This window comes from Amblyraja radiata, chromosome 20, assembly GCF_010909765.2.
Source record: "Amblyraja radiata isolate CabotCenter1 chromosome 20, sAmbRad1.1.pri, whole genome shotgun sequence".
Lineage (NCBI taxonomy): Eukaryota > Metazoa > Chordata > Chondrichthyes > Rajiformes > Rajidae > Amblyraja > Amblyraja radiata.
The window spans coordinates 36,740,574-36,881,013 of NC_045975.1; the positions used below are offsets into that span (position 1 = coordinate 36,740,574).

A 140,440-nucleotide genomic window follows, 5' to 3' on the forward strand; every position below is an offset into this window, starting at 1 on the left:
GGTGGGTAATTGATAGCATTTAAGAAGTATTGGAATGAGCATGAGTTAAGTTGGCATAAAGAGCTATAGAGGGCTATGGGCCAAATGCTAAGTGACGATGGGTGCCGACAGGTTGGCAAGGATGAGTTGGGCCAAATGACGTTTCCATGTTGTATGATTTTTTTTGGCTTGATGGTACTAAGAGTCATAAATGTAGTGTTAAATATCTCAAATTACATATGAAGATAGATACAAAATGCTGGAGTAACTCAGCTGGGTAGGCAGCATCTCTGGAGAGAAGGAATGGGTGACATTTCGGGTCAAGACCCTTCTCCAGACTGATGTCAGGGGAGAGGGAGATACATAGATAAGGAAGTGTAAGGCATGAAAATAGGACAAAGGGAGTGTAGATTAAGGAAAATGCCAGAATAGATTGTTAACTGGGAGAAGTTAACAACAAAGCAAACAGATAAAATGTAGTCGGAGACTGTAAGACTGGTCGGAGAACTGAGAAGGGGGAGGGATGGAGAGAGAGGGGGAAAGCAAGGGTTACTTGAATTTAAAGAAGTCAATGTTCATACTGGTGAGGTGTAAGCTGCCCAAGCGAAATATGAGGTGCTGTTCCTCCAAATTCTGTCTTGGGCATCACTCTGACAATGGAGGAGGCCCAGGACAAAAAAGTCAATGTGGGAATGGGAGGGGGAGTTAAAATGTTTAGTAACCGGGAGATCAGGTAGGTTTAGGCAGACTAAGCGGAGGTGTTCAGCGAAACGATCGCCGAGCCTGCGCTTGGTCTCACCAATTACATATTACAAATTACATACGTTGTACTGCCCCGAAAGCCAGGACTTCTATTATCTAAAAGGACAAGGACTGCAAAAGCATGATAATATCATCACCCTGGCAGTTTTCCTCCAAGGTACGCACGATCCTGACTTGGAAATGTATTGTTCAAACTTCAACATCACACAGACTAAAATCTGAGATTCTGTCCGCAACCATTACGTGGGACTATCTTCACCTGAAAGACTGCAGCAGTTCAAGACACTGAATCACCACCCTCTCAAGGGCAATTAGTGATGGGCGATAAATGCTGCTCCTGCCAGAGAGGCTCATATTAAAAAAAAGAACAAATGAGAGCTATCACCGAATTGTTTCTGGATTTATGCAAAGTAATCCATTGATCACAATGTGATCCCCGAGCTTTCAGTATCAATTATCATTTTGTTGCTATCTCATCAAACCATGCCCTAAAATCATGTAATTATTGTGTTGTAGCTCTCAATTCATCATCAGCTGCCTGATTGTTGAGTTCACTCTTTATTTCATTACAATATGTGTGAGACTTAATTATCACGATGCTTGCCTAGCTATATTAAGTATAATTATTACACCAACACATCTACACATAATGAATTGAATCCTCTAAAATTTCACAAGGTCCTTCACGGAAATTATATTAAAAAATCACTGAGCCAAATAGGGAGAAATTAAGTGTAAGAAGGAACTGCTGATGCTGGTTTAAACCGAAGATAGACACAAAAAGCTGGAGTAACTCAGTGGGACAGGCAGCATCTGTGGAGAGAAGGAATGGGTGACGTTTCGGGTCAAGACCTTTCTTCAGTCTGAAGAAGGGTCTCGTCCCGAAACGTCACCGATTTCTTCTCTCCAGAGATGCTGCCTGTCCCACTGAGTTACTCCAGCTATTTGTGTCTATCTTAGGGAGGTTAAAGCAGGTTGCCATAAGTTTGCACAATAAGATACGTTTGAAGGCATGTCTTAATGGTGGAGATACAGCTGGATATGTACTCAATTCCTGAGCCAAGACAGTTTTCTGACTGGTTGCATCATGGTATGGCAATTCCTATGCACAGGAATACAGGAGGCTGGTGACCTCAATCCCACCAAACATGGGCACAGCCCTTCCCACCATTGAAAGCATCCACATCAGGCACTGCCTCATGAAGGTGGCATTTATCATCAAGGATCCCCACCATTCGGGTCATGCCCTCTTCTCACTGCTACTATCGGCCACAGGTACAGGAAGTCCCGCACCACCAGGTTCAGGAACAGCTACTTTCCTACAACCATTAAGTTCTTGAACGGACCTACACAATCCTAATCCTGTCTTTGCTAATTAAAGTATGGCCCACCTCATGCACTGCCATAGACTTATGTTCAAATTGTGTTTGTTTCTTTTCACTGCCTTGTAGAATTTGTGTTATTTAGGTATAATTTATTCCTTGTGCGTTGTCTTAATTTATGTAACTGTGATGCTGCTGCAAGCAAAATTTTCATAGTACTCGAACTTCAAATAGAGTTAGGTGGGGGAGTGGGAGTCAGAGACTGGAGGTGATGTGGATACTGAGTAAGATAAAGAAATTGGACAGATTGAACCACTTAGCGGGAAGGGAGGTGGAAAGTGGAGACAGAGGCTGGAAGTCGATACTGTAAGTGGAATCAGATGATGATGGGAAGTAGGAACCAGATGAGAGGAGGATAGGTAGGGACGGTCAGGAGAGAGGAAACTTAGGTCGAATGGCGTTGGTGATGGACAGAATTAAATAGGAAAAATGAACAAAAGGAGAGAGACCATGGGTGGACTAGTGAGAGTGGGAAAGAAACACAGGAGGTGCGAGTTATGTGAAATAGGAAAATTAATTATCCATGGCATCGTTTAGGTTATAATGTATTTGTAACATGTCCTCTCTGTGGCTGGGGGAAGGCCAAGCACTGACAATTTGGGATGGAAATGGGAAAGGGAGATGCTCCACTGATGTTGTCTGTTGTAACAATTTAGATGAGAATGTAGTTGGAACAGTTAGTCCACTTGTGGATGACACCAACATTGGTGATCTAGTGGGCAGTGAAGAAGGTTATTTAAGGTTACAACAGGATTTAGAACAACTGGGAAAGTGGGCCAAGGAATAGCAGATGGGATTTATGCAAATTCTTGGCCAAATGCAAAGATTTGCAATTTCAGATGGGAAGTATGTTTCGCAGACATTTGAGGGGTCACTTGATAATATCATGTATACACACACTATACATGATAATAAATATACATTCTACTAATCTATAAACAGGGATAATTCATATATGGCTAACTAAGGAAATTAAGGAAGGTGGCGAATTTGAGGAAAAGGGTATACAAACCTGGGATGGGTGTATTAGGTCACAGAGTGTTCTACAACACAGAACAGAACCTTTGGCCCAACGTCCATGCCGGCAAAGATGCCGACCAAAACTAGTCCCATTTGCCTCCATTTGCCCTATATCCCTCTCGATCTGTGTATGTGTCCAAATTCTTTAAAATGCTGTATTTGCACCCACATCCACCACTTCCTCAGGCAGCTTATTCGACCACTGTGTAAAAATGTTGCCCCTCAAATTATTTTTAAATGTTTCCCCTCTCACCTTAAACCTATGCCCTCTATTTGTTGACTCCCTAGCCTGGAAAAATGCCTGTGACCATTTACTTACTTATTCCCCACGATTTTATACACATTATATAAGTCTCAGTCTCCTATACTCCAGCCTCTGCCCTGAACTCTGAGGGCTGCCTTCTCTGGCCAGTATATCAACTGGCCTGACCTCTTGTGAAGGAAGAGCCTTTGTAATGTAGGATTCCAAGGGGATGACTATGCCAAGGTTTAACAAGGCTTATGGAGTGACATTGGCAGGCCTGAAATTGATACCCACACTGATTCTGGTCATAGAGTGGCAAAAAAAACCAGGCCCTTAAGTCTACCACATCCATGCAGACCATTTTGCATATCTACAGTGGTTGGCTGTCCGACTTCAGTATCAGGTTACTGAAGAGGTGTGGAGTCACAAAAGGCTGGTTTATGGGGGTACTGTAGATTTTGATTATCTGATGCAATGAATCAGATGGAACGTTGCAAGAGTCCACTCTTTGCTAATTGATCATCAGAGCAACCACTATGTTTTAAAAAATAATATTATTCAATCCCTGAATTAAAATTCTCCATCTGCCATGCTGAGTTTGGAACTCATCCCTTGGGATTTATAGCTTGGGTCCTACTTTAGTGATTTAATCTCTCCACTACTAACCCCTGTGGCCCATTAACTCTCACATGGAGCAACCCGTTACATCTGCTCCTCCAAGTGTGGGAAATAAAAATAAAGCTGCATTTATGTATCACCGTTAATCCCCAAGCACATCCTTGTCAATGATGCGAGCTCCAGGTCCTGTCACTGTGACAGGAAATCTGGCAGCTCATTTACTCCCACAACACCAATGTGGTGATGAGTGGATAATGTCTTTGTGACACTGACTGTGATTTGAAAGCCTCATGCGAGAGACTTTGGTGCTGTCAGTGCTGCGTTTTCACAAGTAGCTGCTTTTCAGCTGGCATGTTAAACTGGAGCTTCCTCTCCTCTCCTCTCACACTGAGAGCAACTGGGAAAGAGCAGCAGCCTCTTTGTGTTCACACCAGCAGCTACACGAAAAAATATTAAAATATCAAATCAGGACCTATCTCCTTGGGGGAAACTGGGAAAAAACTGCAGACGCTGGAAATCTGAAACAAAAAGAGAAAATTCAACCTGGAACTTTAACTCCATAGATGCTGCCTGACCTGCTGAGTGTTTCCAGCACAGCCTGCATTGTCTTCCTGGGGGGAACAGACTGGTAATCTGTATTGCTACCCACAGACAAGGTGGTTGCGATGCTTCACCACGTTATATGATGAAATTGCAGCACAATTCTTCCCTTTTCATTCTTTCACTCTGCAAATCTGCAGCACAGTGCAGACACCTCATTCCGTCCACTTGCTCATACTAGCTCTTTGAAAAAGCCTTCCAGCTCAGTCCCTCTCCCACTCGCCCGACACACCTATGTATGTTGTTGTCTGTTCAGTCTCGCTGTCTGGTGTACGCTCTCTGCTGGTGCATTGTCTGGACTCTCCTCGCCTGATGCACACTCTCCCCGCCGGTGCACTAACTGGGTCTGGTACACTCTCCCTGCTGGCGCACTAAGTAGGTCTAGGACACTCTCCGTCAGATGCACTCTCTCCACCTGGTGCCCTGTCCGAGTCTGATTTGCTCTGCTGGCCTGGTGTGCTCCAGTGTACTCTCCATGTCTGCTGGTATGATATCTCAGTCAGATGGGCTATGTTGGTCTGGTGCTTCCTCCCATGTGTAGTCCTCCCATCTGTTGTGTCCCGCTGGTCTGGTGCCAACGCATATGGGAGCTCTGGGTCCCTCCACAAGTTGGCACTTCCTCCTCACTTTCGCTGGTTCCCTGTGGTGTAATCGGTGAGCGCGGTCACCCCACCAGAGCAAGCCCAGCCGAGTGGCCGCTGCTGGACCCTGCATGGGGTGTCGAGAGGGCAGGTGGCTCGGGAAGCAGGGAACTGAGCAGCCAGCATCTGCCTCTGGTTTATCCCGCCTCACAGCCAACTGTGGCGCCGCTCTGAACCAACAGCCTGAAATCTCTCTGGAGTGGAGCGAGCCCGGGTTGTGGCAACGCCCCCCCCCCCCCCCCCCCCCCCTCCCCCTCTACCCCTCCCCCACCCCCTCTACCCTTCCCCACCCCCCCCCCCTCTAGCATCCCTCCCCCTCTACCCCTCCTCACCCCCTCTACCCCTCCCCACCCCCTCTACCCCTCCCCACCCCCTCTACCCCTCCCCACCGAGCTCTGACAAGGTGCCGCCGGTGGAAGCCCCCGTGGATGCTGATGGATTGTTGGGGCAGCTTAACACAACACGGACAAACACCAAGCCGCAGAGAGAGAGAGACCGGGGGGGGGGGGGGGTGCAGGTCGAGAGGGGGGGATACCCGGGGAGGAGGTCAGGGCAAAGATTAAGGCGGTGCCTCAGGATCGAGGGGGTCGGGACCAGTCCAGGCCGACATAGCACTGTCGCTACAACATGCCCTTCGTTGATCAATGGATAGAGGGGGATTCTCCACAATAACAAGCAAGGTGTGCAGAATAGAAAGAAAGCCAACACACAGCAGCACACCGGGCCTGTCTGAACCTTGTCTTGAAAGGACCCTGTTTCCTTCCCCTTCATGTGCCGTCTGCATTAACAAAAGACCAACTGTTACAATCGACAACAGCCTGTGTTGTTTGTGAGAGTCAACAGGGAGCACCGGGGAGAGATCATCTATAACTTCAGCTGCTCGCTACGGGGTAGACTCTTGGATCGAAGGTAGAGGTTGCGGAAATAGTGGGGGTGCAGCGAACATGAACAAGGACATCAGGCAGGGGCTCCCGACAGGGAGGGGTGGAGAAGGGAAAGGGGGGAGGAGGTGACAGAGGGTTCAGGACGAGAAAAGGGAGAGGAAAATACAGAGAATGCAGAAGGAGAGAGGAAAAGAGGCGCTGAGAGTTTGGTCCCAACCGAACACCCTCTGTAGGTTTCCGTCTCTCTCCCGGGCAGTACTGGCACATGAAGCAAGTTGTGGTGGTGAGCGGGGCAGGGGTGCAGAGGGAGGGAGAGGAGGTTGAGTGAGAATGGGGGATAATGGGGCGGTGGGAGAAGGAGGTCACACATGCTGTCCTACAGTTCTCCACTTGCCAACCCAAACATTTTGTGAACAGCCACAGCGCCGAGCTGGTTGTTAAATACGGATGGTGCCGTTCTACCCTCAGATCTGGGGGTGGGGGGGTTCTGGGTTTAGAGAGGGGCTGACACCGCTTACACCCCTGGATCCATCCCTGGCAGCCTGGCTACACGTCGTGGTCACTGCACACGGGACAGGCATAAACATATTAAATTCCCATCAATGGGAATAATGGGACAGCGACAGCGATTTGAGCGGATGGTGCAGGGCTACCACCTGTGCTCCGTGATACAGCGAGAGTCCTGGCTGCCGGCGAGCGCCTGCCTCTTACCTGGGTGTCTCGGGGTGAGTGGAGTCCCGGCGTGGCTCGGTGTGCCGCCCAGGTGTGGGTGAGGCGGGCAAGCGTTGACCAGTGGTGCCGGGCGAGGAAGCGCTGTCCCGCTGACGCGCTGGCTGCTCGGTGAGTGGATGCGGCAGAGGCGGGGCGCCGGCAGCGGGCGGGCGGGGAGAGAGACTGCGAACAACAACGGGGGGTGGGTGGACGGAATCAGCGACAGAACTGCCCCACTCAGCAGCTGGCAACACAGAGCGGAGAGGTGTGCACCTGGCACTGGTCCGCCCGTGTGCGGGACCGATCACCTCTCAATCCGAGTGTGGGCGAACAGTACACACAGCTCTGTCTGCACACGATGCGCGTAAAACAACACAGCTTCTGCATATTTTAATTCTGGCTTTATGTGTAGTTAGTGTTGCACCCTTTTCTTATTCAACCAACAGACGTGGGCTTCGCAGACTGCACCAGTATTTAATTGCCCATAGATTACCCAAAATGCTGGACTAACTCAGCGGGACAGGCAGCATCTCTGAAGAGAAGGAATGGGTGACGTTTCGAGCTGAAGAAGGATCTCGACCCGAAACATCACCCATTCCTTCTCTCCAGGGATGCTGCCTGTCGTGCTGAGTTACTCCAGCTTTGTGTGTCTATCTTCATATATCTGGTTATGTGTATATTTTCATGCAACATGGAGGAGGTCATTCAATCCATTTTTTGCCTGGTCACAGAGCAATCCTATTCCCTATGACCTTTTCCCTGTAACCTGTTCTCCCCACATTCTCATCAATTTCTCCTCAGATTCTACCGCTGCACTAAAAATCAGGGACAATTTACAACAGCTAATTCACTGACCAACTTGGAAATCTTTGGGACGTGGGAGGAAACAGGAGCACTCATGGGAATCCCACACGATCATAGGGAGAACATGGCAACTACACGCAGATAGGGGTCAGATTGAAGCTGGGTCTCTGGCATGGTCCTACTGTCGTTATATAGAATGCATAGAAATATTGATTCTACATGTAGAAAGCATGGAGGATGTGTTCATGTAAAGCAATTCAAGGATGTGGTAATATTGGATTGTGCCCATATCATTGGTTATATACATGCATGGTGCAAGAGGTAAATCAGATATAAAATGGAAATATAAAAAATTATAAAGCATAGATATAGTCGATAATCAGAGATGTTTTCCCAGGTTGGAAGACGAGAAGGGTTTAGGGGGGAGGTGGGAGTGGGGTTGATTGTGGGAAACTCTATCCCAAGCAATTTCCCAGTCATTATGAGAGCCAATTCTAGCACTTGGAGAACTTTACATACTCACCAATATCATCATGCCCACTGCAGGTAATACCACTTGTGCAGTCAATATCACCGCATGTCCACATTGTGTTGCTGACTATAGTTGGTGTTGTAATATGTATAGTCAGATGTAGCAACACAAATATAGTTATGGTGCATCTGCACGCCAATATTTCTATCAAGTATCTTCTCAACCTCTCGTGCTCAAGAGGAAACTATCTAAGTTCATCCAACCATGAGCGTGGATCCTAAAATCCCTCTGTACAACATTACTATTCAGGGTCTTGCCATTAACTGTATACTTTCCCTTACATTCAACCTCCCAAAGTTCAACACCGACATCTACATTCATGTACAAGTTGTTTATATACAGTATAACGCAAAGAACAGAAGTCCTCGTTCAGACCCCTGTGGAAAACCACTGTTCACAGACTTCCAACCCGAATAACACTTTTCCACAGCTACCCTCCGTCTTCTATGGCCAAGCCAGTTCCGAATCCAAAGTACCAAGTCATCAAGGGTCCAATGCATCTAATCTTCTGAATTAGCCTACCATGTGAGAATTTATCAAATGCCTTACTAAATTCTATGTAGATAACATCCATTGCCGTACTCATTGCCATTAATCAGCTTCATCACCTCAAAACATTCAACAAGTTTGTAAGACATGACTTGCTGTGGACAAAGCAATGCTGGCTTTCCTTAATTATCCCATTCTCTCCTAAAGTTGAGTAAGATTCCAAATGAAATTTAAAAAAAAATTATTATGCCGAGGCAGGGATACCAGTTAGACACAGAGTTAAGGCTGTCGGACACTGTCTCCTCAAACGCTCCTGAGACATAAAGAGCACAATTTATATGCAGAGTAAATGTCCTTCAAGACGGTCCAATCACACACTCCTGGGTCAGCTACAATCTTAATCTTCTGGATTAGCCTACCATGTGGGACTTTATCAAATGCCTACTAAAATCTATGAAGATACTGTCTACACTCTACAATGTCCTGTAACACATTCCTGGGACAAGGACATTGGTTAGATGCATAGTGAAGCGCAGCGGTAAAGTTGCTGCCTTACGGCGAATGCAGCGCCGGAGACCCGGGATCAGTCCCGACTATGGGTGCTGTCTGTACGGAGTTTGTGCGTTCTCCCCGTGACCTGCATGGGGTTTCTCTGAGATCTATGGTTTCCTCCCACACTCCAAAGACGTACAGGTTTGTTGGTTAATTGACTTGGTAAATGTAAAAAAGTGTTAATGTGCGGGGATCGCTGGTCGGCTTGGACCCGGTGGGCTGAAGGGCCAATTTCCGCGCTGTATCTCTAAACTAAACTAAACTGCAGATGCTGGTTTAAATCGAAGGTAGATACAAACTGCTGGAGTAACTCAGCAGGACAGGCAGCATCTCTGGAGAGTGAAGGAGACTGAAGAAGGGTCTCGACCCGAAACGTCACGCATTCCTTCTCTCCAGAGATGCTGCCTGTCCCGCTGAGTTACTCCAGCAGTTTGTGTCTACCTCCTGAATATCTCTGCTGGCTTCACATTCTAATATTGCTTCAAGACTTTCCCCATGTCCTGTCTGCAGCATTTGAAGCTGGTAGACTCATCATCATCTCAACCCAGCAATAATATATTAAATAATTCTCGCACATGGTACACTTCTATGATCCACACCCTTCCCCGATATATAGTTTACCCTCGGGTATTTCCACTTGAACTCGACCTAGAAACCTGCAACCCATACTCCGTAACCCATATTTTGTGACCGAAAACAGTCAAAAGTCTAGACGACTCTTGACTCTTAGATACATAGACAATAGGTACAGAGGTAGGCCATTCGGCCCTATGAGCCAGCACCGCCATTCAATGTGATCATGGCTAATCATCCACAATCAGTACCTCGTTCTTGCCTTCTCCCCGTATTCCTTGATACCACTAGCCCCAAGAGCTCTATCTAACTCTCTTTTGAATGCATCCAGTAAATCAGCGTGATGCAGAGAATTCCACAAATTCACAACTCTCTGTATGAAAACGTTTTTCCTCATCTAAATGGTCTACCCCTACTCTGGCCCCTGGTTCTGGACTCCCCCAACATCGCGAACATGTTTCTTACATCTAGCATGCCCAATCCCTTAATAATTGTATATGTTTCTATAAGATTCCTCTCATCCTTCTAAATTCCAGTGTATACAAGCCCAGTCGCTCCATTCTTTCATCATATGACAGTCCCGCCATCCCAGGAATTAACCTCGTGAACCTACGCTGCACTCCCTCAATAGCAAGAATGTCCTTCCTCAAATTGGAAGACCAAAACTGCCCAGGTGTGGTCTCAGCAGGGCCCTGTACAACTGCAGAAGGACCACTTTGCTCCTATTCTCAACTCTTGTCGTTATGAAGGCCAACATCCCATTAGGTTTCTTCACTGCCTGCTGTACCTGCATGCTTACTTTCAGTGACTGATGTACAAGGACACCAAGGTCTCGTTGTATTTCCTCTTTTCCTAATCAGGCCCTGGGGATTTATCAGCCTTCAGTCCCATCAGTCCACCCAACACCATTCATGACTAATGTGAATGTCCTTCAGTTCCTCCGTCATCCTAGTTCCTCTGTTCCCTACTATATATGGGAGATTGTTTGTGTCTTCCTTAGTTAAGACAGAACCAAAGTACCTGTTCAACTTGTCTGCCTTTTCATTGTTCCCCATCATAAATTCACCTGTTTTTGTCTTCAAGGGTACCACATATGTCTTAACTAATTTTTTCCTCTTCACATACCAAAAGATGCTTTCACTATCCTTTATTTTCTTGGCTAGCTTACCTTCGTACTTCATATTTTCTCCCCATATTGCCTTTTTAGTTACATTCTGTTAAAACGTTTCCCAATCCTCTGGCTTCCTGCTCATCTTTGCTATGTTATACGTCTTCTCTATTGTTTTATACTGTCCTTGACTTCCCTTGTCAGCCACAGTTGCCTCTTACTCCCCTTAGAATCTTTCCTCCTCTTTGGAATGAAATGATCTTGAATCTTCTGGATTATTCCCAGAAATACCAGTCATTGCTGTTCTACCGTCCTCCGTGCTAGGGTCCCATTCCAGTCAACTTTGACCAGCTCCTCTCTCATGCCTCCATAGTCCCCTTTGTTCAACTGCAATACTAACACCTCCGATTTTACCTTCTCCCTCCTAAATGCAGATTAAGACATCATATTATGATCACTACCTTCTAATGGTTCCTTTACCTTGAGTACCCTTATCAAATCCAGTTCATTACACAACACCATATCCAGAATTGCCTTCCCCCTGGTAGGCTCCAGTACAAGCTGCTCTAAGAATCCATCTTGGAGGCACTCTGCAAACTTCCTTTCTTGAGGTCCAGTACCAACCTGATTTTCTCAGTCTACCTACATGTTAAAATCTCCCGTAACCACCATAGCATTACCTTTGTTACGTATCAATTTTAACTCCTGATGCAACTTGCACCCTATCTCCAGGCTACTGTTTGGGAGCCTGTAGATAACGCCCATTAGGGTCTTTTTACCTTACAATTTCTCAGTTGTATCCACAATTACTCTACATCTTCTGATTCTATGTCACCCTTGACAAGCGATTGAATTTCATTCCTTACCAACAGAGCCACCCCACCCGCTTGGCCCACCTGTCTGTCTTTTTGATAGGACGTGTACTCCTGAATATTCAGTTCCCAGCTCTGATCCTCTTGCAGCCACGTCTCTGTAATTCCCACAACATCATACTTACCAATCTCTAACTGAGCCTCAAGATCATCCACTTTATTTCTTGCTAGACCAACTTGTCACACGGGAGGCCTGGTCCCCCAACGAAACCCGTTCCCCAACGCAATATTGCACCACTAACCCGTAACCCCCACGGGAGGCGTGGTCCCCCAACTCAATCCATTGACGAATGTAAGATTCCACCACTCCCCTGCCTCCCCAGCCTTGACTTTAAAATAAAATCCAATTGCACTTCCCCAATTGCAATACCAATTCACCCTCCCCCTCCTATCTTGCCAGGAGCTGAAGTAAGTGTTGTATGATGGCAACATTGTTGCAAATGTTGGGTGGAGGACTGTGATATCCCATTTAGGTGAAAAGTTGGTGGAAGCACAGAGTGTTCCTGTATTGCAACTTTGTATCGAAGTTTGTTGTAGGGTGGCAGGAAGTATTTTAACAATAAAAATCTTGTTTAAGTTGGCTTTTTTAAACCTTTAAGTATCAATAACGTGAAATCTAACATAAAATCTGAAGGAAAGTTGATTAGACCGACGACGGGAAAAAGCTGAGTAAGATTCTGCAAAAACCTAAGTGCTATCGTGTACCGTTTTGGCAAAAATACAATCACACAGACAGACACACACACACATAGAAATAAGATGAAACTTTTAATAGTACATAGATACTTGAATGTCTGTTGGCTGTATACTGTTGCTGCTTGCAAAATTAAAGAACAGTGGTAGAACAACTAACTATCACTCTTTCCTTTCAGCAGACATGACTTATTGCAGCATCTGGTACAGCAATATATAAAAGGCTTCCATTAGTTCTTAGAAGTACACTCACATTTTACTTTCTTTATTTTAGCAGTCCCACCTCCCCTTACGACAGTATCCTCTCCATATCAGGAGTTCACCCTGCACAAAACTAGGCATGAAAAGGTACAGCTGTACAAGACTGCACTTGGAGTGCTGTGCAGTTGCTTTGTAACTGGAAGGATGTAATCTCGCTAAAGAGGGTGCAGAAAAGTTTCACGAGGATGTTACCAGAAATTGAGGTATTGAGATATGAGAAGAGACTGGATAGACTAGGGTTTTACTGCCTGGATTAACTTGTACACCTAAATAAATCACATACTAGATAAGGTGGACAGTGACAGTCTTTTTCCCAGGGTAGAGAGAGTCTAAAACTAGAGGACATTGGGATAAGATGAGAGGGAAAATGTTTAAAGGGGATCTGAAGGCAAGATGTTTCCTCAGAGGTTGATGGGTATAAGGACGGAGCTGCCAGAGGAGATGGCAGAGGCAGGTACTATGTTTTATTCAAACGGGTTCATTAACAGGAAACGCTCAGCTGGCATATTGGTCAGCATGAACAAGATGGGCAGAAGGGCCTGTTTCTGTGTTGTATAACTATGACTATGTACAATTTGGAACTGTGTTATAATGGGGTGCCTATTTGGGAAATTATGTGATATTATGATCCTTTATGAATTCCTCCATTTTTCTGATATTGCTCATTAACTGAACAGCCGTTTGAAGCCGTGACAGGTTCATCGACAATTTGCCCAATTCCACCTCCTGCCTCTTATATTAATTTGAAAAGCAGACGGTGTATTACCTGGGGAGATGACACCTGGCGGAAATTATTGAAGTATTTTGTATTGTCCAGCTGCGTCGATATATAGTTGCAATAGATTTCATTTTTCATTGATTCATTCCAGACCATCACCAGTAAAAGAATAAATCTGTCCTTGCTGTCGATTTTACCAATGGGTATTGTGTGCAGTTTTCCTTGCTCCATTGAAAGGAGAATGTGGAGGCTTTGAAGACAATGCAGAAGAGGTTTACCAGGACACTGTTTTAGCAGAACAGCTAGGAAAATGGATGAAGTCCCACAGTAAATATAGGGATGTGGAAAAGAGGTTATAAAACAGGGTTTAAAGGTGGTAACCTCTGGATTACTCCTGGTGTCACGTGTTAATGTAGGCAGGTATGATGAATATGTGGCTGAGGAGCCAGCTGAGGAGACAGGGGTTCACGCTTCTAGATTATTGGGATCTCTTCTGGGCTGAGGTGACTTGTACAAGAGGGATGGGTTGCACCTGAACTGGATGGGGAACAATAGATTGGCAGGTGGGAGGATCCCAGAGCAGAAAGGTGGTAGATAAGAAATTGGGGCAAATACTGTAGTCAAGAGATTAAGATTAGCAGACTGGACAGTCTGGTACAATGTAAAGAGAGTGGATAGACCAATGGTTTCAACTATATTTATTTCAATGCTAGGCACCACCCTTTGTGTGGAAAAAATTGGCCCTTCAGAACCCTTTTAAATCTTTCCCTCTAACGTTAAACTTACACCCTCCAGTTTTTTTTTTACTCCCCTACACCTGTGGAAAAGACTGGCTATTCACCTTATCTATGTCCCTCATGATTTTATATCCCTCTGTAAGTTCACCCCTCAGCCTCCAATGCTCCAGGGGACAAAAATCCCAATCTATCCAATCTCTCCTTATAGCTCAAACCTCCCAGTACTACCTTCGTAAATCTTTTCCAACCTTTTCCAGTTTAATGACTTCCTTTCTACAGCAGGGAAACCAGAACTGTGCATATTATTCCAAATGCAGCCTTACCAACATCCTGTACAACTGTAACATGATGTGCAAACAAACCTCTCTACTTAGTAACATTGCAAACACTTTCTTCACCATCCTATCTACCTGCCCCCATCTTCATGGAACTATGTACCTGCACCCTTAAGGGCCTGTCCAACTTTCACCACCTAATTCACGACCTCTGCCGAGTTTGCCCTTGACTCATACTCGCAGCATGGTCGTCACAAGGTCATAGGAGAATATTAATTTATTCTCTAATCAAGTCATCCTCGAACTTTATCCAGATAGTTTCCTTTGAAGATTGAATAAACCAGTGAACAAAATCGAGCTCTTTCAACCAACAAAAACCTTGACAGGCAACATCAAATGCACTATTGGAGTGGCATAATCACACCACAGAGCAGCAGATTTATGGTTCTGAGAATATACACCGACCTGTGCTTCATGGATCCATTGTTGGATGCTGGGTGTTACTGCACAATGGGTGCTACTGCATGATGCTAGAAGAGGACAGATCACAATACTCCTGTGATGGTTCTCAAATTCATTTGAATACATTAATCCAGGAATAAATAGAATCAGTCCGAGTGTGCATACCACAAGATGACAAGATGACCCACCTCCAGTTTAAATTCCATTTGGAATATTTTGGAGGACCAAGAAACCAAGAACCAAGAGGTCGTAGGTAGGTCGTAGCAGGTCATAGCAGGTCGTGATGTTAGTCGTAGGTAGTCGTGGCATCAAGTAGGACACGCCGTTTTTTTTACCCTGATGAAAAGTGTCCACGAGTAAAAAAGGTCGTGAATTCGGTCGTGAAAGTGGGACAGGCCCTTTATATGTCACTGACCAAGGTTCTGGGCTTGTGCTGCCCTGCCCACCTAACCTATTTGAGGAAAACCATCCCAACAACACATTTTGATACGTTCCGACCCCTCCATCTCCCTGAAAAATCCCCGAAACACAAACAAATAAAAATACCCAGGGTAACCGTACAAAGGACAAGCCAAAAAGAATCTGAAGGAGCAAAGCTTTCTCATTCTGAATTCTATATAAATGAACAGAGACATGGAACAGCCTCCAAAAGGGAGGGCTTGAGACATTTAATCAGTTTTTATTGTCTCATGATCTCTGCTGATCCAGCCATCAGCAACAGATAATTGGTTTTACACAGAAAGGAACTCAAGCAGAACATTCGCAGAAGCTCTCCGCACACACTGACACCTGATCATTAGCTTCCAGGCAAGTGCTTCTGGACCTGAACAGCATCGTTAACAAATCACACCACTTACATAAATCTGGGATATGGGAAAGGGGTGGACTAGCAGCCAACGTTATGGACCATCCTGGAACAAGTTCAAATCCCACTTCAGCTTCAGGGAATTTAAATCCATGTTTTAAATAGAAGAGCAAGTCTCAGAAGCAGTAAACATTAAGTTACAGATTATTGTAAAAATCCATCTGCTGCACCTTTGTACTTCAGGGAAGGACACCAGGTGCTCTTACCTTAATCAGGCGGGAGTTACAGAAGATAGACACAAAAAGCTGGAGTAACACAGCAGGACAGGCAGCATCTCTGGAGAGAAGGAATGGGTGACGTTACGGGCGATACCCTTCTTCAGACTGGTTAGGGATAAGGGAAACAAGAGATATATCCGGTGATGTTGAGAGATAAAGAACAATGAATAAAAGATATGCAAAAAAGTAACGATGATAAAGGAAACAGGCCATTATTAGCTGTTTGTTGGGTGAAACCGAGAAGCTGGTGCGACTTGGGCTGGGGAGGGATAGAGAGAAAGAGGGAATGCCGGGGCTACCTGAAGTGAGAGAAATTAATATTCATACCACTGGGCTGTAAGCTGCCCAAGTAAAATATGAAATGCTGTTCCTCCAATTTGCATTTTGCCTCACTCTGACAATGGAGGAGACCTAGGACAGAAAGGTCTGTGTGGAAATGGGAAGGAGAATTAAAATGTTTAACAACCGGGAGATCAGGTAGGTTCAGGCAGGCTGAGCGAAGGTGTTCAGTGAAACAATCGCTCAGTCTACGTTTGGTTTCCATAAGTTGGATGTATACATCCACATCTTGAACAACAGATACAGTAGATGAGGTTGGAGGAGGTGCAAGTGAACCTCTGCATATCCTGAAAGGACTGGACAGAGTGGAGTGAGGAGGTATAGGGACAGGTACCTGGGGAGGTGGTGGGTTGCGTGGGAAGGGATGAGTTAACTAGGGAGTTGCGGAGGGAACAGTCTCTGCAGAAGGCGAAAAGGGGTGGAGATGGGAAAATGTGGCTAGTGGTATAATCCCGTTGGAGGTGGCGGAAATTTCAGAGGATTATGTGTTGTATGTGACTGCTGATGAGGTGGAATGTAAGGACTAGGGGGACTCTGGCTCTGTTGCGACTAAGGAGGGGGGGAGCAAGGTGGAGCTGCGGGTACAGAGGAGACAGGAGTGAGGGCCTCATTTATGATGGGAGAGGGGAACCCCCGTTTCCTAAAGAATGAGGACATCACGGATGTCCTGGTATGGAACACCTCATCTTGGGCGCAGGTGCGGCATAAAAGGAGGAATTGGGAGTAGGAGATAGTCTTTGCAGGAGGCAGGGTGGGGAGAAGTGGAGATAGTTGTGGGAGTCAGTGGGTTTGTAATAGACGGCAGCCAATAGTCTATTTCCTGTGATAGAGACTGTGAGATTAAGAGAGGGGAGGGAGGTGTCGGAAATAGTCCAAGTAAATTTGAGTGCAGGATGGAAATTGGTGGCAAAGTTGATGAGTTCTGCATGGGTGCAGGAGGTAGCATCAATGCAGTCATCAATATAATGGAGATAAAGTTCGGGGATAGGGCCAGTGTACGCCTGGAACAGGGATTGTTCAACATACTCTACAAAGAGGCAGCGAAGGATATGTGAGGTATCTTGCACATAAGTCGGGAGAGATTGGACCAGGGGGGATAGGATGGAGTGGAGTCGAGGTACGTAGAAATCATTTCCGTGGGACAGGAGCAGGCAGAAACAATGGGTCTGCCAGAGCAGTTGTATTTATGGATTTTGGGGAAAAGGTAAAACCGGGCTGTGCGGGGCTGGGAAACTATAGGGTTGGAGGCTGCGGAAGGCAGACAGCCAGAAGTGATCAAATCAGAAATGGTGTTTGAGATTAAGGCCTGGTGCTCGTCTATGGGGTCATGGTCCAAGGATAAGTAGGAGGACGTGTCTGAGAGTTGTCGCCTGGCCTCAGCCCGGTAGGGGTCAGCGCGCCAGACTACCACGGCACCTCCCTTGTCAGCGGGTTTGATTACAATGCCGGGGTTGCTGTAGAGTGAGCGGAGGGCTGTGCGTTCAGAGGGGGTGAGGTTAGAGTAGGTTAGAGTAGTGGAAACGTTGAGACGGTTGATGTCAGGCCGGCAGTTAGAAATAAAGAGATCTAGAGAGGGTACAAAGCCGTTCTGGGGAGTCCAAGAGGAGGGAGGCGGTGGAGACGGGAGAAGGGGTCATCACTGGGTGGTGAGGACTTCCTCCCATAGAAAAAGGCACGGCGGCAGAGGCGACGGAAGAAAGGCTCTGCATTGTGGCTGACCCAGAACTCACTGAGGTGGGGGCGGAGAGCATGTGTGGATGAGTGATAGAATATGGGGAAACTGATGGGAATACAGTAGAATAAATGAAATAGTGGAAATGGGTCAGCACAGGCTCAGTGAGCAGAAGGGCCTGGTTTCATGTTGTATGACTGTCTTATCTTAACCCAATCCAGCAGATCGGATAGATGTGAAAGATCCTCAAACAACATCAAGAAAGCACATTCTCTGGTCCATTTTCCCACAGCTGTTGATTGATCTTGTCAAGCCTCTACGGTATCAGGGGGGCCAAACCTGAAACTAAGCTGATGACTTTGGGATGACCTGAATTTTTAATAAGTACTCGACCAAGTGTGACCCGTTGGGTCCCGTCCCCTCAACGCACGGAGCTGTGGAAGTGCAGCAATGCTGTCAGATAAGCCTGGGTGAGCAATTGCGGAGTAGTTTTGGTTTAGTTTATTATTATAGTCTATCCAGTGAAAATCATTTCATTACGTGAGTATATTCTAGCCATACAAAAGTACAATAGGTAATGCAAAGAGAAAAACATCAGAGTGCAAAATATAGAATTACAACATTATGATGTTATGGTTGCAGAAAAAGTACAGATAAAAAAACTGAAAGGGCCGTAATGAAGTAAGTTGGAAAATCGTGAATACACCCTTAACTTATGAGGATCATTCAGTAGCCCGATAACGTCAGGGAAGAAGCTGTTCTCGAATCTAGTAGTACATGTTTTCAAGCTTTTGTATCTCCTGCCCGAAGTGAGAGGGAGAAGTGGGGAATGTCCAGGGTGTAAATGGTCTTTGATTATGTTGGCTGCTTTTCAAAGGCAGTGTGGTGTAGATGGAGTCACTGGCGATGGAGGCTAGTTTATATGAGGAACTGGTGCATACAGTGTTTGTGTACGGAGCACACCGCAGCCATTGTGCAGCAGAGGTGGAGGAAGGAATGAATGTTCAGGATGGTAGGGATGCCTAATGTCCCAGTTCCCCAGAGTCACTCGTGCTTCTTTATAATTACATTGTGCCCCTGGGAGCAGTTACTGGATGAGATTCATGGACCGTAGGTCTCACAACAACAAATGACATCCGCAGATCAATGAGAGAAGCAGAACTGTGAACGTTGACAGGATTCAGTGTGATCACAGCAACATTCTGGTCCTCTAACGCACTCCAAAAACACAATTACTAGGCAACCAGTTGCTAGGATACAGTGTGGCTGGCCTCGCCCCCAGAGATAGTTCCCACCCTTCAACTCTCAGGAAAAAACATTTATTTTGTGTTTATTGCTGTCATGAAGCCCAATCATAATTGCTGTCTCACACCATGACATCTGGTGAGAAACTATCACCAGTCCTGCTCTGAGAACAGTTTTTACATTTTGTTCAGGCTGGAAGTGCCTGAGGAGATATTTAAACAAGGGCAGCAAGAAGTTATTACCAGAAATACCACATTAATGAAACCCGTTATTTGTACATTTTAAATTCCACTCCTTGCTGTACTTACAGATTTCCTTCATGCATTGCATGCCAATTCGTTTCACCTGACCTGACATCTCTGACACCTCTCTCACCTTTGTCAATCTCTCTATCCTCATTACAGGGAACAGACTACTGACTGACATCTTCGATAAACCCAACTCCCAGAGTTATCTTGCCTGCACTTCCTCCCACCCTGCTTCTTGCAAGGATGCTATCCCCGACTCTCAATTCCTCCATTTCCACTGCATCCGCTGTCAAGATGAAGCTTCCCACTGCAGAACATCTAAGATGTCCTCTTTCTTTCGTAAACGCAGCTGTGGTGGATGGTTCCCTCACTGTTCTCTGTGTCCCACATTTCTGCTCCCGCTCCCCCTCCCCACGGACGGAATAAATATAGTTCCCCTCGTCCTTACCTTTCACGTCATATGGCCTCCGCATCCAACATCTTTCTCCGACGTATCGGCCAGCTGCAATGTGATCCTACCATATGTAACACCTACTTCAGTGTCCAATGCCCCGACAAATGAAAAGCCAGCATCCCATTTGCCTTCTAAACCATGCTATCCACCTGCACCGCTGCATTCAAATAGAAACAGATGTGCACCAAGGTTGCTCACTTTCCCAATAGTCTCTAAGATTCTATCATTCATGGTGTGTGTTCCAGCCTCATTAGTACTCCCAAAATACATCACCTCACATTTTTATGGACCAAACTCTATCTGCCATTTCTCAGCCCATTTAATAAACACATCAATGTTTCACAGAGAAAACAGTGTACAGACATTAATGATAAGAATCATAGTCATAGAGCCACACAGCACGGAAGCGGGACCTTCAGAAGCTGACCAAGATAACCCATCTATGCTGGACCCTCCTGCCTGCATTTGACCCATATCCTTCTAAAGGGCCTGTCCCACTTGGACGACCTAATCCACGAGTTTAGAAGACCCTAGACGAGTTGAAAAAAATGTCAAGGTCGTGTTGACTCGCCAAAGTAAAAGACCTCCTATGACTATGCCTACGGCCTCCAACGACCCCCCTCGACCTCAGTCTTCCACACCTAAGGCCAACTATGACTAGCTATGAGTGGAAAATGATCACATGATAAAATTATGTCATGTATGCATTGTTTTCTCGGGCCAGTTACCGACCTACGACTACCTACGGCTACAATCACGACCTACTACGACCTACTTACGAGTAAAAAGTATCAATTTTTTCCATGACAACCTTTTTTTTACTCATGGACATTTTTTATCAGACTGGAAAAAACGCCGCGACCTACTTGAAGCTACGAGTACACGGAGACCACTCACGAGCATGAGGAAGAATTACGAAGACCTCCAACGACCTCGTGGCAACCATGCTGTGAATATGAGTCAAGGGCAAACTCGGCAGAGGTCACCAATTAGGTCGTGAAAGTGGGACAGGGGCTTAAACCTTTTCTATCCATGTATCTTTACGAATGTCTTAAATGTTATCATAACACCTAGCTCAACTACCTCCTCTGGTAGATCTTTCCATATACCCACTATAAAGACAATAAATACAATGACAGGTACAAAACATCTGATGATGCAAAATTGGAGTGCAAAATCCCAGTGGTGTGAAAAAGTAATAGACCACAATAATGGAATATCTCAAAGCGATAGAGATAAGAGTAAAAGTACATGGCAGGTACCTTCGGGAATGGGTTGGGAAAATTGTATCATTTCAGGAGTTGGATAGCAGTAGGGGGAAAAATGTTTGCCTTAAATCTGGACATCTTCAAGTGCCTGTGTCTTCTCCCAGAAAGTAGAAGAGAGAAAAGGGAATGGCCAGGATCAAACACAGGGAAATTTGATCAGCATAGTTAGGCATCTTTTTTTTTTTTTTTTTTTTTTTTTTTTTTTTAAAAAAAAAATATTTTTTAAAATATTAAAATAGTATTGACAATACAATAAAACAAAACACCACCATAATACAAGACGAGCTAAACAATTATATTGCAATCCTTGTCAAGGATACATTCAACCCCCCTCGGTGCCCAGCGGTCCCGGAACTCCCTCAGGGTGCCCGTAGACAGGGCGTATTCCCTTTCCATCCGCACCCGGGCACGGACGTATCCCCGGAAAAGGGGCAGGCAGCCGGCTTGGGTAGAGCCCTCCACCGTCTGGCGCCGTGACTCGCGGATGGCCAGCTTGGCCAGGCCCAGGAGCAACCCAACCAGCACATCTTCAGCCCTACCCTCTCCCCTACGCACAGGGTGTCCAAAGATGAGGATGGTGGGTGAAAAATGCAGCCAGAAGGCAAGGAGCAGCCCCTTTAGGTATTGAAACAGTGGCTGCAGCCTCAAGCACTCCATGTACACGTGGTACACAGACTCTTCCAGCCCGCAAACGTGGCAGGCGGCTGGCGAGTCTGTGAACCGCGAGAGAAACAGGTTGCAGGGAACACCTCGGTGCAATACCCTCCACCCCAGGTCCCCAATGTAGAGGGGGAGAATCCCTGCGTAGAGGGACCCCCACCGGGGGAAATAGTTAGGCATCTTGGTTGTTATGGTCAAATTGTGTAACTGTGTGAATCTATTTTCTTTTACATCTTTGCCACTTTAGCAGCCAACAACTGAGTTATTTTTTGGCATCTTTTGTTTGTAACCCTCTGGGATATAAACTGTTTCCGCATCACATTAAATTCTTTTTTGCAAACCTCCCACTGATCTCCTTCTGCCTTACTATCAACAGTTCACAGTATCTGAGCTGGAGGATGAAATTAGTGTCTCCTCCACTGAGTTTTCTCTCATCATTGAACTGATATTATCCTTAATCATTAAACCTGCTTACGGGAACAGCAGCAGGATGGTTCAGCAGCTTGCCTGGTAATTATCTAGAGATACTTTAAAACTGCCACCAAGACTAGGAAATCAAATATTGTTAATTAAATACATTGGAATTAAGAAGCAGATATCAGTAATGAACATGAAACTTTAGAATTATAGTTAGACCCTATTTAAAACATTCCTGTCCTTTAGGGAAAGGAAACATCTGCTGTTATTTTGTCTTATGAATATATGAGAGCAAACCTTTGGCTCTGTGGGTTGACCCTGGGATTACACAGCCTGTGGTTACTCCACGCCAAACAAAATGGCATGCAGTTTGCTGCAGCTGTTCCACATGTGACTACCAATATTTTCCTAGCAAGGTTTGGGGTTTCCAAGCATGGACGTCCCAGGTCAAGTTGACAGAGTCTGAAGAAAGGTCTCGACCCGAAATGTCGCCTATTCCTTTTCTCAAGAGATGCTGTCTGTCCCGCTGAGTTACTGCAGCATTTTGTGCCTATCTTCAGCAAATTGCGATGGTTTGTTCAAGTGTTTGTACATCTTGGAGTACAGCAAGACACAGCAGCTGGGGAGATTAGTCCCAGCGCTGGGATAACTCCATGACTGGCTCCAGTGGAGCCAAACACCGCAAGGGAAAGGATTTGGACTTATTGTGACTCTTGTGTTTCAGTCTCTTTAAATACTTCTGCATTCTCAAGTGGTTTGTATTTTAGCTTTTTAAAATATTTTATTAATGAGAAAACTGTTCTTCAGTCAGTTTGTTTCTCCTCACCCCTATCTGTCTGGAATTCCTGTGATCAACAGAATTAGAAGGATCCTGACAGATTTGTCCCATAGAGTGACCTATGGTTCCACCTGCTGACCAGTTGTAAGATAGCAGTGTCCATTCCAAATGGTGCCTTGGCATTTATAAAGAGAGTAGGCAGGAACTGCTGATGTTGGTTTACACAGAAGATAGACACAAAATGCTGGAGTGACTCAAAATGCTGGAGGCAGCATCTCTGGATGGAAGGAATGGGTGACGTTTCGGGTCGAGATCCTTCTTCAGACTGAGAGTCAGGGGAGAATGAGGCACAGAAATATGGAAGGGTGAGCAGTGAAAATGAGACATCAAAGGCGATGCAGCTCAAGGAAAAAGTAGAATAGATCATTGTTAGCTAGGTGAAGGTTTTAATTTGCCAAGAATATGGAGAAGGGTTATACAGAACAAAGGGTAAAGGACATTGGACAAAGGTACTGTGCGAGGAGATATCTGGTTGGAGTGTGGATTGTGCATTACACAATAGGTTTAGTTTAGCTAAATTTAGTTTATTTTAGTTTAGTGTGACTTAGTTTAGTTTATTATCACGTGTACCAAGGTACCATGAAAACCTTTTAATTTGCATGCTAGCCAGTCAGCGGAAAGACTTTACATTGTTACAATCAAGCCACCCACAATGTACTGATTTAGGATAAAGGGAATATCGTTTACTGCAGGATAATGTCCAGAAAAGTCCAATTAAAGATAGTCTGAGAATCTCCAATGAGGTAGATGGTACCTCAGGACCGCTCTGTAGATGGTGATAGGATGGTTCAGTTGCCTGATAATAGCTAACAACATGGTAATATGATAACATGGGATACATATTCAGAATAATATGGGCGGCACAGTGGCGCATTGGTAGAGTTGCTGCCTTACAGCGCCAGAGACCTGGAAATGATCCTAACTATGGGTGCTGTTGGTACAGAGTTTGTACGTTCTCTCTGTGACTTTGTGGCTTTTATCTGGGCAGTCCGGTTTCCTCCCACACTCCAAAGGCATACAGGTTTGTAGATTAATTGGTTATGGAAAAATTGTATATTGTCCCCAGTGGGGTCAGATAGTGCTAGTGCATGGGGTGATCGCTAGTCGGCGTGGACAGTGGGCCGAAGGGTCTGTTTCCGCACTGTATCTCTAAAGTCTAAAAGCCTAAAGACTAAAGTCTAAAGTAATAACTGTTGTCTCCTTTTGCTGAGTGCTGTCCAATGTCCTTTACCGTTTGTGAGGGATTAAATTAACTGAAGATATGGGAGGAGGTAGATGAGCACTCCTAGTGCAGTAGGCTGATAGGTGACTTAGGCTAACCTCTCTCTGCCAACAAGGTCATTCATTCACCAGGATAGGTAAGTACATCAAATAACCTCTGTTGTCATGGGAACATTTCAAGTGGATTTACACAATCCCTTTATTCATTTGTATTTCAATTTATATTCAATTTATATTTCACAAAATAAATTAAACTATTTAATCATAGCACACTTTTCCTTGCTCTTTAAAATGTTATAACAGTGGTACGAAGCTTTTTATTTGAGCAGGTGCTCTGAGCATTTCCTAAACTGGAGAGGGTCATTCAGCATTGGTTGTGGACCCATCCTGGCTGGTGTGCCCCCCTTTCCCCTCCTCCCCACCGCTCCCCGTCAGTCCTGATGGACACCAAGAACACTGGGATATTGAAAGAACCACCGTCTTGACCCTGGATTATTTACATTGGGAACTGAAATCCCAGTCTTTAGTGACTGAGGAAAAAAAGTCTTCCTAGAGAAATTTAATTTAGAAACGGGGTCTATGACTTTACAAATAAATCTATGGGCTCTTTGAGAATAATATGCCTGAAACAATGAGGGGTGGTGTCATAAACTTATTAATGGTGAAAATTAGTAACTGTGAACTAAAAATAACACAAACCATATGTGATACTTGTCAGGGAATTACCATTCAGTTCTTAGCTTGGTACTTGAAGCAATCAAATGCAAATGCTTGTTATGTAATGCTATGCCTGACGGTCTGTCACCAGCGCATGTTTCTCTCAACTTCAAGAGGTAACGCGAGTGTGAGGAAGGTTGCAGGGTAGGATATGAGGGGAGAAGGAGCAGGAGCGGGAGAGTAGGAGAGAGAGGGAATGGGTGGGAAGTGGGGTGGGATGGAATGGGGAATGAGGCGATAGGTAAGGGGGATGAAGAGTGTGAAAGAGGGAAGAGAGGAAATAGCTGGGGGTGGGAGGGGAGGAGAGAGGAGCAATGGTTGGGAAGCGGATGGGAGGGGAAGGGAAGGAAGGGGTGAGGTGGGAATTGAAAGGAAGCATGAATAAGGGGAGGAGATTTGGGGCAAGGGTAATGGGGGAGGCAGAGGAAATCAATTGGATCCGTTGATGGATTATGTTAATTGAACCAAAGATGATTTTCAGGAAATGTCAGAGATGCTGCATCATTTACCAGCAGGCTTTGAAGTGAAGGCTGTTCTGTTAAACATAAGCGCGAGCTGTCATTGGTCCGTTACCATGGAAACTCAAGATAAGACTGGTGCTATGCCTGTTATCATTTCTACATAGAAACAAACCACAGATCCCAGCTGGAATATTGCTGACTAGGGGTGTATTCCCAGGACCGGCTCTCAGCTATATCACACTGCCCTCGTCAGTGAGAATGCAAGCTGGGATGTTTCAAGCCTGCTTGAAGAAGCTTCCAATACAAATGTTTACTTTCTGTTGACCCTCTCAGGTCCACAGGCAGATTAGTTAATATTCTGAACAGTTAATCCCACCCTTCATCACAGCCAAACTGCCTGCAGAATCCTACCTTATGCCACTTGGGCTTGGGTTTGAGTGTCGCTTAGCACAGAGACTGTAAAGGTTTTGCGTGATTCATCTAAAATACCCTATTCTTTGTGGTAATTGAATGGTTGCTCGATTGCTCTCCGTCATTCCTCTGCCAGTGAGGATCTAATCGCACCAAGTACATGCTGAACCGATTACTCATGGGCTCCTTGATAGCTTTAGGAAGTAATGTGTTTGATCTTGATAGTGCATCTCGGAGGATTTTGCCACAATTAGTCTCCAGGCTTAGATATTGCTGTCAGACGGTGTGGGAGCAGAATACTAATTGCCTACTCAGTGAAAGAAAAAAAAACAAGAAGCTTTTTCTGCTAAATCCCTAACACTAAACAAAATAGCAAAGAGATGACATACATAAAATTATACTGGAGAAGGCAATGCCAGGAGTGTGTGGGTGGTACTGTTAAGAATGAATTGGTGGTTGAATGCTGCATGTATGGCTTTTCCTGACGTGTGCCACAGGCAACATATGTTTAAGTGAGAGGGAGACACAAGAGTCTGCAGGAGCTGAAATCATCAGTAAAAAACAAATTGCTGGAGGAACCAAGTGAATCAGGCTGCATCTGCTGAGGGAAATGGTCAGGCAATGTTTTGGGTCAGGACCCTTCTTCAGTCTGGGCCTGTGCCTGGACCATAGCTCTCTGAACCTTTCCTTTCCCTGTCCAAATGTCTTTTAAATGTTGGAATTGAACCTTGCCTCTACCACCTTCTTTGGCAGCTCATTCCATATACCCACCACCATGTGAAAGATTTGCCCATCAAGTCCCCTCTAAATGTTTCCCCTCTCAACAATGCTCTCTAGTTTTTAACTCCTCTTATCTGGGTAAAAGACTCAGATCATCCACCTTCTCTGGGCCCCTCATGTTTTTATAAACTTATATAAGGTCACCCCTCAGACTCCATCGCTACAGAGAATTCAGTCCCAATCTATCCAGCCTCTCCTTATAACGCAAGCCTTCTAGCTGGTGCCAATTCATTCAATAGACAATAGACAATAGGTGCAGTTGTAGGCCATAATATGGCCCTTCAAGCCAGCACTGCCATTCAATGTGATCATGGCTGATCATTCAGTAAGATATCGTAGGAATAAATCCAGGATGATATTGACCGGCACAGCATTAAACAATATATTTGCTGGATTCCAATGTTGTGGCCTGCGGAAAGCACCATTATTCCTCACTCTGAAGACAATTTGCCAAATGCCTGCCTCAGCAATTCTGGATGAGGTGTGATAGGAATTTCCCTGTGCTGAAGTGGCAGAGGGATCATAAATTCATGTCAGAGGAGTAGAAATTTGGTTCATTGAGTTTAATCTGCCATTCAATCGTGACTGCTCTAACCTTCCCTCTTAACCCCATTCTTATCCTTACTAATCAAGAACCTATCAATCACCATTTTATACAAACCCAAAGACGGCCTCCACAGCTGTCTGTGACAATGAATTCCATAGATTCACCAACCTCTGGCTAAAGAAATTCCTCCTCATCTCCTTTCCAAAGGTACATCCTTTTATTCTGAAGCTGTGCCCTCTGGTCCTAAACTCTCTCACTAAGTGAAAAAATCGATTCTATCCAGGCATTTCATTATGTACTAAGTTTCAATGAGATCCCCCCTCATCTAAACTCCAGCGAGTACAGGCCCAAAGTTGTTAAACGCTCATTATACCGATGGAGTCCTGATTCTGTGGAACTGCTGGCAGGGAATGAACTGCAGCCCTGACCCATGAAGAAGGTTTGCTGAGGTTGGACTGCACGGCACAGAGTCAGACATCTTCCTGCTTTCCCATCAGCTCCTTGGCTCATGCGAAGTGTCAGAGAGAGATATAGCATGAAAATAGGCCCTTCGGCCTAGAATCGATTTTTTCACTTAGTGAGACTAAGAAGCACTTATTAACATCAATTCTACGCTAAACCTATTTTATTCTCTCCACATATTTTATCAACTTTGCCAGATTCTGCTCTTTGCCTACACACAAGGAGGCAATTTACATCTGCCAATGAATCTACCAATTTACATGTCTCCTTCGAGAAGAAGCTGCCGGAGCCTGAGAACTATTTCCTCCAGGTTCAAGAACAGCTTCTCCCCATCAACTATCAGGGTCTTGAAGCACCCTGTACAATCCTAACCGCAACTCTACCTCACCACCGAATTGCTATGGACTCTGTAAAAGGTTGCACTACAAACTCTGGCATGCACTGTTATGGTCTGGTTACCTAGTAGAATTGATCATTTATTATATTATTATATATTGTAAATATCATTTGTGTCATTGCGTTAATGTGCCTGTAAGAATTTCAATGTTCCAGTCCCAGTGCACATGATAATTAAACACTCTTGACTCACATTGCAAACACAAATTAAATGCAACTACTTCTCCTGTCAGATACTCTGCCACGGAAGACCTGCCACAGCCCTGCCTGGTATCTGAATGAGGGATGATACTGCAACATTTGAGTATAGGAGCAGGGAGGTTCTACTGCAGTTGTACAGGGTCTTGGTGAGACCACACCTGGAGTATTGCGTACAGTTTTGGTCTCCAAATCTGAGGAAGGACATTATTGCCATAGAGGGAGTGCAGAGAAGGTTCACCAGACTGATTCCTGGGATGTCAGGACTGTCTTATGAAGAAAGACTGGATAGACTTGGTTCATACTCTCTAGAATTTAGGAGATTGAGAGGGGATCTTATAGAAACTTATAAAATTCTTAAGGGGTTGGACAGGCTAGATGCAGGAAGATTGCTCCCGATGTTGGGGAAGTCCAGGACAAGGGGACACAGCTTAAGGATAAGGGGGAAATCCTTTAAAACCGAGATGAGAAGAACTTTTTTCACACAGAGAGTGGTGAATCTCTGGAACTCTCTGCCACAGAGGGTAGTCGAGGCCAGTTCATTGGCTATATTTAAGAGGGAGTTAGATGTGGCCCTTGTGGCTAAGGGGATCAGAGGGTATGGAGAGAAGGCAGGTACGGGATACTGAGTTGGATGATCAGCCATGATCATATTGAATGGCGGTGCAGGCTCGAAGGGCCGAATGGCCTACTCCTGCACCTAATTTCTATGTTTCTATGTTTCTAACATTACATTTGCTGTGCCACAATGGATGGCAGGCCCCCTTACTTCCATTTTCTCCCACAGATAAAACAATGCATCATGCTTCCCATCAGACCATCCAATTACTTGTGATCTTTTGCCGTGGAACTTGCTATTACCTTCTGAGCAGACAGGGCTGTGGGCTTTATAAACGCATAAAGCACAAGAGGAAGGAAGCCTTAATAACATGCAACTGGAGGATGTACTATGTTCAGTTCTGTGATACAGCATGGAAGTAGGCTCTTCAACTCATTCCCAGCCTATCCGATCTCCCCTTATATCTCAAACCCTCCACCCGCAGCAATATCCTTGTGAATCTTTTCTACATCATCTCGAGCATTAATCATATCCCTCCAATAGGCAGAGCTGCCAACTCTCACGCATTGAGCGTGAGACTCACGCATTTCGCCCAATTCTCACGCTCTCACGCTGATCACAGAATTTCTAACGCTCTGTCGTGAGAAATTCTGTGATCAACCAGAATTTCAAAACTAATATCAATTGCTTGTGTGAGCGTCTGTTGACAGCAGCATTTTTATTCTCTGTTATTCTCACTCGACCGAACCGTCACACACCTCCAAAGCATGCAAATTTACATTGAAAGACACAGACCGGGCAGTGAATGAGTGTCACCCAGCGCAGGAAGTAAGGCCATGTCCTGCTCCCGGCAGCAGTCAGAATTTAAGGATTTGCGGGAAGCGTTGACATGAGTGAGGCTGGTGAGCGGCAAGAGAGAGGTATTCACATGGGCCGTGGAACCGGGGGGGCTGGGGGAGCTGCACCCCCCCCCCCCCCCCACCTCTTTGGCTAGACAGGTTTCAATATCTCCGGCTTTGGACGAGGCGCTGCCGTGCTCTGAGCAACCTGGTCGTGGGTGTTGGAGAGCCGGGGCGGATGGAAGCAGAAGCAGCGGCAGGGGCAGATGCGGATGGGGAGCCGGGGCTGGCGAGACGGTGGTTGCAGCTCCGGTCATGGAGCAGCCTCAGTGCAAGAGTCCCAGGCCGTCAGAGGCGTCGGAAGCGTTGCGCCGCTGCCGTGAGAGTCTCTGCGCCGAATTGGCCCTGGTGACCGGCATGGACCAGGCTGCGGGAGGACAACCAGTGGCTGCTGGAAGTAGGTACCAAGCACTGGGTAGAAGCGGTTGATGATAGTGACCTTCAAATGGGGGTGGTTGGAGAAAGCATCCTGCTTGCCTGCTAGATTTTCACTTACTGTAACTGCAGGAAAAATGTTCCCGATGTTGGGGGAGTTCAGAACCAGGGGTCACAGTTTAAGAATAAGGGGTAGGCCATTTACGACTGAGATGAGGACAAACCTTCTTCACCCAGAGAGTTGTGAATCTGTGGAATTCTCTGCCACAGAAGACAGTGGAGGCCAATTCACTGGATGTTTTCAAGAGAGAGGTATTTTTAGCTCTTGGTGCTAGCAAAATGTATGGGGAAAAAACAGGAAAGAGTTTCTGATTTTAGATGAACAGCCATGATCATATAGAATGGCAGTGCTGGCTCGAGTATATGGCAATAAAACTCCACCGCTTGATTTTGAAGCATCCATGCATGGTGGAGGTATAATGTAGTCATAGTGTGAAAACAGGCCCTTTGGCCTAACTTGCCCATACCCGTCAACATGTCCCAGCTACACTACCTGCTTTTGGTCCATATCCCTCCAAACCTGTCCTATCCATGTATCAGTCTAACTGTTTCTTAAATGGTGGTATAGTCCCTGCCTCAACTACCTCCTCTGTCAGCTTGTTCCATACACCCACCACCCTTTGTGTGGCAAAAGTTACCCCTTAAAAAGTTGCCTCTTAAAAATACTTCAAACAAAAAACATTGTAATCATATTTCTACAATGCACTAAAACATGATTTTGATACATCAAATTTCAAACGTCCCTACGGTGGAAGGGGGGGCACCCGCTCCACTGCCTCGCCAGATACCCGAAGGCCAGTGATCAGTGATCTCTGAGCCTCCCCACTCCCCACTCCCCTGGAATTTCAGACGGAGAGCACGGCCAGATGTGAGCGGGGAACTGAGGCCAGTTGTCTTTGATGTTTGGATCCCAATGCTCAGCGCTTCGTGTTTTGTAGTGGGCTAATGTTATTGGTTTGTAATTAGCCTGATTTGTAATTAGTTGAAAAAACCCTAATTTATTAATCCGGAATATCCAGGGGGATGGGATAAGTGTAATATTAAAATGACATGCAAGGTGTCAGGCAATCTGTCACATCCAGCCCCGATAACCCATTATTTCCTTTGTAGTGGGATGATAATCCCAAAATGAAGGCAAGGAGTCAGGTGTTTCGGGAGGTATTTTATTCGCTGTCCTTCTCCTGACCAGATGAGTCTGCAAGAAGGAGATTGCACCTAAACCCCTGCCCTTTATCCCTATAGCTAAGGGCTGTCCCCGGTCTCATCCATTCCCATGCTGAGGGGTTCGATAGTGGATATGGCCCGACCCTAGGGAACCGCCACAGGACCCCCCCCTCCCCCCCCCCCCCCCCTGAACAGGAGGCACGAAACGCACCGGCGGGCGTACAACCCGACCGGACCGCATACGGAAGTCGGCCGACAGAGGGCCCAGCGGAGACATCGGTGGAGGGACAGATCGAGGGACACGCGGAGGGACAGGCAGAGAGAGGCGCGAAGGGGGGCGACCTCGCGGCCGAGGCTGAGCAACCAGCACCGGCTGGTCAATGTCCAAATGTGCCGGCTTTAACCGATCAATCGACACGGCCTCCGGCCGGCCCCACATGTCCAACACAAAGGTTGCCTGTCCGTGCTCCAGCACCCGGAACGGGCCTTCATACGGCCTCTAGAGCGGCGTCCGGTGGGCATCATGGCACAGGAAGACATCGGGGCAGTCCCGGAGGGCCGATGGCACGTGTGGGCGGAATGTCCTATTGCGGGACGTCGGCACGGGCGCGAGCCTGCCAACTCGCTCGCGAAGACACTGTAGAGTGGATGAGGCCGATGGCACGAACTCCCCGGGCACCGTGAGTGGCGACCCGTAAACGAGGCCAAATCCTCCTGAGGCGCAGTTCGGATGCCCAGCATCCATAGTGGAAATGGCCCGACCCTTGGGACCCGCCACACCTTCAGTTAAATATTGGGAAGGTAGCACTATTGTCATTTGCCACTCAACTAATATGCTTGTTTACCTCACTGACTATTTCTAACTCCCACCCCCCCCCCCCCCCAAATTCCTTTGACAGGTTGAATAGAAATGTCCACGATCTCATTGTTTTATTAATTGAACACGTAGATGAACATCCTCAAGGAGTGTAATCAGATGGAAACTGATTCAGATGCAATTCAGAGCTTGTTCAAAGAAGGGGCATATTTTAAAGGAGTGACAGAGATACTTGGGGAATGCGTGAGGAGGTTATTATTTGTCTTTATTTTTAGCTTGAACTGGGACATCTGAAGATTCAATGTTTAATATAATAATTGTGCTGATACTGACTCCAACCAATCATCCATTCCGGAGGTTTTATTTTTCTGATGCCATTTAAACTTCACTTGGATTTCAATCATATCAATATAAAAGTAATTGGGAATGGGGAGCATTGGAACAAAAATTTGCCCTCGGTACATATTAACTGTAATATAATAATGTATGCATGTTAGTAGGTGCAATCAAAAAAATATTTTTTTTATCATTTGGGCCCGAAACATTACCTATTTCCTTTGCTCCATAGATGCTGCTGCACCCGCTGAGTTTCTCCAGCATTTTTGTGTACCTTCTTTTTTATCATTGTTGTGTTATGAATACCACAGAAAATATTATGTACTCTCAAGTTCACATTAAATAGAATATTATTGCTTAAATATATATTGTTATTGGACTTTGCATTTCGGAAAAATCCAAGCTGAGAGGAAGCAGCAAAATACTGACAATATTGGGGGTGAAAATGACTTCAGGACAGTTTGTTAGGAAAATTAAGGAAATGGTAGCAGAATACTTATACAGCTGAGTGAGTATAATTTTATGGATGAGAAATTGTGTTCAACCAATTGATGACTTCTTTGACAAAGTAACTAGCATGTTAGATAACAAGGAAGCCAATGGATGTAGCAAATCTTGTTCTACAAAATTTGGTCCGTAAAGTGCCCCATAAAAGATTACCGCATTAGATAAGCACCTGTGGACTCTAAGGGAGTCCAGGGGGTCAGATATGGGGCTTTATGAGTGGCAAGATATATTGTCAGTGCAGAAGGGCTAGGAGCAAGGCCAAGTGTGCATCCAGAGTCAAGGTCTGGAATAGTACTAGGTGTGCAGTCAAACCTGGGACAATGGGAGTGTCCAGCACTGGGAACCTAAGCAGGTAAGCAGCTATGATCAGGGTAGAATAGGGCCAGGTGTAAGGCTGAACTTAGGGGCAGGAATGAGAGAAGTTATGCAACTGGAGTCAGGGCCAGGAGTAGTACCAGTGCAGTGAGACCCAGGTTGGTCAACATGGGCCAAGTGCTTGATTATAATCTGATTTCCATACATGAATACACTAAGATCATTCATGTGCTGCACCTTTTGATCAGAGCCTGGCTCTACTGTGGAATGTAATTAGGAATGTAATTTAGCCCAACCTTCTTCATAGCTAATCCAAATTAAAGCATAAATATTGCATTCAAGTGTAAATTAAAAGACTCGCTACAGTATGCACCAGATTGCACAATCTATAGCTGAAAATTGCAAAAGCTCCATACCAATGGGAGGGGACACCCACCTCCCACACCCTTCCTCTCCCACTCGGTCGCTACGTTCCCTCGGGCTTGGTCTCTCGTAATTTCTCACTCCCAACTCTCACCCAATGTTGGCAGCCCTGAATAGATGACCGCATACAATACAAGCCATCACCAGCTGACAAATGGGCTCTGTTTCCATGGGCATCCTTAAGTCAATTTTGTCCATGTTGGAAAATATACAAAAATCATTTGACATGTAACAATATAGTGATAAATAGCATCAAAGGGCCACCCTGCCGGCAGTCTGTTTGTTTTTTCATTCTTTTTGTATTTTTTAGTGTGTTAAAAGTTTGTTTTAATTAGATTAGATTAGATTCCTTTATTGTCATTCAGACCTTTCAGTCTGAACGAAATTTCGTTACAATAATAATAAATAACAAATACAATAAACACAAATTAACATCCACCACAGTGAGTTCACCAAGCACCTCCTTACTGTGATGGAGGCAAAAGTCTTAGTCTCTGTCTCTTCCCTCCTTGTTCTCCCTCTGCGCTGAGGCGATCCAGGCCGAAGATGCCGCCCTCCAGTCCAGCGGACCTCCAAAGTGATGTCGCCACCGCCTCAGCTCCGATTCGGGCCGCTGCCGAAAGCCAGAACGCTGCCTCCGCTCCGAGTCGGGCCACCACCGCCTCAGCTCCGAGTCGGGCCGCTGCCGAAAGCTGGAACACCACCTCAGCGAGTCGGGCCACCACCGCCTCAGCTCCGAGTCCTGCCGCCTCAGCTCCGAGACCCGCAGCCTCAGCTCTGAGTCGGGGGCTCGAGACCCACGACCGAGGAAGAACTATGGGAAGGACTTGAACTTTATTTCGCCTTCCATCACAGTGAGGAATGTGTAGGAGTCACTGTGGTGGATGTTCATGTTAAAATGTGTTTTTTAGTGATCTGTTGCTTTTAATTGTATGACTGACCTGGCCAATGACATTCCTCGTATGTTGCAAAACATATTTGGCGAATAAAGTGTGATTCTGATTCTGATTCTAATTCTGATTCTGAAAATCACAACTGAGGGACAGGGAGAGACGTCAGGACCAGCGGCCACAGTGGAGGAGCGGCAGTGTTGCTGTCTCAGCGCCAGAGACCTGGGTTCGATCCTGACTACGGGCGCTGTCTGTACGGAGTTTGTACGTTCTTCATGCGGGCTTTCTCCGGTTTCTTCCCACACTGTATATAATTGACCGATTATATGGTGTGCAGGATAGTGTTAGTGTGTGTGGGGCGGGCGCTGCCCCTTTAAGAGATTTGAACGGGAGCCGCGCGCGCGGGAATGGCGCCACCGCCGCTTCCCAGAGGGCGGCGCGGCAAGATGGCGACGGTGTGGGAGCGGAGCTTGTTGGAGATCGGCAGCGCCGAGCGGGACTTCCCGGCCTGGCGGGACATGCGCGCTGACCTGGGTGAGGAGAGATCGAGGAGCGCGGCGGATGCAGCGAAGTGAAAGAGCGGAGATAGCTCTAGACTCAGGCCGCCGTCTGTCTGACCGCATGCGGTTCGCGCGGCCTCTACATCTCCCCCGCGCCCTGCTTCACCCCCTGCCCCACTCCCGTTGCCCCTACACCCACTCCCCTCGCCTGCCCCTGCACTCTCGCCCCTGCACCCCCCTCTTGCCCCTGCACGCACCCCTCGCCCCTGCACCCCTCGCCCCTGCACCCCTCGCCCCTGCACCCCTCGCCCCAGCACTCCCCCCCCCCCCCCCCCCCGCACTCTCGCCCCTCCACCACTCACCTCGCCCCTCCTCCACTCCCCTCGCGCCGGCACACTCCCCCCTGCCCCCACTCCACTCGCACACCCCCTTATCTCCCCTTGTGTCCCTGCCCTACCACCCTTACCCCCTGCCTCCCCACTCTACTATCCTTGCCACACTGCCTATTACCCTCATGCCTCCCTATTCCACCACCCTCGCCCACAGCCCCTTTTACCCCCCCCCCCCCACTTTTACCTGCCCTGCCTCATCTCCCCCCCCCCCCCCCAACTCTGCCACTCGTGCCCCTGCCTCTTTCTTCTGCCATACACTGGTGCAGTTGGGTGTTTGGTGGCAGGTTCCTGGTACCCACCTGCCAGTGGAAGATTCCCCAGGCAGCACCTAGCAGCAAAGTGTAGGACAAGTTACATGTAATGTGTGGAAACCGATGTGAATTTAACTGTAGCAACAAGGAATGGACATTTTACCTTGATGAATTGCACTGGCAGGGGGTATGGATAGATACAATTGGCAACAAAACTGTTTGCAACTGAGCATGGCCAAGAATACGATTGCTTACCACTCGGACCATAGCCATTATGCTTGGCTATTAAGGTAGCTGCCATTGATGCAGGCTATCATCCCACCTGCAACCCCAGATAGTAGGAGGGAAGCCTTTTCATCCATTGCATCTCGGTGTATCCACCAAACGATGCAAGGCGACTGCTGTTGGAGAGGTTTCAGTGATAAACCTTGCTTAATAAAAGGGAACAATGACGGTCTCAATGGAATAGCAACCAGTTCATGAACAGAGCCTTATCACGTGACCAGTAGAGCCAATTCCTGTCTAGACGTACTATACAATTTATAAATTATTCTGAATTGGATACAAATTGGACAGATAGATTACTGCTGTTTGTGGTGATGACAACATACCTGCTGAACTGATAGTTAAATCATTAAAGTTCACGCTGAAAATTTTTCTGGGTACATCTGATGTATCAACAGGCTCTGAAACCATAAATATATAGGTCTCTATCACTGCTGTACAATAAGAAAGATGAATGAAATCGGGGTCCAAACCTTGTTGCCCTCACAACTTGGTCAGATTCTGCCTTGACGTCAAATCTGGAGCATATTTTTGCCCGGGAATGCAGAAAGTACTGGACATTGCTCGGTCCATCATGGGTATTGACCTCCCCACCAATGAAAGGATCTACAGGAAGTGCTGCCTCAAAAGGGAAGCTAATATCTCAAAGATCAACACCGCATTTCTCATCTCGCTGCTATCATCAGAAAGAAGGTATAGGAGCCTGAAAAACGTGACCTCCAGAATCAAGAACAGTTTCTTCCCATCAACTATCAGGCTCCTGAACCATACTGAAAATCCCTAAACCACAACCCTACGTCAGCAATGATCTACTATGGACTTTGTATAAGGTTGCACTAAGCCCTTTGATTTACACTATTGTGCTCTGGTGTCATGATATTACTGATAACATATGGTAGTATTGATTACTGTATATTTATTTGTTGTGTTGCTTCAATGTGCTTGCAAAACTGCAGCATGTATGAATTTCATTGTTCAGTACCGTGCATTTAAACACTCGATTCATTAGATTACTGAACGAATAATTGAAGCAGAAGCTAAATTTTCTGCATCATGTGACTTGGACTCATGACTTCCCAGAGCCATTCCACTTGGTGAATGTGAAGAGCACGGGTTATAGGGAACATTTGGTAGGGCTAAGGATTGCTCTGAGCTAGTATAGTCGTGATGGGGGCAAAATGGCTTCCTATGTTGTAATGAAATATGGTATATAATTTGCGCGGCTTTTCCGACATCTCTTACAACACCTTTGACCTTCATCCATAGAAAGGGAAGGGTAGCAAATATCCAACAACATAATTGACTGCAGGCTTTCTACCTGACCCTCACCCCGAAGGCTACTAAACCGTGCATTACAAATACCTTTGCCAGAAGTACTACAGCAGTTTGAGACAGTCCACCAGGTTTTCAAGAATAGTTAAAGATGCATGTTAAAATTGTCCTTGCCGGTGACCTCTTCATCAGTGAATGAACATATAAATTAAAGGAATGTTCTACAATTGCCTGAACGAATGCCATTCCAAAAAGTTGAACCAGGACAAAGCCACACAGATTTGGCATTCTATCTATCATTGTAAATTTTTGTGCCCCTTCAACCGCAGCGTGTGTTGCCCACAATGTGCAATGAAGAAATCTGCCCAGCACCCAACCTCTGGAAGGGCAAGGGCAGCTGTATGCCGGTACATCACAACCTCCACGTTGTACACTCTCGTATATATCAGTCGTTCAACATCACTGACAAAATGCTGCTTCTCCATAGAAGAGAAGCAGCTTTATTATGCTATAATAAAGCTGTTTATTATCTTCACTAAATGCCCCATTTGGCTTGGTGGAATTTACGACACGTCAACATTTTTCCTTGCAGCTGATTTGCTTCATAGTTTTGCAATGAATGTGTGCTTTATTTAGGATTTCTTACAGTCCGTGAGCTATGGATGAATGGCTAATATACCATGTCTGTTCTGCAGGTGTGACTGCGATCCCAGGTGTGAAGTACTCTGATAGTGCAGGTGGATTTTTCTATGAAGAGAGTGGGAAGCTGCAGTCTGTCACCAGAAATCGGTTCATCCACTGGTAGGTATTTCCTACATCCCTGTAGATTGTATGTCACTGCAGGAGACTAATTGTATGTAGTATGACAACAGAAGTAGTTATCATAATTTCTCAGTTACCGTCTGTTACAGCACGTATCAAGATATTCTACAACTCTCAACACTGATTGTCTAGCGATGCCCTTCCTTTCTGTACCTGATTATTCACGTTAAGTGTAACGGCTACCTGTAGTGTAGATCCAGAGTGCAAGCTCTCCTGGGACAAGAAAGATAAGTTGTAGAAAATAGAATAAAACCTCGGCATCAAAATCCCACTCAGTCTTCTCCAGGAGACCATCACTGACAATGTGGTTCAGTCAATATCCACTGGTTAGAAACCTTGGGGTCTCTGCATTTGTACCTTTTTATTGAAAGGGAAGTTATAAGCATGTTCTTAATATGGGGCGAGTGTTGTCATTTATTCTGCTACTTTGTTATCCTCTCAAAGCTTGTTGCAAGATTTGACCACCTATAGGAAATATTTTATCGACTAATTCTATGCCTGAATATGCCTTAGGACAAGCTCTGGTGACACCCTGCAGCTGATAGAACAGTCTTTGGATACCAACCTCCTCAACAACGCGGTGCGCCTGAAGTTCCTGAACTGCCATGTGCTGCCAAGTGGAGTTCATGTGCATGAGACTCATGACCGTGTGACTTTGCTCATTGCCACCAACCAGACCGTGCACAGGATCATATTACCCCACCCCGCCCGCATGTACCGCAGTGTAAGTAGTCGTTTTGCAAAAGCCCTGCGAAAGGGTCAGCAGAACGTTAACTGACTCAAGATTGTTGGCTGTATCACAGATCACCAGTTTTGAACTCCTTGCTCTGTAGAGATGTTGTGATCTGGTGTCTTCTTATTAAAGTGACTAGGCATATGGTTGGCACTTTAAATGCAAGAGTTCATGTGTCTGCTTGTCTTAGTCATACAACATGGAAGCTGGGTCAATTCATCCATAGTGACCAAGATGTCCATCTAAGCTACTTATTTCTTTATAAGTTTTGCCTATATCCCTTTAAACCTTTCCTTTCCTTCCTGCCCAAAAGATTGTGATAGTGCATATCTCAACCACTGGCCCTTCTAAATCTTAATTTAGTGAGCTTCCAGGCAGGCATCCTGTCCACTGAGCTGTTTTTCAAAATTAATCTCATGTTTCAGGTGAAAGTTGTGTATTGTGGCCAATTAGCTTCCTTGCAGGAGTCTGCTTCCTTGTGGGTGAGTGTATTGTGGTATGACACAGAGCAGCATGGGTACAATGGTTTTGATAAAACATGGCTTGCTCAGTCATCTCTACAAAGTCTTGGACAGCCTCATCTGTCCACTGTACTTGTTTGGTGTCTGCAAGTTGTTTAGTTTGCAGGTGACTAATTGCTTTGTCAAGGGTCTACTGTTGATTTGGAGGAACTGCAAGTCAAGATGTCATAGATCAAGGCAAGGGAATTAGCCAAAACAAGCGGGGAACCTCCCCGATTACCACCTCTGAAAGATATCGTCAACCTACTTTGCAGTTGAGTTCTGATGTGGCATTTGAGCCCATAACCTTGGCAGAAAGATCAAACGATCGCCAGTGTGAATACAAGTTCTGGATAATGCTCACAAAAGTGTTTTGATTTGTGTATATAATCCACATTTCTGTAGTATGAAGTGCAGTGCCCTCCATAATGTTTGGGACAAAGACCCATCATTTATTTATTTGCCTCTGTACTCCAAAATTTGAGATTTATAATAGGAAAGAATCTATTTATTATTGTAATAGAAAAAATGTGGTTAAAATGCACATTGTCAGATTTTAATAAAGGACATTTTTATACATTTTGGTTTCACCATGTAGAAATTACAGCAGTGTTTATACATAGTGCCCCCATTTCAGGATGTTTGGGGCACAGCAATGTCATGGACATGAAAGTAGTCATGTTTAGTATTTTGTTGCATATCCTTTGCATGCAATGACTGCTTGAAGTCTGCGATTCATGGACATCACCAGTTGCTGGATTTCTTCTCTGGTGATACTCGGCCAGGCCCGTATTGCAGCCATCTTTAACTTGCGCTTGTTTTGGGGCCTAGTCCCCTTCAGTTTTCTCTTCAGCATATAAAAGGCATGCTCAATTGGTTTCAGATCGGGTGATTGATGGCCACTCACGAATTGATCATTTTTTAACTTTGAAAAACTCCTTTGTTGCTTTAGCAGTATGTTTGGGATTATTGTCTTGCTGTAGAATGAATTGCCAGCCAATGAGTTTTGAGGCATTTGTTTGAACTTGAGCAGATAGGATGTGTTTATACACTTCAGAATTCATTCTGCTACTACCATCAGCTGTTGTATCATCAATGAAGATAAGTGAGCCTGTACCTTCAGCAGTCATACATGCCCAGGCCATTAATACCCCCACCACTGTGTTTCACAGATGCGGCGATATGCTTTGGATCTTGGGCAGTTCCTTCTCTCCTCCATAATTTGCTCTTGCCATCACACTGATATAAGTTAATCTTCATCTCATCTGTTCACAAGTCCTTTTTTCACAACTGTGGTTGCTCTTTTAAGTACTTCTTGGCAAACTAAGCTGGCCATCCTATTTTTCCGGCTAACCAGTTGTTCGCATCTTGCAGTGTAGCCTCTGTGTTTCTGTTCATGAAGTCTTCTGTGGACAGTGATCATTGACAAATCTACTCCTGAAGAGTGTTTCTGATCTGTCGGACAGATGTTTGGGGATTTTTCTTTCTTATAGAGAAAATTCTTCTGTCATCAGCTGTGGAGGTCTTCCTTGGCCTGCCTTTGCGATTAGTAAGCTCACCAGTGCTCTCTTCCTTCTTAATGATGTTGATTTTGGTAAACACTCTGTACTGTCAATTTTGTGCCTGCTGTTTGTTGGTTTTGCCACTCTTCGTGTTGCATTGATCTGCAATGGTGCTGTTATTCTCCGCAGGAGCTGATCAGTGAAGGACATATCCAGTCCATCTTTACTGACATTGGGAAGCTGAACCTACGTGACCCAGCCCACAGTTTTTTGATTCCTGGTTCCCATAACCATGCTATTAACTCAGCCGCATCAGCTACCTGGCTGAATAGTGATGGAGAGGCACTGTTTGCACTGGCGTCTGCATCCGGAGGGATTATGATAATCCAGCTTCCTGAGCAAGATACTGCAGGTAATGAAGGTTTTATCACGAAAGGTTGATTGTCTTGAGTGCAAACACTATCTCTGTGACTTGTTACCACAGACTAATATGACATACTGATTTTATTTAAGATCACTTCTGCTGTGCCAAGGTATAACAAATTAATTAGGTTTAGGTTTATTAATGTCACATGTACCAAGGTACAGTGGAAACCTTTGTTTTATATGCTATCCAGTTAAATCAGATAATACTGTACATAAATACAATCAAGCCAAACTCAAGTACAATAGTCAAGAGTATTTTATTGGTCATATGTCTAGAAACAGAATAATTAAATTTTTGCTTGCAGCAGCATAACAGATGTGTAAATATAGTCCTCTATAAACACCATAATAAACATCAAAACGGTTTAGTATATAAAAAAAGACAATAATAGTGCAAAGACAAGCACAAAGCCCCCAAGCCTATGTAGTTCCAAGCTTAGTTAGAGATTCTAGTATTTAATAGCCTGATCGTTGTTGGGAAGAAGCTGCTCCTGAATCTGGACGTTACAGTTTTCGGGCTCTTATACCTTCTTCCTGGTGGCAGAATTGACATGAGAGCATAGCCAGGGTGGTGTGGGGGAATCTGATGCTGGTTGCCTTTATGAGGCAGCGACACCTTTAGATCCCTTTGATGGTGGGGAGGTCAGTACCTGTGATGAACAGGGCAGTGTTCACCACTTCTTGCAATCTTCTTTGTTCCTGGGCGTTCGAGTCGCCAAACCAGGCAATATGCTCTCTACTGTATCCCTGGAGACGTTGGAGAGTATTCATCGACATATCGAATCTCCTCACTTTTCTAGGGAAGTAGAGGCGTTGATGAGCTTTCTTCATGTTTTCATCAGAGATATGCTCTTCCAGGAATTTGAAGTTTTTTGACTCCCTCCACCACGAACCGTCGATGAAGACTGGTTTGTGGATCCTCACCCTTCCTCCTCCAAAGTTATTAACCAGGTCCTTAGTTTTACTGACGCTGAGAGCAAGGGTGTTGGTCTGGCACCATGATCGATATCCATCCTATACTCCGACTCGTCATTATCCGTAACTTGACCAACAATAGTGGTGTTGTTGGAAAATTTAAAGGGAGTTGGAACTGTGTCCTGATACCCAGTCATGGGTATGGAGCAATGGGGAAGATACGGAGTGTAGAATATAGTTCTCAGCAACATGGTGCATCCATTCCAGAAACAAAGTCCAATGTCTGCAATGGGGTGGAGATGTATCAGACAGTACCCAAGCTTATGGAAGGGCCATTCAGAAGTCTGATAAGAGAGGAAATTGCTGTGAATTCCACCCTTGAATTCACCCTCCAGTATCCGTTCATTGTGTTTACATTTGCATGCAGGGGAGGAGGGCAGGAAGAAATGGAATAGATCAAAATTATAGTTCAAACTTCTAGTGCATCAGATATAACAGGATGGCTGGCAGTGGGTGAGATTTATGTCATTTAATAAAGCCCTTTAGTTTGATTTATGCCTATCATTAATATGTTAGAATCTATTCTGTATATATATACAACCCAAACCTTTTTTATTTACGCTCTAACTCACTCCTAAATATGTTCAGTGAAAATTCCAGTGAACCATGGCTTTGAATTCACTCTTGTGTATCGGGTCATTATATTTTCACTTGTATTGCATCTTGACAGCAAAATAATCTGTTGGTAAAATGAGTGAATTGCAACCTCTGCTCAGTTACATGGTGAATGCAATGGAAGAAAATAGCGCTGCCTATTATGTTGTTACAGGTTCTGCGGCTTTACTGGAATTGAAGCAAAGCTCTGTCATGCAAAGGCTACTCACAGGGTGGATGTCAACGGCTATCAGGTGAGTGCCAGCAAACCCTATTCCCCTGGATGCTGCATGAGTAACTTGTCCTATTGATCCTTGTGCAGTGTGTTGTAGGGAAGCACCATGTTGTCTGTTCTACTGTGACTTGGACTAGTGTGGGAGTTTGTTACCTCTTTCCGCAGAAGTGGCGGAGCATCAGTAGTGGTGCAGGGATGGAGTAATTGTGGCTAAAGAAATGCTATTCAAAGATAACCAAAAAAATTTGTGTACTCTGCAGAGGTGACCAATGTCCTTCAGATCTACCTGTCAGCCTTGCTGTCCAGCTCTTGGAACATGATACGTTTATCTTTGCTCTGTGTCAGGACCACAAACTGCGACTCTGGTCCTACAAGGTCTGTATCATGGGTCTTGGTGCTTGGGCATTATATAAACCATTATTTGGGGAAAAGCAAAGGTTTTGCAGCAACTGTGTGTTTGTAGTTGGGAGGAGCTTGGTAATGAGAATGTGTTAATGATGAGTTGATGCTTTTGGATTTAATCCTTCAAAATATGTGGAGAATATTGTTTATGGGCAGCACACCACAGAACATGAATATGCAAGGCTGTACTCTGATCCTATTTGGATCGGCAATGTAACAGCGAGAGTTTGGTAAGAATGTTGCTGATCCCACTTGGATCAGCCCTGTAATAGCTTAAATCTAGGAACTTGAAGCCATAAGGTACCAGACTTAACTTTTGTGCTGCTTTAATTGATACCTAATATCTCAAGACAGCAATTGCAAGTCACTGAGGTTTAGATGAGTTGTCATTTGAAGCCAAGCAATGTGGTGATTTGCAATTTGTGAAGTTTTTTTTCAGTGCTGGAAGTTAGATATTTTGCGCAATAATAATAGCGAGCACCGTAAAGTTCAGGGGTGCCTGTTTAATGGACAATAAGCTGCTTTGTTAACATTAACTAGTGTGCATTGATTTATTTTGTTCAGGATCAGATATGCCTGATGGTTGCGGACATGCTGGCGTTCATGCCAGCCAGCAAGGAGCTGAGACACACAGGCAGTCTGGGACACAAACTGCGTTTGGCGTATTCCTCTTCCGGCTTCTTCCTCGGTGTCTATCTACACTGCCCTAAACGTGGACAGGTACCCCAGCAAGCCAAAAGGCTCAACAATTCCGACTATTCATGTCGTAAAATGCACGTTTCATTATTGACGTCCCTCTCCATTGACATTAAAATTCAGTATTTTTCTGCTCCTGTATAAGGCTCATAGATATTGCCAGAACTTAATATCCATCCCATATGTGACAATAAATGTCCTTTGGCCTTTAATTCACTTGTAGACACAAGGAACTACGGTTGCTGGTTTGCAAAATAAAGACAGTGTTGGAGTAACTCAGCAGGTCTGTCAGCATTTCTGGAGAAAATGGATAGGTGCCGTTTCATGTCAGGACTGATCAGTCTAAAGAAAGGTACCGAACCGAAACATCATCTATACGTGTACACCAGAGATGCTGTTTGTCCTGTTGAGTTACTCCAGCACTTTGTGTCTAATTCACTTGTGACCTTTGGCTACTTGGGGTAGATGCAAACTAGTGGCTATAACCTTCATGTCTTGATCAACCAGTAGATGGTGCTCAGCGTATTACTCATTGCCCCCCCCCCCCCCTCATTCCATTCTGTGCTACATCCAAACTACATTCATCACTGAGTGGTGCTAATTCATGAGCTGAGGGAAAACTTGGGGTTGTCTCCATTCTCATTTGCCTGGGATTCATAAGACTTCATGGCCTTGGAATGTAGTTCAACACCCACAGGATGTATACCATAATGGGCTGTATACCATTATGCGCTGTGTAACATTTTGCTGTACCCCCCACTGAGTCTGACCTGCCACTGGGATGATAGCGTCTAGGGGCATTGAAGTTTTCACTTGACTGGACTGGGACAATTGAGGCATATGACATATATTTGTGGCAACTCTTTGTAAGGTTAGCCGGACTGAACATATCTTTGCTGTATTTGAAACTAATGCTTTGGCGGACATTGGATAGTATGATATGATTTTATTTATTACAGCAGGTTGGTTCAATGGACTGGCCACTTTAGGGCAATAGACAATAGGTGCAGGAGTAGGCCATTTGGCCCTTCGAGTCAGCACCGCCATTCAATGTGATCATGGCTGATCATCCCTAATCAGTACCCTGTTCCTGCCTTCTCCCCATATCCCCTGACTCCGCTATTTATAAGAGCCCTATCTAGCTCTCTTGAAAGCATCCAGAGAACCTGCCTCCACCACCCTCTGAGGCAGAGAATTCCACAGACTCGCCACTCTCTGTGAGAAAAAGTGTTTCCTCGTCTCCGTTCTAATAAGAGATAATAACTAGTAGATATGAGGTTAATACAGGCTGGTCAATTTCTTTGGCTAAAAATTAATTATTGTTCCTGATTATTGGATTCAAATTCTCCTGTTGGTTTTTGACCTACAGAAACCAGAGCACTGATTTAGTAATTTGAAGTTTTATTAGATTAGATAGATTAGATATAATTTATTGCCACACAGCCAGGCTGGTGGAAATTTGGGTTGTCTGCAGCGATACAATAACAAAGAACACACAACCACAATAAAACTGTAACACAAACATCCACCACAGCATTCATCACTGTGGTGGAAGGCACAAAATTTGGCCAGTCCTCCTCCATATTATATAAGTAATAGAACCACCGTGCTATTGTTCATAAAGATTGGAGAGAAGACATGTTGCCCATTACTTCAATTCTCATCTTGCCTTTTCTGTTTTCCAGTTTTGTGTCTTCCAGTTGGTGTGCTGCATTGAGAGTAACCGCTACAGTCTGGATCACATCTCTACTCTCTTCTCCACGCAGGTATGTGCCTCCTAGCATCAGTTTTGCATGAACTCACCAACATGTAAAACTGCAGCAGGATGTTTTCAGTTAGAATAATTGTGAACACGACTAGGGCACGTGAATTACAGTCATTGTCATACAGTGCAGACACAGGACCTTCACTCCACAACCCTCAGTCTGTAGGCTTTAATTTGATGATTCAAGTGGTCTTCCAGATGGTTTTTAAAGTTTCAGGAGCATTTGTCTCCATCACTTACAGTGAGTTCCAGGTGTCAGATACACCCTTGATGAAGATAATTATTCCTTGGATCCCCTCCAACCCTCTAACTGCTCACCTAAGATCTATGCCCTCTGGTCCTGGACACCTCTGGCTTCGGGAAAGGTCTTGTATAACTATCATATCTATGCCTCTCATTTTGTACACTCCAGCCCATCCCCTCAGCCTCCACTGCTCCAAGGAAAGCAATCCAGTGTCTCTTGAAAACTGAAATGTTCCATCCCTGGCAACCACCTGTCTTATTCCATGGGATTATTTATCCTACAAGTAGAAAAAGCAGTGTAAAGGTTCCTCTTTCTCTCAAATGTAATCACAGTTATTATTAGAGAATGCCCTACAACTACAGCCTTATTATTCTTGCCCCTCACTGATTTTCCCACGTGATCTCGGTTCAGTCATTGACTGATTGATTGAAAGATACAGCATGGAAACGGACTCTTAAGCCCATCCAGTTTGCACCGATCTTCGATCACCCATTCGTGCCAGTTCTTTGTTATTCCACTGATGCATCCACTTCCTATACCCTATAGGTAATTTACAGAGGCCAATTAATCTAAAAACCTGCACATCTTTGGGATGTGGGAGGAAACTAGAGCACCTGGAGGAAACCCCACAGCAACAGGGAGAACCTGCAAACTCCACACAGACAGCACCGGAGTTCAGAATTGAACCTGGGTCTCTGCAGTTGAGGCAGCTGTTCTACTAGCTGCACCACTACTCTTCGGAGTCCTGTAGTGCTATCTCAGCAAAGTATTTCCCCCTCCCATATTTATTTATAAGCTCTACCCTCATTTGAAAAGCCTCCAATGATATCCTTCCTCATCACTGCAAAGATAGTTTTTGTGATTAATATCCTCTTTTGCATCCCTGTCCCCTACAAAGCTCTACCCAATCATGCCTGCAATTTACATTCCCTGGAACTTAGGGCTGCCAATTGTGCCTTCATTTCAGCCATATTTTAGAGATTACAGCAATTTCATATTCTGGCATCCTGATCATACATGCAGTAGTTCGAATGAGAGTGGTTGTTCTATTTCATTATAAGGACAGAAAATGCTGGAAATATTCAGCAATGCGAAGGGAAATAGAGGTAACATTGAGGAAGGGTCTATGGCCTGAAACTTTGACTTTTTCTGTTTGCACAGAGTATTCCCAGCATTTTCGGCCAGCACTATTTTCATTTTGCTTGTTCTGTTTGTTTCTCACTGTTAAGCTTCAAGCATTCATAGGTTATGAGGAGAAAGAAACTAACTCCATCTGTGAACTCATGGTCTCAGCCTGGGCAAATCACTGTCCCCTGTGTTGAACCTGGTATGTCATAAGCTCACATGTGATTTGAGCTGTTGTCCACTTGTATAGTGTAGCATATTGGGCTTAAATTTTTATTCTTGCTTTATTTTCTTGGATTTGGTTAATTCCTCCTTGAATGTCTGGCGTTATGAAGCAACATCCATTCTTTATGGATATGGTGATGTAAGAACCTCTACCTACAATTGCTGGATCCTATGTTGAGATTGGCCTGGGTTGCTTTAACGTGATGCTGGCTGACACGGCTGATTTACATTCATTCTCTTTGGTCTCCACAGGAAACACTTGTGGATTTTGCCTTAACTCCCACTGATATTTGGGCCGTGTGGCAGGATGAGGATAACCAGACCAACGTTAGATACATTAACTTTGAGCAGTAAGTTCCTGATGAGAATGAAATAAATGTCAGCTAACATTTTTAAGCAATTCCTTTCATAAAATGAGCTTCCCTTCAAAAGTATAGTTGGGAAACTTCCCGTTGTTACAATCGATGTGAATGCCCAAGTTGTGCCCACCACAGTCAATGGGCATTTGAGAGGTTGTGCCTGGGACTCCAACTTTGTCCTGGTGTTGCCTCTTGGCATTCCTGATGGCTTTGCAAAGGTCGTAGGACGTTTTCTTTGATTTAGACAAAGTAATTAAAGGTAACATCTCTAAGTTTGCAGAAGACACAAAGCTCGGTAGCAGTGTGAGCTGCGAGGAGGATGCTATGAGGCTGCAGGGTGACTTAGATAGGTTGGGTGAGTGGGCAGATGCAGTATAATGTGGATAAATGTGAGGCTATCCACTGGTGGGAAGAACAGAAAGGCAGATTATTCTCTGAATGGTGTCAGATTAGGAAAAGGTGGGTGAGGTGCAACAAGACCTGGGGGTCCTTGTACATCAGTCATTGAAAGTAAGCATGCAGGCAGTAAGCAGTGAAGAAAGCAAATGGCATGTTGGCCTCCATAGCAAGATGATTCGAGTATAGGAGCAAGGAGGTCCTACTGCAATTGTACAGGGCCCTGGTGAGACTGCACCTGGAGTATTGTGTGCAGTTTGGATCTCCTAATTTGAGGAAGGACATTCTTGATATTGAGGGAGTGCAGTGTAGGTTCAGCAGGCTAATTCCCGGGATAGCAGAACTGATATATGATGAAAGATTGGATCGACTGGGCTTGTATTCACTGGAAATTAGAAGGATGAGAGGGTAAACATAAAATTCTTACGGGATTGGACAGGCTAGATGCAGGAAAAATGTTCCCGTGTTGGGCGAGTCCAGAACCAGGGTCACAGTTTAAGAATAAGGGGTAGGCCATTTAGGACTGAGATGAAGAAAAACTTTTTCAGCCAGAGAGTTGTGAATCTGTGGAATCCTCTGTCACAGAAGGCAGAGGAGGTCAATTCACTGGATGTATTCAAGAGAGAGTTGGATATAGCTCTTGGGGATAACGGAATCAAGGGATATGGGGAGAAAGCAGGAACAGGGTACTGTTTCTCGATGATCAGCCATGATCATATTGAATGGTGGTGCTGGCTCGAATGGCCTACTCCTGCACCTATTTTCGATGTTTCTATGTGCTGCTCGGGATCGTTTGACTTGTAAGTAGTGGTCTTGGGAATGGTTCTAATGGTTCATCCATGGTTTCCGTTTGGCGAACACTTAAATTGTCTTCTTTGGCACGCTTCCTCTATGCACTTACTGATGAAATCAGCCACAGCAGTGGCGTGCTCTTTCAGTTGGTTGCAGATTCCCTGAATATCGACCAGTCAACTGACTCAAAGCAGTCGCTCGCGTAGGATGTCACCTGTTTCCGCAGACCAGCATTGAAAGACTTCCTTTAACGGATTTTCCCGCTTCAATTTCTGTTTGTAGGCATGGAGGGAAACATAGATACATAGAAAATAGGTGCAGGAGTAGGCCATTCGGCCCTTCGAGCCTGCACCACCAATCAATATGATCATGGCTGATCATCCAACTCGGTATCCTGTACCTGCTTTCTCTCCATACCCCCTGATCCCTTTATCCACAAGGGCCACATCTAACTCCCTCTTAAATATAGCCAATGAACTGACCTCAACTACATTCTGTGGCAGAGAATTCCAGAGATTCACCACTCTCTGTGTAAAAAACGTTTTTCACATCTCAGTACTAAAAGATTTCCCCTTTATCCTTAAACTGTGACCCCTTGTTCTGGACTTCCCCAACATCTGGAACAATCTTCCTGTATCTAGCCTGTCCAACCCCTTAAGAATTTTGTAAGTTTCTATAAGATCCCCCCAATCTTCTAAATTCTAGCGAGTACAAGCCGAGTCTATCCAGTCTTTCTTCATATGAAAGTCCTGACATCCCAGGAATCAGTCTGGTGAACCTTCTCTGTACTCCCGCTATGGCAAAAATGTCCTTCCTCAGATTAGGAGACCAAAACTGTACGCAATACTCCAGGCGTGGTCTCACCAAGAAAGCACAGCTCGGTGATGTGGTTTCCCAAAATGTTGTTGGGGCAGTAGGTGTTTTTTATGGATGTGTAGCGGTAGTCAAGAGTGTTCGGGCCCCTGGTGGGACAAGAGAAATGTTGTTCCACCAACCTTTTGAGGTTGGCTTGCTTGAGGTGCCTAGCTACAATGGGGTGTTGTCACAAAACTGTTGGTGGCAGAGTACAGTTCATTCAGAGCAAGCTTGACATCAGTATGGGGAGGGATGTAGACTGCTGTCAGGAAAGATGAGGTGAATTCCCGCGGTCGTGGTCGAGACGGCACTTCACTCAGATGTTCCAAATCTGGGGAGCATGAGCTTGTCTGAGCGCCGCAAGGTGTTGATTAGGAAGCAAACCCCTCCACCTCTAACCTTGCCTGAAGACACCTTGAGGTTCATCTGGAGGTCTGCTGTTGTCTTAGTCAGGATAAAGGAATATGGAGAATAAAAGATTGGAACATGATTTGTACCAGATGCAGTTTGCACTTTTTGTAGTCCATCTTATTGTAGCCAGATCTCTCGTGGTTAAGGTGTCCCACCTGACCCTTCTGAATTTCTTTCCGAGTGTTGTTTGATCCCTCAGCATTTAATTGCTTTCTATTTGTTGGGCTTTCACCTCCAGCGGTCAGATCCCCCTGTCTGTTCCGTAGTTTTTTTCTCTGATGCCAGTTCTATGCGTTTTCTTGTTGTTTGTGCCTTTGGCCTGTTATTCTAGCATTGCATCTTTAAGTAGTGCTCTAGTGTGAGGTTTCATATGGTTACGTCATTGCCTTGGTGGAAAATACCCTTGTGCCATTTTAATTTTAGTAGATTGAATCCTCATTTTCATAAATGTTTAACCAGTTGTACAGTCATTGAGTCATACAGCGTGGAAATGGGCCACTTGCTCACCTTGTCTATGCTGACCAAGACGACCCATCTAAGCTGGTCCCATTTGCCCGCTAAACCTTTGCGGCCCAAATGTATAAATGTTATTGTACCTGACACGACAACTGTCTCTAGCAGCTTGTTCCTAATAATGTTACCCCTCATGCCCCTATTAAATCTTTCCCCTCTAGTTCTTGATTTCCTGGGGGAAAAACTGCACCTCTATAAGATCACCCCGCACTCTCCTCTGCCCCAAGAAATAGTCTTGGCTTGCCTGCGCTTTTCCTGTAGTTCAAGCCTGGAGTCCTGTCTCTCCCTCAGTTCTCCTGCTTCTCAAATGCTGCACACATTGATACCCAACTGTGTGGCATTGGTTAGAAAAAGGAGAGAGTGACTAATTGCTGTAAGATTATGTGGTTGACTGTGAGGCTGAATAAATTGGTGCTTTCAGGAGAATTGGGAAGGAAACAGACAAAAACATATATTTCTGGAACTTGCAGTCAATAGTGGCTTTCATTTATTGCAGTAACCATGCTGGCCAGTGGAACCAGGTCTTCATACAGCCTGTTGCTGATGAAGAATTACATGTGCCAGAGGATCAGGACCCCAAGGTGAGCAAAGATTGCTTGCTGAGAAGTTACTATCATCCTGTTGCATCCTAATCTCTGATCAGAAATGCTCATGTCATAGATGTGTAGGCAGGAACTGCAGATGCTGGTATCTACCGACAATAGATACAAAGTGCTGGAGTAACTCAGTGGGTGTGGCAGCATCTCTGGAGCAAAAGGATGCTTGACATTTTGGGTGGGAACTGCTCTTCAGACTGACAGTGGAGAGTAGGGAATTGGAGGAAAAGGCCAGAATAATGCAGGGCTGGCAACAGCTGACTAAGGAAGTGTGGACCCCATAACGGCCCATTGTTAGCTGGGGTAGAGGTGATAAGGAAGAGATACAAGGATGTGAACAATGGAACGAGTAGGTCGACCTGGGTGGGGCAGGGAGGAGAGAGGGAATGCAGGGGTTAACTGAAATGAGAGAAATCAATGTTCATACTGCTGGGTTGTAAGCTGCCCAAGTGAAATCTGAGGTGCTCTTACTCCAATTTGTGTGTGGCCTCACTCTGACAGTGGAGGATGCTCAGGACAGAAAGGTCAGTATGGGAATGGGAGTTAAAATGTTTGGCAACCGGGAATTGCGTAGGCCAAGGAAGACTGAGGGTAAGCACTTAGTCTCGCTGATACATAGGAGTCCAAATTGAGAACAATTGATACAGTAGATGAGATTGGTGGTGGTGCAAGTGAACCTCTGCCTAACCTGAAAGGACTGTCGGCATCCGTTGATGGAGGAGGTATAAGGATAGGTGTTGCATCTCCTGCGGTTGCAGGGGAAGGTTCTTGGGGAGGGGGTGGTTTGGGTGGGAAGGGATGAGTGAACAAGGGATTTGCAGAAGGAATGGTTTCTGCAGAAAGGGGTGGAGACTTCCACAGTGTCAACAGGGAGAATGATGCTGGGTCAGAGCATTGAAGGAGGTTGGAATGTCATGCGGGTTCTGAGATTTTGCTGTGTATGATTCCTAGAATCGTGCGGCAGAGAAATTGTCCTTTTTCAGCCACAGCATCCATGCTGACTATGGTGCCTATCTATCCCAGGCCTATTTGCCCATGTTAGGCACATATCCCTCTATGCCGTTCCTTACAAAGTACCTGTCGAAGCACCTTTTAAACATTGTACCTGCCCTCATCACCTGGTAACTTAATCTAGTTATTCATCACACTGTGTGAAATGCTTACCCCTCTGATCTTCATTAAATGTCTCCCCTCCTTAAATCTGTGTCCTCTAGTTCTAGACAAAGCTTCCCTGGGGAAAAACTATTCTGATTATCTATCCTTTCTGTCCCCCTCATGATTTAATAACCCTCAATAGGGTCAGTCTTGGACTATCTATGTTCCTCTAGTGAGAATAAATCCAGCCTGTCCAATCTTTCTGTTTAAGTACAGCCCTCCATTTCAGGCAGCATCCTGGTGTATCTCCTCTGCACTCTCTTTATTGCTTTCACGTCTTTCCTGCAGTGTGATGACCAGGACTGTAGTGTGGTCTAACTAGTATTTTGTTCAACTCTTACATGACGTCCCAACTCAGTCTCGGTTTATGAAGGCAAGCAGGTCAAATGCCTTTTGTATTACACTGTCCACTGGTGTCACAGCTTTCAGGAACCTATGGACTTGAACCTGAAGGACTGACTATCCCAGCCATTGACCCTATATGATATGCCAGAAATGACTTTGCAAAATTCATTACCTTACACTTGTCTAGATTAAATTTCTGCTAATGCTCTGCCTAATCCACCTAACCTTCCATTTAAATGTTGGAGCTGTACTTATCCAGGCGAGTGGAGCCTATTCCATAATATCTGAAGGCTTGGTACAACAGAATATTCAGTCCCTCGCTTGATCAAAGTTGGTGTTTACTTGGTTTGTCTAGTTCCATTTTTGGTCAGTTAAGACTTCACTGGGTTGTTGAGGGTATGTGGGATGGTACCAATGCTTGTTAAGGGGAGGTGATTAGAGTTCTGTTGTTCTGAGAGTTATTGTCTATTTACTCAATATGTGCATCCCCAACAACTTGATTCAACTCAAAACATTTTCCAATTCCCATTGGAATAGAAGGAGTTTGAGGAGTGACCTTGCAGAGGCTTATAAAATGATGAAGGGTATGGATAGGATAGATATTCAGAATCCTTTTCCCAGTGTAAGGGAGTCTAGAACTAGAGGGCATAGGTTAACGGTGAGAAGGGAAAAATGTAAAGAAGATTTGAGGAGTGAATGTTTCAAATGTCATTATCTGGAGTTGAGATTGGAACTGATTATCATTTAGTCACCAGCTAATCTGTCTGCTTCTGATTTTGTACTTCTGCCCGTGTTTAGCACTAACTGAACAATGTAGCTAAAGGGAGATCTCATTGTGAAGAGACTTTAATGATGAGTACATAGATGTTAAATATTTTGTGTTCTGGTTACTCCACAGGAAACCTATCTGGAATACCTCTTTGCCTCTGGCCGTTTTACGCCTCAGGCCCTGCTGAAAGCTCTGCAGGTAATTCCAATCTGTGCAACTCACTTAAAATAAAAGTTATATTAGTTCGCTGTCATTCTGGTTGGCTCCCCCGCCAGTGTTCAGCTGGTAATTATTGTGCTGATAACTAATGGAGATAGAAGCTGCAGTTTTCTGAGTGGGTCATTCCTTTAGCTATTGTGTCGAATACAATCCCTGTGGCAATTCTGCAATACTCGTCAGAGGGCAGCATTTCAACCCTCAGCGATGGCAATGTAATGCCGAAAAGATGTTGAATGAGTGATTGAACAACTTGGACACCAGAGGGAGCTCGTACTGCTTTTTAGAAGTTTGCTGATTTGAGAGGACAGATGTCCTTTACAAAAATGCCGTGTTCCTTAGAATTGCATTGGGGTGTCGGCCTTGATTCTGTCACCTTCTATGGAGCAGTGAGCCTCAGTTATTATCCCACTCGTACCTCCCTGATCCATTCATCCCTGTGTCCCCCTCTCAAATCTCTCTCTGATTCACCCTTCTCTGTGTCACCCCTACTCAAACCTCTCTGATCCACCTTCTCTGTGCGACCCCCCCACTTAAATCTTTCTCTGATCCATCCCCCTCTGTGTGACCCACACACTCAAACCTCTCTGATCCAGCCTTCACTGTGTGACCCCCTGTGTGGGATCAAAGAGTGGAACAGACAATCTCTCTCTGATCCTCCCTTTTCTGTGTGACTCCCTCCACTCACACCTCTCTGATCCATACTTCTCTGTGTGACCTTGTCTGAAAGCTACTTTATCCCACTTTATCCATGACGGGTGTGTCCTCTGATTCGATTCTGCCATAAAACCTGGTGATGGCAGGTAGAAAGGGCCTATTCCATTGCCTGTGATAGTTATACACAGTAGGATACTGGAGATTGCTCAGACTTGGTCTCAAAGACATAGGTGAACGCTTTGCATCATGACTGCAATATGCCAAACCTGCAGACTTTTCACCGGGACCAGTTTGAGCCAACTATTGAATTGAATTGAATATTTATTACATGTCATTTGAACCTCAGTGAGGCTCAAACGAAACTTAGTTTCCACAGCCATACAACCAGAGACAATTCTTACAAGACATACAAACAATGCAATTTACACAAACATCCATCACAGTGAATCTCCTCCTCACTGTGATGGAAGGCAAAGTCTTTTCTCTCCCCTGCACCATTTTTCACCCAGCTATGGCTGCTGTCCAGTGATTATTGTACAGCTGTGATATTTGTATTTGTCCATTTCTGTGGATTATCCAAACCTCAAATATTTAGCATCGGTTTCTGTGCCTATTTTAATTTGGATTTATCAGCAGATGCTTGGTCCGTTTATATTTCCATTTTATTTATTTGGGAGGTTAGTGTCAACAGCATTTAATTCCATCCTTAATTTTCAGCAGCTTGTACTGCGGCAGTTCTGGAGAAGCTGCTTGCCCGAGGATGTTGGATGTGAGCAGATATTATAAAGAAACATGCCACCTACATTATGGATTTCTACTGGCTTGGTATCTTAAGTGAACAGTGCAAGGGGGGGGGGGGGGGGGGGCTCTATGTTGCTGTTGTACACTGGCGAGCTGGAATGTACTGTGGAAATGTGTTTTCAGTGAGGCAATTGAATGTGAACACCCTCAAGAGTGAGATCAGACTATAAACCATGCATTAATTTCCACCCAGTGAATAAATGGGAAGCATTCATTGTAAAACTCTGATCCGAGAGAGTCTTGCTGTCTGTCATTCTCCTGTATCAAAAATATTTACGCCTTCTTCAGAGATATTCCCCACATTTTTTCAAATGAGTGGTCTTTTGTGGTAAGATTGTGTTCTTTCCCTCTCATAGATTAACCACTCTTAATCCCAACAGCAAGATTGTGTAAGGAATATTTCCAGTTTAATCAAATGGTTACATTTGTGAATTTCTTCAAATTAATTTTCATAGCCTCTCTCTTTTCCTTGTTATTTTGCTAAACTCTTTTGTTTGATACCTGGTAACATGAATCCAAGTTGCCTCTCACCTTCTATTGCAAGATATTTTTGTACCTTGAAGTCATTGCCAGCAGACATTGATACAATCCTGTGTGTGTGCCATGATCGGCAACAGACCTGATAACATCGCAGCAGCCTAATGTACCAGTGGTGCTGATGTACTTTTTAAATCTTTGATTTAGATTTACTGCCGAGGGGCAGATAGAATCCTGGACCCGACAATGGATGGGCTGAAGAAGGAAGTAACGCAAGCTGTGGAAAATGCGGTAATGTTGGAAATGGAGGGTCATGGTGTTACTGGAAGTCATTGTTCCTTTGGTTCAGATAGTTTAAGGAGCTTGACCCATCAGTAACTGTAGTAATTGGGATGCAGCTTTATGTTGCTTAGTTCGGTCCCCTTTCTTACTGCTCCTTTGTAAAATTCAGTATTTACAGTGCATTCAGAATGTGTTCAGACCCCTTCACTTTTTACACATTTTGTTACAGCCTTATTCTAAATTGGATTAAATTATTCATTTTAATCATCAATCTACACACAATACCCCAGAAAGAAGAAGCGAAAACAGCTGTTTAGAATTTTTTGCCTAATTGGCAAAAATAAATAACTGAAATGTCACATTTACTTAAGTATTCAGACCCTTTTATTCAAAATTGAGCTTGGATTCATCCTGTTTCCATTGATTATCCTTGATTGGAGTCCACCAGTGGTAAATTAAATTGATTGGACATGATCTGGAAAGGCACACACCTGTCTATATAAGGCCCCACAGTTGACAGCGCATGTTAGAGCAAAAACCAAGCCATGAAGACGAAATAATTGTCTGTAACCTCCGAGACAGGATTGTGTCGAGACACAGATCTGGGGAAGGGTATAAAACAATTTTGCAGCATTGCAGGTCCCGAAGAGCACAGTGACCTCCGTCATTCTTAAATGGAAGAACTTTGGAATCACCAGGACTCTTCATAGAGCTGGCTGCCCAGCCAAACTGAGCAATCGTGGAGAAGGGCCTTGGTCATGGAGGTGACCAAGAACCTGATGGAGATTGGAGAACCTTCCAGAAGGGCAACTTTATCTGCAGCACTCCACCAATCAGGCCTTTATGGTAGAGTGGCCAGATGGAAGCCACTCCTCAGTAAAAAGCACATGACAGCCTGCTTGGAGTTTGCCAAAAGGCACTGAAAGGACTCAGACCATGAGAAACAAGATTCTCTGGTCTGATGAAACCAAGATTGAACTCTTTGGCCTGAATGCCAAGCGTCACGTCTGGAAAAAAACAGGCACCGCATGGTGAAGCATGGTGGTGGCAGCATCATGCTGTGGGGATGTTTTTCAGCGGCATGAACTGGGAGACAAGTCAGGATCGAGGAAAAGATGAATGGAGCAAAGTACAGAGAAATCCTTGATGGAAATCTGCTCCAGAGCGTTCTGGACCTCAGACTGGGGCAGACGTTCACCTTCCAACAGGACAATGACCCTAAGCACACAGCCAAGACAACGCAGGAGTGGGTTCGTGACAAGTCTGTGAATGTCCTTGATTGGCTCAGCCAGAGCCCGGAATGAACCCGATCGAACATCTCTGAAAATAGCTGTGCATCGACGCTCCCCATCCAACCTGTCAGAGCTTGAGAGGATCTGCAGAGAAGAATGGGAGAAATTACCCAAATACAGGTGTGCCAAGCTCATACCCAAGAGGACTTGAGGCTGTAATCGCTGCCAAAGGTGCCTCAACAAAGTACCGAGTACTGAATACTTATGCAAATGTGATATTTCAGTTATTTATTTTTAATTACTTTGCCAAAATTTCTAAACACCTGTTTTTGCTTTTTTATTATGGGGTATTGCATGTAGATTGATGATTTAAAAAAAAAAGAATTTAATCCAGTTTAGAATAAGGCTGTAACGTACCAAAATGTGGAAAAAGTGAAGGGGTCTGAATACTTTCTGAATGCACTGTACCTCTCCACCTTTCTGCATGTATTAATTAAAGTGAAGAAACAAGGATGCTGATTTACACAAAAGGGCACAAAGTACTGGAGTAACTCAGCGAGTCAGACGGTATCTTTAGAGAACACGGAACATTAAAATTATACCTTCCTTCACTGATTTGTTGGTATAGATTAGTCATTCCAAGCTAATCAGTGAATCTTTCCTGAGTGGAGGGAGTTGGCCTTGCATGTTCTGTCATCACACGTTCAAGAATTAATTGGGTGTTTTTCCATGAATTGGAAATTTATTCCGTTGAAGCATATAGACATTGACAAACTTGGGATTGTTTCCTTTTTGATTTGAAGGTCCAAGAGGGTGTTTCTTATAATTTGTCTCATTGTGTTCAGATTCAAAACAGTGTGACGGAGTACGAGTTCTCCCAGGAGGTGTACCGTCAACTGCAAGTGGAATTCTGGTCTAAGTTCTACGCCTGCTGCTTGCAGTACCAAGAGGCCCTAGCTCGCCCCCTTGCACTGCTCGTCAATGCTTGCACAAATATGGTGTGCCTGCTGAAAAAGGTGAGAGTTTGATGATGGCTAGGCGCTGGTTTTCAATCGGGTTCTTTCCCAGCCTGCAGAATTGACAAAAGCCCAGGGGAATTTGAGGTTCCTTTCCCAAGTTTTGATTTTGTTTGAGGAATATAATGACTAAGCTAAAGGCTGGCTTCCATTCATGTGTGCAGTGGCTAAACAGCAACGTATACCTCAGCGGTTCTCAACCGGGGTTACCCGGAATGCTAGGGTTCTGTGAGAGGTAGCTAGGGGTGCCAAGAGAAGCAGTGATAAATAGGCTAATCATATGGAAATGCATTTTTGAGTCATTTTTGTGTTTAATTTCATACTTGTAATTTTATTACACACATATGCCATATTTAGCGACGTCTATTTCGCATATTTAACTACGTCAAATTTAGCGACGTCTATACGGCGCCAGTGTGAAACGGCCTTTAGTGGTCAGTGGATTGGAGCTGTAAGTGACTGATTCGTGTATCATCAAGTGACTCACTCGAGTACTGACGCATGCTCGGTCTTCATCAGTCCTGTCTGTGCTTCCTGGCGTGTAGGTACAGTCCCTCATTCACCCATGTTTAGTCATTTTTACCCATCATTTAGGGATGTTATATGAATTTTTTTAATTTAAGTATATTTATGTTTATTTTTGTTATGTTTTTCTCGCTCTCTCGCTCTTTTGTCTGCCTTTATTTGCTTCAGTTTTAAACAAGCAGTTTGATTTCAGTTTTTTTTTACATTGTCAATGCACTAGAGAAAAACTTAAGGTTTTTTTTGCTTAAACCAGTTATCAGAAAAATATATTATGTTTGCCTTATGAACTTTAAGTTTATGAAAGAGAAAGAAAGATTAATAAAGAGATATAATTTTTTATGTAGGGGTTCCCTGAGACATAAAAATTATTTCAAGGGTTCCTCAAGGGTAAAAAGGTTGAGAAACGCAGGTGTACCTAGTCACAAGCTAGGTACACCTGTTAGTCCTACAAGCACATGACTTGAGTGCAACATCTAGGCTGACCATGCAGGGAGTGCTGCTCTGTTGCTGTTGTCTTTTGCATGAGGCATTATCTTAAGGCCACATTAAGGACGAATAAGATCTCATGACACTGCTTTGAAGAAGATCAGGAAGTTTGGACGAGAGCTTCGTATTATTTATCCTTTTAAGATAGAACCATTAAAACAGATAATCTGTTGTCAATAAATGTTTGTCAATAATTATGAACATTGCAGCACATGGGAATCTAGGGGTCAATTTGATGTGCCTAAGATGTCACTGCATGTGTCTTAAGCAAATGAATGCAATAATCCCAAAACCCCCATCCCCCTCATTCATTAAAAATCTTGGTTGTCAGCTATTTGATTGAGTAAATGTTCTTTAAAACTTTATGAAAGACTCAGTAGAAAGACGGTAAAGAAAGAAGGGACAAAGTGAGAGATCTGGAGAAAGCATGGTGCGTGGAAGAGTAAGGACAAGTTTACATGCTCCAGGTTGTGAATGTAAATGTTGATGTGCATGGGTCTATTACTACAGACAGTAATGGTGACTGACTGTTAACGGTGAATTGGAGATCAGTAGTTGTAAGAGTTTCAGTGGTTAATTCCTTGGTTTGTATTGTTGGTCTTGGTGAACATGAGTTGAATAGTTTGGACCAGTATTTGCAGGCACTGATTAATATGACTAGGATGCTCTTGACCAGTATTCAGAGTGTTGTAAAGTACTATTGCAGCTCTGCTGACTGTTTCTTTTCTTGCAGGGATTTATATCTTTCATGTTTCCCTGCCTCACCATAGATCACCTCTACATGTCTTCAGATGAGGGTCTCTTTCTTGAAGATGAATGTTCCATCACAGATGGTGAGTTGAATACAGGTTAATGATCTTATTGAACAATTAAAATAGGACACTTGATTGCCACCGATCCACCACTCGAGACATTTACTCACTCTGTGACTGTGTCAGCACATCCACAGAGTACACTCCTGCTGGGTGCCTACCAGAATCTCACCACATGAATCACACGTTCAATAAGGTAGCTCTGTACCAACACGAGGGCACTTGAAGATGGGCAATAAATCCTAGCCTTGCCAGCTATGCACACATCCTACAAATTAATAATCAAAAGAATATTTGCTTTCCGCAGATTTCCAACTTCCTTTCCATGTTCCCCCGCCACGGGTACCATATAACCCCGTGCTACCTGTTCCATGGTTGGATAGTCGGCGACTAAACCGTCTCCCCCACCTGGTTTGCCAGGTGAGGAGGGGGCTGTGGACCCCCAGCAGGACCAAAAACAAGACCTGTCGAAGAGCAGATGAGCTCCTAGCGAGCCAACGGCCATCCACACTTCAGTAGAAGTTGCGATCACTGTCGTACATAGCATTGTAAGGCACTGTGCCCGTTGATGTTTTCAACGATGATGATGCTTTCTATTTAACACAGAGCTGGCCTCCTTTGGACCAACAGTCCTTTTCTGTGCCAATTCTTGTGTGGTGAGGTCACTCTAAAATCTGACAAAAAAGACAAAGTTTGCAGTAACTCAGTGGGTCAGGCAGCATCTCTGGAAAACATGGATAGGCGACTGATCATTCTGAAAAAGGGTTGCAGAAGATACACCGTACAAAATGTAACGCATTTACTTGGCCAGCACCCAAATCTACGATGTGTATGGCAACATATCTGCGGGTTCCCCTCCAAGTTGCACATCATCCAGATCAATAAGTTCCTCACTGTCAATAAGTCTAAATTCTGGAACTCCCGCCCCTACATCATTGTGGGAATACCTGTACCAAAATGAGTATGAAGGTTAGAGCAAGCCACTCACTGCCACGTCTGGGTAATTAATGATGGTCAAAAAAAATGCTAGCCTCATCAGTGATGCCCACATTCTGTAAAATGACAAATAAATAATTTCAGTGAGGTGACTTTACTGACCGCACTATCATTAATCAATTTGGATCACTGCAGGTAACTGAATGAAACTCTGTCATTTTGAATGATCAACTTACTAAGCCTGATGGTAAAGGTGGCAATGGTTTTCCATAACATCATTATGTTCTTGGAATGAGCGGTCCTTGATATTTTTTATCCAATCCAAGTTAACTGTGGCCTGGCTATTAATAAGACTAGGTTACCTTGGTGGGAAAGGGTGAATCTTTGGAACGAAAACTCAGAAGTTTATCACAATGTGCTGTGGAGTTCATTTCTGAAAATTTTTAAGCAGTAGCCAGTGTTCTGTGTTTCATTGGTTTTGAGGTCTCCATTTCACTTCATGTGTGCCTTGTCCTCTTATATGTGGTGGTGGTTAAAGTGAGTTCTAGTATCTCTGCAATGTTGAAAAGCTTCAATTTCTGCTCCTTTAGATCCAGAGGTAGCACGGGACCTGCTTCAGTTAGTGCAGTGCCTTAGACTGGTGGGAGACTCCATCACCATGGAAATGGCTTCGTTAATGGAGACGGCAGTGAGCCACTTGCAGCCCCCAGAGAAAGCTGCGGAGCAGATCATGGAGCACCTTTTGGCGAGAGACACGTGAGTAAGACCGAGTGGCTGTGTGATGTCCAGGATTTAGTGATACCCTTCAGAGGGGAATTTGGTAAATGCTTGGAGGAGAAAAGATTGCAGGATGTGGGAGCAGGCAGGCAACTGGTGTGCTGTTAGGATAGCTCTTCAAAATGGCCATTTCCCTGATGTAATGTTATCTGATGAATCTTGCTCTTTGATGATGAAAGGTTGCTGGTGACTGTGCCATTATTGGTCGTAATGCTGGTTGCAATGTTTCCTACATGGTTAAAAGAATCTGGGGCTATAGTCATCTGCCTACCATTGTTTGGTTTCTGGTCTGCAATTCACAATGGTCTCCCCTCACTACACAACTACCACCTCGTATCCAAACTGCACATTGCCATGCAAGCAAAGGGCAGAACAAGCTGCTACACAGAGACATCTCCTGCCAGACGTAAAGCAGGAGCAGTGACTTGTGTCTGCAAGCATCACTGATCTCCTGAAAGCTAAGCTCATGTCTCCTGTCTTCAAGAGTTATTCTGACTATTGTAGCCTTTGGGGAACAGGATGAAGGTGACAACCAGTGAGATCGTTTCTTGGAGGGTGCAAACTACTGCATTTGCTGCAATCTGCAGCAAAAAAAACAAACTTGGAGGAAATCAGCAGGTCAGAGAGCATCTCCAGAGTAAAAATAATTAATCTTAACTTTTTAATCATGGAGTGTTTAGTTGAGCTTCATTGTGGGGGTAAGCCATGTATGCTCTGGAGACAGGCTTGTTCTCCATTTACATGCCTTTATTCAATATGTTGACAAGATCAGCATTTATTGTCATTCTTCTACCTCCCCTCTGGCCCACTGGTATCCTTCTAATAATGGTACAATAAAGGCAATGTCCGGATTTTTCATGGTGGTAGTGATGTTGCCCACGGAATTGATCCTCCTTTTTATTGTATCAGAAGACTGAGGTGCTATGGAAACGACCTTGCTGTAGGCAGTGGGCAGTGTATATTGCAAGACCATGAACTGCTGTGATGAAGCAGGGTGTAGTATTGTACACCTCACTGGCCGCTGCGAGTCTTGAGGTTGTTTGATACCTGGGCTCTGTTGTGGAACAACTTTTCATTGAATGGTAGAATTGCTCTTTGAGACTAAAAGATGGGCTTAATCATTTTTTGTTTTTTTATATATATATATAGTGAGACACACATGGAACTGCAAAGTAAACTGCAGGATATCCGTAACCCAGGCAACATAATCCAGCTGTTGCTGCGGGAGATGGACTTGGAGGGCGACCTGGAGTCGAGCAATGGTAAGGTGAATGTAGTGGGGGAGCCAGCCAAATCTGACCTGCCAAATGGCATTTGTACAACTAGCAGTACCTTTGTTATAGGAAGGAACTGCAGATGCTGATTTAAACCAAAGATAGACACAAAATGCTGGAGTAACTCAGCGGGACAGGCAACATCTCTAGATAGAAGGAATGGGTGACGTTTCGGGTCGAGATCCTTCGTCAGACTGAATCAGGGGAGAGGGAGATAGAGATGAGGAATGTAAGGTGTAAAAAACGACAAAGGGGATGGAAATCAAGGAAAATGTGGAATAGATCGTTGTTAGCTAGGAGAAGGTAACAGCAAAGCAAACAGATAAAATGTAAACGAGGACAGTCAGACTAGTCGAAGAACTGGTAAGGGGGAAGGGATGGAGAGCGAGGGAAGGCAAAGGTTACTTGAAGTTACCACTGGTATTATCCCACTAGTCTGACTCCTCGTTTACATTTTATCTCTGTTTGCTTCGCTGTCACAATAATCTAACAATCTAACCTAGCTAACAATAATCTCTTCTACATTTTCCTTGATCTGCTGAGTTACTCCAGCATTTTGTGTTTTATCTTCTATTAGCAGTACCTTTGTCTTTTCAATAGATTTGCTTTTGTCTGCACTCGTGGGTCATATGTGCTTGAATGATTAAGGTGGCACTCCATGACTGCTACAAGAGTACAGTTGTGTCTTGTTCCTTTACATGGAATTGGATGGGCCGTTTATATTTTAGTTGGTGTTTTAACCATAATCAGAGACATTTGGTTGTGCTATCAGAGTGCTCATTGCCACTGATTCTGCCAGGTGACATTTTGCCTACAAATCTTTAGCTCTAAAGTTATACCGGGGAGGGTAGGGCTGGTGTGATTTTCTCCAGGCATCTGAGTACTTGTGGCTTTGATCTTGCCTCGTGGTTCTGATGTCAACTGGGTCCTTGCCACTTTTGTTGAAGTGAAGTGATTGGGAGTCTGTCTTTCTCATGTGACGGTGTTGTTTCTATAAAGCACGGATTTGTGTTATGTTGTGGGCAATCACTGCTTTTTCCTATCCCCTGTGTACCATTTGACTGCCTTTGAACTGCTCCGAATTAACTACACGGAGGTGCATGAAATGTCCTAGATTTGCACAGGTTTGATTATTAATGGGGGGCTCTCTGTGCTCACTTCTAGGGTCCCTTGATACGACTAGATTGCATCAAACTGTGCTACCTGCTCTGTGTACCGTGTCTTAGAATGGAAACCTGCTGATTTTTTTTGTTCTGTATTTTCCAGACCCGCCTCTGCACATGCGAATGAACATGGCCCAGTTTTATGGTAGCAATGTTGCCATTAATGTTGTGTGTCAGGCAGCGTACCACATATCCATGACCCGTTTCCTCATCTGTCGTGACCTCCTAATTCTGCAGCAGCTAATGCTGCATGTTGGAGACGGCGTAAGTATTCTTTGATTGCACATCATGCAGCAGGGTGGGTTGTAACTTGCGTTTGAGCTGCTGGAGTAGTAAGCGCCTTGTAATATATCTCAAGCCTCTCATAATGGCCGTGTGATCTAACTATGAGATGGGGTTTTTTAATTTCAAGATCTAAATATTTGTATTTACCATCTATTGCCATTGTACTTACAAAGTGACTGACTTAACATTTGCTTGCTGTTTTCTGGGTGTGTACTTGGGTTTGTTGATTTTTCTGTTATTTTCATTTATCTTACACCGTAAAAGTTGGATTTAATTAATTATTTTCCAAGAAATCTGTGTCTGATTAGATTAGACCAATATTATTGCAGATAGTCCAGTCAAAAGTTTTTTTGGCCTTCCATCACAGCAATGTGATGGATGTTTATGTAAAATATGTTGTGTCTTGGGTCTATTTGTTGTAATGTATGGCTGCAGAAACGGCATTTCGTTTGGACCTCACGGGGTCCAAATGACAATAAATTGAATTGTATTGTATTGTATTGTATTGTATTGTATTGAAAACTGTATTTTAAGAGTTTGTGTTTGCATTTATCAAACCCGCACAGGGTATGATTTATTAATTGGCCTTCCTGTGTGTTCTTCAGGTGAGTTTGGGAGCTGGTGGATATCTCCTGCAGCTTCAGCAGGAGCTCATTCCTCGCACATCACTCCTCGTGTGCACCTACTTTGTGATGAGATGGGCTTGTCAGTCTTTAGCATCAGCCGTGCCTGTTGATACATTGTAAGTGTGGGGAAAAAATGTTTTTTTTAAACATGGCCTAGTTCCTCCATTGAAATACACACCTTTTATAGTCCACCACAGATTTAGCAAGTTTCATTTCATATAACAACCAAGTAGTGTACCGAATATTTCCCATTACAAAATTGATATCAGATCCTTCAGTGGGTCGTGCTTTCTGAGACCTGAAGTAAAATCCAATCACATTTGGGGCAAGAGATTAGACTCTTTTCATGCCTGTTCTCTTGTAAGATTCCTGTAATAAACTGTTCCTCTATCTAACTAATTACCAGTGTGTCTTTATCTACAAAACATGGCTGCCTTGAAAATAATCTGCCTCTTCTGAGGTTGAGGCTGTTTGTGTGAATGGAGCTGCTCTATCTAACTAGAGGGCCTGTTCAGACTGCTTGTGTTCAGTAAAAGGAGTTTCATTTCCCCCATATAACATTAATTAAACGTCCATTAAAACTATTTGGATACAACGTGTCTCTCTATTCTTTGTTTCTCTTGAAACATTCCCCACCACCGTCACTGTACTGGTGTTATCTCAGAATCAGCAAGAAATTGAACAGCCAGTTGTAGTTTGTCTTTGGCAGTTATGGGGATTTTCTTACCTGGGCACTATCTCGAGTTTGATAGTACATGTCCACCATGGATTTTCCAGCGCCCTTGGTTCCAGAGTCTTTCTGGATTATTGTTTTGCTGGACCAACAGAGGCCATGGCCTCAGAGGAGACCAACGGTAATTGAACGGTCCTCCTAGGCCGTTGAGATACCATCCCGCAAATTTGACCTCGGAATTCGGCTATGGTAACGGATCTGCCGGCTTTAACCGGGCTGGAGTTTCAGAGCCACGGCCACAGGGGGGCAAATTCGACCTGCCAATCGGTGCAGAAGGCCTGATGAGGTCAGGATCAGCTGCCTCACCCAGCCTTAGCGCCACATTTGGGGGGGGGGGGGGGCTTCCGGTGGGGGGGAAGTGGTTTCAAGTGCACTCTCGTAATTTTGTCTGGATTAAAGGAGGTGCCCGAGTGCAATTTGCCAGAAAATGGTTGGTGGACCAGTAGAGACAAGGTAAATAATTGTAGAAGGAACTAACAAGCATTTTTCTGTGGTTTCAGGGAATCAAACCTGCGACAATTGTCAGTGTTAGAGCTGTCAGACTCTAATGCCTTAACTTCGCAACGTGCAGGTAGGTAAATTTGGCAAATCTGTGACTCATGGAGTTGGAGTGGGGGTTGGTTTTCAGTAAGAAGGCGAAAAAGATGCCAGCCAATGTTGACACAGATATTTGAAAAGTTAAGGGATATAATTATTTTACCTTCACAGTCAGTACTGCTTGTGTGCAGTACATATGGCTGGTAAAATCGTACATACTTGTTGCTTATAACAGTAAGCTAGTTAACCATTCAATAAAATTATGCATCATTGTCCAATTACCAGCCCATGCCTAACCCCTCCCTCCTTCATCCCAGCCACAGATGTGAAAGCAAATATAGTTTTCCTTTCTACTCTATTTCTCTTTTTCTCCAGGAAACAAATAATAGCTCGTATAATCTGAGGAATACAAGTCCAGCATATGATATTTTATTGTAATGTAACAATTATAATACTGTAATGGCACTTGGAGTCCATGTACCATTCTGACCACTTTCAGCTTTTTAAATACTTCTGTTCTTATGCACTTCTTAGTATCTCATTGTGTGTTCCCTTGCCTTGTTTGCCATTTCCTTGCACTTCTTGTGATTTGTAATTTTGTCATCTCTGTGTATGACTAAGGAATCTTGGTGTTTCCGTAAATACAGCACTCAGTAGTGAAACTGACGGTCTCCAAACTTCCAGGTTATTTTCGGGGTTTTTTTAATGTAATATTCCCATTGTTTCATATCCTGTATAGATCATGGTGTATAGCCAAAATAATGAGATGAAACAAAAATAAATGAATCTATTTTTACAAAGAAAGATATTAGATATGTCCCTGTGTTTTCTTGCCTTTATTTGACATTTTTCAAACAGGATTCATTAAATCCTTAGGCTGATTTATACCAGAAAGTTTCCATTAATTTTGCTATTAACTATCTCTATATAAGCTAAATTATGATTATGCTTATGATTTGTATCATTTATCACCTGATAAGATGGTTTTCTGATGCTCCATGTTTTTGCAACAGAACACGAGTAGCAGTGTCCATTTGGTCATGTGTGAAATATGTGAATTAAAAGCAGATTAACCTTTTTTATATTTATTTTATTATTTTTTATTATATGTTGTGTTAAAGCTTTCCGTTGAAATACTTAATAATGAATAGAACTTAAAATCATGAAATAATTTATGATAATCCATTTTATCTGTGTCTCATTCTGCAGTCCACTCGTTGCAATTTAAAGGCGTTTTACACCTTACATTCCTCATTTTTTTTAATAACGTGATTGTAATGACCCTGGCCTGAACTATGAACGTGGTGAGTTACGTGCGGACATTTTGTAAGGGAGCTTAGAAATGAGTATACCAGACAGTGTCCCATTTGTCTTATAAATATATTTTTTTCTTGTTTTTTTTCAATTTTGAAAGTATTAAATTTTGGTAACATTTTTGTCGATTTTGATCTCAAATTAGCTCAAAGGGTAGGCCCATTTTTAATGCTGTGGTATTTCATTATGATTTAATAACTTTCAAATTTGGCCACCCATGTCACACGTTGGTACCCTTATTTACAGAAACACCCATATACATTTTCCTGCAGCCTAGAATTTCCTTGCTCAGTATTTACCACTTCTTATTATGTCTCTTTTTATCTAATTATCCTATGTTTGTCATGCATTACTTGAATTAAGATGTAGAAAAATATTCTCGTCTACTATTGGGTACAACACAACACAATTACACATTGAGTCACTGGGGTCTCCAGGGCGGTCCTGCTTTAAAGGATTAATGCTTACTGTGGAACCCAAAGAGTGATAATCTGGCTGTTTATACATTATCAGGCGAGTTTCTTGTAATGGCTGGCATCATTTTTGCTCCTCTTTCAATCACAGATTTTAATAAATTAGATGCTATATCCTTGCATGTTGAAGATTTAATTTCAAATCCTTGTTAAGGTAACACTGATGACTTGCCCTATTTTCTAGCCAGCAGCCTACGTACAGTGGTAGAGTTGTTCTACCAGCAGGTGGCCAGAAAACACATCCTCTCCCGGCTGTTGTCCCAGGATAACAGTCCTTTAAATCACTCGTTAATCAACTGGGCGCAAATTGGCATTGTCATTGCAAACTACCTCCTCCAGTATTTGTATCCTTTACAATGGTGCCTAACATAGCAGTATGTTTGTTTATTTTTTACATCGTGTGTTCTATATTGATAATATCTCATCAGAGAATCGCTGATAGATTGAGACTGTTTATTTTAAAAAGTGCAGGGTTTAAAGAGATGAAATTCAGGATAAGTATTTGAAAGAAAATTAGTGATGACATTGAAGGCACAGCGGTAGAATCACCAGAGACCTGCATTTGATACTGACCATGGGTGCTGTTTAAGAAAGAACTGCAGATGCTGGTAAAATCGAAGGTAGACTCTAATTGCTAGAGGAATTCAGCGGATGAAGCAACATCTATGGAGAGAAGGAATTGGTGACATTTCGGGTCGAGACCCTTCTTCAGACTGATGTCAGGGGAGGGGGTAGGACAAATAAAGAATGTAGGCGGAGACAGTGGGACTCGTGAGAGAACTGGGAAGGGGGGGGGGGGGGGGGAATGAAGAGAGAGAGCAAGGGCTACCTAAAGTTAGAGAAGTTAATGTTTATACCGCTGGGGTGTAAACAAGTGAAATATGAGGTGCTGTTCCTCCAATTTGGTTTGGGCCTCACTCTGACAATGGAGGAGGCCTAGGACAGAAAGGTCAGAATGGGAATGGGAGGGGGAGTTGAAGTGCTGGGCCATCGGGAGATCAGCTTGGTTAAGACGGACTAAGCGGAGGTGTTCAGCGATACGATTGCCGAGCCTGCGCTTGGTCTCGTCGATGTAGAGAAGTTAACACCTGGAACAGCGGATGCAGTAGATGAGGTTGGAGGAGGTGCAAGTGAACCTCTACCTCACCTGGAAAGACTGGGTCCGTACAGAGTTTGTACATTTGTTGCAGGTCTGGCAACGTCTAGAGATCAGTCCGAGCTGTGTCAGGCTAATAACTTGTCACTGGAATCTTTGTATGTGTGATCTGTCAAATACACATTATACCTTAAACATGGATGTTAAAAATCACTTGTCGTTTAAAAAGCTGGAAAGGGCTCACAATATTCTTTCCTCAACCGATGTCGCTGAAAAAGGATTAGGTTTTCAATTGGTCATTTGTTTTGTACTGAACTATTTTTACAGATTAATAGGGATGTACGATGTACCAGCAGTGACTACATTAGCACAGTAGTTTGTAGCAGAGTAATAACCCAGAAGCTTGGATGACTCATTCAGACATAAATTTCAATCCCAGTGCAAGCTACGAAATTTAAATATCGTTGTTAATTTTAAGGAAAAAAGGTCGAGAAATGATCACAAAATAGTGGCATTGGAATATTATTATTACATGTGATGAAATACAGTGAGAGCTTTACAGGGATAGTGATTTTATTACTATTTGAGAAAGAGATTGATGTCCCTGATTTTCCTCACGAGGATTCCAAGCATTTTCATGCCATTTGTATATGGCTGTTCCAATTGCCATGTTCTTTGGCCATTTTCTATTTGAGTGTGAATGTATGAACCAGTCTTTCCCTTCCCGTGATCACATCTCAAACTGAAAATTATTATTGGCTGTGATTTATTGCATCCTGTGGTCAGTGGTAGTAAATCAAACTCTAACACAGGCTTGCCTGTTACAATTTTAAGTCTGTTTGCTCTCCTGTGTGCTCAAGGAGGCACATGTGATGGTTTCCAGCTAATAGTGAAATCATGGCAAAGGGAACTCACAAGATCAAAGACTGAAACAGCTGCTGTGGCTGTGCATTAGTTTAGTTTAGAGATACAGAGTAAAAACAGGCCCTTGGGCCCGTCGAGTCTATGCCGATCACCCTTACACTAGTTCTATCCTAGACAGTGCAGATAATTTACAGTAGCCAATTAACCTACACACCAGCACGTCTTTGGAATGTGGGAGGTAACCAGAGCACGGCGAGAAAATCCACACGGTCACAGGGAGAATGTATGAACTCTGTACAGACAGCACCCGTAGTCAGGATTGAACCAAGGTCACTGGCGCTGTGATGCAGCAACTCTACCGCTGAGCCTCTGTGCCACCATATAAACAAAGGCCACATCTGGCCACATGTTCCCTGCTTCCTTGTTGCTACGACACATTAATCTTGGCCATCACCAATCTTCCTTAAATCTGATTCAGATGGGCAAATAATACCAGCTTTCTGTTTCCGGAGTTTCTCATGGGGCACTGCCAATATGTACAGCTTCAGGTAGGTGATATATTTGTATTCATTGTGTAGTTCTTGGTGCTGTGCCTCGTTGGGTAATGAAACTTGAAACCTCTCCCAGAAGGTGTGATTTCACTTAATTGACTTTGCTGCCATTTGGGGGTGGGGGTGGGGGGGTGTTGATTAATGTCCCTGATATTCCCCACTATATTCCCGAGTATTCCTATGGCCTTTATATATGGTTGCTGCAGTCACCATTCTCTAAGCATTTTGCAGATCATTTGGTTCACACATCTGAACAAGGGTGGGAATTCAAGGCTAAGAGAGATTGCCTGCGAGACAGTAACATTTGAACAAATGTGAGATTCAGGAGCCTGATAAAATCAAAATCATTGGGTCTGATATCTTACTTAGAGCAAAGTAAGATGATTGTCCTTAGATGCCTATAATCTAGACATCAGAACTGTGTCCATGATTCAACTGTTTTAAATTACATCTTTCATTACGCCTCCAAATAGGACACAAAAGGATCTTTACGCTGTCATAGTTATAAAACTATACAGCATAGAAACGGGCCGTTTGACCCAACTCGTTCTTGTCAACCAAGCTGGTTAACTGAGTTATTTGCTCTTGCTTATGCCTGGCCCATATCCTTCCAAACCTTTCCTATCCATGTACCTGTCCAAGTATTTATTACATGTCGTAATTGTACTCTCCTCTACCACATCATATTTCAACTTGTTCCATGTACGCACCAACCACTGTGAAAAAGTTGTCGCTCAGGTCCCTTTTAAATATTACCCCTCTCACCATGTGTTTGGTATTCCTTTGCATTTACAACGTGCCGAATGGACAACACAGCTCACCCCCTCCATGACACACAGGTCAAACTGAGGAGCACCTTCAGCAACAGACTGGTTCCACCAAGATGCAGCACCCCACAGGAGATGCTTTTTCCCTGAGGCGATCAAACTGTACGACTCCCCTTCTGTCGTGTGGACTGATTCTCCTTCCCCCTCCCCAATCTTTGCACATCCCCAATCCTGGACTTTCCACTGTCACTTTAATTTCATGTATCTTGTGTTTTATGACTGTTGGCAGACCAATTTCCCTCCTGGGATAAATAAAGTTCTATCGTATCGTATCGGATTACTGGCTATAGGATGTGGATTGCGGGAAACCTGGGTGTTAGTTTAGGGTGGGGGGGCTGTTCAGCTTGCTACATGGCACCAGATTGGTCTGGGAGAGTTCAGTGAGTTGCAAATGATATTTGCAATTACTTTCCTTGTCAAGTCTTCTTAGCATCTTTCTTCTGACAGGAGCCTGCTACTACGGAGTAACTTGTCTGTGTTGAAGATACTACCTGCGTGTAGCATCTTCAGAAAATATTGTTTCTTTTTCCACATCACCTTGTTTGAGTCTGTGTGCTATATTCGAAGAGAAAGTCTTGTTGACTGAGAAATGATCTGCATTTCAATCAGAATTTTGATTCTCTGAGACTGAATTGAATTAGCCTGTTACGTGCTGCCAGCTATTGGGATAACAGAAGCGAATGTTGCCCTGTAAGAACTGATCTATAATGGGATTATGTGAACTAAACTGTATTCTCACTGTTGATGTTGATATGTTTCATGTTGCTTTTTAATAAAACTGGCATCACTAATTATTTGCATGTTTGCTTTATCTTTAAGGAATATGTGCGTCTGTTGCAACCTTGGTGTGAAGTAAATGTTGGCTCACGGCGCTTTGTGCTAGGGCAGTGTTACCTGGCCACAGGTGAAGGTTACAAGGTAAGGTTGTGGTGAGAGTGGAAGATGAGCGAGGTTGTGGTGGGAATTTCTGTTGCTGCTTTCTGCATCAGTATGCAAATTTGTATATTACTTTCCATGTTTGTCTCAATGTAAGATCCTTGGTAGATGGGAGACTGCCAACAAGTCACCAATTCATAATAGTGATGCTGTAATTTCAAATAGGGCGCAGAACTGCCCAGTGCCTTGGTATGTGAACGGATGCGTAATGGATGAGGACCTGTCCTGAACCTGGCAGCAGACTGACGTACTTTGGAATGGGGATTCATTCCAGATTTATTCCCAGCATAATTCATGGCTACTTGCTTGAATCTCTTCAGTCGAGTATCATCCATTCCCTCAGAACAGAAGCATTTATGAACTAAATGACTAATGCCACCTTCCTGTGTGATCCAGCACACTCACATGGTACCATTCATCGTCAGGAATTGACAAGAAAAAGCTCCTCATGACACATGTTTCCTTACCTCTCCTGTCTGCCTGCAATCTATTCTTCACTACTTCCATTTTCTCATCTACACAATGCCTGATACCAATTGAAGACAACATTAACTTCTACCTGGATGCTGGTATACCCAAATTATCTCCGCCTCTCCCACATTGGCCACCTGATATGCTGCACTGGATGCACAAAAGATTCCTTTAAATATGGAGCAGACCAGAGCCATTGTCTTGACACAGCCTTTGTTCCTTGTCCAGATCAGGTGTTGCATTGGACATCTGAGCCTCCATGTACTAATAAAGTCACAAAGGTTTCCACCAATTCTGCATTTGGCTCAGCTACAGCTGAAACCCTTGATTTCCTTCAAATATGGCGATTCCTATGATCTTCTGGCCAGATTTCCTAGTCTTGTCTTATCCTGGTCTTCGAACTCTTTAATGGACTTTGGCATCCTGTGTTATCTCCCTCATCTCCTATAACCCACTCAGTTGGTTCTGCTTCAATTCTTAAAACTCTGTCACCCCACATTATCAGCTGCGCCTTTGACTGCCAGAACTAAGCTCTGGCATTCCTTGCTGAAGCCTCTTCATGCCTTTCCCTCCCTGTCGTTTTGACCATGCCTTTGGTCATTTGCCATTGTTTAACATTATTTCTTTGATGCTGCTTCTATGTGGCACCATGAAGAGTCGTTAAATAAAGGAGATATATGTGGATATTGTTGCTGTTGACTTGAGGTGTGGCCAGTGAACAGACACATGGGGTGGCGATTACCCCATTCCTCAGCCCATTCCAGTAGGTGAAAGGTTGATGAGAGTTGATTCAGAATTCTGACTTGGTGTTATGTGGTTAGGGGTATTTGCAGCCTGTCGGCATCATTGCTTCTTTTCCAGGCTCTGGAGTGCTTCCGTGACGGTGCTGCAGCCGTGGGGAGGGAGGAATTCCTGGACAGACTGATCCGGGTGGAGGATGAGGATGCTGTCTCCAATCCCAGAGTGCACTATTACAACAAGGTGTGTACTAAGCTGCAGTCTGCTGCTCGTGACCTTTTGCCAATAGCAAGGCTGCTTAGGTGAGGGGTCCATATGGGATGGGATCTGGCTTTAAGCATAGGGTAGATTTGAGCCCTTGTCTACCTGCAGGATAGTTATGATTTTCAGCACTTTCAGTCAACAATTGTTATTTTCCCCCTTTGTTTTGGAGTACACCTTTCTCCATCGATAAGTTTCGCAACACTATTTCCAAACCAGTTTTGTTGTGCAGTCCCAACTGCACCTTATGGTTCCTGGGTGGCTAGAGTTGCTGAAAACAATGTAAAAGTCCGCAAGGCCTTTTAGGCTCTAGCACGCAGTAACTGTTGATCCGCATTTATGTATGATACATCTGATCTGTTTAGATATCATGCAAAACAAAACTTTTCACTGTCCCTCGGTACACATAACAATAATAAACCTAATCCTTTACTATCCTTGTCCCTCTCCACCATCCTGTATTTACAGAATATCAATTGATAGTTGTTTCTATTGGTTGAGGATTTGGGGAGCTGTTTTTGCTGAGCAGTCATTAGGCTAGGAAAATAATCAATAATGCTGCTAAATATCATGGTAATGTTGAAATGGAGAAAGCATTATGTGAGTATTAGATAACTAACAGGGCTAATTGATCTGTGGCAATGTAAACCAGGCTGCTACTATTCCATCTTTTCAATCTTCAAATGGATTTTTAGAAGTTTGGGAGAAAGTAAATTGACTTTTTTTCCCATTTTAAAGGTGAGTTTGTGCATGTGTCTTCGTAATACTTTTGTAACATCCAGTTGGAACATTTGGAACATGATGAAACTGTGAAATCTGTCTTTTGTCTATTTAAACACCTGAAACACCTTAAGATGTAATTTTGCTTTAGGTAGAAGTACATTAAAAACAGTTAAAAAAGGATCAAGGAAATTCAAATTCCTACCAGCACAACTCAAATCTTGCCAGTCTTTTGGGTTATTTACAAAAAAACATTGCAATAGCAGATGCGACTATCTGCAAAACTAGTTAAAGCCCGTTTTTTTTTCAATACAGATATTGGAGTTTTTAATAGAAACACACAAAAGTGCCTCGAATATCTGCCTGGGGCAATGCATGGTGTCCTATTGTTCCCATACTCACCTGACCACTGTGCTTGGTCTTTGCACCCTCTGTGCAATGGTTACTTTTCACAAAGTGCTGGCACGTGTTCTGGAATAATAACTTTAGCCATTTCAGATTGTCTCTGCAAACTACATCCTTCTGCTTTCATAAGTGCTGCACGCTGTGAACAAAATCTGCCTCATTTCAACGCGCCATGTGTGGCAACATATGTGCCTTAACTGACCATGTGCAGCAACATATATGTGGTGGGACAGTTGACATTTCATTCAGGGCCCTTCAGTCCAGGTGGAGGGACCGACGCAAAATGTCAACTGTCCATTTGGTCCCTTTCACCCCACCAGCCTTTACATCCAACGCATCATCCTCTGTCATTCCTAGAGTGTCACCTCCAACATGATCCCACCTACCACCTGTTACATCTTCCCACCCCCATTCCTTTCCGCATTCCTAGAGTGTTCTCTCCGCAACCCCTTGGTTCATTCATCCCTTCCCACCAAAAACACCCCCTCCCCGAGTACTTTCCACTGCAAGCGCAGAAGATGCAGCACCTGTCGCTATACCACCTCCATCCAGGGGCCCCCGACAGTCCATCCAGGTGACACAGAGGTTCACGTGCACCTCCTCTAACCTCATCCACTGCAACCGGTGTTCTCGATGTGGCCTCCTGTACACCGCCGAGTCCTAGCGTAGATTTGGCAGCCATTTCGCCGAACACTTGTGCTTGGTCCGCCAAGGCTTGCTGAATCTACTGGTTGTTAATATTTAACTCCTCTTCCTATTTCCATATTAACCTTTCTGTCCTGGGCCGCCTCCATTGCCAAAGTGAGGCATCACGCAGGTTAGAGGAACACCTCATATTCCACTGGGTAACTTACAACCCAATGGTACTGAACACTGAATTATCCAATTTTTGGTAACTATCCAACCCTCTGCTTTCTTCCCCTTTCTCCCCTCTTTCCCCCGCTCCCCCTGTGCGTCCTTTTGTCTCGCACCTTCCCTCTTTTCATCTCTGACCTTTGTCCACTCTCTGCCAATCAAAAATCCTCCTCACCTCAATCGGCCTATTATCTGCCATACTTTGTCTTGCCCTCCTCTCGTCCAGCTTTCTTTCTCTGTCCTCTATCCCACAATCAACCTGAAGAAAGTTACCGGCCGAAAAAGTCTCCATCCATTTCCTCAAGAGTTGCTGCCTGACTTGCTGTGTTACTCCAGCACTTTGTTTTTTTTTTAATAAACCTGCATCTGCAGTCCCTTGTTTCTGTATTATATGATCTCAACTGTTTGATGCTTGTTCCTAGGTCCTGCGATTGCTGGAAGACATGGGGTTACCAGAGCTTGTTCTGCAGCTAACAGCAATTGCAGTAACTGAGGCAAGGGATGACGGGAAGATTCTGGTGTGTGTGTTTATTTTTTACTTCCTATTTGATTAAGTGTTGACCTGCTACTTCAACCTCTTCTTACGAGTGAAATGAAACCAGCGCCTTTTCTGTAGATTCTCAACTGATGTTCAACTAACGTAAGAGTCCCAGCAAGGATTTATTCATTGTACAATCTCTGAATGTGGTTTTACATGACTGAGAGTAGCCTGTAGATTTGGTACGTGGTTTGTAGCAGGTGCTCAATGCTTTTCCCAGAAATATCCTTTTTTTGGTAAAAAGAAGCACAGGTTGGAGTCTCGGAGTTGAACTGTAAAAGGCATTCGCATTTTTACCCAACTCTCTCTCTTATCTGCAATTGCACTGAGGAACAGTTAAATCTCCAATTTCCCCCCACTGGGTGCGGTGTTGACAGTCTGCAACGTTTCTCTCTTCACAGATGTTGCTTGGCCCAAGTATTTCTAGCTTTGTCTAAAATTCAGATTTACACGATTTAAATTGCCACACACAATTTCCAGCATTTCGATACAACACGTGCACAGTGAATAATCTGGGTGGAATTGCCCTCTTGGCAAATCTTAACAACAAACCATGAACCTGGCATTGTTTGGCTCCTGTTTTCAGCTGTGTTACTGTGTGGTGGCTGAGAATAAATTGAGGTATTGCTGGTTTTGTGTAGTACCATAATAGATCAATAAAGCTTATGGTCTACATTGTTTATATGCGTGCATGTGTGTGGATCAATCCTGTGTTGGTGTATAAAAACAAAACTGCTGGCAATGTTTTTTTTAAACAATGCTCAAGCCAAGTGTTGATAACAACTCTGGTGTGTAAAGAGCCTGTCGCACTTGGGCATCATTTACGCTACATCATTTACGCATCATGGCGTAGGCAGTAGTGCGCGTTGCCCCAGGATTTTGGGATTCACAAAATCCTCAGGTGCCACCTGCGCCCAAGTGGGACAGGCCCTTTAAAGCTTTCAGCCCACGGTGTTGGAATATGATTGGGAAACATGGAGATTGTGTAGTTCCTCCATGCAAACACAGGCAGGAGTGGGAGCTCTGGGAAAGGCAGAGAGGAAAATCTTTCCCAGCGTTTAAAGGGAACAAGGGTAATGATAAATGGGTGATAATTAGGCAAAGAATGGATCAAATGAAACGCAAAGAGAGTCTTTAATTGGCAGCAGCAGTGGGACAACCAGGGCCAGTGTCCAAACTGGATGTTTGGAAAGATTGACATGGAACCTGGAAATTATATGTTTCCAGATGGAAGTTACTGCAGGAAATAAGTCGCAGCAGTTTGAGGGACTGATCCATTTTCTTAGTCTGGTAAAATATGAAGTATTGGGGTTTTTTTATGCATCCATGTTGTTTTGGAATTCTGCTGGAGGCTGCAATTGGGAATTAAAATGGCAAGTGACTGAAAGCCTAATGCTTGGAACCTAAGTGTGTAGAAAAGAACTGCAGATGCTGGTTTAAATCAAAGGTAGACACGAAATGCTGGAGTTACTCAGCGGGACAGGCAGCATCTCCGGAGAGAAGGAATGGGTGACGTGTTGGGTCGAGACCCTTCTTCTGAAGAAGACAGAGATGTTGCCAGTCCCGCGGTGTTACTCCAACATTTTGTGTCTAGCATGGATATTCGCAAAGATGCCCTGAATGTGTTTGATTTCTCCCAGATACAGAATACTAACAGAATTGGTACAATTGAAATTCTTGCTTTTTGTGAAAAATGCTTGGTTCTCTGCACAGTGGGAGGGAAACCCAAAGGGACAGATCTTGCATCACTTGAACTCTCACGGTGAAGTGTCTTGAGGTGAAGATCTTGTGTTATGGTGATTGAAGAGAGGACTTGCAGTGAACAACCTCTCTGGAACATTGAGAGAGAGAAAAATAGATGTGTTTGGTGGTGTTTTCATTCTTGTACACATGACGGAGAATGTAGATGGCGGATGGTGCTGGGTTGGGAGTGGGCACAAAGAGTCCCTGGTTCTGGGAGTCAGGGAAGGGGGTGAGGTGCAGCACATACACAAATGCCATGGCTTTTTTGATATGTCTAAAACAGCAAAGTAAGCATTAGTGCGGAGGGTGGTGCGGTTTGAACACTAGCAATGAAGAAGCTGGGCAAGTGAAATCTTGACATCTTGACACAGTTGGGTCTGCAGTGAGTGAGGGAGCAGAAGGTGTGAAGCCTCTCCTTGATGGGGTAATTGAAAGTGTAGAGACTTAGGGTTTTCATGATGTATGTAATAATGATCATCTTCCCTAGAAGGTAGTGCCCACTGCATTTAATCACTCGTGTTTTCCCTCCAGGCTATGTTGTGGACAAAGATTTTCAAGCATCACTTGGACCTGGGTCACAATTATCAGGCTTATGAATCACTCACCCAGAACCCGGACACCAGCAGGTGAGAGAGCAGGAAAGACGCTGTTGTCAGTGTGTCTCCCACCCTTCCTTCACCTCCCCCTCCCCCTCTCTGGAATGGCGAGCTGACACGCCATGGTGTGATGTTGAGTTCAGTGTTGTGAGCATTGTCAGAGGGGTGATTAACAGGCTGGCTCATGAGCTCACCCTGGAGCAGTTCCAACACAGCTGTGTAGTACTGTATGGTGCCCTGTGTTGGCATTCACGGCCATAACCTACAGCAGGAGTGACAGATGTGGCAGCTGCAGAATCTTCTCCTTGGGGAGGAATGCTCTCTCATTCCTCTGCTCTTCAGATGGGGTGAGGTGGTGTGGTGTGGCTTGCAGCTCTGCTGACCTCACATCTTTTGTTACAGTGAGCCTGTTTTTCTGTCTTTCCACCGGCCCGTCCCCGCGCTGCTAAGAGTTTGTCCACTGCATGGTACATCCCTGGGTTTGCCACGGTCAGGCTGTCATCGTTGTGTGAGGCAAATTTAATTGCGGCCTGTGCACTTGAGTCAACAGCCAGTATTGTCCATTGAAGGCCAGAACTACAGCACAGTGTTTTTTTAAAAGGACCCAGACCATTGCCGCCTCGTATCTGAATAAGCAGCTGATAGTGCTCACCTTTCTTTTGAAAGTAACTCTCTCCATTTGTATTCTCTTTAGATATAACTTCACCTCCAGCAGCTATAAAGGTGCATGTTTTCATTTGAACAAATGCTATAATGTTAATCTGGCAGCAACAGTGTGCTGGTGTGCTACTTGATCTGACTGGACTGGTTCCAATTTATTTATCATGGCCTAGATCCATTTCTAAATTGTAATAAATTGTTTGAAGGTGCAAGTGTCTGGAGTTGAGAAGCAAGCTAACATAATTCAATTAATTAATGGGCAGCACAGTGGTGCAGCGGTAGAGCTACTGCCTTACAGCACCAAAACCCAGGTTCAATCCTGACTGCGGGTTCTTGTCAGTATGGAGTTTGTACGTTCTTCCTGTGATTTGCGTGGGTTTTCTCCGAGATCCTCTTTTTCCTTCCGCACTTCAAAGACTTGCAGGTTAATTGGCTTGGTATAAATGTAAAATTGTTCCCAGTTTGTGTAGGGTAGTGTGTAGGTAGACTCAGTGGGCCAAAGGGTTGTTTCTGCACTATATCTCTAAACAAAACTACCAATACCAGTTCAGGCTGATTCTTGACTCCCTTATATACTGGCATTGCCAACTTTATATTATCACTAAATGTTTACATGTTCTCGTCTTAGTCTATTTATTCCTGTCACTTGCCATACTTGTCAGTTTTATTTTAAAAGTACAGTCTCCCTGAGCTTAAAGGAACAACTTTTAAACTGTGCTTGGAGCAAAGGTTCTTGAAGATTTTTGCATTGTGTTTCAGGAATTTGTTTTCCCCTCCCCACCTCTCCCACTTTCAACTATCAATGGTGAATAAAAGCATTTTTATAAACTTGCCTCAGCCCCAGCTGAAAACCAGGCCTTGGTGAGAAATGCCCCGGTTACTTCTAGCTGCTGACTGCAGACTGATCATTAATGATGCTGTATTAGAAAAGGCAGCCCCCATCGTCCTAGATGGAGAAATTGCATGAGAAAACCAGGCAATCGGTTTAAATGCCTGGCAAGTTCACGCCTTGGTTAAATGCTTTAATGAAATCAAAACTTGGTGATGGTATTATGAGCACATTGCTGGCTGGAAAGTAAAGTATGATAAATGTACAGAGGATGTGATCATGGTACAGGGAAGTGTAGGAAGAAGAATCGAACAAGTGTTTTTGCATTGTGATTTAGTGTGTGGTATCTGTCTTCCTGCAGACAACTTGACTGCCTGCGTCAGTTGGTGGTGGTTCTGTGTGAGCGTTACCAACTTCAAGATCTGGTGGAGTTCCCTTACATCAACCTTCACGATAAGGTATGCAAGGCCCATGGTGGGGGCAGGTGGAGACTGGGGAAGGTGGCCTGGCCGATTATTCAATACTAGCCCCTTCATTCAATTGCAGCTCTTTACACCATGGTAAAAATTCATCCAACAGCAGCGATCTTAGTGTTGACACAAGTTAATATTGTGCACACAGAATACTCAATGATTAAAAATATTGGATTGTAGCAATGCCTCATCCAATGTCTATTGGGCTCGGTGAAGCAGCCATACTTGCAGCATGCCTGAGAATACAACTGGATGGTTGAAAGTTCCCAAAGTTGTCGCTGATCTGAGTATTACGTTCCTGACTGAAGGCTCTCCATGCTCCTGTGTTCCAGGTTGTTGGAATCATCGAGTCTCGTGCTCGGGCTGTGGACCTCATGACTCACAACTACTACGAGTTGTTGTACGCATTCCATATCCAGCGCCACAACTTCAGGAAAGGTAAAGTCTGGGCCTTACACCACTTATGCACCAGGTGTACTGGCTGTGCTTTCAGTCTGGGTTCCTAGTACCAGTTTAATAGCAATGCATAACCCAGACAGTTGTTGTATCCTAATATCCATATGGTTATACATGTCCCACCAGGGAACCCAGTCCTGTACAATGAGGTTCTTGACATTTTGGTATAACACCACATACATTGTATTAGACTCCCTGGCATTTTCTGTAAGCTCTTAACTCTATTACACAAAAGTCTCCCAAGTGTGCAAACCTGCCCCAGACTGCCTGTTTTCCTTCTATCCCTGTGGTCTGCATGTGAGTCTGTTGCCGCCACATGACCTTGAGCACCAGTATTAAACTGATTCATTCCCCTTGCTCGCTCTGGCTGCACAAGAGCTCAATAGCCTCATTCCTCTGAGAGTGCTTTTGGGCTTGGGTTCTTTGACACTATCACAAGGGGTCAGCTTGTATTTAGTGCACAATGTTGTTGTTCGTCACATGTTCTCAAGTAAGACCATGGCATCTAGTCTTGGGTGTTAGGACATTTACAGAGGCAGCTGATTAGACCAATCTAGGCTCGAGAGTTTCTTCCATACAGCTAACGTGTGTATGGATGCTTTTCATGATTGTAATTCTTGATTGTGGAAATGCTCTTTTCCGCTTTGCTTCTTCCATTTTAGCTTCCTCATATGAGCGACATCACTTTGATGCAGGAATCCCAAAAAGGGACGATTCGGTGCTGCTTGTTCCCTATGATGTTCCCAATGTTGAAACTCTTCAGGGTTTTTTAAAGAGAATCTTTGAATCACTTTATGATAATCAATGCTATTTCATCTGCTCATCAACAGCTGGGTATTTTCAGGGTGTTTGACAATCTAATATGAATTTTCTCTAGTTAAAAGCTGAAAATGGACCATTCTGCTTGAACCTTGTCAGAAACCTTCCCTGGCCGTCACCTCTGTCCCTGGCTTTGAGAAGGTGGTAGTGAACAGCTGTCTTGGAACTGCAGCCTTGAACAGGGTTTCTTCCTTGAAAGTATTCCCTCGGTAATTCTGGGAGTGTGCGTATCACATTTCTGAACCAATAAAACAAATTCCATAGTTCCTAATTGGGAACCAGAGGAAATTTCTCAGGCACCTCGATGATGGCCTTGGTCAATTTCTGCATTGACATCAAAGGAATCATTTTTGCCTTGCTTCTGGAACTGCTTTATTTCCTCAAGCTTGGACCAGGGCAGTGATGGGAATTGGAGTGAGTGGTCCTGTGCTTGGTTTACCTTTCTTTGTTTAGCCTGAGTCAATGTAAGTTAGACATTCATTTTTCTAGAGTCTAGAGATACAGCATAGAAACAGGCCCTTCGGCTCACCAGGTCCACGCCAACCATCGATCACCCATTCATGCTAGTTCTAGGTTATCCCACTTTTGCATCCACTCCCTGCGCATTAGGAGCAATTTGCATGGGCTAATTAAACTACAAACCCGCATGTTTTTGGGATGTGGGAGGAAACCGGAGCACTCAGAGGAAACTCGCACGTTCACAGGGAGAATGTGCAAACTCCACACCGGGACCCGAGGTCAGGATCGAACCCATGTCTCTGGTGCTGTGAGCCAGCAGCTCTACCAAATGCACCACTGTACTGTAGTCAGTTTAGTTTTTCCAATAGTTAAAGGTGCTGGGCTATTTCAGAGTCTGTTTAAAGTAACCGAATTGCCCTCCTCGGAAAGAAAGCTGCCTCTTCTTGCTGCGTCTGAATAAGTCATGAACTACATCCACTGGTGATTAGTGCCACATCTGTGCACAATCCTGGTTTGAATGACAGACTTCTATTTGATTCTTGTCATTTGCATGCTCATTAATGTTGTTCTGGATGGGGAGGGTGTTCTGCCCTAAGAGGTAGTTTTGAAGTATTAGGTGGGTGAAGGGATTGGGTTTTGACAATGTTCTTGACATGGTTGGGCTAATAGATGGAGCTGCCTCCAGTTTCACTGCTTAGATAGTTAATAACCTTTTTATTTCTGTTGTTTCCCAGCTGGGACAGTGATGTTCGAATATGGAATGCGTCTTGGCCAAGAGGTCCGCTCTCTCCAAGGGCTCCAGAAGCAAGTGCACTGTTATTTAGTGGGAATAAACTGCTTGCGGCAGATCCGACCAGAGTATGCCTGGATTGTGCGGCCAGCGTCCGGAGCCATGGTATGAGAATGTTCTTCAACATAAATCTCATAGTTGAGGCTCTGTCCAATACACCTCAATCAGCCCGTGAGAATGTGGGTCCACACACCAGTCGGCATCCAGAAGTGCTGAGAGCTGGAGTACTGGTGCCAGGTGAATTGAGCAGATGTGCCTGCTCCCTAGAGTTAAGACAAAATAGCGAGTGGCCCATTGAATGCTGAATTCGTACTGTTGGTGATCCTGTGGAGGGCTCACATTCAAAATGGACTGAAGAAAGCACTGTGAATGCTTTATGCGGCAACTTCCAATCCTCGAGGGTTGGTAACTTGAAATAAAGCATCGAATGCACTGTCAGAGGTCACACTGTGTTAGTGAATTTATAAAGTGACGGAAAGTTATTCAAGATTGATACTGTGTTTCAAACGGCAATTAAAGTATGGTAAAATGTGTTGAAGTAATAGCAGCAATGTAGAAATGAAACTGGCCAAAGGGAGACAGCATTGTAGTATTTTCAGTCTGTAGGGAAGAATATGAAGATATTACCCATGGGTTAGTGACCTGGGCATGATTTTGGCTTGTTGAAGGCAGTAAACTAGGAAGAGCATAGAACAGTAAGAGGAATAGAGTGTGGAAAGGCATAGATTGGTGAAATGGTGTAAAATAATGCTTTTTGGGAGGAAGAATAAGGTGATGCATTGTAAACCAGATGTGAACATTTGAAAGGGTTGAAATAGTGAATCTTTTAAAGGCAACAGCGTTTAGACTGCGAAAGATCATATCAGGTTTGGGCTTTTTTGTCGTTGTATTATAAAGTGAGGCAGTTCAAAATGAGCCTTTGATAAAAATGCTGAATGGGCCTCATCAGGGAGATTATTGGGCTAATGCAATAACTACGACATCTTGTGGCCCTGTGGATCCAATAGTTTTCCAGGCCACTCTCCACAGCTGTCCTACAAAGCCAAGTTGTCTACAATCTACAATAGGCTGCAGGCAGAAAGACCTGCAACTGCATTCTGATGATCTTTTGGCAACTCATTGAACCATTTTTATATTGGGCACTACAGCCAGTCCCAGACTCCATACTGTGTTCAAAGGTGGAAGGGGAGTGTGGGGGGGGGGGGGGGGATATCTTGATGGATCACCCTCCTAGTCATTAAGTGTGGGTCAGGAAAGTTATACATGCACGTTGTGGTAGAAATTTGTTAATTGGAGTGGTAATCTGATTTTGTGCTCGAGAGTTAAAGGGCATTGTGTTCAACGTGGTGCAGTCTTTGGGGCCGGGTGGCGGTGAGTGCTGCGACCGGCTGTTTAAATCTTTGGTTCTGCCAACAGTACGAGCGCCCGGGGGCCTCACCAAAGAGGAGCCATGATGGAGAATACACTGCCATTCAGGGTGAGACGCGTTACTTTGTTCAGGCCTGTCAATGAAAATCATGCTGGAACTCAATTTGAGTATTTCTAAATATGAATGTTTCAACTTTTAAACATTGATGTGGTTGAAAGTTTATATGTGTATTGTGCAATGGATGTATTTGGCCAATCTGTAAAGTTTGTGTAATGCCTCTAATGATTGCTATTACTACACTGCTCTGAACTGCAAAATACTTATTATTGCACTATATTTGTTATTTATTGAACGTTTTCTTTTTTTTCTCTTCCCCCGTTATGTACTATGTTTACATATTCACATATTCTGTTGTGCTGCAGCAAGTAAGAATTTCGTAGTCCCATCTGGGACATATGACAATAAAACACTCTTGACTGAAGCTATAGATGGTCTATTCAGTTGCTCTCCGTTGAACTAATGTCAAGGGACATCCTTTTTTAAAAATATATAACCTTTTTCATCATGGTTCTTCCTTGTTTGACAGTCAAGCAGAGTTCTGTTTTGAGTTGTTGCTAGCTCCCTCCCTGCTTGCCTGCGTGTGAGAACAACACCAGCGTGCAGTCCTGGTGCGTTCCTAGTCGGCACAGCTACACGTGCTATCCTGGAATTAACCACAATTGTGCAACACAATTGGTGACTGCATTGCTTGTGTCACTCATGGAAATCTCGCTGTATTTCTCTCTCCATTTTTACAGTTCTCATGGTTCAAAAGATGAATTCAGACATTGATTTAGCTGAAGACTCGTCGGGTACCCTTTCCCATTACAATTGGGTTTGACCATTTAGGTGAGTGGGGCAGTGCAAATTTCAATATACGCAAGTGAGCAGGGTCAGGGAATGCAAGTGGCGCAGCCTGAGCTGTGAGGAGCCAGATTCCACTGCCCCCAACACCCATGATCTCTAATTGGGGCACGTTGCTGTAACGTGCAGGGTTGGACTGCAGCCAGGAGCAGCTCAACGAGCTGATGCATGTCACACAAGCAGGTGAGGAGATTGGTGCGGTATCCTGGATCGGGGAGATGTGTGGTGAAACTGGATCATATGTACCAGCGGCTGAAAGGATGAAGTACACAGATGTGGGGTGTTACTGAGTCTGTGGTGAGAAGGAGGATCAGCATTGTGTATGGTGAGGGGGATAGGATGACTGCATATATATACTGAAGATAAGATAAAGTGGTGGAGTTTAACAGACTGGTTTGACCTGTGATTCCAGTCTGCCGTCAGATTGATATCGTGGAATTGAAAGATTTGGAGAAAGAGTATATGTTGGCCCGCACTCGACTAGAACTCGTAAAGCACGACCCATCATCTGCGGCAGTAGCCGGTAAGATCAGAAACATTGCTTGAAAAATGTAATGTCCTTCGTGCTGGAGCTTGTTAGTATTGTACTTTGTCTTTCAGGAAGCACACGATTTTTAACCAATTCTCCAGATGCAGCAGTAAAGCAGTTTGACATTTTAATTCTTTGCTCAGTTTTTTTCACCTTTGTAGCTTTTTATTATCATTTTAATCGTCATGTTGTGCAGAGTTGAAACTTTATTAGTCAAATTGTTAGTCGATCACAAAGAGATGGCTGGCTATTTTTTAAGATGTGACACAGTGTCTAATCCTTTATCTATTCATCAAACAAATAGGAACATGAGTTATGTTCTATAGTCTGTTCTGCCGTTCAGTGTGAGTGATCTTCTAGCATGCAACCATTTCCTTGACAATCATTTTGTCTTGATTCTGTTAATAGCTAGAATGCCTCCTGATCTCAGTTTTAAATGTAGTCAATGACTCAGCCTGCACAGCTCTCAATACACAGAATTCCAAACATTCACCAATCTGTAGAAGGACATGGACAGAAGATGTTTTGGTTCAGGACTCTTTTGGTCGGATGGAGTGGAGGGGAGATGGCTGGTAGAGAGGGAGGTATGGGGTAGGCCAAAAACTAGCAAATGATGGGTGGATTCAGGTTAGGAGGGTTGATTAGCAGATGAGTCATCCCCTTCTAGGCCATTTCGGACTGAGTTGAGGAAAATCTTTTTCAGCCAGAGTTGTGAATCTCTCGAATTCTCTGCCACAGAAGGCAGTGGAGGCCAATTCACTGGATGTATTCAAGAGAGAGTTAGATATAGCTCTCAGAGCTAACAGAATCAAGGGATATGGGGGAAGAGCAGGAACAGGGTACTGATTCTGGATGATCAGCCATGATTATATTGAATGGCGGTGTTGGCTCGAAGGGCTGAATGGCCCACTCCTGCACCTATTTTCTATGTTTCTCACTTTCTCTGGTAATTCTTTCTCCTACCTGACTCATCTGTCCATCGACCCCATTTCATCTTAATCCACCAATCACTTGCTAGTTCTTGCCCTACCTCTTCTGCTCATGTTTCTCTTCCAGCTAGCTCTCCTCTACTGCATCAGTCTGAAGCAAATATCCTTTTATGGTAAGGAGAACAAAATTGTACATAGTCATCGTATTTTTCAACCAAGGTCCCATATAATTGTAGGAAGACATCCTGTACTCAAATGCACAATCAATCAAGGCCACTGTAACAATTTGTTTCCAGGCTGCCTTCCTGATAGCTTTGAGTTAACTTAGAACTCATTTGATACATGTTTGGTCAAATCCCAATCCTTGCATCATCTTGTTCCGGTGCAGGTTCCTTTCCCTCCACCAACCCCCGATCTGAAGCCACAGAGCTGTGTTAGCCATCTGAACATTGTTCTTGTCTGTGCTGTTCACAAGATCAAATCTCTGCAGAATTTTTACACAGTCCTAATATCTTGGGCATCACTGGACAGGCAACATTTATTGGTTGGTCTCAACACCTGGCTTTCTTGTTCAGCCACCAATGAGCATGTTAATGGAGTCGACAAAAGCATGTAGGGTTGGAGTAGCGTACAGGACAATCGGGTGAGGACGACAGGTTTTGTTCCTCAAAGAACATCCTGAAAGAGTGCTGAAACCACGAGGGACATAGATGAGATGAATGTACCGAGTCGTCTTTCCTAGGGTAAGGGAATCAAGAATTAGAGGGCGTGGGTTTAAGGTGAGAGGGGACATATTTAATAGGACATGAGAGGCAACGTTTGCACAGTGGTACATATATGGAAAGAGCTGTCGAGGGAGGAGTTGAGGCAACAAATAACAACATTTGTTGGACATTTGAATAGGTACAATGATAGGAAAGGTTCAGAGGGATATGATTCTACAGTGGTCTGTTTGCCCACATTTGATGCCATCTTGATTACCATTGGTGAGTTGGGCAGAAAGGAACCGTTTCCATGCTGTCACAGTGATCTAATAGCTTAATGGTTACTTTCTTTGCTTAGAAAGTTTTATTCAAATTTATGGAGTACTGAGTGGGTTGTGAATTTGTGTGGACTTTTAGTCCAAAACATAATTTCCATACTATCCGGCCTAAATGTATAAGATTCTTTCTACAGCCTGTGTAATATACTCCTCTTCACAAGTTTTAAAGTTCTGTGTAGTCTCCTGATGGATGCTCAGTATTTAATCCTTTGTTTTACTGCAGGAAATGCCTCCGCTGAGGAGATTGTGTCATTGCTTGTTCAAGTGGGGTTCTTTGATACAGCAATCTCCCTATGTCAAACTTTCAAGCTCTCACTCACCCCCATCTTCGAAGCACTGGCCTTCAAGTAAGTGTGGGATTGATTTTTGACCGATTTGTGCGCAGCCTTTGCCCCTTTCTCTTGTGAAGACCTGTGACAGTTTGTTCTCTGAACCAGTGGAGGTTGAAGTGAACGTGCACAGGGAGGATAGAAACCTGGAGTGCACGGTCTTCTCTCCACCAGTTGAATGGCTTTTTGGTCATGTTAGTGGGTGTCAAGAGGTTGGTTGCAGAATCTTCTCGGTCATGAGGGGGCTGGCACTTTCTTGATGGGTGAGCTCACTTTGCAGGTTTAGCTGAAAGTCCCCATCGCACTTATAAAAAAAAAAAAAATGTTGCCCTTCACTGAGTTCCTAGGAGTAAATATCACCGGCAACTTGTCCTGGACTAGCCATATGGAAGCAATGGCCAAGAAAGCACACCAATGCCTCTTAATTCCTCCGAAGGCTTAGGAAGCACAACATGTCCCCATCTACTCTCACCAACTTCTACCCGATGTGCTGTAGAAAGCATTTTATTGGGATGCATCACAGCATGGTTTTTAAACAACAAGAAATTCGAGGGAATTGTGGACACAGCCCAGGCCGTCACGCAAACCAACCTCCCTTCCATTGACTCCATCTATACTTCACACTGCCTCGACACGGCATCCAACATAATCAAGGACGAGTCTCACCCCAGACACTCCCTCTTCTCTCTCCCATCAGGCCAGTTGGACAGAGGTGTGAAAACAGATTCAGGGACAGTTTCTTCCCAGATGTTATCAGGCAACTGGACCATTCTGTCACCAACTGTGGTCCTGAGCTACCATCTATCATTGGAGACCCTCGGACTATCTTTAATCATGCACCAAACATGATTCCATTTGATGTAAACCAGCATCAGCAGTTCCTTCCTACATACATTTGAATCTTTCACGATGGAGGGACACAAGTGGAAAGAGCGCTCGCCACTTGCAATACCATCTGTGGCCGCTCGGGGGATTTCAACTGAGCTCTTGCAATTTTGTCATGATTATAGGGGGTGGGCGGACCATCAGTTGGCAGAAAATCGTTCACCTTGCAGTTCAATGCAAGAAACTATGTATTGAAACTGAGGCAGAGGATAGTGCTAGAGCCTATTCGCTCCTGTGATCCTGGTTAAATCTTGCCCTCTGGTCCTGCCTGTGTGGATTTTGCACATTCTCCCTGTAACCCCGTGGATTTCCACTGGATACTCAAGTTTTCTCTTTTCCTCCCAAAGATGTGCTACTATAAATTAATTGGCTGCTATCAATTACCCCTTCAGTGTCTGGTAAAGGTACAACTGGTAAAGGAATCAAAAGAGAGTTGATGGGAATCTGTGAGCGCAAAATAAATTGTAGAGCTGTAGGTAAATAAGAAGAGGGCAATGGGACTGATGGGATGCTGCGTGGAACCCAGCATGCACCCAATGGGCTGAAGCACAGGTCCTATAGCGGAGCAAGATGGCCTACTCCTACGCAAAACACGTAGTACGGTCATAGGCAGATTCATGGGTGATTATAGGACCCATTTTAGCAACCAGCCTCCGCCATCTTGCTTCCGGCCAAAGATCAGATCTTTGCTTCCGCCTCCGCTCCTGTATCTTCGCTTTGGTCTTTGACTTGGGCGGGAAGAGGGGGGTGCGCGGCCCGGGACAGCGGGGAGGCCTGGGGCCTAGGCAGGGAGAGGGGGTGCGCGGCCCGGGGCAGCGGGGAGAGAGGAGGGGAGTAGTGCAAGTGGGGTAGTGGTGGCGCAGGAAGGTTGGGTAGGGCCGGGGGAGGGAGAGAGCAAAGATCTTATATCGGAGCACCGCTATAAGATCTTTGGGAGAGAGAGGTGGGGTCGGGGCCGGGGTGCAGAGAGCATGGGGAGAGATGTGGGGTTGGGGGTTGGTGGGTTAAGGGACGACAGCATAGGAGGGGGGGAGACATTGAAGTGTGGGGGGAGGCGACGGAGTGGGGGGGGGGGGGGGTGGGAAGAGTTGAGGGGTGGGATAGGGCCTAGTGTGTGTGAAGTTGCGGGGAGGTTTACAATGTTTATTATTTAATGACCCTTGTCTAGTCTGAAATAAAGTTCATCATTGGATATAAAAATCAGAAGAAATATAATTGTGTGTGTTATATGATTATATACATCTATATCGCATTCATGTATGCGTGTTTATAAACATTTTATTCTTTAACAAGAATTAACAGAATTATGAACTAACAGAATTATGTATCTAACCCTATATCACGCACAAAGACTGTTCCCCCGCAACGTTGATTACACTGCGAGTCGGGTCGGGTAGGTTCCGATTACTACAAAATCAACTCGAGCACTGCTTGTGAGCCATTTAAAAAGAAATGATTTAAAAAACATTAAAAAAAGACTATTACCAGAGTCAAATTTTATTCTTGACATGAATTAACAGAAGTATGAACTAACAGAATTATGTATCTAACCCTATATCACACACAAACTGTACCCCCGCAACGTTGATTACACTGCGAGTCGGGTCGGGTCGGGTAGGTTCAGGTTACTAAAATGGGCGAGGGAAAATGCCCAGGATCCCCTCCATCGCGTACTACACGTCAGCCCATTGCATTTCGCAGGAGTGGCCTTTGGGCTGAAGGGTCATGTGTATATTGTTTATCAGGTGACATTTGTCTGGATTGTATGAAGACAATGCAAGCTGGAAATGGGCTGCAAGGCCTGAAAGAGGCAGGTAATAAGTCAACACAGGCGAGAGATGGGGTTTTGATAAGTGGCTGATTGGAACAAAGGCCAGAGATAAGGGAGGAGGGAACGTGTAAGACAGGTTTGAAGATTTGCAAATTGTCAAGCCAGAGGGAGGAAATTAGCAGGAGGGGTGAGTGGAGGAGGGAAAAAGGTGGGAGTCCAGGTGGGGCATAAGAGTGGGGGGGGGGGGGGGGGGGAGATTGCAACCTTCACGTGGTGCACCCTGTTTCGACGAATGCAATCAACCTGGCGTGCACAATAAAATAAGATCAAATATAACAAGTTGTCCTACAACTTTAGGCTGTGCACGCCATACGCAAGAAGATAGGAGTGGGAGAGATAGGGGGAAAGTGGGGGGGGGGGGGGGGGTGGTAGAAGGGCTTGTTGGGGGAGAAAGGGGGAAGTTTGAGAGGTTATCTAAAATTGGAAAATTCAATGTTTGTACCGTTGGGTTGTGAGCTACCCAAGCAGAATATGGGGGCTGTTTATTCCAGTTGTATGTGGCCTCACTCTGGAAATGAGGAGGCCAAGGTGGAAAGGTCAGTGTGGGAATGGGAAGGGGAGTTGAAATGGTGAGCAACCGAGAGACTCAGTATGCTTTGGCGAATTGAGCGCAAGTGTTCAGTCGTCAAATTGACGTTTGGACTCGCCGATGTACAGGAGGCTACATCGGGGAAAACCGGGTGCAGTTGATGAGGTGCAATGTGAACCTGTCTCACCTGGAAGAACTGTTTGTGAGGTATATCTGGGTCAACTGGCAATCATTTAATGTATGTGGGCTGAATGAGTTGTGATAGAATTGATTTCTACATTTCACAAGTGAAGTAATTGGAGAAAGCCTTATTTGTTTACCATTGCGTGTGTCTCAGCTACAATGGGAACTATTGTTGGAGCTTCGACCTATTTGTAGAGTTAGTGTTATCTGGATTGAAGCTGGCATCATATACAATTCTACAAGTCTACATCATATACTATTCTGTGCCCTCTTTCAGGTGCATCAAACTGCAGTTCAATGGAGAGGCTACACAAGCGGCTGCCTGGGACTGGCTGAAAACAAATCAGATGCCATCCGTGGTTGCAACAAAGGAGTCTAGGTACATTCAAGGGGGCTAAGGGGCAACACTGGGGAGGGGTGGTGCTGCTTGGCAAATGCCCTTTGAATGAGGTTATCACTGTGTCAATTACAGCATCTGATATCAACTGTATCTGGCACGTGGCAAAATTAATACTAACAAATTGTCTCATTCCCCATCATTACAAGCTGCAGCCTTGATCTGTGAACTGTGTGGGGAAGGTATGTCAACGGTGCTTTTGTGTAAAGGAGTGCTTTACTAAGCAATTCCAACAGGAAGTTGATGATCACCCACTTTCTTGTAGGTCTGAAGTCAGCTTGATGGAGTGAAGATTCTCATTTCCTTCCCAGTAAAAATGTAGAGTTTTATTTGTGCTTTTATACCAGATTTACTAAATTAACTACATTTAAATTTCCCAGTTGGTAAAATTTAAACATGGCAGCAAAATTTTTTTTAAAAACCCTCTAGCCAAGCATCACGTACAATGAAATGTCCCACTGGGACTGAACACCGTTCACCACAGCCGGTGGGTCAGACACTCCATTCTTGTTCAGGGGCTCAGACGATACTGTGGCCCCAGTCAACTTTGCCACCGAATAAGGCTGTTCTGCTCAAACTGTGACAGATCTTGGCCTGATCTGCCCATCGTTTTTATCACTTGCACTAATGTTTCCTTATGCAGCCCTTAATGTCAGTTTTTGATTGATAATGCTCCTGTGTTGTATCTTGACCCACATTGTTGCATTACAAAGGCACAACAAATAGTTGTTGTCTACTCTTGGAGTGGGCTCAACATATCAATCTCCCTTAGTTCAAGGTCCATATGAGTTCCAGTGAATGTGCAGGTCTAGTGAAGCACCTGTGAGATTTTTTTTCACTGCCACACGTGATGGCTAAGGCTTTTAATCGGTTTGACTAAGGCTATGGTTTCCATTAAGGCTAAACTGCTGGGAAGATGTAATAATGACACTTTCTAACTTTCTTGAGCTGCTTATCATCAGTATATGACCTACCAGGTCTAAACTTGGGCTCTCACGTTTGCATTAGTTTGGCAATGCTCTCTCCATTGGAGTCCAGTACACCTACTCAATCCTTGTCTCTGAACCGTAATGCATCTGGTACTAAAAATATTTTGCTTTTCCTTTTTTTAAATACAGTGAATGTTTTTTGAGTGGACAGACTTGCAAATAAGCAAACACAACAGGCATGAAAAGCAAAACAAAACCGTAGGTGTTGGAAATCTGAATTTAAAAAAATGAAAGATCTTTGAATGAATAACCCTGTATCTCTTGCTGGAGTCGTTTTGGCATTTTTGAAACAACCATTCTGCAGCAAAAGCAATATTAGCTGAGATACAATTGTTGCCCAAGGTGCTGAGAGAATACTTTGCCCTTCGGCAGTGCTGTGGGATTTTTAACCGTTATCTGATTAGTGTGGGGCCTTGGTTTGATTGTTTTCAGTGAATGAGACCAATGATGGGGAAGGAAGCCCATTGTAAGATGATTCCTTATTTCGTGGAGCATGTGTCTTGGAATGAAAGTGTTTTTCTGATTAAACTTCTTATCTGTTTTGTCCCCATTTAGTGCCACAAATGAAGCCTGGAGGTTGCTCTCTGCCTATCTTGATCGCTACCAGTCGCACAGTTCACAATACCATCACTGTATCATTAATAAACTGTTGTCACATGGAGTGCCACTTCCCAACTGGCTTGCTAACAACTACAAGGTAAAAATGCTGCTCATTTTTCACTTTGGATAGCTTAATTGAGAATTGCTTTTGGGCTGGGAGGTAGGAGATGAATTGTGTGGCCTTGGTCATTCTTACTGTGTGTGTCAAGGTATTGTGATAAGAAAGGATGTAAGATTTTGCATTACCACTGATCAAGCTGTCTCTGATTATCTTGCATTTGTAACATTCAATATTATGGACAGTCCACCAATTGATTTCGATAAAAGCAAGAGTGCATGATATAATTGTGGGGAACGGATTGCATGCTCTCTTCAAAAAATAAACATAAGAATGCGATCCTTTTTCAATATGATCATGGATAATCACTGTCCTCAAACCCTCTTCTGTACCACTCTCCATTTGCTATTCCTTGATATTTCACATATTTATCCACCTCCCCTTTAAATACATAATGATCCAGTTTCCACCACCTGCTGGAGCAGGGAAATCCAAAGATTCACTACCCTCTGCACAAAGAAATATCTATGTACCTCAGTTTTAATTGGTCCCTTATCTTGTAGTTATGCCCCTTGTTCATGACTCTCACTAGTGAAAACCCAATATCTACCCTGTCGTTGCCTTAAAATCGTGTATATTTAAATAAATTTCCCCTCATTCCTCGACTCCCAAGGAATCTCCCAAATTAATTAGACTCTCCTGGTAGGATAACCCTCCATTTTTTAAATTTATCCTCTGTAATGAAGGTCAAAATGTCATTTGCCACCTTAGTTTAATAACAGTCATAAGCTTTTGTGCACCTATTATCATCAGTACATGACCAATGGTTCCAAGGGAGTTGGCAGGCTCTTTGTGAATTTTCAGAATCACTTTAAATCTTTCATGTAAGCGATTATATGTAAATAATTTACCGTATGTTGGGCTACGGTGAGGAAAAAGCTTAATTCATTGAAGTTTGGGGGTTTATTGCAGAGGAGAGATGTGACGTTGATTATTGATTGAGAGGTAAAGATAGATCAGCCATGATTGAATGGAGGAGTAGACTATATGGACCGACTGGCCTAATTCTGCTCCTACGACTTATGAACATATTAAGCAGAGAATCAACCTACTCCAAGAAGAGTTGGCCCTTGGTGGCCCAACATTAGTCCCACCGGCCTGCATTTCGCCTATATCCCTCTAAACCTTTCCTGTCCATGTACCTGTCCAAATGTCTTTTAAATGGTGTTATAGTACATGCCTCAACTATCTCCTCTGGCAGCACATTCCATTTACCCACTGAAGAAGGGTCTCGACCCGAAACGTCACCCATTCCTTCTCTCCAGAGTTGCTGCCTGTCCCGCTGAGTTACTCTAGCTTTTTGTGTCTACCATCTCTGAAAAATTGCTCCCTCGGATTCCTATGAAATCTTTCCCCCTTCACCTTAAACCTATGTCTTCTTGTTTCCTCTTCTTGTGCATTGACCCTATCTGGTCTCCTCATGATCTTATACACCTTTATAAAATCATCTTTATCTTTCTGTCCAAAGTCCTAGCCTGCCCAACCTCTTCCTATAGCTTAGACCCTCAAGTTCTGGCAATGCCCTCGTAAATTTTATCTACGCTTTTTCCAGTAGAACAACATATTTCCTATTGCTGGGTGACCAACACTGGACACAATACTCCTCTTATCCCTTCACAAAGGTCTTGTACAACTGTATCATAAAATCCCAACTTCTATACTCCATGCCCTGTCCGATAATGACAAATATGCAAAAACCTTCTTCACCATCCTATCTACCTGTGACACCACTTTCAACTTTGTACCTCCCCACAGCCCTGCCATTCTATGTGAAAATCCTGCTCTGGTTTGTCTTTACACTGTCTAATGCACTTTTCTGCATTAAACTCTGCAAGTTATGCATAAATCACCCAAGACAGTGAGCAGAAAAAAAGATTGTGCTAAAAACAAAACATTGTTTGTTTATTTCTTTGCATTTTGTTTATTTAATGTCTCTCACATGTGTGTGTGCGCGCGCATGCACACACACACACTCACTCACTTCATAAGGGCAAATTGTATTCTGTATCTCTGATTTTTGGTAGTCATTTGTGAATTCCAATGTGGGCGAATTCTCCTCCAATCAGCTGCAATGTGGGGAATGTCTGCATTGTGTTCAGTTTTGTGTGTCACATTTTAGGAACGTTGTGAAGGCTATGCAGTAGAGCTGAAGTGATTTGCTAAAAGGATTTGAGAGATTAGTGGGTTTTTGTGGATAGACAGGTGGCACTGGGGCAGAGGAGGTTGCAGGCAGGTAAAGGACATGAAATTATTCCTGGTGAAAGGACCAGAATCAGGGCCGAGTGGGAGTAGGGAAATTGTTCAAGCTTGGTGGCTCAATAGTCAAACACGATGTCCTGTATTATCACCACTCGGTAATCAGTTTGCAAATGTAATTGCAATTCAATGTGCGTGTACTCTGCAGGAGTGACCTGTCCTATGTGTGTGTGTACTTTACAAGAGTGGCCTGTCCTGTGTGTGTGTGTGTACACTTTACAATAGTGTCCTGACCTGTGTGTGTGTGTGTGTACTCTGCAATAATGACCTGATGTGTGCGTGCGTGTACTCTACCGGAGTGGCCTGCCCTGTGTGTGCGTGTATGTTGCAGTAGTGGACTGTCCTGTGCTTGTGTGTCGATGTCATCATGTTTGAGCAAATTCCCAAGTGACGTGTTTTTGCTTTAAACCAGAAAATGGATATGGCTGGACTCCTGCGACTGTACTTGTACTACGACCTGTTGGAGGAAGCGGTGGACCTGGTGGTGGAATACATTGATGCATTAATGGGGAAGGGGCACCAGTACTTTGGCATCGAGGTAAGCATGGGATGGGGTGTATGGCAGCTTTCTTTACTTCCTCCCATTCAGTAGGATGATGCACCACTGAATGTAGCAACTAAATACAAACTGATCATCCTCTCAATAAGCAACACTTGTAGAAGTCCTTATTAAATGGTTGTTTCTCCTCCCTACATTACCTCCTGCCGCACTCACTGGGCATTAACTCCTGCCACGGTCTGGGGATTGAGCACACGGATAAATCTGTCCCGAGGTATCTGACGTGCCAAAGCGGCAGAAATCCACTGGAGGGAATGGTCGGGCAGGGGAGGTGGTGAGGTCATGTCGAGCAGATTTGGGCCATTCGCCCCTTAGAGTCTGCTCGGTGCAGGAACTTTCTACACACCCACTATACTAAAACTGGGATACCTTGGACACCCCCACAGTCTGGTCTTAGCTGAAGGAAGAGATTAACTGAGAGCTTTGCCCACTGGAGCTAAAACCTCTGCATACAAGTACATCTCTTCCAAAGTGTCACTGGTACCTCTTTGTTCTGGGAAAGAGGGGCTCCTTGGGGTTTGTCAGAAATAGAACCGTCTCTTGACAGCCTCAAATCCATATTAAGCAAGTGAAGGGCTATTAATTACTGTTGGAATTATCATTCCAGTCAGTCTGATGGTATGTGGGGAATATAAAATAGACACCCTGGTGCCCGATGATCCCTGAAGAAGGAGATGGGAAGGGAAGGGCAGTTCCCCTCTCCGTGCAGCTCCTCCCTGTTAACAGTGATTTGAATGAGTCTTGTGTTTGGCCCAGTGAGCAACCCTGCACATCCCCTGCCCCAAGGCTTCGGTTTCAAACAACGTAGCCACAATTAGTTGTTGATTGCATTTCACATGGATAAAACTGGCTTGTCAGACATAGTCATTCCGTTTGTTAAATGGCCAGAAAATGAGCAATAATTTTGTTTGCTTTACTGAGTCGCTGAAGCTGGCTGATTAATTTGTGTTGCTGTGGCCGTGAATGCATGTTCATTGATTTCAACAGGACTGAAGCACTACTGTGCTGATGAGGTGTGAAAGTGTGCACTCTGACAGCTTCATTTTCATTCACCAGATCCCCTTGATTTCTACTCCCCATTATCTTGATCATCCATCTTTGTGTGTGCTTTATCTTTTATTCTGTCCAGACTACATAAAGGTCCACAAGCTATTTTCAAGGCAACTGATGGTCCAGCACCTTTTTTTAATCCAAACAAAATTGTGAGAGTGCACCTGAAATCCCCCCTGCCCCCAGAAGTGTGACTAAAAAATGTGGCGCCTAGACCGGGTATGGCAGCCGACCTCGACCTCATTGGGTCAACCGTGCCGAACAGTGGTCGTATTTGTCCCCTTTGTGTGCCCTCTGGCATCCTAGGCAGACCGTTCTAGTGCCATTGGACTCCTCTCAGGGGCCGTGACCTCTGTCGGTCCGACAAAATGGATAATCCAAGGGAATCTGGAACCTGGTGTGCTGAAAAATCACTAATGGGCCTGATGCACCACTGAAAACGTCTTGAGGAGCAGGTTCCACAACCCCTGTCAACAATTAAAACACACGCCAACCCCACCACACCCATTTCAACACACATCTGTGCCAGTGAGCGTGTGACTTCCCATCATTATTCTTCAGAAACATCTTCCATTGTCCTGAGACCCGTTGCCCTTGACCTGGTGATGGAAATGGCGGGTGCTTTGAGCGGTGATTAATGAACTGACCTCTTGTTGCAGAGGCCGCTGTCAGCCACAGCACCACTCGTTTGGCTTCCTTACACTGCCATCGACCAGCTCCTGCTGGCACTCGGAGAGAACCAGAGCAACATTAACAACGTGCAGGTAAGTGAATTGGACTGAGTGAGGGTCGGTGGGGATTGTCGGGGGAAACAGCAGCCCAAGAAATCTCCCAGGTTCAGCAGCCCTGCTCTTGTCTGTAGGCAGGGTGGCTTCGGTTTCCTCCCACACTCCAAAGACGTACAGGTTTGTAGGTTAATTGGTTTGGTAAATGTAAAAATTGTCCCTAGTGGGTGTAGGATAGTGTTAATGTGTGGGGATCACTGGTCGGTGTGAACCGGTGGGCCGAAGTGCCTGTTTCCTCACTGTATCTCTAAACGAAACAGGGTGGAGGTAAACCTCAGACCTGGCTGTCTTGCTCCCCATTCATTCCTACATGCAGCTTGCTTTGAATAAAGCTGCCCGGCTTGTGAAATCCCATGAGAGAATATCATACGTGATACATTCTGGCCCTGTCATGTTCGCCCCGGAGCATGGATGACGTACTGAACTGTACCTTGTGGGAGTGCCGAGAACATAACAAGTTTCACCTTGTGTTTCCTCAGCTACGGGAAAAGCTCGAGATGAAACTGGAGGACTACCACATGCGGGTGGAGCAGGCAACGCGCGACATGAACAACTACCGCAGGCAGTAGTAGTTCTCCAATACCCATCCCCGAGGCTCTATGATGAACAATGTCAATGGCGCCCTCTAGGTGAGCCAGTGCTGCCCTCTGGACGACCTTGTGTGCCTCTATGCAATCGTGGTCAACACAAATGACTCCTCATGCCATTTATATGTACATGCAACTGCAGCTTTTAAAAATAATGTCCAAATCGTCAGCCTGTGTAAGTCTGACCACCTGACAGGGTAGAGGGTGGACTTCTATGGACCATGTAACTGCCGCTCAGACTCTGTAGCTGGACTTGGAACATTGGCTCCCTGGAGTTCCCTGGGTGACTCAACAGCAAGAAGGAGGGAATCCAGAAACACCGTCCTCGTGTCTCGGAGAAGGAGGCTCTCAGGAGATCTCTGGGTAGTGGAGGGGGCTCACATGACTCTAGTCTGTATTCTGGGCATGGAGCCTTGGAGCCCTCTGGCTGACTCCCAATCAGAGACAGAAACATGCTCTGGGTGACTCTCTAATCACGGTATTAGGATGAGGGTGATTCCCAGCAGCTTGTTCTTTTGTAATGGGGGGGAGGGGGGGGGGGGGGGGGGGGGGGGGGGGGGGGGGAGTGAGCAAGGGCAGTCTCCAGAGCCCTCTCGACTGACAATTACTTTTTTCTACTGTACATGATTGCTGAAGATTTACCTTTTTGAGGTTTTTATTTATTGGAATTTTTTCCAATCACCTTTAATAAAATAAGAACATTCTATTTGTTCCTCACTTGCAATTTTTCCACGGAAAAGCAGCATTCCCACTGATTGATGCTGAGATAGGTGTGGCTGTTTCTCCACATTGGAAACTGTGGGGCGGGAAATTGATTGCTTCAGCATTGCGGCAGAGCTTTGAGGGACTTGAGGAGTCTTGTCCAAAGCCAACGTGGACCAGATACAATACAATACAATACAATTTATTGTCATTTGAGCCTCAGTGAGGCTCAAACGAAATTCTGTTTCCACAGCCATACAAACAAAGACAATTCCTAGACATACACATAATTTAGTTCACACAAAGTCTTTTCTCTCCCCTGTTCTCCATGACTCTCCCGATGTCGAAGCCCCAGGCGGGCGATGATAAGTCCCACGGCCATTTTAGGCCGTGCCGGGCGATTTACGGCCCCGCTCCCGGTCTAGAAGTCTCGAAGTTGGAGCCCCCGGCGGGTGCTGTAATGTCCCACGCCATGAAGCCGTGCTGGGCGATGTATGACCCGGGACAGCTTCTCAGGACAGCTGTTGGAAACTTATAGACAACATGGTCTTTGGTGTAAACCAGTAACCAACTGGGTCTTGGGCCACACAGATCAGTACAGTGCAGGAACAGGCTCTTCAGCTCACCATGTCTGCGCCAACCTTGAAGCCAATCTATTCTCATCAATGCACAAGATCCATATCCCTCTATTCCCTGCCCATTCACATGCCTGTTTTAATGCCTCTTAAATGTTCCTGTTGTGTTTTCCATCTTTCCCTGGCACCATATTCCAGGTGCCTACCTTATATTAAAAAGACTTGCCTTGTAAACTCCTTTAAACTTTTTCCTTTGACCTTAAATCTATGCTCCACAGTTTGACCTTTCACCTGAGTAAAATATTCTGACCATCAACCCTCTCTATATCATAAATTTATAAAGTTTTGTTAAGTTTCCGACTCTCCAATTCAAGTTTGCCCTACCTCTCCATATGCACTGTAATCCACCAGGAGTGCTCCATCCTGGTAAACCTCTTCTGCTCCCTCTCTGAATCCTCCACATCTGTCCTGTAATGGGGTGACTAGACCTGTGCCGATTTCATTTTGTCAATTTGCTCCAGAAAACCCTTGCATGCCATCAGTCAGCAAGTGGTGCTTTCCAGAGGACAATGAATGCCTCAATGCAGCACCGCTTTTGATTTGACAGAAACAATAAGCTAGCATGTTCTGCTGGCTATGACTGATCTCCAGTGCGCAGTGGACTCCTGGTATTGGTTCCATGTGTGCATTCTTCCCAAGCTCTTATGGCAACCTGCAAGAGTTTGAAATCTCCCAGCATGGTAGGATGGTGAGGAGAACCACTATTGTTTAGCTATTCTTTAAACATATGGGAGTAAAAGTGACAGGAATATGGAGTAGTCATCAGTCTGCTTATGCAGGTGAGAGATGCCACCACAATCAATCAATCACCCTTTATTGTCATCTTGCAAAGCAACAATTGTACAGTGCAAAATGAGAAGACGTTTCCCAGGGAATACCGGAGCATCGCACATAAAACTTAAACATTTCACACATAATAAAAACAATAAAAAACAATCCAGTCCCTGGTAAAACAGTACGAATAATTAAAAAGTGCAGGTAAAAACAGCAACATTTAAATACAGTAAAAACAGTCATAAAATGTCCAGGGCAGCTGATTTAAGTGGCCAGTGCCAGAGTTATTAAATTGTCAGTGCAAAGCAGCAGAATCAGGTGGAGTGACTGTTTAGCAGCCTCAGCCTGTGGAAGGAAGCTGTTCAGTCTGGTTGTCCGGGCTTTGATGCTACGGTATCTCTTGCCTGATGGCAGGAGATCCAGATGTGTGTGGAGGGGGTGCAGTTTGTCCTTAGCTATGCTCCGTGCTTTTTTCAGGCAGCGGCTCTGGAACAGTTCTTGTACCGAGGGTAGGGAGACGCCAATGTTCCTCTCTGCTCCCCTCACTACCCTCTGCAGAGACTTCCTGTCTGAGCAGTTAGTTGGAGTACCCCGTGTTTACACTGACTCTGGTGAACACAGTGAAAGGTAATACCAACTGTCTTCATCAGGCCTTCATTACTATATACCCTGGTACAAAGGGTTAAACTGAACCTTATTTGGAGATTCACAAGAGATTTTTCTAATTCGAGTAAGTCCGGTTCCATGTCTCAGTGCACCTCTCTACCCAGTGCATGTCAATGTTCATAAATTCATAAGTGATAGCAGAATTAAGCCATTCAGCCCATCGTCAACTCCACCATTCAACCACGGCTGATCTATCTTTCCCCCTCAACCGCATTCTCCAGCCTTCTCCCCATAACCCCTGATACCCGTACTAATCAAGAATCTATCTATCTTAGCCTTAAAAATATCAATTGATGGTCTCCACTGCTTTCTATGACAATGAATTCCACAGATTCACCACCCTCAGACCAAAGAAATGTATTGTGAAGTGCATCGTTCCCTGCTGCACACGTTACTGTGGTGGGAATACTGATCATTGATAACAATCACTGAAAACTTTCAACCATTGTTCACAAGCACAGGGTGAAAAGAAGTGATATTTACTGTGACGGTTCGAGTGCTTTAAGCACAGTGCCCTTGTGGAGAAGCATTCGGGTAACAGGAGCAGAGATTAATTAATTGATGTGTTATAACCAGAGCAGGTGGACCTGCAAGAGGGGGAAGGTTAAAATGTATCACCTGTGGTTATGGGTGTGGGTGGGCAGTTGAGTTTTCAGTGGTTGTTATCAATGATCAGTACTCTCACTGTAGTAGGTTGTGGGGTTTCGGCCCGAAACGTTGCCTATTTCCTTCGCTCCATAGATGCTGCTGCACCCGCTGAGTTTCTCCAGCATTTTTGTGTACCCTCTCACTGTAGTAACTTGGTGTGGGTGTGTAGGATGGGTGGCTTGATTTACTTGTTTGTGCAGGATATTTATGAGAACTGCCTCCCCATGAGGACTTAGCCCAGCAGAAAGATTAAGCTCTTGAGTTAAACAGGAACATCCCCCCTCCTGGTCATGTTGGTGCTCTTCCTGGCCCATGGGCTGTTCCTCAGGTACCGGCTGTTGGATGAATGTCTCAAGGAAGTCTCTACACGAGGAGAAACCTGTCCCAGCCAGGAAGTCACCAGGGTTCTTCAAGCCAACAGTGCTGGCTCATCCCAGCACACAGACTGTTCGTAACCTGTTCTTTACCGAGATCAAAATGTACCAGGTCATCCTTGTCTGCATACAGAGCATAGCTGACCTCTGAGCAACAAACGGACATGAGGCAGAAATTATCCGGAGGACAGGAATTTGCAGGTACTGCTCACCCTGACCTCCACCAAGAGAGCATTCCAGACATGGGAGTGTGGCGCACCATCGTCCCACAGATGGGGATCTGCAGATGCTGGAATCACCTGTGGAGCAAAAGGGAAGATTGATGTTTGAGGCTGAGCCTCACTGGAAGAAGGGAGTAAGATGGGGACTGGTGGGTTAAAATCTCCGGAGAAAAGGGATGGGTTGACAGTTTGGGTTGGAACCCTTCCTGAAACTGCTCAGCTACAGGAGGGGGTGGAGGTGGGTAGGAGTGTGATGGAAAGATGGAGCCAGGTGGAGCGTGTAAGGATAGAGAATCATGGCTGATCAACATGGGGACAGAAATGTCCAGTAATGGCAGAGGGGGTGAGGAGGGAACCAAGATGCTTTGGGTGGGCTGGTCGGAGTGGGAAAGGAACAGGGTAAGTGCTCCGTATTCCATTGGCCTGGTACCATCTGCACATATCTCTCCCCCGCCATTCTCATCTGCCTAGGTTTCTTCCCCCTTGGTTCATCCTTCCTGTCCCCTCCCCACTGAATCTTGCCATCAATCCCCACCCCCATATCACCCATATCACGCCTCTGTCTTCGATCTCTCCAGTTATTGTAAGCCTTAAACTTGTTGATGTACATATATTGCTCATCAGCGTTCCAGATGATGCCTACTGTTGTGGGATAAAGGATTGTGCCACGTGGAGATATGTACCTCCTGTACCATTGACTCTGACCCTTCCTCAATGGCCCACAGCCTCCAGTGATTGAGCACAACTGCAGCAAGGAATCCCTCTAGTGCAGCCATGCATGTTCTGAAGCTGCCAAATAAATCACAAGTTAAGGGCCTGTCCCACTTTCACGACCTAATTCACAACCTTTTTTTACTCATGGACATTTTTCATCATGTTGAAAAAACACCCCGACCTACTTGATGCCACGAGTACCTACGACTATCATCACGACCTACCTACGACCTTGTGACGCCCATGCTGCGAGTATGAGTCAAGGGCAAACTCGGCAGAGGTCGTGAAAGTGGGACAGGCCATTCAGTCAAGAAAGCTGCTGCTGCCTCACGACTCCAGAGGCCCTGGTCCTGACCTCGGATGCAATCTGTATGGAGTTTGCATAATCTTCCTGTGAGCATGTGGGTTTTTCCGTAGTGCTCAATTTTCATCCCGCATCCCAAAATTGTGCAGATTGATAGTTTAATTGACTGCTGTAAATCTTCCGCACCAATGGTTGGGTCAGGGTGAACCACCCAAACAGCATGGAATAGGCCATTTGGCCAAATGTCCACACTGAACAAAGTACCTCTGGCAGCTAGTCCTGTTTGTCCCATGTCTTTTAACCTTTCCTATCCATGTCACTGTCCAACTCTTCCAAACATTCTCATTGTACCCGCCTCTGCACATTCTACAGCACCTCGTTTCATATACCCACCACCCAATGTGTGAAAAACATTCTCTCTCACCTTATGCATATGCTGTCTAATTTTAGACTCCCCTTCCACCTTGAGTTTTAGGAACCTCTAAGATCACTCCATAAATTAGTTTCAGCCTATCCAGTCACTCCTTGTAACTCAAACCCCTCATTTTCAGCAACATCCTTGTCAATAAATTCTGCACCCTCTCTAATTACATAGCAACTGGAATTGTATTCAATATTCCATCTCTTATACCCCAACCAATGAAGGCAAGCAAGTCCTGTGCCATTACCACCCTGGCTACATTTCATAATTTCCACCAAACTATGTACAATGTGCCCCTTGTATAATTTAGAACACTGCCCTCTGCCATTCACGTCCTGCCTCTTCACTTCTTTTTCAGTTAAATTCTATCTGCCATTTCTTTACACACTTTCCCAGTTTATCTTAATCCTGCTACCATCTTTACTGTCCACTGTACCATCAAATTGTGCCATCACCAATCCAGATTAATATAACCATGCACAAAGTTAGATTATGGGTACTTTCCCTTGCAGCCGCAAGAGATGCTACACTTGTCGCTTTACCTCCCCCGTCGACTCCATTCAAGGACCCAAGCAATCGTTCCAGGTGTAACAGAGGTCCACCTGCATCTCCTCCAACCTCATCTATTGCATCCGCTGATCTACATCGGTGAGACCAAGCGTAGGCTTGGCGACCGTTTTGCCCGAACACCTCCGCTCAGTCCGCATTAACCAACCTGGTCTCCCTGTGGCTCAGCACTTCTACACCCCCTCCCATTCCGAATCCGACCTTTCTGTCCTGGGCCTCCTCCATGGCCAGAGTGAGCACCACCGGAAATTGGAAGAGCAGCACCTCGTATTCCGCTTGGGCAGTCTGCTTGAACATTGACCTCCAATTTCCAGTAGGACTTGTTTCCTCCCCTTCCCAGCTCTCCCTCAGCCCTCCGGCTCCTTCCCTTTCCCCTTCCCCTTCCTCCTTCCTCCTTCCCCCCTCCCACCCTGCATCAGTCTGTTTTGGGCCGAACGTTTCTATGCTGCCTATTTCCTTTGCTCCATAGATACTGCTGCACCCACTGTGTTTCTCCAGCACTTTTGTCCACCTTAGATTATAGTCAAGCAGTCTTGCAGCAGCAGCTGAGCCACGGCAGCTCATGAAAACCTGGTCTTGAGTTGTCATGTTCAGCAATGCCAGGACAGCTTTTGCTGTAGATACTCCAAACATTACCAGCATGAGACAGGTCAAACAGCATTTCATTTTGTGTTGGTTCTTCATCTTCCACAGGCCAACAATGTGACATTCCCCTCATCACCATTACTCTGAACCCTCTTCAGTTTCCATAACCACACAAAAAATACTTTTACCAAAAAAGGTTTTTTATTTATAATCAATAATTGCAAAGTACAAAAGCATCAGTAAAGTATATACATGTCACTTTACCCCATCATTCATTGGGTGCAAATTACTCCGCAACAAAGCCATCATTAGTTTCTGCTGGCATCTTGAGCATTAGACCAGACCAGAACAGATTGTTACCTGGAAGCAGCATCTTAATCTGTCTGTTGCGCATTATTAGCCTTGGGCTGGGTTAGTTAATGCAAGGGAGTTGGAGAATTGAAGACATGGGGTGCATCGAATATGTTAGATATGCATTCATTGACACAGGTTCAGGTCAGGCATGAGTAACCATTTGCACAGTAGCTGCAAGGTTTAATACTCTGGTTTAATCTCCAGTGCAGTGGTTTTAGAAGATGACAGAACCTATCAAATGCCAGTTGAAATGAGCAGTGACCCCAATCTTCTGGAGGGAATGTGCTCCATCTTTTGGAGGGAGGGGGGTGGGTGGGGAGATGAGTGCAATACAAAGACCACAGACATTTAGTGGGTAACCCAAGGAAGTACAGCTCATGGCATTCAGGACAATCCTTCCTTCCTTAAACGGTGAACAGAGGATGTACAGGAACGAGGGATGTTTTCAGCTTTGGGACCAGCACAGATGCAGACTGGTAAAAGCAGAGAGCAGACCCAGCAGATAGATGTGTACGACTGGTCCAGGCTCCACACCGCTCTTGGAGTTGCACAAGTTCAAGCTGCAGCAGCTAAGTGTCAATCCCGACTCGATATTGAACCCCGCCTGCACGTCCTTGTTGTTACACTTTCGCTTGGTCCAGCAGCGGCGGAAGAAATGATTGTCTTACAGGAATAAGAACAGATTAACAAATGATTATCGATTGGACAGTGAAACCAGAGGGAGTGCAGCAAAAAATGTTTGGTGGCAGGGAGGAGGAAGTTGGGGAAGCACAAGGTGTTTGGAGGGGCCAGGGAGGGTGTGTAGGAACGGAAGTGGTCCACTGCAGGGAAAGAGGCACCATCTCTGAACCAAGTCCAACTTCCAGATTTCAGTCTGAAGAAGGGTCTCGACCCAAAACGTCATGCATTCCTTCTCTCCAGAGATGCTGCCTCACCCACTGAGTTACTTCAGCATTTTGTGTCCAACTTCCAAAGACCCAAGTTCAACCACAGCATGGTCCCATGACTACACCTGGCTTTCTGGTTTGTTATTCAGTTAGTTTCCCCCCTTAAAAGGAGCCCAACTCCAACCAGTCCATTTACAAACATCTAAGATTCTCATCACCAGCCATACAAATTAGCGTGGGGAAATAATACTTATTAGGGAGTGGGGCAAGTGCCATTCTTCACCTGGAAGTGGAAAGTGTGCAGATGAGGCACATTCAGTCACAAGGTGAGAGAAATGACAGCATAGGTAAACTTTTGCCAAGTTGGCAAAACCATGGACATTTGCAAGACAACTTCAGAAATCTCAAGACACTTGGTTCAAGAGAATTCCATTACCGATTCCCATCTGACTTGTTAAATCCTGACATGAAGGAGTTTCCTTTACATAAAGTAATTTGTGACTTTAACCTGCAAACTAAACTCCCACGGCATTTTTCTATATTTATTTAGGCAGCTGCTTCATAAAAAGCCACAGAATTGTAAGTCTGAAGAAGGGTCTCGACCCGAAACGTTGCCCATTTCCTTTGCTTCATAGATGCTGCCTCACCCGCTGATTTTCTCCAGCATTTTTGACTACCACTGAGAATTGTAAGGTTGCCTTTTGCAAATGATGCTCAACACCCATATTAATCTTTCCAAATGATTTTGAAATCCCTTTAGATTGTATCCTTTGTCACCTGACTGCCAGTGATCTGAAACTAGTTCATCATCCTTTCAGCAGAATGTTAATGTAAAATTAGTTTCCATTGAGAAGTTGTACACAAATATATAAGTGATTGTGCTGTCCACTCGCATCCACTGGGGTTCCACTTTGGACATCGATCATGATCACATCGTCTTGGTGCTCTATGTTGACTGAATCACTTAAACTAAGACCCACATCTCTGAACTCCAACCATGTTCTTTATACCCCAGTATTCACTTTCAGTTCTAATGGTTCTGCCATTTGCAAGGACACCAGAGCTTTTCCTTGTAGATGACCTTTCCCCCCACTCACTGGACGGAGAAGAGATAAGTCATACCCTCCCCAGCACATCCAGGCTCTGGTGAAAGTGGCCATTTTCTCAGATTAACTATCCAGTCTCTGGGAGAAGGACACAACACAATCTCCTCCAACTCTGACATCTCACACCACAGACTGGTTTCTGTGTAAAACAGAAGGAAGTGGTTGATAAGGCCACATGGAGAGCAGTGTGGGGATCAATTGTAATGGCAGGTTAGAGGCAAGGGCCACTAGTTGGAAAGAATATCAAGGGCAGTGTTACGAAGTTTTCTTTCTCTCTGCGTGTTAGCAGAAGCGGACAACCCCAAAATACGTACTGTGAAAGGTGACGTTCAGGCAGGCGTCCTGGTCATTGCCACATGACTGCTTAGTGCACAGAGAGTCTTCTTTAGATTCACACACATAACATTCCAGGGCAGATCCTAGTGACAAGAAAGAAGTCTAAGGCAGTGTAAACACACACAATAACCAGCAGGAACCAAAGAGGATCTATACTTGGGTGTATGTTGCCAGGGAGGCACTCTGTCTGGATATACTGTCCAACCCAGAGGGTTCACACTTCACAAGGTGCTTGCTGTCTGGATACAGAGACTCCTACAGGAAGTGCATGTTCTCTGGATATAATGCCCCTTCCCCAGAAGCTCCTGGACATTGCGCTATGATGTGTGCTCTCTGGAGATACAAACTCACCTGCAGAAGGTTAGTTGCTGGATATAATGCCCTTTCCCCAGTGGTTCCACACAGTCTAGATGTACAAATCCCAGCCACACACAAGGCACACTTGGTGTCTCTGTTGCACTGCATTCCTGTTCACCACCCCCTGACCCGAGTACCCATACTGTGCATGTACACCTACCCGGGAGACTGTGGACTCCAAACTAAACTCCTAAAAGTGCATGCTCTTTGGATATACAGCGGCGATATAAGTGCACGGTCTAATCCATAGTCTGTACTCTGGATACAGTCTCATCCAGTGCAGGTGCATACTCTCCTGGTACACATGGTTACATACATGTTATAAACTGTCCCAGGCCAAATGCAACTCACCAAATGCCGAGCAGAGTGATATGAAGAGGAGGCACTTTAGTATGCTGTGTTCCATGGCTCTCATGTTGCACACCTGGCAAGAACAGATGTCATCCATTAGATTGTGATAGTCCTCCTTGCCTGTGAAGTGTGTACACTCCCCACTAATGAATAACAATGCAGGACCACCAGTGGCTACCCGCTATCACAATGAGTAATACCATCTCTTCCCTTCCCCAACCCACCCTCACTGCTGCAGTGGAAGAACTCGCTCTAGGTCATAAAGACAGCTAATAATGCCAATCCTTACCTTCCAATTAGCCTGGTCTACTACCATAGCCTGCAATTCCCCTGCCTTCAATGGACAGCGGCAGGAAGGTCAGTCACATGGTGTGGGTGGCATGAACAGTGCACAAGGTCATGGGGTTTGGGTTGTTGGTAGAGTGTAGCAAGAACAGGTTTAGTTCAAGGTGAGATCAACAAGGCCACACAGTTCGGCCAGGACATGAAGAGGACACTCTGGAGTCATCTTTGAGTAGGAACTTCCAATCAATGCGAATTACACAATCTGACAGGAACTGCACGTACTGAGACACAGAACAAAATTAACCCAAGGACACAATTTGTGCTTTCTGTGCAGAATTTTGTTTTGTGTAAAACAATAGACTTTACGTCAACAGACATAGGTTTGTTTGATTAATTTACAGAGTGCAAATAAGCTGAGTTTCTCCCCATCAATAAACTGAAAATTGTTCAGACAAATTGGGCAGTTAGTAGTCATATAAAGGATAGCAGGATACAGCTTACATATTCAAAAAGATTATAGGCTTTAGTCCTTAATGCAACACATTCAATGTTTATAGAAGTCTGTAAATACAAAGTGGCATGATTGATTTCCAAAGTTTAGAAGTGGCAGCGTTAAAATAACATTGGAACTGTATTACTTGGCATGCTATGACTGCATTAACCCCATCTGAAAGCATGCAGCTCAAGTTCACAATGAAGGGGTTGAAGTCCCCATAAAGGTTGCACGGAGAGGGGTGGGAAATAATGCAGCAAAGGAGAGGGTGCTTTCCTCTGCTGCTGCCAGGCTGTCCTGCACACAGAGCAGCATAAACCCAATCTGGTCTATTGTTTCTCTGTCATCTCTCATTCCTGGAGTATATTTGGGCACTGCTGTGAACAATACCTGCTCCACAGGACCATTCCAGGAGGCAAGACAAGTGACCACTTGGCATCAGGTAACATTTATCAGAGTAGGACATCCGGCTGGTCAAAGGGAAAATACTCCAGTGGATACACAAAAATCTGGAGTAACTCAGCGGGACAGGCAGCATCTCTGGAGAGAAGGAAGGGGTGACGTTTTGGGTCGAGGCCCTTCTTCAGATACTCCTGTGAACACTATTATAGCTCACACACAGGGAGATGATTGTTAGAGTTAAATCATCCCAGTCTTGGGTTGGGAGATTGCTACCTTCACGTGGTCCGCCCTGTTTTGACAAATGCAATCAACCTGGTGTGCACAATCAAATATAACACGTTGTACAACAACTTTAGGTTGTGCACGCCATACGCAAGAAGAAGATCCTAGTCTTAGGGAAGGAGCCCAGGCCCATCCATCTTTAGCAGCTTCAGCAATGACCTTCCCTCCATTAGGTCAGAAGATGGGAAGTTCACTGATTATTGCACAAGCATCAATTCCACTCACAGCTCCTCAGTAAATGATGCAGCCCTCCCTGCATGCAGCAATGCCTGGACAACATGGGATGAAACTGCACAAGAACATAGGTACAGGTACTATGATTAGTAAGTTTGCATACGAGCAAAATTGGTGTAGCAGACAGTAAAAAAGGTCATCGGGTTATAATAGGATGAAGATTAACTGGGAAAACACAACATGGGAACAGCACATTGAATTTAACTTGGACAAGTGCAGAGTGATGCATTTTGGATACTTAAAGCAGGGCAGAACCCAGGGCAGTGATTTGCATAGTCCTGGAGAGCATTATAGAACAGAGACCAATACATAGTTCCCAAAAGTGGAACATGTGGACTGACAGGCTGGTGAAAAAGTCATTTGACATACTTGTCTTCATTGGTCTTGGCACTTAGCACAAGATTTGGGATCTCCTGTTGCAGCTGTACAAAACACACCTGGAGTACTATTCTAGTTGCCATATTATAGGAAGGGTGTAATTCAACTAGAGAGGGTGAAAAAAAGATTCATAAGGGTGTTGCTCAAAATGGAGGGTTCAAGATATAGAGACTGGATAGGCTGTGGATTCTCATCCTGGAGTGTAGGATTGAGGCATGACTTCGTAAGAAGTATTTAAAATCTTGAGCAGCATGGACAACAGACAGTCAGTCTTTTTCGCAGGGTAGGGGAGTCTAAATCTAGAGGGTGTGGGTTTAGGGGGAGAGGGGAAAGATTTAAAGGGGACCCAGGCAGCACATTTTAAACACAGTGGTGCATATATGGGATAAACTGCCCAACTGTAGCTTTCTCGTTGGCACTTTGGTCAGCATGCCCAAATTGGGCAAATGACCCATTTCCATGACACTAAATGGCGAATATGTGTGCCATTAAATTGCAAGGCAATAAGCACTTCCATCGAGACCATGTTTAACCACCCATCCTCACCATCAGTTGGCATGATCACTGGCAAGTCATCCACCACCAACAGCCAGAGGGAGGGAGAAGGTTACAATTGAACAAGTTGGCGATATACAGAGTACTGCCCGCCGACTACAAATTCAGACGATTCAGAAGAATCTGGACCAGGCTCATACACACCATGTGTACAGGAGATGCTCTGAGGGTGAGCACCTTGAGGGGATTGAATCATAACCTGACATCATTACAGGAGCAGGACTCATGCATGCAACGGGAAGCTCCCGTTCAGTGCGCTTCAGGGCACTCTCCTGGGGCAACCGTACAAACTTCCCGACAAAAACACTGCGCCCACTGCCCTCCCACCAACAGCACTTTTCCCCTGTCCCGGGCTACTCCAACACCTGCTTGGGCACAGGTGGACCTCCGCCCAGTGCCGGCGCCCCCACCTGTCCTCCCCGTTCCCGCCATCCCGCTACCTGCCCGCCCCGTGTCTCCTCATTGCCGGTGGATGCCCGGAACCCCAGTGTGGGGAGTGGACCGAGCCGCAAGCGCCGGGCTCTCCCCTCTCTCCCTCAGCCACACATCCCCGCCACCGCGCTCCCTCTCACCGCTGCTGCCGCTCGTCCCTCAGTCAGTCCCGGACTGGCGGCGCCGACCCGAGCCCCAGGTGAAGCGCGGCTTGGCCCCGCCCCCAGCACACGGCCCCGCCCCCGGCCCGCGTCGCACGGCCCCACCCTGGCACACGGCCCCGCCCACAATTACATCACACGGTCCCGCCCCCGGCACACGGCCCCGCCCTCGGCCCGCGTCGCATGGCCCCGCCACACGGCCCCACCCTGGCACACGGCCCCGCCCACAATTACATCACACGGTCCCGTCCCCGGCAACACGGCCCCGCCCTCAACCGCGTCGGATGGCCCCGCCCCTGGCAACACGGCTCCGTCCCCGGCCACAATTACATCACACGGCCCCGCCCTCACCCGCGTCGCACGGCCCTGGCCCCCGCACACTTACGTTATCTGACCACGCCCACAGCGGCCCGGCCCCACCCATAATCGCGTCATACATTAACCGGCCCCGTCCACTCGCGCATCACGTGACCACACCCACTGCGGCCCAGCCCGGCCCCGCCCCACGTGGCCCGGCCCCTCCCCCTGGTAAGAACGCCACCTTCCGGTTACCGCGACATCAACACCAAAGATTATAGAACAGTATCTTTGATCAACACCGAGTCACACAACAGCGCCCCCTCGCGCACTCCACCCGCACCAAATCCCGCCACCCTCCCTCTCTCCCAGTCGGCCCGGCCGGCGCGGCCTGGCTGTTGCTGGTGCTGGCGATTTACCAGAGACCCCCCAGCTCCAGTAACCGACCCTGACCACTTACCCGGACCGGTAAGGCCCAGCTGGGAACGGGAAGAGCCCAGACCTCACACCTGGACTCTAGACCTCACTCTGACCCAACATTGGACCCAGACTGGGACCCCACTGCAGTAATAATGTTAGTTAAATATAGGAAATAGGTGCAGGAGTATTGAATTGAATTGAATACCTTTATTGTCATTCAGACCTTACGGTCTGAACGAAATTTCGTGCCTGCAGTCATACATACAATCATACAATAATAAACAACAATAAACACAAATTAACACCACCACAGTGAGTCCTCCAAGCACCTCCTCACTGTGGTGGAGGCAAAAATCTTAGGGTTACTGTCTCTTCCCTCCTCTTCTCCCTCTGCGCTGAGGCGATTCCCCACCGGGCGATGGCACAACAGTCCCGCGGCTCACCGAACCCCACAAACGGGCCGGTTCAAACACCGCGGCCCGGGGGTGGTCGAAGCTGCCGACCTCCAATCCAGCACACGCAGCCGCTGGCCCGCGGCTGAACCCCGGACTCAGGTCACCGCCGCCAGAACGCCGTCCCAGCCACCGGAGCACCGTTCCAGCCCCGAGCCGGATCGCCCTCACGTGAGTACCGTTCTCCCTTGGGCTGGCACGAAGTAGGCCATTCGGCCCTTCGTGCCAGCACCGCCATTCAATATGATCATGGTTGATCATCCAAAATCAATCAATCAAGTTTTATTTGTCACTTGCAAATAAGTGCAAGTGAAATGAATTTGCCAGCAGCGGTACAATAAGAAAGAACACACAATACACAATAAAAAAAATTAACACAAACATCCACCACAGGCCAGTCCTTCATTTTCCCCTGTGGTCGGGACCTCAACCCTCCGCAGTCACTGCTGCAGGCATCCAGATGTACAGACAGGGTAGGCCCAGGTGAGTGCTGATAAGGTAAGTCCTGAATCGGTGCCTCCGCACCAGAGACCGCGGCTTCAAGATGGTATAGGTCGCAGGCCGGCTGTCGAAGATTTAAAGTCCCCTCCACGCCACAGCCAGAAGCACTGCAGACTACAGGGCCGGCGTCAGAGCTCCTCTCCAGGGATCCCCGGCGAGGGACCCCGCTCCGGATGGTGAGTCCCCGCCGCGCCCGGGGTAAAAGTAGGCCGCAGACCAGCAGTCGGAGCTCTTCACCTCCCGGGTCCCCAACGAGGGATCCCAGGCTGCGGACGCCACGCCAGCTGGAGCTCCACAGACCGCGGCTGCTGTGGGCCAGCGAACGGAGCGCTCCCCTCCGGTGACCCCCGGCGAGTGTTCGTCCACTCCGCGACAAGAGTCCGTGCTGGGCACAGACCGGTCGCGTCTCCGGGAAAGGCCGCACCAATCCTCGATGTTAGGCCACGGGGGAGCTAACATGGAAAAAGTCGCCTCTCCGTGGAGGAGGCGACCAAAACGATTTCTCCCTTACCCCCCCACAAGACACACCGAGAAACATTAAAAACATACATTGGGACATACTAAAAAAAAAAAAAAGTAGAAAAAACAAACACGCTGCTGGCAGGGCTGCCGGCTTGCAGCGCTCCCACCGACCAATGCAGTACCCCGACAAATCAGTACCCAGTTCCTGCTTTCTCCCCATATCCCTTATTTCCATTAGAGCTAAATGTAACCCTCTCTTGAAACCATCCAGTGAATTGGCCTCCACTGCCTCCTGTGGCAGAGAATTCCACAGATTCACAACTCTCTGGGTCAAAAAGTTTTTCCTCATCTCAGTCCTAAATGGCCTACCCCTTATTCTTAAATTGTGATCCCTGGTGCTGGACTCCCAAAATTGGGAACAATTTTCCTGCATCTAGCCTGTCCAATCCTTTAAGAATTTTCTATGTTTCTATAAGATATCCTCTCATCCTTCTAAATTCCAGTGAATATATGCCCAGTCAACCAATTATTTCATCATATGTCAGTCCCTCTATCCTGGGAATTAACCTTGTGAACCAATGCTGCACTCCCTCAATAGTAATAATGTCCTTCCTGAAATTAGTAACAAAACTGTACACAATACTCCAGGTCTGGTCTCACCAGGGCCATGTACAACTACAGTAGGACCTCCTTGCTCCTAAGCTCAAATCCTCTCGCAATGAGGCCCAACATGCCATTAGCTTTCTTCACTGCCTGCTGTACCTGCATGCTTACTTTCTGAAGTAAGTCTGAAGAAGGGTTTCGGCCCGAAACGTTGCCTATTTCCTTCGCTCCATAGATGCTGCTGCGCCCGCTGAGTTTCTCCAGCATTTTTGTCTACCTTCCATTTTCCAGCATCTGCAGTTACTTCTTCAATGCTTACTTTCAGTGACTGATGTACAGGTCTCATTGCACCTCCACTTTTCCTAATCTGACCCATTCAGATAATAATCTGCCTTCCTGTTCTTGCCACCAAAGTGGATAACCTCAAGTTTATCCACATTACACTGTATCTGCCCACTCACCCATCCTATCCAAGTCACCCTGCAACCTCATAGCATCCTCCACGCAACTGACACTGCCACCCAGTTTTATGTCATCCTCAAACTTGGACATGTTACTTTTAATTCCTTTGTCTAATTCATTAATATATATTGTAAATAACTGGGTTCCTAGCACTGAGCCTTGTGGTACCCCACTAGTCACTGTAGTACTACACTACAGTACTACAGCAGGTTACTACAATATTCACACACTCTCCACTGCAGTAATAATGTTGGTTAGTACAGTATTCACACACTCCCTACTGCAGTAATAATGACAGTTACTACAGTATTCACATACTCTACTGCTGTGATAATATTGGTTACCACAGTATTCACACATTCCCCCTTGCAGTAATAATGTTGGTTACTATAGTATGGTTGGAAACTAAGAAACAAATATCTTTTGTGGAGGTAGAAACAAGGATCTGCAGTTGCTGGCTTATGAAAGAAAGACACAAAGTGCTGGAGTAACTCAGCGGGTCAGGCAGCATCTCTGGAGAACATGGATAGGTGATGTTCAGGTGCCGACCCAAGATTCTGCCTAATCGGCTGAGTTACTGCAGCATTTTGTGTCTGTTCTTCTACCCATGGAAGAGAGATTGGTCAAGGAGTGAGTATGGAGAGCAGGTGTGTAAATGTAGTGTGGTGTGAATTCGATCAGTGAGCTGTAGGCACAAGATGGTAGGGTTTTGGCAGCTAGTATCACTGTCAGTAGACTTGATCTTGACCTTGGATGCCGTCTGTGTGGAGTTTCCACATTCTCCTTACATATGACTGCGCGGGTTTCCCTCAGGTGCTCCGGTTAACTCCCACATCCTAAGACGCACTGGCAGGTTAATTGTCCGCTGTAAACTGCCTTTGGTGTAATGGGGGAATGGTAGCATCTGGGGGGAGTTGATGGGAATGTGGGGGAAATAAAGTGGGATCAATAGACAAGCACAAAGTGCTGGAGCAATTCAGCGGGTCAGGCAGCATCTCTGGAGAAAAGGAACAGGTGACGTTTTGGGTCAGAACCCTTCTTCAGGCTGAGAAGCTCCTTCCTACACAAAGTGGGATCAATGAAGGATTAGTTTAAATGAGTGGATGATGTCCAGTATGGACTCCATGTGCTGAAGGGCCCGACCCCTGTTATAAGACTCTATGATATAACAAGAATAAATGAGGCATGCTAACCCTGATTGCAAACTTGATAAAGTAACATTGAGCAGCAAAAAACAGCTAGTTTTTTGCTGCTCAAAACAGCTAGTTTGCTAGTGTTGATGAAAAATATTACCTGAATCCTGAAGAGAGGTTCTGACTGACAATTGAATATTTTAGAGACGTGACAAGGAGGGTCGATGACCTAAGTGCAGTCCAGGCAAGGCCTTTGACACGTGGCCAGGAGAGAGGAACTGGATCCAAATCTGTCTGAGTAACAGGAAGGGAAACGGTGGGCAGCTGATGCCAGAAAGGCTGTAATTGTGTGTTTACTGGGGCTCAATGCAGTCCCTTGCTCTTGATAAAACATATTCGTTGCTCACCCCTTGATCTTGGGGCATGAGCAAGAATTTGCAAAAACGGGATGTTGGTGTCAGTAGGGAATGTTCATAAGCTATAGGAGCAGAATTAGGCCATTCGACCCATTAAGTCTACTCCGCCATTCAATTATGGCAGATCTATCTTTCCCCCTCAACTCCATTTTCCTGCCATCTCCTCATAACCCCTGTCACCCTTACTAATCAAGAATCTGTCAATCTCTGCCTTTAAAAATATCCAATGACTTGGCCTCCACAGCCAATTGTGGCAATGAATTCCACAGATTCACCACCCTCTGACTAAAGAAATGTCTCCTTATCTCTTTTCCAAAAATACGTCCTTTTATTCTAAGGCAAAGGCCTCTGGTCCTAGACTCTCCCACTAATGTAAACATTGTAGTGAGACCAGGCAAGTAGAGCAAAATGTTCTTTATTAGCAAAACAACACTCGAACTACACGTGTACTTGGTCAGGAATAAATTATCTAAGCTCCTGTCGTCGTGAGGAGCACTAGCTAGTGAACATACTGAAAAGCCCGCGAACGAACCCCTGATCACGTGACAGTCCCGACCAATGACGAGGGTTCTGATTACACAGCTTCACCACTAGGTGCCGCTACATGACCACCCCAGAACCAGAGGAAAGAAAACGAGCGGGAGTCCGAATAAGGCAGCCAGACCGCATGGACACAGGGAGAACAGGCACAACATGTGCAACAGGCAAAGGCAGGAGGGCCGGCGGATGACCTCTACGACGGGGCTGGCTCACCAACACCGGGCGATCGACATCGAGTTGGGCTGGCTTAAGGCGGGCCACCGAAACGACCTCCTGCCGGCCCCCGACATCCAGAACGAAAGTCGTAACGCCGGGTTGCAACACCCGGAAAGGACCCTCGTAAGGGCACTGCAGCGGAGTCCAGTGCGAGTCCCTGCAAAGAAAAACAAATTGGCAGTCCTTGAGGGCAGGCGGGCCATAGGAAGGGTCTACGCCATGGTGAGAGGTCGAGACAGAGGGCAGCTTGCCCACTTGCTCAAGGGGGTGCGCCAGCACAGACGAAGGGGGTTCCAGCTGCCCCACGCCGCTGGAATAAAATCGCTGGGTACTTTAAGCACGGAGCCATAAACCAACTCAGCGGATGACGTGACCAAATCTTCCTTAGGGGCCGTGCGGATCCCTAGCAATACCCACACCAATTCGTCTAACCAATCGGGGCCCGTGAGCCGTGCCTTCAAGGAGGACTTCAAGTGCCAGTGAAAACGCTCTACCAGGCCGTTAGCCTGAGGATGATACGCATGTGGTGCAGCTGAGCGCTGAGCAGCTGGGCCATGGCCGACCACAGCGCAGAGGTAAACTGGGCACCTCAGTCCGAGGAGATGTTGGTGGGAACGCCAAAACGAGCCACCCAGTGGGCAGTGAGAGCTCGTGCACAAGTCACAGAGGAGGTGTCGGGGAGCGGAACGGCCTCAGGCCACCGCATGAAACGGTCCACAATGGTGAGCTGGTGAGTGACACCTCTGGACGGCGGTAGGGGACCCACAAGGTCGACGTGGATGTTGTCGAATCGGTGGTGAGGGACGACAAAATCCTACAGAGGCGCAGGACCTTGGAAGTTTGGCAGGGGATGCAGGCCCTGGCCCAGGCACCGGCCTGCTTGCAGAGGCCGTGCCAGATGAACTTGGCCGCCACCAACGAAATAGTTGCCTGGATAGAAGGGTGTGCTAAGCCGTGGACTGAATCGAAAATGCAACACCGTCAAACGGAAGGGACGATAGGTCGCGGTTGCCCCGTGGAGACATCACAGAGGACAGCAATGCCCGTGGGCCCTAGTGGGACGTCCTCCAGTTTCAAACCCGAAATGGCGGCGCGATAGGGAAGCATCTCGTCCCCATCCCGTTGCGCATCGGCCAGGCCAGAATAGTCAATTCCCGGAGCTGAAGTCAGAACGGCGTTAATGGCAGGGTAAGATAAGGCGTCAGCAACCTGGTTATGCTTACCCGCCATGTGCTGGATACAGGTGGTAAACTCCAATATGAAAGCCAAATGCCGTTGTTGGCGTGCTGACCAGGGATCGGACACTTTAGCAAACGCGAACGTGAGGGGTTTGTGGTCGGTGAAGGCAGTGCCCTCCTGGAAATACCGGAAATGCCGGACAGCCAAGTAGAGGACCAGGAGCTCACGGTCGAAGGCCAGGTAATTCCGCTCAGGTGCTGGCTGAAAAAGGCGAGTGGCTGCCGGCGACCGTCAATGAACTGTTCGAGGACCCCCGCGACAGTGGTGTCAGAAGCGTCGACAATGAGGGCAGTGGCCCGCGGGTGAATGAGCATAGTGGCGTTAGCCAGCCTCTCCTTGGCCCCGACAAATGCGGCTGTGGTTTCCGCATCCCACACCAGGTCCCGCTGTTTGCTTGACAGATACTGGAACAAAGGTGCGCGCAGTGCTCTTGGCGGGAGCGACTGGTGACCAGAATGTCATCGAGATAGACGAACAAAAATTCTAACCCCCGGCCGACCATCTCCATAAGCCGCTGAAAGGCTTGGGCGGCATTTTTGAGGCCAAACGACATCCGCAACCATTCGAACAGTCCAAAAGGGGTAATAATGGCGGTCTTAGGCACATCATCGGGGTGGACAGGGATCTGGTGGTACCCTCGCACCAGATCAATTTTAGAAAAATACTTAGTCCCGTCCAAATAGGCCGTGAAATCCTGAATGTGCGGGATGGGGTAGCGGTCAGCAGTCGTGGCGTTTTTGAGGCGGCGGTAGTCCCCGCACGGTCTCCACCCATCGGATGACTTGGGGACCATATGGAGTGGGGTGGCCCATGAGCTGTCGGAGCGCCGCACAATACCCATCTCCTCCATGCGCTGGAATTCCTCCTTGGTAAGCCGCAGCTTGTCAGGCGGGAGCCTGCACGCCCGTGCCTGGAGCGGTGGGCTGGTGGTGGGGATGTGGTGTACGACGCCGTGTCGGGGATTGGCTGATTTAAACTGGGGGTCAGGATTTCAGGGAATTCAGCCAGAATTTGAGCGTACGCGTCGTCCGCATCTGACACCGAATCGAGGTGTGTGTTGGAGGGGATCGTAGGCCACAATGATGCAGGCTGGAGGGTCTCAGAATGAACGAGACGTTGGCTCTTGACATCGACCAGCAGGGAGTAGGCACATAGGAAGTCGGCCCCTAACAATGGTTGGGAGACATCGGCGATGGTAAATGGCCACGTGAAATGGCGGGAGCCGAAAACAAGGGGAAAGTACGAATCCCATAAGCCTGGATGGGACTGCCGCTGACGGAACAGGTGTCGACCCCGGATGGGGGCAGTATGCTGATCTCAGCCTCCGTGTCGACGAGGAATCGGAGCCCGGAATGACGGTCCCAGACGTAGAGGCGATGTTTCTGGCCGACCGCGATATCCTCTACTGACGATCGGCTGAAGCATTTCCTGGGTGCGAGCAGGGAGAACGGTATCAGCAGGCCTCCGCACCCCAGTGTTGGTGGTAGTAACACCGCAGGCGCTTACTGCAATCCGCAGTGGCCAGTTGTGGCGTGGTATTGTCGGTAGAAGGTGGAATGGACCTTTGAGGCCGTCGCGGAGCTGTAGACACCCGGCTGATGGAAGCGCCGTTTTGTTCCTTGGTGAGCCACAGCTTGTCCGCTCGCTCTGCGAGTTGCACGGGATCGGCGAAGTCGCTGCCGGTGAGGAGCAGGCGGATGTCGTCGGGCATCTGCTCAAGGAACGCCTGCTCGACAAGGCTGCTGACGGTCCATCGGCGAAAGCATTTCGCTCATCAGCACCGACGTCTTGCGGTCACAAAGGCCGTCCATGTGCAGGATCCTGGCGGCTCGACTGCAGCGGGTGAGCCCAAAGGTACGCAGCAGCAATGCCTAGAGGCCCTCATACTTGTTGTCGGCAGGCGGATGTTGAAGCTAAGGAAGCAATCGGGCGGCGGCTTCTTGGTTCAGCGCGCCGACCACGTAGAAATATTTAGTTGAATCAGCGACGATTTGCCAAATTTGAAATTGGGCCTCAATGTGCTGGAACCACACATGAGGCTGTACTGCCCAGAAAACGGGCAGTTTTAACGAAACTGCATTTTGCTGGGCCGGGTTGGCGTTGAGGTTCTTGGCGCCGTGCATAATAACGGATCCGAAAACGTTTGGATCGACGGGGTCACCACTGTAGTGAGACCAGGCAGGTAGAGCAAAATGTTCTTTATTAGCGAAACAACACTCGAACTACACTTGTACTTGGTCAGGAATAAATTATCTAAGCTCCTGTCGTCGTGAGGAGCACTAGCTACTGAACATACTGAAAAGCCCGCGAACGAACCCCCGGTCACGTGACAGTCCCGACCAATGACGAGGGTTCTGAATACACAGCTTCACCACTAGGTGCCGCTACAACATACTCTCCACATGCACTCTATCCAGCCCTTTCACCAGTCAGTACGGTTCAATGATGTACCCCCTCATCCTTCTAAACTCAAAGAGCTAGATTGGAGGAAGTATGGATAGTCCAGAAACCTGGGCAGCAAGAAGGGAATGGAGTTCGATCCTCAGAAGTGTGAGGTATGATGTGACAAAACACAGGAATACCTAGTTACCAGGAGGGTACCGAGAGGTGTATGTCCACAGACCCGTATGGATAGTGGGACAGATCGATAAGGTGTTGGGTTGCACATGGGTTGCTTTCCTTTATTAGTTGAAGCACCGAGTGTAAGAGCAAAAGTTTATGCTGAAGAATAGAAACCAGGAACTGCAGATGCTGGTTTACACAAATGGACACAAGGTACTGGTGTAACTCAACCGGTTAGACAGCATTTCTGGAGAACATGGAGAGGTGACATTTTGGATCGGGACCCTTCTTCTGACTAATTGTGGGGGGAAGTGAAAAAATCTGGGAGAGAGGAGAGGCGGCTGAAAAACAGCAGAACGGTGCAAGACAGCAGTGCAATCTGAAGTACGGCAAAAAATACTAAACTACAGCAATGGATGATGGCAGCGTCTCAGGTAGAGGGTGTGAGGGGATTTGTTCAAGATTCTGATAGCAGTTGGAGAATAAACTGTTCTTAAATCTGTACATTTGGGTTTTCAAGCTCCTGTGTGTTCTCCCAGAAGGTAGAAGAGAGGAAAGGGAATGGCCAGTGTGGCAAGCAACCTTGATGATACTTCCAACCTTCCTAATGCAACGCACAGTGAAGGTGAAGTGGATGGAAGGTGGTGACAAGCGGAGTAAAGCAACGTGCGGAGAAGAGACGGCACAAGCCGTACTTGCCTTCCATCACAATGGGGAATGTGAGATTACTGGCTAACAAGATGGACGAGCTAGCTGCGCTAGTGAGGACCCAGAGGGATTACCGTGAGAACAGTGTGCTGTGTTTCACGGAGACATGGCTCTACGAGGACATCCCTGAGTTCAACACGAGTGTGGACGGCTTTCAGACTGTTCGGGCGGACAGGGACTGCAGTGAGAGTGGCAAGTGTAAAGGTGGGGGACTTGCTATTTTCGTTAACAACAAATGGTGCAACCCTGGTCACATCACGGATAAGGAGCGTTTGTGTAGCCCGGACATTGAACTGATGGCTGTGGGTCTACGTCCATACTATATGCCCAGGGAATTCTCACACGCCATTGTAATGGTCGTTTACATTCCTCCCCCCGCCAACCCACTGCGCACGTGTGACATCATCCGCACAGTCACCACGAGACTCTAGACACAACACCCGAGTGCTTTCATTGCAATCTCGGGGGACTTTGGACGCTACTCCACCCACTTTCACTTAATTTGTTGACTGTCCCACCAGTGATATGAAAACATTGGACCTGCTGTATGTCAATGTTAAAGAGGCGTACAATCCATAGCCTTTCCGCCACTGGGAAGATCCGACCACAACCTGGTTCATCTCTTACCCAGGTTTAAGCCAATGGTCCAGAGGCTGCCTGTGACCACAAGGTCAAGAGTCCAGTCAAGAGAGTTTATTGTCATGTGTCCCAGATAGGACAATTAAATTCTTGCTTGCTGCAGCACAACGGAATATTGTAAGCATAAATACAGAACAGTTCAGTTCAATATACACATAAATACGCAGATAAAGTGTAATAGGCTGTTATAGTTCAGAGTCTGTTTGTTGGTGAGTTTAAAAGTCTGATGGCTGTGGGGAAGTAGCTGTTCCAGAATCTGGATGTAACAGATTTCAGGCTCCTGTACCTTCTACCCGATGGTAGCGGAGAGATGAGTGCGTGGCCAGGATGGTGTGGGTCCTGGATGATGTTGGCTGCCTTTTTGAGGCAGCGACTGCAATAGATCCCTTTGATGGTAGGGAGGTCAGAGCCAATGATGGACTGGGCAGTGTTTACAACTTTCTGCATTATTTTCCGCTCCTGGACCCTCAGGTTGCCGAACCAAGCCACGATGCAACCAGTCAGCATGCTCTCTACTGTGCACCTGTAGAAGTTCGAGAGAGTCCTATTTGACATACAGACTCTCCGTAGTCTTCTCAGGAAGTAGAGGCGCTGATGATTATGATTGCATCAGTGTGCTGGGACCAGGAAAGATCTTCGGAAATGTGCACGCCCAGGAATTTGAAGTTCTCGACCCTTTGATGTAAACGGGATTGTGTGTCCCTATCCCACCTCTTCCAAAGTCCACAATCAGTTCCTTGCTGGTGTTGAGAGCCAGATTGTTGTGTTGGCACCATTTGGTCAATCTGTCGATCTCACTTCTATACTCTGACTCGTCCCCATCAGTGATTCGTCCCACAACAGTGGTGTCGTCGGCGAACTTGATGATGGAGTTCGCCCTATGTCCAGCATCGCAGTCATGAGTATAGTGTGAGTAAAGCAGGGGGCTGAGCACGCAGCCTTGAGGTGATCCCGTGCTGATTGTTATCGAGGATGACACATTTCCACCAATATGGACAGACTGTGGTCTGTGGATGAGCAAGTCGAGGATCCAATTGCAGAGGGATGCGCAGGGACCCAGATCTGAGAGCTTGGAGGTTCAGTGAGGAGGTGGTCACAGGAGGCCTATGACGCTCTACAGGGCTGTTTTGAGGACACAGACTGGGACGAACTCTGTAGTCCCCATGGAGAGGACATTGATGGACTCACGGACTGTGTTACCAGCTACATAAAGTTCTGTGTGAATAACGTTGTCCCTGAGGAGACGGTACCCTGTGTCCCCAACAACACCCCTGGGTCACCAGTGACATAGAGGCCCTTCTCAACCAGAAGAAGAGAGCCTTCAGGAATGGTGACAGGGAGCAGGTGAAACATGTGCAGAAAGACCTGAAGGCGAGACTGATGCACTTTCATAATCACGGCATCAGTGTGAAGGGACTTATGTTGCTGGTGATATGGATGCCTAGGAACTTGAACTGTCGACCATCTCTACAGCAGCTCTCTTGCTGAGGACACGGTTGTGTTCACCCACTAGCTTTCTAAGGTCAACAACCAGCTCTTTCATCTTGTTGAGGGCTAGGTTGTTGTCCTGTCACCATGACACAAATTTCTCGATCTGTATTCCATTTTATCAGTATTGTTGATCCGGCTTACGTCAGTTGTATCATCAGTGAACTTGGCCACACCATCAGGGATGTACGGGAGTAGAGCAGGGGGCTGAGCACACAATCTTAAGGAGCACCAGTGTTGAGCATCTTCATATTGGTGGAATTCTTATGAGACCGGTTCTAACCATCCAATGTGTCTGTTCAGGATGGCCAGAAGTCAGCTGCAAGTGGAGGTCCCAAGGCCAAGTTCCAGGGGTTTCGAGATGAGCTGATTTGGTATTCCAGTGTTAAGGCTGAGCTGTTGCCATTGAATAGCATCCTGACAAAGGTGTTTTTATAGTCAAGGTGATTCAGAAGTGAATGTAGTTCAAGAGAGATGAATTCCTCGTAATGGGATCTGAGGGGTCTAGGGAGAAACAGATGCCCCCATCACATTTAAACAGTCCCCAGATGTGTACGTGTAGAGCCGTGAGCTGCAGTATCCAGTGCTGGGAGGTGGGATCAGGCTGCATAACTCTTTTCTGAGCAGCACAAAGCCAATGGGCCAAATGTCCTCCTCCTGTATCATAAATTTTCTTTGATTCTACGATAAGAGATGGATGATAATGCTTCAGCATTGAAAGCAGAATTTGTTTTGGCTCCAGCTGCAGAACAATAAAGGCACTGTATCAGTGCCAAGGGTGTGCTGCAAGCTCGCAAACAGTGGGACGAAGATGGAGGAAAAAAATGCGAAAGCAAATTTCAGAAAGCTCTCCAAACAATTGAGCTGCGAGAATGGAACACTTCATTGATTCTGACTGTGGTCAGAGGGAAGAGCGGAGCGCTAAAGGGCAAGGAGGGGGAGGAATTCCTGAAATTTGTACAAGATGTCTTACTCGGTTGGGTCGATTCCAGGGCAGGGGCAGATCAAGTTCAGGAGAAGCCATAACATCATCAGGTTTTCAGTGATTACAGAGAAGGCCCTAGAATGGGAGGTGATTGGAAGAGGACTGACTATGTTTACTGAGTTGGGGGCTTTAAATGAATTTGGCTGAGGTAACGAGATATATCCTGGCCTGTAACATGATTGCTGGAGAAGAGAGGAAAAAGTTCAGGTTTTAGTTTCCTTTACTTTTTAGTTTAGAGATACAGCATGGAAACAGGCCCTTCGGCCCACCAAATCCGTACTGACCAGCGATCCCCGTGAATTAGCACTATCCTACACACTAGGAACAATTTACAATTTTTACCAAAGCCAATTAACCTACAGATATGTACGTCTTGGAGTGTGGGAGGAAATCGGAGCTCCCGGAGAAAACCCACGCAGTCATGGGTTGAACGTACAAACTCCGTACAGACAGCACTCATAGTCAGGATCGAACCGGGTCTGTGGTGCTGTAAGGCAGCAACGCCACCGCTGCACCACCGTGCCGCAGGTCCAGACTAAACATCGCTATCTGGATGAGTATGTCAAGCGATACCGTCAAAAGTCAGATAATCCACTATCTAATGGTTCAGGGAACCTGACTCACAGACTGATGTTTGCTACATTCCCTTGCAACTTCCCCCTCCCCCTCCCACCCCACCCCACCTTCCTGAGAGCAGGGCTAGAGGGAGCAGAGCAAGTTGACATCAAACCACCTGATAACACAGTGCTGGACCCTCAAACTCCAGCAGACGTACCCGTACAATGCAGGAAGCTGATCCTCTGTGGCTGGCATCTCTTGTGGCCGTGGACTCTGTCCAGATAATGGAGGGGTGGTGGTCGCTCTATCATGGTGCAGGAAGAAGCAGAGAACATAACGGGTGTGGAGATCAGGGTAACATGCAAAGTGTCTCAATGAACGTCAACCCAAACTGCACTGTGCTCGGCATCCCTACCAGTGCAGGCCTGATCTTATTGTTCTTCATTACTGGAGCGGTCAGTCGCTACATCACCTCTGGGGACAGCAAGAGGCACCTCTGCACCAACAAACACCTGTGACTCCCCTGGCCAGTGGCTGGTGGCAGTGGGCTGAGTAATGCCAAGCAGAGTTTAATTCAGAGTGTGGGGTGTTGCATTTTGTGGTCAAACCAGGCAGAACCTTCACAGATAATGGTATGGTCCTGAGGAGTGTTGTATAGCAGACGGATCTGAGTTCCCTGAAAGTGGTGTCGCGGGTAGGGTGATAAAGAAGAGTTTTGATACATTAGCCTTCATCAGTTGCGATATTGACTATAGAAGTTGGGACAGTATCTCGACCCGAAATGTCACCCATTCCTTCTTTCCAGAGATGCTGCCCTTCCCGCTGAGTTACTCCAGCATTTTGTGTTTTAACAGCTATAAGATGTTGGTGAGCACACACTTTTATTTACAAAAGAAAGTTGATGGAGGCCTTCTGTGAACGCTGGTTGCCGTGGGATGTCGAGGGAGCCATGGATAAGGATTATAATATTGTAATTTAATGATTGATTGTTGATGTTTGACAACTGCCAGGCAGTTTTGATATTTCCATTACTTTGTGAGTGATTATTGGAATAAAACCTCCTTGTTAAGGAAATAAAAGTAAGTTGATTTACAGGTACAAAATAGTAAGATTAAATGAGAACTTACCAGTTTGAAGTTTGATCTTTATTTTATGAGGAGGAACGTTGAGGGAATACGTGAAGAACCCCGCCAGGACGCATGCATGTCATTCTTCAAAGCAGCGGTGTGAAATCACAGATAACTGTAATGACTAAACATAGTAAGATTAGACAACAGATACCAGTTCAGACTATGATCAAGGGTGGGAGCGGAGGGCACGTATTCCCTCAACGTTCCTCCTCATAAAATAAAGATCAAACTTCAAACTGGTAAGTTCACGTTTAATCTTACTATTTTACTTCGGAGTCACGTGAGTGACTACGTGAAGATTTTAAAGCTCTGTGATTTCATGCCGTGGAAACGAGTCCATGCATCACGTCTGCCTTGACTGTGGGAGGAATTGTGTTAACATAATTTGGACATGAATTTGACATTGAAATCATAAAATTTGTTAACACAAATTTATAACCCCTTTTCATGGGTTTAAATTAATTAACAGAACTTAAAATTGTTTCTGCAAACGTTCCAGGTTTCATTACTGGTTTATTATAAAATAATTGGAATGTTTTCCCTTCCAGACCATCCTGCTGCCTTGAGGATTTGGTCCATTGGTACATCCAACTGTATTGCTGCCGATGTAGCTGCAGCCCTGGTGGAAAGAGATTTTAAAATATTAGTATCCACCCAGCCTGTGTTAGCACCTGTTTCAGCCATCTTGAGATGGTCTGGACCGTCACTCTTGGTGTGGTTGCTAGTGGCTGACCAAAATGTGCCTTTTCATTGCCTCTTAGGATATTCGTTTTCTCCATGTATAACGACAGATGTCTTACTATACACAGACGGTCATCTGTTGGGTATGACCTAACCTGCTGATCCCTTTCTGTTCTGCTTATTAACTCATAAATATGAAACGTAATATTTTCTGTTGAGGAAGTCATGTTGTCCAGTCTAGTTTTTGCAGTGACTGTATCCTCTGTGCCGTGACCAATACCATTAGCATGACTGTTTTAATGTCAGTCTGTGTAGGGACAGAACTGTTGCTGGAGACCAATTCCTGAGCATCTTCAGGATTATTCTTACATCCCATATTTGGGAGTATCTGGTTCTTGGGGATAGTATTAAAAATTCCCCTCATAAGTTTTGTACCAGTGGGTGAGTCCCAACTGTGTAATGCTCTGTCCCCTGCCATAGGTAAGTCGATAGGGCACTTCTGGCGCAGTTGATGGCACTGTAACTGAGCCCCTCATCATAGTGGAGGCCTGCCAGATATTCCAGAACAGACGGGATGTTCATGTCTCTGATACCATGTTTGATACCACTGGGAACCATGGTTGTGTAGGCCAATCGGGTACTACCAATACCAGATGCAGAGTCTTGTTGTATTTCCTTAATACCCGACTGATGAGGCAGGAAAAGGAGGGAATGCGTAAATAAACAATTTCCTCCCCCTCGGTCAAAGTGACCTGCATAATTTAGAGTGCTTGTATTTTGCTCTCTGTAAGTTTTGGTAATGTAGAGGTCCAAATTGTGTGGCTGGAAAGGCAGCCATCATTATGCCAATTACTTTTGCTACCAATCTGATGGATGGTTTGCTGATGTCAGTGAGGTTATTGCAAGCCTCTATTAAATCTCTAGCCTTTCCCTTAGGCAGAGTCACCGACATGAGAACTGAGTCAATGGTGAAACCCCAGATAGTCCATAGTAGTGGAAGGCATTAGTTTAGATTTAACTAGGTGAAAAATGAATCCCAGTTTTCCAAATAACTTTTTTGTGGCTGTGACAGTTTGTTTGGCCAATTCCAAACATTGGCCAAACATCTGTGGTCACCTCGTATAGGCACTGAATGGTAAGCATCTTTTAAATCGATGCTGGCCATTGAAGTAACCTTTGGAAATTAATTGTTAAGCAGTAACAAAGGTATCTATTTTGTCAGATCTATGATGATGCGATAACCATCATCTTTTTTGTTTTTGATAAATATATTGGACACGAATTCTAATGGTTCGTGTTGAGTTTTCTCAATTACACCTTTTATGTAAAGCCGCTTCAGTTCAGCTTGCGCTTTTGATTTTCCTTTATCAGAAGGCACGAACATTTGGTTCAGTATATGTTGAACTGGAGGGCTGTACTTGTGTATAAACTCTATTGTATATCCCTGGATACTGCTTTAGATGTAAGTATCGGGTGTTATCATGCTCCATGCATTCAGAAAAGAGTGTAATCTCCACCCAATCTCCGTGCTCCCTGTATATTGTAGGGAACCAGACCCACCTACCTCCATAGTTACCAGTGGCAGGTTTACTTTTTGTAGGTTCTTCGCTGCTGTTGTCGCGCTGGGTCTGGATTTTCGGTTTGGTTGGCGTTGGAGGTCCCTGCAGGTTCTCTTGTTCCTGCACCCCCTGCACACTTGTCTTTCCTTCTGCGGACCCCTCTTCCAGGTCAGCCCAGAACTGACCCGCAGTGCTCCCCTCTGATGAGGTAGAAGCACTGTGCAGCCCTTCAAGAGGTACTGCTGTGGGTTTATCATAGGGCCCACAGTGACCCGACTCCATCTCCCGGAGTCTGTCACGTTGGAGCAAAGCTCCATACACCGCTTTATCCGGCTCCAGCGCTCTCGGGCGCTGGCCGCCCGCGGTTGTTCAAAGTTGGACTCCTCTGAGTCCACGACCTTGTTTGTTTTGTGTCTAGCCTTTCCGCCCGGCCGCGTGGATCTGGCCGGTGCGGAGGCGACATCGGGCACAGCTGATCCCACTATCGGTGATCCGAGTGCCCCTCCCGTGGAGTGGATATGGCCGGTGTGGAGGCGACATCGGGCACAGCTGATCCCATCTAGCCCACCAGCTTTGTCGCAGCCCATTGGTTTCTCCACCTGCAATCAGCATGGTAAAAACATAAAAAGACCGCAGCTCTTACCTGCAGGTCCAGGTTAAAATTGTCGCTACGGGTGAACGTCGTTCCACCCCGTCTGCTGCCGTTATTGACTTCCCGCCTTCAATACCTTGAGCACGTTTTGGATTTTGAGATCAGTATCTCAAATATGGATACCTGTCCCCATATGTCTCCAGATACACTGGTTAACACTAGGCACTTGCAATGCCTTGCAGTTACCTGGGGGTAAATGCCGTGCAATGGCGTCAGACATAGCCTGTGTCTGTAGTTTGTTACTAGACAAATAGTCCACACTGGCTGCAATTTTGGGCTCCAGGTCTTCCCCGGTTAGGTCTGGCTGGAAGAATTGGTTCACCATATCCAGCATGCCTTATTTCACCCCAGGGCTACTGGGGGTATGTGGTTCTGTGACCCGTTCAGAGTCTACCCAGAACAGATCCTCCATGTTCTCCTCTGACGAGGAGACGACACTATGCAGCCCCGCAAGGGGTGCCGCTGTGGGGCTTATTGGGTGCCCACTGTGGCTAGCCTCCCTCTCCCGGAGTCTGCCACTTTGGAGGATCTCCTGGAGCAACCGCTCTAACCGGCCCCCGTGCTACAAAGCTGAGGCCACGCGCCAACTCTCGGACACCTCCTCCTACTTACCCTTGGACCATGACCCCACTGACGAGCACCAGGCCACCATTTCTAGCACCATCACCGACTTCATCAATTCCCACGCCCTGCCCGACCAAGCTTCCAACCTCATCGTTCCCCAGCCCCGCACGGCCCGTTTTTATCTTCTCCCCAAAATCCACAAACCCGGTTCTCCCGGCAGACCCATTGTCTCTGCGTGTTCGTGCCCCACCGAACTCATCTCCACATACCTTGACTCCATCCTATCCCCCTTGGTCAAATCCCTCCCCACCTATGTTCTAGACACCTCAGACACTCTCCGCCGCCTCCACGCATTCCACTCTCTGGGCCCTCACCCACTCATCTTCACCATGGATGTCCGGTCACTCTACACCTCCATCCCCCACCAGGATGGCCTCGGAGCCCTCCGGTTCTTCCTCGACCAGAGGAGCAACCTATACCCAGCCACTGACACTCTCCTCCGCTTAGCGGAGTTGGTCCTCACCCTCAACAACTTTACATTTGACTCCTCCCATTTCCTCCAAACACAAGGCATAGCTATGGGCACACGCATGGGCCCCAGCTACGCCTGCCTCTTTGTCGGGTACGTTGAACAATCCTTGTTCGAGACGTACCAGGGCCCCATCCCCGACCTCTACCTCCGTTACATTGACGACTGCTTTGGGGCCACCTCCTGCACCTACACACAACTGACTGACTTCATCCACTTCACCACCAACTTCTATCCGGCACTCCAATACACCTGGACGATTTCCGACACTTCCCTACCATTCCTTGACCTCACCATCTCCATCGCAGCGGACAGACTCCTGACCGACATACATTACAAACCCACTGACTCACATGGCTATCTGGACTACACGTCTTCCCACCCTGCCCCCTGTAAAAACTCCATCCCCTATTCCCAATTCCTCCGCCTACGCCGCATCTGTTCCCAGGATGAGACATTCCACACCAGGGCATCGGAAATGTCCTCGTTCTTCAGGGAACGGGGATTCCCCTCCGCCACCATAGATGAGGCTCACACCAGGGTCTCATCCATACCCCGTAACACTGCTCTCTCTCCCCATCCCCGCACTCGCAACAAGGGCAGACTCCCTCTGGTCCTCACCTTTCACCCCACTAGCCGCCAAATACAACACATAATCCTCCGCCATTTCCGCCACCTCCAACGTGACCCCACCACTCGCCACATCTTCCCATCTCCCCCCATGTCTGCCTTCCGTAAAGACCGCTCCCTCCGCAACTCCCTCTTCAATTCTTCCCTTCCCTCCCGCACCACCCCCTCCCCGGGCACTTTCCGTTGCAACTGCAAGAAATGCAACACCTGTCCCTTCACCTCCCCCCTCGATTCCATTCAAGGACCCAAGCAGTCGTTCCAGGTGCGACAAAGGTTCACCTGTATCTCCTCCAACCTCATCTACTGCATCCGCTGCTCTAGATGTCAGCTGATTTACATCGGGGAGACCAAGCGTAGGTTGGGCGATCGTTTCGCCGAACACCTCCGCTCAGTCCGCAATAACCTACCTGAACTCCCGGTGGCTCAGCACTTCAACTCCCCCTCCCATTCCCAATCCGACCTCTCTGTCCTGGGTCTCCTCCATTGCCAGAGTGAGCAACAGCGGAAATTGGAGGAACAGCACCTCATATTCCGTCTGGGGACCTTGCGTCCGTATGGCATTAACATTGAATTCTCCCAATTTTGCTAGCCCTTGCTGTCTCCTCCCCTTCCTTAACCCTCTAGCTGTCTCCTCCCACCCTCCCATCCGCCCACCCTCGGGCACCTCCCCCTCCTCCCCTTTTCCTTCTTTCTCCCACCCCCCATCAGTCTGAAGAAGGGTTTCGGCCCGAAACGTCGCCTATTTCCTTCGCTCCATAGATGCTGCTGCACCCGCTGAGTTTCCCCAGCAATTTTGTGTACCCCCGTGCTCACGGGCACTGGCCGCTCGCGGCTGCTCCTCGTCATGCAGCCGGTCAAACCGGCTCCAGTGCTCTCGGGCACTAGCCGCTCCCGGCTGCTCGTACTGCCCCGTCTGCTCGAACCGGCCCCGGTGCTCACGGGCACCGGCCGCCCGCGGCTCCTCAAAGTCCGACTCATCTGAGTCCGGCATTCGTGGGGTCTTTCTCTTCGCTTTCCCGCCCGGCCGAGAAGTGGATTTCGCCGTAGCGGGAGCGAAAGTCGGGCACAGCTGTTCCCATTACCGGAGATTAGCGTGCCTTTGGCTGCTGCTGCCGGCTGCCCGCAACTCCGCGGTCCTCCCCAGCCAGCTTCACTAGCAGCACTTGTGGACACTACTTTGTCCAGCTTCCCCTCCTGTGAAAAAACCCAGCGCGGGGAACATTAGTTTTGCTTCCCTCTCCCGCCCGGCCCGGAGCGGGAGTGAGTCGGGAGCGAAAGTCGGGCACAGCTGTTACGGGAGATTAGCGTGTCTTTGGATGCTGCTGCCGGCTGCCCGCAACTCCGCGCTTCTCCCCAGCCAGCTCTCCCGCAGCCTTCATGGATCCGGTCCATGTCTCCACCTAAAAGGTAAGTGGAAGGAACGCAGAGTCTTCTTACCTGCTGGTCCCGACTTTCAAATTCTGGAACGCAGAGTCTCCTTACCTGCTGTTCCTGGCTTTCAAATTTTGCCGCTAGGGGAACGTCGTTCCCCCTTGCTGTGACTTGTTGCAATGCGTGTAGCGATATGGCACGCATGCGTCCTGGCGGGGTTCTTCACGTAGTCACTCACGTGACTCCAAAGTAAAATCACAGTGAAAACACTACTCGAAAAGACATCTATCTGAGAAAAGATTGTCCATTTCGGCTTAAAATCCAAACCTAGTTACTTTCATCTAAGAAGCTTTCAAGCCCCTGTGGTGCCCAACGGTCCCAGAAAGCAGCCAAGGTTCCCGTTGGCACCACCTGCTCCCTCTCTAGAGATTTTGTGCCTATCTTCATTGTAAACCAGCATCTGCAGTTCCTGCACATTGTACACAGACTTCTCCCGACTGCAGAAGCAGCAAATGGATGAAGGAGTCCATGACCGACTCAAAAACCCGCTTGCACAGTACGGCTGTGGGCACCATTCTCTACCCCAGGTCCCCGGTGTGAAGGTGGAGGACTCCTGCATGCAGAGACCATCACTGAGGACCCCTCTCCCCCTCCCCCCTCCCCCTCACTGCCGGATGGCAAATGAATCACCACAACATGTCCAGACGGGAGAGAGGGTGAGGAAGTGGAAGGTGTGCAAGAGCAGCCATAGAAAATACGCTTCCCGCATCACGGAATGATACAGACAGCATTGCTGAAGGACGGCTCATGCTGTGTGGGACTGGCACCCGGTAAACATCCCACAGCTTGGGTCCAATGGGTGAGCCCATACTTGGAGTGTTGTGTAGGAAGTAAAGTATCCTTTATTGTCATTCAGACATTTCAGTCTGAACAAAACCTTGCAGTCATAACATAGAATAAAATAGCAAAACACAGTTACCACAGATTTAACATCCATCACAGTGAGTCTACCAGGCACCTCCTCACTGTGATGGAAGACAAAAGTCTTAAAGTCCTTGTCTCTTCCCTCCTTGTTCTCCCTCTGCGTTGACGCGATCCAGGCTTCCGATGTTGGGACCCCGCCAGGTGATGGTAAGTAAGTCGAAGCTGCCACCCTCCAGTCCAGTGGACGAAGCTGTCGTTGCAGGAGCTCCTGAGAATCGGTCACCAACCTGGGACCTGCGAGCTCCCGATGTTGTCGTCCACTGGGGCCGAGGCTCCGAAGTCGGGTCGCAGCCGCCGCAACGCCACCACAGCCCCGAAGTCCTGGCTCTGCCTCCGGAGCCTCGAGGTCGGTCCCAGTTGGAGGCCGCCAGCTCCGCGATTAGGCCTCAGCGCAGACGGAGACGGGGGATAACATCCGGTCGCATCCAAAGGAAGAGACTAAAAACAGTTTCTCCCACCCCCCACACACACACACACATACACACCTAAAATAAACTAAATAAACTAAACAACAGGACAAAATAAATAAATAAAAGGCAGGCATTCGGCAGGTGAGCCGCAGCTGCTTGGGCAGCGCTGCCACTTCAGGAGCTGCAGAAGCTGGTTTACACCGAAGATAGGCACAAAATGCTGAAGGCAGTGGCAGGCAGCATCTCTGGAGAGAAAGAATGGGTGACGTTTCAGGTCGAAACCCTTCATCAGACTGAGTACTGTGTCCAGTTTCAATTACCCTGCTGTAGGAATGACGCCATTAAGCTGGAAAGAGTACAAAGATGATTTATGAGTATATTGTCAGGACACGAGGGCCTGAGCTATAGGGAGAGATTGGACAGGTTATGACTTTATTCCTTGGTGCAGAGGTAGTTGAGCCCATCAATTTCTGAGGCTGTAGAGAGCCAGTGGACACTGTGCTCGCTCTCCAGGACACTTGGGCATAGATGTTTCCTCAGAATTGGGACAGGTTCAGGCAGAACCTCAGAAGGCCCGTTGCCTGGATGTTAATGGCCACCAGTAGCACACCCACAAGCAAGTGTCTCAACCAACTGGTTCCATCGCCTTCCCACCGGGTGACTAAAGATCAGGACTAAAGTGCAACCAGGACTTGCAGCTCCATCAAATAATCATATACATGGAAGATGCTCATGCTGCAGAAATGGCAGGGTGGCCTGGGATCCCATGAACCAACATAAGAACCTATCACAGAGCTCTGTCTGTGCACCCTATCACCCCAGGGAGAGGACTCCTGCACAGAGGGATCTAACCTTGCACCTCTGCCTGGACTGTGACATTCTTCTGCTCTTCACTTAGCAAAAGCAATTGAATTCTTACGGAGTGTGAGAGTAACTCAGCGGCTCATCTCTGGAGAACATGGAGAGGCAGCATTTTGGGTCGGGACCCTTCTTCAAAAGGGCCTACGTTTCCTATCATGTTCTCCAGAGATGCTGCCTGAGTTACTCCCGCATTTTTGTGCCTTTTGTAAACCAGCATCTGCAGTTCCCTGTCTTTGAATTCTTCATGGCTTGACTTGCCAGTGTTCTCCATTAATAGATGCCTAGGTCAGCATTTACTGTCCATCCCTCAGTGTCCTTGAGAAAGTGAGGTTCAACAACTTTCTTGAACCGTGCAGTCCTTGTGGTGAAGCTGCTGCCACAGCTATTGGGCAGTGAATTCCAGGACTTGGACCCAGTGAGGATGCAGGGCTGGCGATATATTTCCCAGTCAGGTTAGTGTGACTTGAAGGGAAATTTGCAGTCGGTGGTGTTACCATGAGTGACTATGATGAATCTTCTTGATGGAACTTGATGGAGTTCTCATGTGCCACTTCTATGAACCTCTTCCTCTGGCAGGGGACAGAGTGCCATCAACATTCCAGAAACATCAAATTAATCTGATCTATGCTTGGAGAACTTTGGCTTCTAATGTCGTCATCCTCTACCCTGGATATTGGTCATGTTTTGGATGACCTGAGTGTGGGCGACACCCGGTTACTGCAAAGCTTTAAGATCAGCTTTAACAGAGAGATGTCACTGATCCCTGGGTTTGACATCTTCAAGAGATCCATGTTTCAGTCAGGTGAATGCCATAGTCTTGATCACATTTTTCAAAAAGCATTTATCTATATATTTACATCACATTCACCTTAGAGTTTCAGCATGTCACCAAATACATTAACAAATTTCCACGGGTGCACCTTTGAGAGTATCTTGACTAGTTTCATCATGGCCTGGTATGGCAATTACAATGCACAGGAACGTGAGTGGCTGCAGAGAGTGGTGGACTCAGCCCAGTGCATCACAGCACAGCCCTCCCCACCATCAAAAACATCCATATGAGACACAACCTCAAGAAGGTGGTATCTATCATCAAGGATCCCCACAAACCAGGCCATGCCTCTTCTCACTGCTATCAGGTTCAGGTACAGCTACTTTCCTACAACAACCCACACAACTCGAATCTGATTTAAACAACGGAACACTGCACGTCTCTTGCATTACTGCAGAGTTGGGGGGGTTTTTCTAATTGTGTTTTGCATTGATATCTTTTTTTTGCAATATTTATTTTTACTGTGTTGCAGAATTGATGTGTAATTTATGATTAATTTATGTTTTTATGTATGTGCCTGTGATGTGATGTTGCTGTGAGCAACATTTTCACTGTACTCGTGCATAAGACAATAAACTCGACATGACTTGACTTACAATCCCAGTGAGGAGAGATGACAATAATTCTCATCACTGGTGTCCTGCAAGGATGTGTTCTCAATCCTTTACTATACTCCCTAAATTCACCACACAATTACCAAATTTGACTCTAACTCCATCTCCAAGTTTGCAGAAGATACCACTGTGGTGGGGCGGATCACGAATGATGACGAGATGGAGTACAAGTAGAGGACTTAGTAACATGGTGTCAAGCCTAACCATTCCCTCAATGCCAGCAAGATGAACGAGATATTTATCGACTTCAGTAGGCGTGGTGTAGCACAAGCTCCAATCAACATCAATGATGCTGAAGTGGAAATGGTTCATAGCTTCAAGTTCCTTGGCATGAAGATTATCAATGATCTGTCATGGCCCAACTATATTGATGCATCAGTCAAGAAGGCACCTCAACGCTTTTACTTCCTGAGGAGACAGAACAAATTTGGCACGTCTCCAATGACTCTTACAAACTTCTGCAGATGTACCATATAAACCATACTGTTTGGATGCATCATAGCTTGGTTTTGGAATAGCTCTGCCCAAGGCCACAAGGAATTGTCGATGACCATCACACAGACCAGATTTCCCACCATTGATTCCATCAACACTTCACACTACCTCGGAAAGCAGCCAACATAATCAAAGGCTTGTCCCATCCCCGTCATTCCTTCTTTCCCTGCTTCCATCCAGCAAAAGCTTGAAAGTGCGCACCACCAGACTCAGGAACAGCTTTTTCCCTTCTGTTACCAGGCTTCTGAACGGTTCTTCCATAAGTTAGGGTGCTGTCCCAATCCTCTCTAACCCATTGTGATCATTAGATTTGTCTCTGGAACTGGTGCACCACGATGCTGAGAACTATATGCTGCACTCTGTATCTTCCCCGTGGCTCTATCTATTGCACCTGAGTGTGATGATGATATTCATGTGCACTATACCTGATCTGTTGAATCACATGCAAAACAAAGCTTTTCACTCTACCATGTGGCAATAATAAACCTAACCCTTGACCTAGACCTTTTTACACTTTTTTTCCAGTAAAACTCTCCCTTGAATTCTAGATGGCCAATTTATCAGGACATTGGTCAAGGCCTGGTTAACAGGAGTTCACCACAAAGCAACAATTTCTTTTGGCAGAACTGGTGGTAGTGCTCCGTGAACTGAAGCTCCTGTCTCCCACACATTCTTCTGAGCCAAGCATTCACATCTCTGATCTCTTTGACCGTACGCCAACCACACTGGCTGATGTAACAATCCACAGATTGTTAGTTGTGATGTTCTCTGTTTTAATTACAGCTCAAACTCTCTCACCCGAGCTTTATTTATTGATCACTACAAAAATAATGACATCTGGATTCGCTCCTTTGCTTGTAATTTATGAGAAGATGCCATTAACCCTGGCATAGGAAGCAACACAATAGCAACGTTATAGCAGATACATGAACAGGCAGGGAATGGAGGGAAACAGACCATGTGCAGGCAGATGTGCAGTTTAATATGTTACCATGTTTGGCACATTGTGGGTCGAAAGACCTCTTACGATGCTGTACTGTTCTATGTACTACCACAGACTGGGAACCTTGATGGAACATCATCCCGTACTTGCAATGTACCCGGCCACCAATGGGTTCCTCTTCACCAGCCTGAATTGAGTGTCTTCCCATGTTGCAGCACTGCGATTGAATTGTCCCCCTTCTGCAGTTCTTGTTTGTGCCCTCACAAGCAGAAACATGGAGTTGCAGCTAAGAAAAGGGGAGACCCTCAGAGAAGAAGTTGGTGGTGGGGCAGAGAAATAGGGATAGGGGAAAGAGGAGGAAAATAGGACTGATGGGACTGGTCTGCTGGGAGCCAGCATGGATCTGATGGGCTGAAGTAACTAAATACTTCATATTTGCTAGACAAGGTTGAGAACTGAGGCTCCAGCCTGTCTGAGCCCTCATACCTGCCTGATTCACAATCAGGTTTCTATGATCAAACCATCCCCTGACCCAAGTGCTGTAGCTGCCTCCTGTGTCAAACCGCCTCCTCTCTGATGCTCCTGTAGCTTGGACTCTAGCTCAACAATTTTGAACAGAATTCTAAACAGTCACCAATATGTCTCCTGCTGCATCAGAGGACCTAACACCCTCGACCACTGCTACACCACCATCAAGAATGCCTATCGTTCTATCCTCGCCCTCACTTCGGTAAATCCTGCTTCTTCCTACCTACAGGCAGCAATTGAAGAGCGCACCCCCAGAAGTGAGGACAGTACAGAGCAGAGGAACAACTCCAGGACTGTTTGGAGTCTGTAGACTGGGCAATGTTCAGGGACTCGGCAACGGACCTGAACGAATACGCCACAGTCGTTACAGACTTCTTAAGGAAATGTGTAGAGGACCGCATCCCTACAAAAAACCTTCCGAATGTTTCCCAGAAACCTTGGATGAACTTTGAGATCCGCACTCTTCTGAAGTCCAGACACCGGGCATTCACGTCCGATGATACAGTGGCCCACAAGAAGTCCTGATACGACCTTGGTAAGGCCATCAAAAAGGCCAAAAGGGACTTTGCTCCAAACTGGAGGATGAGACAGATGTTCGGCAGCTGTGGCGGGGCCTGAATGCAATCACCTCCTACAAGGCGAAACCAAGAGGCAGCTCGAATGTCGGCGAAACATCACTCCCTGACGAGCTCAATGTGTTTTACGCACGCTTTGATAGGGAGAATACTGATGTGCCTTCCCGAGCCCCCATTCGCTGTGATGGTATTTCAGTCTCAGTCACAGAGGCCGACGTCAGGAAATCCTTCAGAGGGGTGAACCCCCGAAAAGCGCCTGGACCTGATGATATACCCGGTCGTGTTCTAAAAACCTGTGCGGACCAACTGGCTGGAGTTTTTACGGACATTTTCAAGCTCTCACTTCTGAGGTCTGAGGTCCCCACCTGCTTTAAAAGGGCATCAATTATACCAGTGCCCAAGAAGAGTAATGCCCCTGTCCCACTTAGGAAACCTGAACGGAAACCTCTGGAGACTTTGCGCCCCACCCAAGGTTTCCGTGCGGTTCCCGGAGGTTGCAGGTGGTTGCCGGAGGTTGCAGGTAGTGGAAGCAGGTAGGGAGACTGACAAAAAACTCCGGGAACCTTGGGTGGGGCGCAAAGTCTCCAGAGGTTTCCGTTCAGGTTTCCTAAGTGGGACAGGGGCATTAGGTGACATGCCTCAATGACTATCGACCAGTGGCACGAATGCCAGCGGTGATGAAGTGCTTTGAGGTTGATCATGGAGCAAATCAACTCCTACCTCGACAAAAACCTGGACCCACTGCAGTTCCCTTACCGCCACAACAGATCAACGGTGGATGCGA

General features: G+C 45.9%; 3 protein-coding genes and 1 long non-coding RNA gene across 4 annotated transcripts in view; 1 reads left to right on the top strand and 3 right to left on the bottom strand.

Moving 5' to 3' along the window:
• The window catches only part of c1qtnf4 (C1q and TNF related 4), a 17,241-nt gene extending 10,207 nt beyond the window's left edge, over positions 1-7,034 (bottom strand). The window contains exon 1 of the mRNA XM_033039275.1: positions 6,842-7,034. The gene's annotated coding sequence lies outside the window, so the exon portion shown is untranslated. The remainder of the gene's footprint in view (positions 1-6,841) is intronic.
• Positions 7,035-30,380: 23,346 nt separating this feature from the next.
• LOC116984855 lies at positions 30,381-49,071 on the bottom strand. The gene is made up of 3 exons (XR_004415136.1): positions 49,030-49,071; positions 34,617-34,621; positions 30,381-30,498 (listed from the first exon to the last, which is right to left on the bottom strand). It is a non-coding gene; the product is annotated as an uncharacterized LOC116984855 (long non-coding RNA).
• Positions 35,095-99,915, top strand: nup160 (nucleoporin 160). Its single transcript, XM_033039276.1, has 36 exons — positions 35,095-35,213; positions 38,075-38,180; positions 38,715-38,925; positions 41,126-41,348; positions 43,107-43,185; positions 43,427-43,541; positions 44,133-44,288; positions 45,950-46,030; positions 47,876-47,973; positions 51,446-51,530; positions 53,944-54,012; positions 56,173-56,256; positions 58,325-58,495; positions 60,240-60,339; positions 61,845-62,010; positions 63,181-63,293; positions 64,572-64,732; positions 65,359-65,495; positions 66,613-66,683; positions 68,621-68,780; positions 70,875-70,944; positions 72,594-72,692; positions 74,043-74,162; positions 76,583-76,678; positions 78,973-79,067; positions 80,888-80,984; positions 81,332-81,437; positions 83,468-83,628; positions 84,940-85,000; positions 86,208-86,318; positions 88,519-88,642; positions 92,330-92,431; positions 93,994-94,135; positions 96,825-96,950; positions 98,681-98,785; positions 99,286-99,915. Exons 1-36 carry the CDS (start codon positions 35,126-35,128, stop codon positions 99,373-99,375), a joined length of 4,179 nt encoding a protein of 1,392 aa, XP_032895167.1. The 5' UTR covers positions 35,095-35,125; the 3' UTR covers positions 99,376-99,915.
• Positions 99,916-106,183: 6,268 nt separating this feature from the next.
• Positions 106,184-112,696, bottom strand: LOC116984856 (CD59 glycoprotein-like). Its single transcript, XM_033039278.1, has 4 exons — positions 112,597-112,696; positions 109,396-109,468; positions 108,666-108,770; positions 106,184-107,021 (listed from the first exon to the last, which is right to left on the bottom strand). Exons 2-4 carry the CDS (start codon positions 109,457-109,459, stop codon positions 106,804-106,806), a joined length of 387 nt encoding a protein of 128 aa, XP_032895169.1. The 5' UTR covers positions 109,460-109,468; positions 112,597-112,696; the 3' UTR covers positions 106,184-106,803.
• Positions 112,697-140,440: the final 27,744 nt, after the last annotated feature.

Coding starts and splice junctions, on each gene's coding strand:
- LOC116984856 (XM_033039278.1), bottom strand. CDS start 109,459: ATGAGAGCCATGGAACACAGCATACTAAAGTGCCTCCTCTTCATATCA. Junction 108,771..109,395: donor ATCACTCTGCTCGGCATTTG/GTGAGTTGCATT, acceptor TCTTGTCACTAG/GATCTGCCCTGGAATGTTAT. Junction 107,022..108,665: donor CCTGAACGTCACCTTTCACA/GTACGTATTTTG, acceptor TATTCCTGTAAG/ACAATCATTTCTTCCGCCGC.
- nup160 (XM_033039276.1), top strand. CDS start 35,126: ATGGCGACGGTGTGGGAGCGGAGCTTGTTGGAGATCGGCAGCGCCGAG. Junction 38,926..41,125: donor CCGCCCGCATGTACCGCAGT/GTAAGTAGTCGT, acceptor TATTCTCCGCAG/GAGCTGATCAGTGAAGGACA. Junction 51,531..53,943: donor CAGAGGATCAGGACCCCAAG/GTGAGCAAAGAT, acceptor GTTACTCCACAG/GAAACCTATCTGGAATACCT.